The sequence below is a fragment of the Artemia franciscana genome, chromosome 12, assembly GCF_032884065.1.
Source record: "Artemia franciscana chromosome 12, ASM3288406v1, whole genome shotgun sequence".
Classification (NCBI taxonomy): domain Eukaryota; kingdom Metazoa; phylum Arthropoda; class Branchiopoda; order Anostraca; family Artemiidae; genus Artemia; species Artemia franciscana.
The window spans coordinates 23,934,368-24,078,546 of NC_088874.1; the positions used below are offsets into that span (position 1 = coordinate 23,934,368).

A 144,179-nucleotide genomic window follows, 5' to 3' on the forward strand; every position below is an offset into this window, starting at 1 on the left:
TTTTTTTTTTTTTTTTTTTTTTTTTTTTTTTTTTTTTTTTTTTTTTTTTTTTTTTTTGGCGAGAGAACAGACATTTTGAATTCTGCTCTGAAAAAACGCGATTCGAACACTTCCCTGTAGGATATTAAAAAAAAACTAAGCAACTAGACATTATAGAAATTGTTCTATTTTCCACTGGACTAATTGAAATCTGGCTAGTAAGCTAAAATTCGAATTTTGTCCCAGGTTTAGACGCCAAAGGCAACTGTGTCTCCGATAAAAGAAAAGGCTGTGAAGTCTCAATCAAATATTAACCCCCACCTCCCACCCAAAAATACTAGTGCTTAAAGATGAAACTGTTTCTTATTTTGAATACGACTATGTCGACCAAAGCCCAAACAAACACATTTTATTCATCAAGCGAGGTGCAATCTGGCTGTCAAAGCGAGAGTTGACTCTTATCAGACTCAAACAAAAATAAGCCACCCTTGTTCTCGATTAATGCTGGCATAATAATGGGAATAATAATCTTCACAAAAAATTCTAGACAAACATCAATAGGAATATGGGATCTTTGTTTCTACTGTCCTTAACTCAAGAGAGTGGGAAACTAACTGCAACATCTGTTTTCTAAGACAGTGTGTTTTTTTAATTGTTCTTTTTTTTCATTGGATAGCTCAAGGATGTCCGTGAGATGTTCTTATTCCGAAAAGAAACACAAGTAATACCATTTTCACAGTTAAAAACATATTCCATATGATCAAATAGACAAAATTTAGCCCTTCAAACATCCAAAAGAATGAATCGTCTAGGAAAGACAAATGTCCCTTAACAATGATCATAGCAGGAATAGGATTAACAAAGTAGTTTGTATTTGCGAGTGAATTTATTATCACATCTGAAAAGAGCATACAAAAAGGAATCGAGTAATACATATTTATATGAGAGCCATGAGAAATTATCGGACAAAACGATCAGAGCCTTATATTAACGGGGTGTTAGCCCGTTACTTCATGCTTTACCCTTCCATAATTTTTACAGGTATTTGGTCTGAGCCTATAACCTAGCTGAAATCTTTGAATTTAGTAAGTATATAATAATGCAGACCACACTGCCTTTCTATCATACAAACTATAAGAAGACAATGAAGAATTTTCTGAGACAGTGAGTATAATACACAATCTAAGCATATATTTTGGCTATATGACTAATAGCCTTCTTCAGCGAAATATAATGTAAAACAAAGAAAATAAAAATATACATAAATTTTGATCGAGTCTTAGCGTCATTGCCTTACAAAGGTTCAGCCAAGACTGGCACAAGGATTTAGCCCTTCAAACATCCAAAAGAATGAATCGTCTAGGAAAGACAAATGTCCCTTAACAATGATCATAGCAGGAATAGGATTAACAAAGTAGTTTGTATTTGCGAGTGAATTTATTATCATATCTGAAAAGAGCATACAAAAAGGAATCGAGTAATACATATTTATATGAGAGCCATGAGAAATTATCGGACAAAACGATCAGAGCCTTATATTAACGGGGTGTTAGCCCCATGCTTTACCCTTCCATAATTTTTACAGGTATTTGGTCTGAGCCTATAACCTAGCTGAATTCTTTGAATGTAGTAAGTATATAATAATGCAGACCACACTGCCTTTCTATCATACAAACTATAAGAAGACAATGAAGAATTTTCTGAGACAGTGAGTATAATACACAATCTAAGCATATATTTTGGCTATATGACTAATAGCCTTCTTCAGCGAAATATAATGTAAAACAAAGAAAATAAAAATATACATAAATTTTGATCGAGTCTTAGCGTCATTGCCTTACAAAGGTTCAGCCAAGACTGACACAAGGATTACTGATCAAGGTTGTCAACTTTCTGGTCTATGAATATCTCCCCTGAGCATCAAAAATGTGTCTTAGCCATATTATGTCCATATTTTGTCTATAACATGTCCATCTTAAAATATCATAAACTTGTTGTTTTTTTTTTAAAGCTTGTGTTATTGACCCAAAGATGCTCTGTGAGCCTCTTTCAAAGCGGACAGGTAATATCAAATGTAATGAAAACGAAAAAAATTATTTAATTCATCCCTACAGAATAAATTAGCGTGGAAACGCTAAACTCATTAAAACATGCAAACAATAAAAAACTACTTGTGGGAGCTTAAGGCTCATCTTCCAAGGATAATCATCTTGACAGGTATGGTCAGCATGAGGGTCAATATTTTAACTTCCTTTGGTAGCTGCTTGCTAACCAGACTACTTCTTGTGTATGTCATAAGGTGCAATCCAGGAGTCGAGTGAACATCAGATATCAATTACATTTTACTCTTGAAAGAGCACTAGGACTTTCGATTTACAATGGAATGAGCTCCTTTTGAAGTTTCTAAGACAACCCCTTTTATACGAAGTGCTTTGGTCAGGAAAAATAAAGAAAAAACAACTAATAAATAATACATTTCGCCTACATCGGTATTTACTTCAGCAATGCTATTGCGCTGCCTATGATTACTGGTTGTTTTGGCTTTTAATTATTATAGGGATTTATATTGGCTGAACTTATTTCTGGATTGTTGCATATTCTTTGGGCTATTTTAAACAACATGGCTAATTCACAATTTCGATGAGATGCGTTTGGGTAAAAGACGGCTTCGGAAGGGGGGGGGGGGGTAGTTGCCCTCCAAGCACTTTGATTCTTAAAATAGAACTTGAACTTTCAATTTCAAATCAAATGAGCCTTTTCTAAAATTTACACGACAACATTTTCCATAAAAAGCCTTGTATGCCCTGGGGCACAACTTACAACCCTTACCCCCAGGCTTTGGGGGAGGGGGTTGTGTCAACCATGAAGGCTTTGTGAAGATCTTTGGACTTTGTTTTACAAAATGGCTATCTCAAAATTTATATCGGATATATACCAATGACACAAAAAGGGCAATAGAACTTCTGATTTCCAATCCTATGAGCTCCCTCTGAAGTTTATACGACCAACTCATTATATGCTAGCAATAGACAACTAGTATAACTCATAGGCATTGCCCTGAGAACATAGGGGATAATTCCTAGACCTTTCAACAATGTTGAATAAACTGGCAATATCGAAATTTTGAATGGATATATTTAAGGAAATGATGGGCGGGGGAGTAGGCTGGATGCCATCTAATCACTTTTGTGGCAGTCACTTCATTGTGGTAGTATCACTCTTTCCTTAAAGATTTTTCAAACTGACGGATTTCATACTGGGTGATAGGCTATTGATTCTATTCCAGACAATCAAGAATCCAAATTTTTGATTTTTTTTAAATTTTAATTTTTAGCTGGTAATACTTGATAAATAGATAGATGTTTTCACTTGACTATCGGAAGCGAGTGTTAACAAAAAACATGCCTGCTTGACTGTAACGTAAAAACAAGGAGAAATAAAATCGTTTATGGAAGAAAGAATTCAAACTTACAACGAATTTCAAGAATATTTACAGATAGTTATCTTCGGGAAAGAGCAAATAATTCTGAAAAATACAGCATAAAATGTAAAAAATCAGTGGCTAAGTAGATTTGGTGCTAGATAAATAGTTTGCCACTACTTGGTGCTAGTGACAATTTTTTTTTTTTTTTACAAAATAGATAACCCAATATGGAAATATTTTATTTTGTGTCATAAATCTGCAAAATTTGTTTCTTTTCTGTCCCAAATTTCTAAAATATGTCCCTTATTTTCCCTATTATGTCATTGTGTCCCAACACAGAAATATGTCCTATGGACATAAAATATGTCCAGTTGGCAACCTTGTTATTGATTCGGGCTATTCGAATTGATTAAAGTTTAAACAATTACTTTTTGATATATTTGATCTTTTTGTAGCTAGCATTGTATGTCTTGGATTATTTTGATTGGCTAGTGGATTTTTTTTTTTTTATTCGTCCCAATTAGTACTATAGTTCGTTACTAAATTTGTAGTGATATTAGATACCATACATATATAATTAGTAACATATATATATATATATATATATATATATATATATATATATATATATATATATATATATATATATATATATATATATATATATATATCAGGCACATACGCAGGAATTTTAATCTGTAGTATTGTAGCGGATGCGGGGGAAGTCTTCTGAGGCTTCAGAAGACTGAAGCCTCAAAAGTACGTTTTAGGCTCAGGTTATGTTCATAGCGATTTAGAACCAGTGATTAAGCTATTATATCCCACTGAAAGGGAAATTTTAGGGTTAATAGTACAATATGGGTGTTGTGGGGGGGGGGGGTAGTTCTTCTATTGCGAAAACGTCGATTTTAATGAAAAATGATACTTTCCAAAATTGATCCATTAAAAGCTGTACTTTATTCTGAAAAGGGGGGATAAACGCCCTAATATCAAGGATAATTCTATTTTGCTGTGGAAAGGAAACTCTTTACAAAAAAGAATAACAGTAAAATCGCTAATTACTTCAAAGAGGGTAAAAAGTTAGACAGAAAATGGATGCTGTAAATCCCCCAAAAAAGGCTTCACACATGTATCTAGATTCTTAATAAATTTCCTACTTTTGCCAGAAATCCCAAGAAACCGTGGGGAAATCAAACATTTCACAAATTTCGGGGGGGGGGCTAAGGCCCCCCCCTTGCGTACGTGCCAGTAAATATATATATATTACGGCTATTAATTACCCAACGAAAAAGTCTGACTATTACAAGACGCCATAGTAATACTATAGAGTTTTCTGACTTACAGATTATGCCCTGGCAAGTATTTTTTTTTCTAGTCACTGAAATCTTTCTTAGAAACAATATAAAACGTTTACTTTCTAGGCATCAAATAATGCAAAATAAAGCTTTTCCCACAAAACACAAATAACACGTGGATTATCAAATTATCAAAATATTAGAAAATAAGGTAGCAATAATGAAACAAATATAGGAGATTTAAGACATGGCTAACGCCCCCCCCTCCCCCAGATCTACTTGTCTATATTAAATACTAGTTCGATTCTCAATAGCATGATTTATTCTCTTTGCGGTGGGGGGGGGGCTCTTAAATTTATTTTCCCTAGAAAACCCCACTAACCTGTTGGAAGACATGCTTTGTAAGAAAACTGTAAGGTTGCTACTCTTAGCTGGGAAAATGCCCTCCCCCACCGCTACACTTGGATCAATCTCTAGTTACAGCCAAGGCGTTTCTGTGGAAGCGCAAATAATAAAAAAAAACGAAAAAGGTAAGCTAAACCGGGAACACACGGACTACAACAACTTACGGGAAGGGATCAGAGCTCGAACTTTACCTAAAATAAGTGGTTGACAAGGGATTTTACAGCTCATAAATATGTGAGAATACAGAACCAAAATCAGACAAAACTGATATTCGTCTTCTGCCAAATATAGAAATGTCCCATCTATTCCCTTGTAAATGACACCAGCAATGTCAGTTTAAATACCTCCACCGGTTACTTTGCTACTTAGTGTTTAAGATAAATTATCCTCTTGGGAGCACACCTGACTAAGTCCACTTTGTTCCGTTTTGAAAATTCAAAAACAATGAAGATAAGATAATTTTTTTCTGAAGGGAATTTAACTGATTTCGTGGTGATTGAAGTTGCTCTTTACTTTTCTTTGAAAGTGCTTTTTAGCATTTGAAAGTAAGTATTTATCGGTTTTACTAGACGCATAGCACTGAGAAATCAAGGGACTGCTTGTGAAAAATCTTGAAACTAAATAGTTCTCATTCCTTTTCACAGGAGAATGAACCAGGTTTTAAACAGCCTAGGTTCTTTGTCTCTCCAGAAATTGCACTACGATGAAGAATAATGTGACTCGCCCAGGAAAAATGTGACGGATGTAAACAAATGAAATTAAGCATACTTTTCTATATGGGATTATAGCAAAATAGTCTGTCTTGTTCTCTTTGCAATAAAGTCTTAAAGCCTCGGAATGTACATCCCTTAAAATCTCGGTGTTTCAAAAATATCCTGGGTTCTCTATATTACTTGCCTAATTTTTTCTCCTCAATTTACCCCCTCCCCCTCCAAAAAAATCATGTGTCCACACAAATCTGGCTTGTAATACAGAATTATACAATAATCTTAGAATAAAACTAACCAGTTAAAACCAGCAATGGACAAATGCCTTTTATGGTTAGCACAAGGGAATACAATCATTGGTGTCACCTTTCGATTCTAACTAAAAATATAGCCATAAGCGCACATTATAAGTCCAAGACCACATTACCCACCTTTTCATAAGTTCGTACTACACATTTTAACAAAAATTTCGTTAGTTAAAAGCAAAGGACAAGGAGCAAGACAGAAGGCAAATTCTACAAGTTCACATTAGACTTTATTTTGCCTTTTCTAATACCACACGATGTCGGTGATCGACTTCCACTCCGATTTTTAGATACGAATTTGCCTGATGTAGCAAAAATCCTTCGGTAAAAAGGGGACGGAATCAGATCTCAAAGGCCGCTAATGACATCAACTATTAAACCCGTATATCAACTTAATTTACCAGCTAAAAGAGCTAGCCGAGTAGATGGCATCCTCGATCGAGTGGGTGGCAACATTTGTGATGAAAGGTCGAGTTTCGATATCGCCAATCCTTATGCTTGGGCTGTGGGTAAGTGGCGTAGCTCTGTCAGCCGCCTTGAGACTGGGGAGCATATGGTTAAACAAATTCCCAGGAAAAATCTGAATTTCAGATGTCAGCTGAGGTAAAAAAACGCATAGTCCTATTGCAAATATATAAAGTTGATTATTCTATGAATGGGAGGCCTTTCGCACCAATCGACATAAGCGTAACCAATCTTATTCATTATTTTTCATATAAGCCTACAAAAATATGGTTTGACTCCATGAAAGTCAAATTTTTTAACACCTTGTTTAGTTCAGACACATTAATGGCCTAAATCAGTGGTACTCAAACTGTGGTACGCGTACTCCTTGGGGATAGACAAACATTTTTAGGGGGTACGCGGCTGGCCAAAAAAAAAATAAAACAACCCTTCAACTCTAAGAGGCAATTTTCTTTATATGTTAGCTATAGTTTACTTAGTACCGGTAACTGAGAAGGGACACCTAAAATGTTTTATGTGTAAAAAGAGGTACAGTGTTAACCGCTGGCCTACATCATTACATATATCATGTATATACAGTATTGATGTAGCGATATGTAAAGTCTATATGATACCCCATCATTTCGATTGATGGAGTTTTTCCATTGTTCATAATTCCAAAAATATCAATTTTACTCTTTCATAGTCTATGGCCATTCTAGGTAATGACACATTAATTACTTGACCAATAGCAACTCCTTGTTCCCCAAACCAAATGGCATGTCTGACATTTTCATAATGTTACAGAAAGTAGAAACTTGTTTTCGAAGGTTTGCGCGGGGATTTCTATTTTTTTCAAAAACTGAAATGAGAAAAATCTGCAAGAACTTTAGTACTTAACTGAGAGTTGCTTTATTTAATAATTTACATAAACCATATCGGATTGTCTGAGGTAGATATGCTGAAACGGCTTTTAGCGGATCAACAGCAAACTTTCATGGAGTGATTATGCCTTTCCAAGTACTTCAATTTGGTACAGACCCGTGAGACAACTCTTATAAGCGCACGAGCTCAATTCCAGAAAGTGTCAGATATGCCCTTTAAATTTTAGGCATGACCAGGTTAAAATATAAAAAAGTAAAAACAATCACCCAGGTTTATTTCACAAAACTTCTCGACTTGCAAAATATTCAAATGGAATCTGCCGTTTTCTTTGGCAACACTGCGTAGAAAATACGCAAAATAAATACTTTTGTTCTTGAGTCTAAAGTCATTCTTCACCACTATCAGCACTCTTTCCCTTCCTTAATCGAGGACTGCGTCTTGGACTGCCCTTCGGACTTTTATCTAAAAGAAAATATAATACAAGTGCATTCAACCTAATTCGGTCTACATATAACATATACATATAACATAGATAAACGCAGTATAAATTCAATAAATGCTAATAAACTCAGTTTGTGGTTTCATATTCAATCTAATTTCCTTATTTGGAAAATAAATAACAATTACAATCAAATAGAGTCGAATTCGTACAAAATTCGTTAGCATCCCGGGGAAACTAGGAGCACATTAGCATAGTTTGTCAATGTCAGAATCACTGAAAATTGATCTTCCCACCGCTGTTCGAAGACCAGGGAATGGACATTGCAGAATTTGGTAATATTCGGAAAAACATAGCTCTTTTCTACCAAAACGATTTCTTCACCCTTCCCAGGAAAACTTTTTGGGGCTTCGTCCTCCACAAAATCTCTGCTGTTTCCCTTGGGTCCAAAAGCGGTGATCAGGGTTCGGACAGGTCGGTTCGTTTCAAATTATAGGCTCTGTCCTATTTATATAGGATTTCCCGAGCCCAAATATAGGATTCGGAAATATTCGGGATCAGATCGGTGGTAGATGGCGTGGAATGCCTGTTCACGTGAATTCGTCATTTCTCGAGTTTCTGCATTTTTTTTTTTTTTTTTTTAATCAGATACACATACTGTGCCAACGATTGACTGATACAGGTAAACTACCTGGAATCACTCTTGCTGCTTCTTGGGCATCAATTTCGATATGAGGTCAGTTTTTCTCTTTGTAAGAGACTGCTCCATTCTCGCAGATTCTACCATCTGCTCTCTTTCACTTGTTCTGGACTTCACAGCACCTTCGAGCAAAGAAACAGCTAGGGCAATGTCTATGGAACTCTTGGACCCGGCAGCCTTCTTCATTCTATCGGTCACTTCTTGAAGTAGAGTATATGCTACTGTTCTCTTTTCTCTGATGCTCTAAGTTTTTCTTTTCGCTTTCCAAGTCTTCTATTTCTTTCTTTTTGTCGTGGACCTCCTGCAACTTCCACTTGTTGTCCTCTTCAAAAGCTCCTTTCTCCTTTTCGGATAGCTCTTCTTTTTTCTTTTCATGCAGATATTGTTGATACGGAGACCGTGCAGAACGTGCAAGATTCAACAGTTCTTTTGTAATAACAAACCGTTTTGGTTTTCCTCCATAAAGTCTCAACGTGTCATATACCATGAATCTCGCATCCAGAACGCGTTCAGACATTAATGCCTGGTCTTCACCGAGAATCCTACCAGAACGCGAGAACCCACACTCAGCATCTGCGTTGCCAGGCGATAAGGTCAGCATTGCTTCGAAAAGCTTGGTAAGTTCTGGGTACTTTGTGTCCCCACGCTCATTCACCAGTCCAAAGTAATGGCTCCAAAAATGATCGATCCGAGTAATGTCCTCACGGGGTTCATTTTCCTTTCGCAAAAGCAGCCACTCAGCCTGGGCGACGTCTGAGCTTGCTCCAATTGCAATCTTGCGTGCCATAGCCGCTATGTCTGCAATGCTTCTTGAATCCTTCATGTTGATCGGACTCAAAAACCGTAAAGCCTCTAGAAAACCATCCTTTTCCAGAGGACATTTGTTCAAAGTATGGCGAATCCCCGCAATAAAATGTTTTCGCACATTGACATAGAAAATGGCCTTGTATTTCAGTGTTGCTTTCTCACGGAAAGCTCGTTCCACATTTTCTGAAACTATGGGCTTTTCTGCAAATTTTCCAGCAAGGTTCAACATTTCCGGTGAGAAATTTTCAATCTCGGTCATGAAATCTGGAGTAAAGATCCGTCCGCAAAGCGTCACAACTAGTCTTTTGATCTCTGAGTTCAGATGAGAGGCTCTTCTTTCTGGAACAGTTGGGTGAAACTTATGAACAGTTCTGCTGAGGCTAGAACAAACTCGAGTTGGGCCTTCATCATCGGACTTCTGATATAGGCCACAATCTTCAGAAATTTGGAAGTGGACAGAGGTTTCTTCAGCTTTTTTTTTCTCTCGGCATGAAGTTCAGGAAGTACTCTGAGATTGCCGGCAACTGCTGCATGATTCTAGCAAGGGCACGTCCGATCGTCAGCCAGCGGCTTAGGACATGCTATATGAAAGCATTCTCTGGTACTCTTACTTTCTTTTGGCACTTTCAATAGTCTTCACAACGTGAAGGCCAGCCGTCAAAAAATGAATGCACAAGAATAACAAAGTCGGGACTTTCTTCTCCGAACACCTTTCAAGAAAGCGTTATGGATTTTTCAAGTACCAATATTCAACATTCCCTTTCTCATCCCTTTCTTTTTTTGGCATTGAAATTGTTCCAAACGCCTTTGTTGACGTTTGGTCCATCACTTCCAAGCGTAATCAGTTTTTCAAGTGGCAGCTGATTCTGCTCAATGGCTGACATAATCTTCCTACACAGATCATCACTTGTCGCGTGGCCCATAAAACTTGTGCATAAAAGTCTGCTCTGGATTTCGTTTCCATACGAGGACGAATATTGAACACGTATCTGTAACTCTTTCATACCAGCGTTGTTGGTTGTCTCGTCATATTCTAGCAAAAGATATGACTGAATGTCCTTCACAAGCACTTGCTTACAGTAAGGATGCAGCGCATTGGTGATCAGATACATGAGTTTCTTCATACACAGGGACATTCCGTCGGAGATCTTACCGGGGAACATCGCATGGAAGGTTGCGACAATATGGTCTGAAAAGTTAGCAGACATGGAACTCTGTACCGTCTGAAGTGCCCATATTAACTCAGCTTTATAAGCGGCATCACGCTCACAAAACATGTTTGTACCAACTAACAGTTTATCCTTGGTTTTTTCATCAACTCGAGATTGGCCATTCAGGTGAAGCTATAGTGGATGTAGTTAAGCAGTAACTGCGGCTTTGTGTTCTGCAGATCGCAGATGTTGGTTTACTCCTGAGCAACCCCAGCTGTGCAACCAAAATTTTTCAAGCAGAGTTTGCAAAAGAACGAATACTGGTCGTTGCAAGTGTTACACCATTCACCAATCTTTATACCGCAGCAATCCGTCTTAGCAAGCCATGAACTATTAAACTTGGTAGGCCCCATACGTAATTACCAAGCATCACCTACAAAATAGCATCCCGAGATTAAAAGACCAAAAAAAGAAAAAATATTGATATGTCCAAAACTGGGCCGTATTCACATCAGCCTTTAAAATAGCGTTCAGGCAGGAAACGCATAAGTCGCAAGAACCCCAGTCTCATTAAGCAGATACTGCTAGCCTGTATACTGATCTTTGCTCATTTCGGACAGGCCCAACATGACAAAAAAAAAACATAGGCTACTAAGTGAACACAACAGCTCAACAGTTGTAATTAATTATCGACCTACACCGAAAGACTGCACAGTCTGCAACAGAGTCAAAAGCAAAAAGAAAAGCACATCTTGGCTTACTTAAAGAGAAGTAAAAATTGTAAATCATGAGCAATGTTCTTATTGCTCTTCAGCCGAAAATATAGGAATAATAGGATTTTAGCCAAAATATAGGCATTTTATAGGAGTGCATTAGAATATAGGAATTTATTGGAATTTATAGGCGAGTCCGAACGCTGGGTGATGCATAAGATTATGGGGCTTTGCTTGAACTTACTTGACATTAATTTTATGAATGAACATGATGTTAAAACACGTTTGTATTTGGCAGATCCGACCAACCCGCCAGTGAGCTGGTTCTGCAACGCCTATAATATACAATCTACAAATACAAAATCGACAAACAAATCGATATACTAGAACAGAATTTTCAGATATTTATTGCAAAAATGTCAAACCCAAGGCCATATCCAGGATTTTGTTTTAGGCGTTGTTTTTATGGGAGAGGGGGGTTGTTTTTTTCGGGGAGATGGAGGTTGTTCTTTTTCTTCTGGGAAAGGGGGGCTTAACAAGCAAAAACTGCACAAAACATATCAAACGAAAATTGGGGAGGGTTCAAACCCATTAACAACTACCCCTCCCCTTGACATGGCCTTGGCCAAATCCACCAAATGGAGACATATCACAGTGACTTATGATTAGTAAAAGAATCCTGCCGCAACAATCAACATTGTAACTATCCTACAGACTACAGACCTATCATACAAACTGTAAATTCGTGAAGTTGTTTATGTTTAGAACCAACCTTCAAATCTGTTTCGGCAATATTGCCGAAGAATATTCCATAGACTGGAATATGGTTGACTTATTCATACTTTTTACTTTTAATCTCAGTTTGCACTCCAAACTACAAAAATCTACAGAATCAGTGACGTCAATTTACAAAAATTAGGGGGGGGATTGATTTTTTTTCTCATTTTTTTTTCAATGAAAATACCCAAAAAGGTACTTTTCAAAATCTAGGGGGAAGGGAACCTTGAGAGCACCCCTCCCCCTATTAACGCGCCACGGGCAGCCAAATTAGAGAATAAGGAATCCAATCATCAATGAATTTATAATTCCTAAAAAACTTCGAAAATTGGTATTATTTCAAACAAAATTATTTAACTTTTCCTGCTAGTTACGACTTTAATATCCAAAACCAAAACACACACCTTGAATAATTAAAACAAAAATTAAATGTAATATTAATATATTTGAAAATCCAAAGAACATAAGTGTAACATGAAAGGGTGCCAAGAAGAAAAAAAAAATGAAAACGTCCTTAAAACAAAAGCAATGAAAATACAAGGATTTTTGAAAAATGAAGAAAAGGAGAAAAGAAACGAAGAGAACATTTAAGAATCCAAATTATTAATAAATTTTTGTTTCCGACAAATAGTCTTGGTCTCAAAACTTAAATAGGTTGTGTTAGATGAATTAAAATACAAATTATTCAATTTTCTTGTCCTCTCCAATTTCGACATCCAAAGTCAAAACACATTCCTTGAAAAATTAAAGCAAGAAATAGATATTAAAATTATATTTTTGGAAACCCGTCGAATATAAGTGCACAATGACAGAGTAAAAAAGAAGAAAGAGAAAAAAAACAAAGAAAAGGGAATAAATAGAAAAGACAATTCAAGAACAACAGCATTAAAAATATAGTGACATTTGAAAAGAAAAGAAACGAGCAGAACTTAACCAAGTAGATTGGCCCATTTGTGTACCAGGTTATAATGGCACCAATTCACGAAAATGTTGGGGATGGGCGCATTTTTTCAAATCGTGGGGGGATAATTTTGTTAGGATTTTTCAAAGAAAAAACAAAAACAGGTACTTTTCAACGAAAAAGTCGAAAATATATTTTTTTAAACCTAGCAGGGGGTGTAGAACAAAAAGAGGACAAATACCTCTTTCCCCAATTGGCGCAATTGTTAGGTCAGTTAGGTTTACCAAATTGGAAAAGTACTCTATGCCCAATATCGTAACTTTAGAAGGTACTTGGCAATCCAGAAAGAACAGCGGATTCTCGATTTTTCACGCTTTGTCAGAAGTTTCTAGAATGGGCATACTTATAAGATATTTGGAAGAGAAAGAGCGGTGTAAATACTTGTCAGAAGTCGACAGCTAAAACACCATATAGTCCGCAGCTTGGCTATACTGATTGCCACTTTGATCCTTCTTCAGAATTGAACTTTTGTAATCATTTTTTTAATCAGGCTAGTAAGTTCAAACAGATTCTTTCTGTTTTTGGTAAGATTTTGGACGACAAAATCCATACAAATTTATCCAAATTCCAATTCAATCTAGGCGCCAACCTAGTGGACAATACAAGTACTAACCTTTGCACAAATTCCCATAATATTTTCTAAATGACTGCAACAAGAGCTGTTAGTAAAAGCTGTTGGTGCAACAAAATATGCTTCAAAGTTTTCGTGGCATTTATTATAAATCGATATAGGCGTTTAAGACAGGGTTGGTCCAAATAAATTGGAATATCACTCATTTCTCTCGAGCAAAATCATTGACACAAACCGTCAGAGTCAACAAAAATAAGGATATGTTCCAAACAATACTGCATAGTTGGAGAGCAATAAAATACTCCAATATATGCAGCCACAATAGACCTTCAAATGTGATTGACCAATAAATTCTGATTATTACAGCCCCCCCCTCCCAGCGACAAGCTGCGTAATATGGACATAAAGATGGATAAATTAGAGCAAATGGAGTAAGGACGTGATATTTTCTATGAATTTTCCCCTTGAAAAGTAAACGGGTACAGTTTTCTGATACATACATCCCAAAAAATAAGTTTAACAGATAGTGATTCCCTGCAATTTCGTTACATATCAATTTTGACAATTTTTTTAGAAAAGATGTAGTTCCTGTCATTTAGTCCTACAACATATATTTCCTTTATTGTAACTCATCTTTCTTGTACTCATTATGAACTGATCATCTGAGCACAAAGGAGCAGAAAATAATAGCGAAGATATATACAATGTAAAATATTAGTGTCACAATGTAAATAATTACTCCAGCTACTACACATTAATAGCTTAACTGGTTTAATAAGAGGCTTAAGAATGCAAAGGCTCAGGAAATTTACGTAAGAACTGAGGAAAACAGATTTTACTGGTCTCAATCTATTTAGAAACCGATTGGAAGAGACCACATCTTACTCTCCACTATTAGTCCATTTATTTGTAGATTAAGCCCACGCCTTCCTCTCAATATGAAAACACTGAAGAAATGAGCGAGATCTTAAATAAAGGAGCGAAAAAATAAAATCTCCTCTACCGTCAAAAACAGTCTTCGCTGTTGTATTAAAAGTTTTACCCGTTTTTTTTCGATACTAACTCTCCTTCCAACGCTGTGGTAGTAGGATAGATTGATGCTCTTGTTGGCAATGAGGGGCCCAGGGATCAGTCCCCGCTACAGCAAGTTTAGGCGACAGGCTTGCTACTGCCCCCGTAAAAAAGACCCAGCAACTGAAAAGTCAACTCAAACCCTTACGAGCCAGCAATTGCTCTGGTAGACCTTTAATCCTTTTTATCCTCTCTTTTCAAACAAAATCCATTCCGAGTCTGTAACCGGATATTCACAGCCACTACAGCAGTATTAAAAACCCTGCATAGATATGGCGATAATCAAATATAATCAAGTAACTAATCAGCATAAATTGATTATAAATAAGTCTTGCACCTAAATCCATGGAAATCAAAACGTATACAAAAAAAGGTAAAGGATGCGGCACTAGACCCTTAAGGTCCGACCGTCGGTGCTGATCTCCGTCTCAAGGCTCTTCAGCCAGGAAGTGCAATGGGGGGATGAGGGCCAGTCATCCTGTGCTGTTTTCAGACATCCTTCCTGTTTATCTTCCCCAGATTTCTCCAGATACCCATTTAGAGCTGGGTCGACTCAAACGTATACAAAAATACAGTTCAATCAGATTACGGGAAATGGCTCCGTGAATCAAAGAATACTAATATGAATAAGCAAAACAGAGTGTTATTAGTGCTATTCACCTTACTTGCGATACTAACCAAAAAAGTGAAGGACCCCTATTACTGTTATTCATCAATTCAGACATGACACTTTAACTTATATGAATACCTACTTATTTGCTGAAGAGTTGCCTTTGGAATCCAGTCATAATCAATCCCAGAAGTTTGTTTGTTCTTCTGTGCATCTGAAGAACGGTTGCCACTCATTCTTTTCTTTGTATACGAGCCAAGGAATTGCTGTCCAGCAACCAAGGCAAGGATAACAACTGATGCCATAATCAGATATAGAAATATCATTTCTGTATCAATACCTTCGCTGAATTCAACAATGTTCATGGTCTCGTTGAAAACGGTATCACGGAACATGCGTCCTTCCTAAAAAAAAGAATTAGTTCATTGCTTAACTAATATGAGAAACAGAACTAAAATTCTTTAAGATTTTAAAGATAAGCGGTTGAGGAAGGACAATATAATTTCCAGGAGATTTTTACGATTCGATACTAGGGCTGGTTCATTATCTTTCCATTAGGTCCCCAACCATCACCTTTTGGTCATCCAGAATCACTGAAACAAAAGAAATATCAGCTAATTGATAATTCCGAGTGAGTAGGGCAATTCCGAAGTTGATTTTTGCCGGCTGACGAATTTTCGAGGGATGTCCGTACCCCTTTTCAAAATCTTCTTTTTCTGATTTCAAAATATTTTATATTCGGATCAAAGAAATGTTACGATTTCTGAACAAACATTAATTGGGAATTTGTCTCACTAGGCAGCACCTGCAAAAACTATTTTTTTTTGTTTGTTTGTTTTTTTACTATGGGCTTTGGTTTGTTCATAGCTAAAGATTACTGCAATCTCCCCCCCCCCCCCAAAAAAAACGATTTTACAGCCTACGAAGTTGATTTTTCATGAAAATATCGTCCCCACATTCTGAATTTGGTTCCTTCAAAATGAGTATTTTGTAATTGTTTCAGTTTTATTTTTGTCTTGACGAAATTGCGAAAACTCCACAGTGAAAGTCAAAACAACATTGTGACATAGCCCCTCCCCAGTATAACTATGAGATACACCAATGAACAGACTAAAAATGGAGTGGGAGATTTGTAACAAGTTATGACAGATTTTAGAAAACTGATTATCAAGTAAGAAAAAACTATGAATTTTGCAACTTTTGGTTTCAATGCCAGGATAGGCTCAGACAGGATGATAACGAGAATTCGATTTTTGCTACAGTAATTCAAAATAACAGTAATGCTATACAGTAATTCTGAAGGGTATGCGCTTCCAATACTCAAATCACACTCAGTGCATACAGGTTTTAGACCTGTTGAAACAGGTTTCAACAACCTGTTTCACAGCAAATTTCAACCTTTAGTTCAATATAAAGGAAAAAAATTATTTATTTATTTGAAAACCCGTCATACAGAATCAAGAAGACGGAGCAGTAAAAGAAAACAAAATAATAAAACACTAAAGACAACAATTAAACGTTTCAAAAAATACAAGACAAGCAAATATACGAAAGAAATCAGAATAAAAAAAGACTATAAGTGAACGAGTATAGTTTAAATAATATATGTGCAGAAAAAAAAATCTTCATAAACGGTGATATTACTATATATGCTGCAGAACAATAACGTTTAGACAATCTTACAAAAATTAAATTATTATTATTGAAAAATATTGAAAAACTCGTCAATTAAACAAACAACAAAACGGAGCATAGGAAAAAAGAAAAACACAACACATCGCTGCTAAAGAATGTTGGACCAATCATTTAAATTTCCATCTATTTTTCTATTATGTTTCCCTATCCATCTGGCGACGGTAACCTCTGGGTCAGCAACCTTGAATTTCGCAATAGCGAGTGAATTTCTATACCACGGAGGCAGATGAAGCTGACACTTGACAGAGCGAAAGAACATGGATCGGGTTTTACTCTTATCAGTTTTAGTTCAGAGTTTGCAGAAGGATACGGTGTAGAGGATGTGGGGAAGGGCAACACCATTATATAAACTTGCTAGAAGAGGTCGACTGAATCGAAGTTTATAAGATACAATGGAAGCGTATGCTCCTGAGATTATACGTCCGATTTGTTCAAGAAGTTTTCGGGTGTGTAGGATAGAAGAAGCAATGGACAGACCTAGATACATAAGGTGATCTATAGGTTGAACAGAGCTAAATCCAAGCGTGATAGAAGGGGCAGAGGAATCTGTTTTCTAGTTTAACAGGACAATATCAGATTCAGTGGAGTTGAATTCAAGCCCAATTTTTTGATATTCCGCTTCAAGAATTCCAAACATTTCGGTGATACGTTGAAGAGTTCGATTAAGGTATAGGATGTCATCAGCATAGTACATCAAGCAAAGGTTTACAGAGGACAAAATCAGTGAAGGTGGGCAGAGATCTTGTGCTTCCTGCACATAGTTATTAAAAAGGTTGGGAGAGGTGACAGCTCCTTGACGGGTCCCTTTCTTGACTGGGATAAGTTCTCTACGTGGAATTGGGAGCATGCCTTTATCTGGGGTAGTTTCAGGCGGATACGTAATCTTGAATATATATCCCGGAAGAGAAAGAATAATGGCCAGATTCAATCCATGTTTACCACCTTCTAGAAGCATTGCTGCATGGATAAGAAAGTCAAACGCATGTCTGACATCATAGACCCCAAAAATAAGGCTTTTTCCAGACGATTCTGCATCAATCAGGGCATTTTCAGCAACGGTTAAAGCGTCAGCACACCCAGTACCTCGCTTAAATCCGAACTGGTGTAAAGGGGTATAGCAAACTTTTTCAAGCTCCCAATAAATAGTAGCTCAAAGACCTTGCAAAGGGATGAAGCTACAGTAATAGGGCAGAATGATGTACAGTGGACTTGGCAGAAAGCTCAGATTCGTAATATGGATACCATTCAGCTTCTAGAATGTCAGCTGAGGACGGTGACGAAGAAGGGGGTGATAAGGAGGAGACAAATTTAAATACCATATTTCGACCTTGTTTGAATTAATCTTAGAAGAGGCATCATACCTTTTTAAGATAATTTTTTTTAGGTTTTACGTAATCTTTTTTTTCTTTTGAAAACCTTAAGATTCTTTTTCTGCAGTAAATCTGAAGATGAAACAAAAACTGCTCTTTTGCAAAGTCAACAAATCCTTCATTTTGTAATTAAAATTTTAAATTTTTTAAATATGCTACATTAATTAACTTCTATTTCATTCTTTTGCGTTAGGCCTCCTTGATCACAATGGATTTCAAATAGGCTACTATTACCCACGCTCCCAATATTAAAGTTAAATGCTTCCGACCTCGGTTTCTTGCAATCCCCAACATTGTCTTTTAGTGAGAAAGCAGACACAGATTTAGTGATTAAATAGCAGAAACAATTACATTCAAAACTAGAGCTCAATAGTCTTGTCACAGGACATATTCTGGAAAATTAATAGATGGCATTAAAGTCTCATAGCAAAAAAAGTGAAAAAACGTTTTTTTTCTTTAGTGAAAAAAAGAAAGAAATAGAAGGCTCCATCTGAGTAGTCCCTATTGATTCAACAACGTTCACTCCGTTCTTTCGGCCCCACAACACCGTAGTCACACGTGTTGATAAAGACCAATGTTTACGAATGACCTGTGGTCTCCATACTAATTCTATCAACACTAATTTTGTCTGAGTTTTGTTAAATATTGTTTACTAATACTCTGTATGTGCATATTTCTTTTTTTTCTGCTTCTGTTTCAAGCTCCTATTTTCTCTAATTTCAAAAAATATGGCTTAATTCTGATTTACTCGGACAATACTCAGGCTCAGACATTAGACAACAAAACTTTACTGTCAGCATTCCAATTTACATACTGTCCATGTGGAATCAATTTCCATCCAACTTGAAAAAAAAATATTCATTTTTGGCAATTTGACTAATAAGCCATAATGATCAGAATAAGATTGAGAATCAATTGTCTAAGATATATCCTCTCCCTTCCCCTCCGAGGTTGGTCCGAAACACCCACCTGCAAAAATAATGTCTTAAAAATGCCTTTTTTAAATTTGACCCTCCCTCCCTTTTTTTCGGCATTGGCCCCGGCAAGTACACGAGGTAATACAAAAAGTAAAAAAATAAATATAAGTATCAATGTAAGAATAATCCTGAAACCAAATTAAGCATTATTTTAATGTTGATATATTTTTTTATAATGTCAAAAATTTTCTTCTAAGACAAAATGGACAAGTGACAGCAAGGGTAATATTTATCTGATAATCCCCCATTTTTGCAACAAATGATAATTCAAGAAATGATGAAAGGGTCTTTGAATTATTGTCTCTTTCTACTAAATCCCAAGGTAAGGATTCAATTGTAGGTGTTGCATATGAACCACTAAGTGGTTCTGTCCCCTTGCTTCTTCTGATTCTTATCAAACTACTGGATATAATGCTAGAACCTTAATTTTGAGCAATCAAAATGGGTAATTTCAATACAAATTTAATGGTTATGAGGTCACCACCATTTGTTGATTTTCTTCGAAATATGACCATTTTAAGATGGAAATAGAACTGTCTTGACATGGTCTTAATATATGGAAATATGGTCTGAGAAAGAATTTCTGGTGCACAACTACTTTCTGGCATTTATACAAAACTTTAAAATGATTCTCCAATGACATTTTTATAATGCTAATATAAAGAATAACAACTTGGAAACAGATTTAACTTGTAAAAAAAAAAAGAAAAAAAGATCTTGATCTTTTTATTGACCAAAAATTTCAAACAGGGACAGATCCAGTTTCGAGAACGCTGGACTATTTTCTTCCCTTTCGGGCTTATGCTTACAGAATAGTGAAACAGGCTTAAGAAAATACATTGCGGATGTAAACCAACAAAGTTGCAAGACAGTTTTTTTTTACCTAAAAATTATAGAAAATGAGTCTCCCTATTCTCTTTGGCATTATGTTAGACAAGCCTCCCTTGGTGAATAGGATCCCAAGAGAACTTAAAGACATGACTATATTTGCAAATTTTGATATAATTTCCTTTGTATTCAGTTTTGGTACTGGTTTGAAATTAAACCTCCTCTCCTTTTGCAGTGAATTAAAAGATAGAATTGAATTATTTGAGAAAAAGATAAGAAGGGTTAAAAAGCAGAAGTTTAAACAGCCATATAAGAAATAAACTGATATTCAAGTCTAGAGAATATAGATAACATCAAATGTAATACTTCCATTAGAACTGCGATATTTCACTTGATATACTTTCAAGAACATCTTATGACCCAAGAATGTTCTGTTTTAGTATATTTGATCCCTCGTTTGTCCCTTGATTTAATTAGAGTGCTTCTTCCTTCAACCAAAAATAACAATCAGAATTTCATTTTTTTTAAGAAGACTACTGAGATCCATTTCCCGCAGAATAAATAGTAAAAACACATTATTTGGGATCCCTAAATCAAAATTAAAAATGCATCAAATGTTGATATACTGGACATTTGGTAAACATATTAACCGTATAATCTATGTTTTAGACTTACCAAATCTCGGTAATTTAAGTTAATAGCCAAACTAAGAGGTCTTCCAGTAAAAGCATCAGCTGGAATGAATGAGTAGGCAACTGTGATTTCATTTGTAGGTTTGACGTCTCTATTATAACGAAGAGCAGAGAAATTCTGAACCACAAAAGAATGGTCTAATGGATAGTGAAAAGCGGCATCTACACTTTCAACAACAAAGTCATACTCGGCTTTGTTTGTAAATCCAACAAGAAATTCAACAATCTGGCCAGCTGGAAGCTCTATAACAAAGAAAAACATAACCTTACTTTATAATTTTTAAGTATCCATAGCATCTACCCAATCACGTGAGGTTATAGATCGGGTAGCTGAAACCAATATTTCTCAAGATTACTTTTACAATGAGGAGCCCATTTGGTTTCTGATTCTCAGAAGAGCATATACCCTGTTGTATTTCAAGTTTGGCAGACCAAATTGAAATTTCCAGGATGGTTTTTGTGTATGTGCGGAGGGTTTGGGATATTAAGAACTTCGTGCTTGAAGGAGGGGGATATCCTTTCTCTGGCCCTTACAATAGAGTCCACGTTTTTCATTCCTTTTTATGCCAGTCATCTGACAGACTCTATGGTTGGCAGTCAACAATGTATTTAACTGTAGTTATTTGAGCTTTTTTACATTTTAGACTAATAAATGACTTATTTATTGTTCCTTCAAATTACCTTGCACTTCAGGTGGAAGAATAGAGCTCATAACGTGCTATACCTTACATTAATTGGTAGCTTTGACCAAATACAAGGATTTTGTCCTTGTGATACACTACGATCACCCCTAGGACCCCCTTATAGCTAGGACCCCTTAGCTATAAGTTCAGCTAGTAAGGTTCAGCTAATTCCCGGCTGCACAAAAACTCTCGATACAGCCAGTCTTTGTCAACTTGACACTTGAAGGCTTTTGTTGATTCACCCAGTGCCTTTTTCTCGGCGGATTGATTCCATTGTTTGTTTATTTGCTGGCTTTCATTTTCTTGATAATGTTGTCACTTAACTAGCTTTTTCAAATATCTCCTAGTCTGGTGGTACTTGATAAAAAGACCAGGAAGTATTTCTTGTTAATAATCGGATGAATTAAAATTTATGTCTCCACGTTTTCTTTGGTAAGTAAGCATAGGGAGTTTGGATGGTGGAGATGTCCCAAGGCATTTTCATCAGTACACTATCTGTCATGGTTGCTCTACATTGTTATATTTTGAAACTTTACAAAGGGATATTAAATCCCAAACGACTAATTGCTAAAGATTCTTCCAGCTTATTGCAGGGGTAGGAGAGGGATAAGTCCCTCTCCTCCATCCCATGTTTGTAGCTACAAGAAAACCAAAGTAACATGAATAAAGTTGATCTTGGATACTATGAGAGATTAGAGCACCATGTTTGCATACTTGTCAATTAGTCTACGAAACTGTTCTAGAAACAACAAAACGCATTGGCTAAGTTATTGGTTATAATCACAATATTGGCAACTCTGTCAATGAAGGTTTACTGGTAAGATTTGTCTATCGTCAGTTTTTAAAATGAAACAGATGAGCTACTTTTCTACTGAATTACATATCTCTTTGGTATGCTGAAGTATTTGATCATCTCTTTTTCAAACGAAGACAGTCATAAATAGCTAACCTGTTAGAAGAAGAAAAAAAGTAAGTAGACATTCTTTGTGAGGACAGGAGCAAAAAAATCTTGCCCCCTTTCCCTCAGACAAGAATCGCAAAGAAGTATTGCTGAAAGTTTAAGCTCGATTCTTCAGGCACGAGATAAAACAGAGCAGACTTATCAGAACTAATTATAAAATTCGTAATGTTTTTAATTAACCTTACTGACTGTACTCATAATGAGAAATACTTATTTGTCTTCAGGTTCGCATTCTATAACTATAATTAATTGTTTTCAGAGTTGAAGATTATTGATTTGCAGAGAGTTGAAGACACTTACCATTTACATAGGTAGATATTGATTCCCACTAGTTTTTCTGATTTAATGTTATTTATTTACAGTACCTGATTTTGTTCCGTTTTAATACGGCATGCACAAGTTTTTAACGAAATGAAGGCTTTCAGTTATCATACTGCAGTTGTTTGAAAAGTAATAGCCACCCTAATGGCATTGTTGGGAAAATATTAAAAAAAAACAAACATGATCATACCCAACATGTAAAAGTTATCATCAACGTGTCTTGTCAACATTGAAACTAATGACTACTCCACCCTCCTCAGAAACAAATAAATGAAATTTATTGAACTGATCAGAATTTGAAACTCCACGAAGGAAAGTTTTGCACCTGAATTAGTGACCCTAAAATGCAAACATAATTTTTGAAGCATGAAAAAAAAACCTTGGAAAATCATTTGACCCACACGAAGTTTTACCTATGTACACAAACTTTACAAGATTTTTGACCCCTTCCATAAAAATTCGGAATTTTTACAGCTATCTAAAATCTTCAAATTCTTGGAGAATATGCAGTTGAATTTACAGATTTTTGAAGCATAAAAAAAACTTCAAAAATCATTTGATGCAAGCAAAGTTTTTAAACATGTCTGGATATGTTTATAGCTTTCTGACAACATCCCCCTCCCCATAAGAATTCAAATTTTTGAAACTAATTAAAATCTGGAAATTCGAAGCGAAGTTGTCCAGCTAAATTTGGGGCACATAAAGTGTAAAAACACACATCCTAGAAGCACAAAAAAGACCTTCAAAACCATTTGGCGCAACATGTGTGCATATCTTTTTCCTCTTTTGACTACCTGCCTCTGGGAACTCAAGTTTTGGCAGCTATTTTTCTTTTCCTGCGATTGTTTGATGTCTAATAGCACACCCTTGCAAGCTATGCTTTTGCTGGGCTATTAATATGATATATCCTTGTTTTGATAACAAAATTTGTTCTACTACTAACCTATCCAGATCTTGGAAATATGGGACAGAAACTGTAACCCAGAATTTGAGATCTTAAAAAAGTAAAATGCAGTTTTTGAAGCATGAAAAAGCCCTGAAAGTCAGTGATCCATGAAAAATTTTTACTCTTGTGAACATGTTTCAACTAAACCACAAATAACTGCATAAATCTAGCCATAAATGAAAAAAAAAATTAATAAGATTTGCATACAATTTTAGATTTTTGCCTAAGACTCAATGCAATTTATCCATTGGCAAGGAAATTAATTCTGCTTCAATACTGCACTCAAAGAGTTTAAGTTACATTTGAGTCTTTCACAAATTCCAATTTGTAATTAAAATTGGTGACCTTTAAGAAGAAGCAGAAAATGATGAGTTATTTTCACATGAAAATACGTAAAATAATTATGCAGAATAAGTTTATATTTGACAATAGTTCCACAAAGAAAGTAGCCTTGCAACAAAGATCAAAATATGCTGGGTTTTTGAAAATAGTTGCTAAAATAAATTATTTCATTGTCCAACATTACTGACTTCTTCTAAAGACAACCAAGTAAAAATTTCTGGAAAAGTTCAAGTAAATCATTTATAAATTTCCAGTTTCAAAAATATCCAAACTAAAATTTATGACGTGGAATTATTTCGATAGTGTTTTCATCCACTAAGACATGTTTCATTAGCATAGATTTATCAAGAATACACACATGATTAGAAATTATTCAATAAGCAAGAATATAAATTGGGGTAAAAAAGACTTTCTGAAAACTAGAATGCTTAGACTATTTTTTTCCTCTTTCTAGAGACCCAGTTTAATTTCTTAATTGAGCTAAGAGTAATTCATCTTGCCTCGTTTTGTCACCAGTTCTCAAATTTTTAACGTATTATTTTTTCCAACTGCTGAATTCTTAAATACCACAATCTGTGCTAAATAATTATATTAATTAACTACCTAACCATACTTCAAATTACTTTTTATTTAAACAAAGAGATTTTATTAATTAATTAATTAATAACTTATTCTGTATAATAACTTGTTATCTTAAATTTTAATTTTTCCTTAATTTAATTTATCCTTATGTTTCTCTTTATTTAACACTTTTTATCATATCAGCTTAAATAGAAACAGACAAAGAACAAGGGCTGGATACAAGAATACTTCAATATAAGCTTCATATAGAAAAAAGATGATCTTCAACATAAACTATAAAGAGACGACTAGGAATTATATACAAAGGTAGGGGGGAGTCTAGACCTTAAGGTATTATCAGCCAAAACAGTTTTCCAGTACAGCACTTTTTCAGTTGTCAAGTGTATAACTTAATAAAATTTCAAGTTTTCACATTGTTGCTTAATTTCTTTAGAAAACTTAAATCAAGTAATTTTTTGCAGGTTTTATCCCCTCCCAAAGAGACACCTTTTTGAAACGCCATCTCTTCTGCTACTGATAAAGGGTACTAAGAATCAAAAAGTTTGTCAGCATGACACCACTCTTAATGCTCTATGACTGCTGTTCTGACGAGATTGCCCAAGAAACAAAAAATCAACAAATGAAGATACATCTATTTAAATAATTGACTGAACAAAACAACATATTGAGACAAGATGCTGCTAAAGTTTATATGAATTTTTCTAAAACCAACTAATTGACTATAAGCTGTTTCTAGTAATTATCTAATAAATGCATTGAGCATAAAAACATTAGATATATTTAGAAAAAAAGCAGCAGCTTTATAAAAAGGGAGTGGCCCTAAAATACAGGATAAGTTTGGCATATTTAATGTTATCATTTTGCTGTACAGGTAGTTCCTAACCATTTGAAATTTTAATGTTGGTCTTAGCTAATATCAAACATATAAGTACTATCAGTCTTAAATCTTAATAACCAAACTTTTTACCTTAACTAAAGGATTTGCTCCCCTTCTCCATTATTTCTTTTATTCCTCTCCCCCAAATTGATCCAAAGGATCTTCCACATAAACTTTGGTAACTTTTGACTAAAAACTATCTTTTTAAGTTTCATTCCCCTTGAAAGAAACAGGCAAGGGAAAGGGGGAAGCATTTGACAAATTTTTTACTCTTTGTTTGGCATTTTCTTAGTAAGAGTAGAGTTAAGTAATGAGATCAACAAAGATTACCATTAACCATTAGCAAAAACAGATCAAGCATAACAGCCCAGAACATTAAAATCAGTTGAAGGAACAAACTAAAATTATTACAATAATTTCTGATCTATGGTGACATGTCTGCACACAAGACTTCCCATAGAAAAAAAAATTGTTCAGACTAATTCCAAATACAAAATCTATTGATGTGCTTGAGATTAGTTCCAAAACAACAGATTTTATAACTAAAATAAAAAAAAGATCATTGTAATGTATCTGTCCTGAAATATTTGGCAGCATAGTACATTAAGCTTTGGGGGAATTAAGCAGTGAAGTACTAGTTATTGTTGACGCCATAAGAAAAATCCTAGAATCTCAGATCTTGGACATACATAGCTTATGCTCAAACATCAGTTTTAAATGTAGCTTATAATAGAAAAGTTTGAGATAAAAACAATTACACAGAAACCAAATCAAAATGCTGCAATATCTTTGACTGAAATTTTTGTGAACATGAAAATTTATTTGCTCTAGTTAAAGATCCATAAATAAATTAGAAAAAAGTGGCATATATTTTTACCCATATCATTTGTCAATTTTGGCTTTGTGAATAAAATTGTAGTGTCAACATCCTGAGATGTAGAAGGCCCTTCGTCCCCTTCTTCCCCTGTTGATTCCAAGTCAGTCCCATCATCATCAACATCAGCCTCTTCAGTTTCTGCTATAACATCATCATCATTCTCAATTTCGTCTTCATCTGCTCGAACAAAAAAACTGCTCTGACCTAAAAAAGATGACATTCTAAAATTTTATCTTAATTTCAATTTTTCATTTATGTATTAAAAAAAAGAGAACTACCTGCCTAAATTTTCCTAAGTACACAAAAGCAGGGATACATACAAAGTGGATAATAAAATTTGTGTGGTTGAAGCTCATCCCAAATTTAATATGGTGTTTAAGTTGTTCCTGGTGTACTGAGAATATCCACTTTAGGGCACTTAAAGTATGGTTCTGACTTTATAAAGACAGTTTAACTAAGAGCCAATTAAAGTTCAAAAATTACATTGCTAACAAATACAATGGGATTTTGAAAATTCTGAATTCTACATTTAGTACACAGAAGTAAATGACCCCTTAGCTCTGAGTATTAATGAATGTTTAGTGATTGATGTAAAATTTCCTAGGTCTACAAATATTATTAGAATTGTTGCAGTGTATAGAAGTCCTAATGTTAATGAGTTATCTCAAAACAATAATGCAAATCTATTACTGTACAGTATCTTCCCAATGTTTCAACAGTTAATGCAGGGGTATTATTGGTGAGTGATTTTAACCTACCTTCCATTAATTGGAAAAATCAAATAACCTCCCTTTCTGATCAATCATTTGAGCATCATTTCCTTCAAAATTGCAGGACAACTACCTATGCCAACACATTCAGGAGCCTACACAACTGGGATGATTTGACTCCTTCTGTCCTTGATTTGGTAATAACAAAATCTCCTGATGATGTTTGGAATATTGAAATCCTACCTTCATTAGGAAGAAGTGATCACACCATTCTTAAGGCCTAGCCAAAGTCCAAGCATTTTACTCCCTAATCAATTCTTTTCCTTAGGCGGCAACTTGGTCAAATTCAAAGATATCAGTTTTCTTTGTCACTTCAATTAAAACACAAGAAGGTTGAACTTAAGGGATTTCTCACTCAAAATTATGATTAGGTACAGGCTATCCTTAGCAATTCTTCTTGTAATTATTTGTACAACATAATTTTTTATATGTATTTATTAACCAACAGTTTGATGTCTACATGCTACTTATTCTCTAGACTCTGTTCAAACAGGTTACAACTAACTAATACTTGACTGAATTGCTCCTGAACAATCCAAGTGGTTAGTCCCTTGGTGTAATTTATGCATTCTCACATGCTCTGATTACAGCTGGATTTAATCTATTGAGGGGAATTTTTGACTTCAGAACACAAATATGTAAAGTATTTGAAGCCAGGAAGTATACATTATAGAAATAAGTTTCTGATTGTTGAATAGAAATTTTTTGCTCTATTTTTTTATACCCCACAACAAAAGTGTCAAGTATAGCAATCTAGAATGCAAACCCAAAACAAGGTTTTATAATTATTTTGTAATTATAAAAAAATAATTGTCAGCTTTAAGATTTGATTAGATCAAAATATTCATTAGATTTGTTTATTTCTATTGACATAAAAACTGCCAAAATAACTAATTCAGGAATGTCAGGCAAACTCCAAATGTTTAACATGGGAGGTATAGGAAAATTCCTTGATAGTCTGTCCTGCCTTAAACTGTTGTTAAAATGTTCAGGTGATGATTCTATTCCTCAAAAACAGATCCTTCAGTATAATTACACTAATGGTGAATATGAGTCTTTCTGAAATTTCATTTTATCACTACATATCATGGAACAGTTGAAGGAAAACAAATACACTGTTAATGAGGTATTTGAGCTGATTCATGAAGCTTTGATAGTGGGTCAAGACAAGTTTATTTGTAAAAATAGGCAAAGTCTTCCTCAAGACATTCTACAAGCTATTAGAGAAAAAATGATCAGTAGCATAAGCATATTAAAATAAGAAGCACTGAGTAATGGATAAGTTATAAAAGAGCAAGAAATAGAGCAACTTGGCTTCTTTTGTCAAATCATGAGTCACTTGAATCTTCTATCATTGCATCAACTTAAAGTTACCCAAAAAGGTTTTGGAAATATATAGGAAAAAACAAACTTCATCCATTGACCTGGAAACACAGACACAAATAGACAATAACAATGAAAAAGCTGAGCATTTTAATAAACTTTTTTCAGCTGTTTTTACACAACCTCACAGTGGAGCTCCTACTAATCCTGTTTTTTCTACTAATTTCTCAATAGATTTTGATGATTCTAACTTTAATGATCAACAAGTTTTTGAAGTCCTGAAGCATCTTGACACAAATAAATCACCAGACATTCATGGATTTTTGAACCATATGATCTAAGAACTTGCAAAAGTACTCACTGAACCACTGACATATTTGTATAATCTGTGTCTGGCATCTGGTACATGCCCTATGGCATGGAAAAAAGCAATAATTAAACCCCTGTATAAAAGTGGCGCAAAAACAATTTAAAACTATAGACCGATATCAAACACATAATTTTTTCCAGAAATATGGAAGAACTAATTGTCAAGAGAATACAAAACTATTTTGAATCAAATCTTCTTTGGCATGGACCTCAACATGGTTTCTGTAAAAAACATTCATGTAATACACAGCTTTTGGAAGTAGTTACTGACTTCCATAGAATGGCAGATAAAAGTTTTATGTTTGGTTGCATTTATATAGATTTTTCTAAGGTGTTTGATAAAATCTCCATTCTGCTTTTACTTCAAAAGTGTGAGGTACATTACCTTGGTGCCAGAATGTTGAATTGGATGTTGTTGATTACCTAACAGGCAGGACACAGCAAGTGATTGTAGGTCATGCTTTGTCCTCTGCTGAGATGGTTTTAAGTGGTGTTCCACAAGGTAGTTGCAATGGTCTAGTACTTTTTTGCATTTTCATCAATGAGTTGCTTCTTGTTGTCCACCATTCCATAGTTAAAATGTTTGCAGATGATGTGAAGCTTTACTGCTCCTTGACAAATTCAGATGAAGCTTCATTGCTTCAAAAAGACTTGGATACAGTGCACAATTGTACTGTCAACTCTTTGTTTGTCAATAAAAATAAGTGTAGGGTCATCCATTACTTTTGTAAAGTAGAACAAAGTTACCATTACCATCTTGCTGGAAATTCAATTTTACCTTTTGAAAATGTGTGTGACCTTGGTGTTCATTTTGATTCTAGTCCTAGGTTTGCCAGGCATGCCTCTGAAGTAACTTGTAAGGCAAACTATCAGCTATTATGTCTTAGATACAATTTCCCATAAGCTGAATCTCTATTCATTGATTGCCATTTATAAATCAACAGTTTAATCTATGCTTGAATACAATTCATCAATATGGTATCCATTGAATAAAAAAGACAGAGCAAGGGTTGAAAAAATACAGCCAAGAGTAACTAAGCTTGTACCATATTTGAAACATTTGCTGTAGGAATATAGACACCATAGGCTAGGATTGCCAAGTCATCAATTCCAAAGGGTTAGGGCAGACATTATTAACATATTCTATATAATCAAGGGCATTGATAATATAAGTACATCACAGTTCTTCATATTTAATGACAATAACAGGACCTGTTATCACCCACATAAATTGTGCCCTTCACTCCCAAGAAGGAAAATAGGCCAACATCCATTTTATAGCAGGGTGTGGAAGCCATGGAATGACCTTCCACCTGAAACATTTCTAACAGATGATATAAACAAATTCAAAAACAAAACTAGCAGAAACATATTTTCGTAGTATATCATATTTAAATCACTTATAGCATTATTTGTCTGTGTTTTTTGTAATTGTTATTTTACATAGATTTGTATGTGTGCATTATGTTGTCAGCATTGTCATAACTTCTTTTTATTATGTTTAGTGCAACAAGCTTGAAAGCTTACCACATTTAGAATTAATAAATAAAACTATAAAATATAAACAATGCTGCCCTGTAATTTTTAGCTACATCAAACTAGAGTAGATCAGAGTACCAAACAGTGGTCACCTAAAAAAAAAACCTGAATTACCAGTAAAACTATTGCAAACAGTATTACTGGGTTTTGTATAAAGTGAATATACCACTCAATGCCTTTTTTTATGTTCTTTACAAATATAATAGTCACTTCTACTGGAAATTCAGATTTAAGCACTTTTTGACCTCTTAAAAGTGACCTAAATATGGGGTCATTACAAATCTGTAATAGTTTAGAAACAAATTTGGGCTATATATTTGCACATCAGGGGGGGGGGGGGGGGTAAAGCATGGCATATATTAAATATGTAAACTAACCATCGCTGTATTTAATATAGTTGAATTTATAGCAAACAGCATAACTGGCATTCTTAATAGCCAACTTTCATATTTTTGACCAAAAACGCATGCTTTTATTTAAAATTCAATGTCAAGGAAGAAGAAAACATCATAATATTGGAAAAATTAATTTATCCAAATTAATATTGGAAAAACAGTGCTTATGGATTATATAACATTTGAAAAAATTAGATTTATAATGAAACAGTAAGTTTGAGATCAATGTTATAAGGTATTTAAGGTTTGAGACCAATTTTCTTAGCCCTTTTTATACCCTATATTTAGGTCATTTTTAAGAGGTCAAAAAGTGCTTCAATCTGAATTTCTAGTAGAAGCAATTATTATATTTGTAGAGCATAAAAAAGGCATCAAGTGGCATTTTCACTTTATACAAAAGCCAGTAATACTGTTTGCTATAAATTTACCAAATTACCTTATGTCAAATTCCCCCATAAACCCTGCTACTCAGTATAACTTTTTTTTCAAGGACTTTTTTCCCTTTAGATATAAATAAATATAATAAATAAATCAGACATAAATAAATTTTCTTTAGATTGAATTTTCTTTAGATGTCCCTTACCAGGATTGCCTAAGGTCTCCAAGAATTCTAATCCTAATGTATCAGAGATATAGAGGAGATGTGATCATGGCATGCAAAATTTTCAACTCCAGTCACCTGAACCAGATCTTCACCCCCTCCCTGGCTAACAATTCAAGAGGTCATAGTCTAAAGCTTTACCTTTAGGTCTCCAAGAATTCTAATCCTAATGTATCAGAGATATAGAGGAGATGTGATCATGGCATGCAAAATTTTCAACTCCAGTCACCTGAACCAGATCTTCACCCCCTCCCTGGCTAACAATTCAAGAGGTCATAGTCTAAAGCTTTACCTGCCTGGATGTTGGAGAAGGGAACATGGCTTCTTTTCCATTCGGGTGGTCCCCCTCTAGAATAGCCTATCTGAGTATACCATCCAAGCTGAGACTCCCCACTCCTTCAAGGCTGGAGTCAACAGGGACTGGTAAAGGGCTGAGTGGAGGCTCAACTGGGAAGCTAAGCCACCATAATTACATCACTCACCACCAGCAAGAACTACAGGAGGATCTACCACCTTGTCTCACTGGCAAATGTGATTTAAGTTAATAATAAGTCTTTCTAGTAAACTTGAAAGGAAGATAAAGGTTCTCACCATGCAGAATGTTTAACTTTAATTATTCTGTATAGCCCTATTAGAAAGTATAAATTGCTTTGTTAACAAATTTTATTAGTTTCAGCTAGGGTACTAGACTTATACTAAGGTTTTTGGGTACCTTTGAATGCACCCCTCTGCTTAAAAATTAGCTTATCCTTTGATGGGTATTGAGAAAATTTGAGCTTGCCAGTAAGGGCCAGCTTAACAATCAGCATAATTCCGAAATTCTGGTGGAATCTCAGTTCAATACTTTCGATTTGACATCAAAAGCATACTTTTAGGAATTGTTATATTACCTCAGAAAATCACGGAGGGTCCTACAGTACAGAACAGCTCAAGAATAACAATTCAAAGTCAGTTCACCAACAAGAAAACTAGTCATACAATTTCTTACCAAAGCATGAGAGTATTGCAGGGCTAACAAAAAGAAATAAAAGTAAAGTATTCCTTTTGAAAATCATTTTAGCAGCAAGACCTTAGAAGACCCGGTTACACGTATAAGATTTTTAAATGCAACGCTAAAAACTGACCAATCATATGGAACACGATGCAAAATGATGAAAACGATAAAGATTAATATTCCTGGCATGAAAGTAAAAAGAGCATGCTAATTTTAATTTATATTGTAATTTGTGTTGCAGTTTCGAATTTGAATGATTCCAAAATCTTTTTTTTTAATTTTAAAAAAACAAAAATTGAATTAAAAAATTACAATCAAAGTGCGTCTTTACTGACCCATTGAGACGGAAGTGAGAAATCATGAAGAGTAGGCTACATGTTTCTGAACAGTGTTACAGAAATGCTTAGGTGCATGCGCTTAAGTATATTCCTAAGCACTTAAGCGCATCTTTTGAAGGGTATTTTGAGTAACTAATTATGTCCCGTATTTTTTGGCACTTTAATAGGAAATATATTTTTATCCCAAACTTCTTAAAACTACAACCACTTGCTGCTCATCACAGCATCGAGCCGCTTGGGGCGAGCACAGCTACGGATGTTACCCCTCCACCCCAATCCATTCAAAGCTCACCTCTTTAATACACTTCCAAGGAGTTCCAATTTCTTTTAAATCCTTTTTACAAACTCTTCCCACCCAATTTAGGGACTTACTTTTAGGTTGGCAATAAATAAGCGGCCAAAATGGAATATCTCAACCTTTACCACATTATAGCCGTTATTATTGGAATAAAATCTTGTATTTCGTTCAGCATACTGTTTGAAATAAGTCAAGCAGGTTGATTTTAAAGTCATCTGTGGTCTTTGCTGAGTTCCTTAGCAGAAAGTCCTTTGAAATGATCTATATAAAGGGAAATAGAACTCAACCCTGCTTAAATCTTGATTCAACTTGAAATCAGCTACAAACTTTTAATAATATAGTACTAATCACTTTACTGGGTTGATCTGGTACACCATAAAATACGAGATAGGACATTAACAAAAGCTGTTTTATACCCTGAATAAAATGCTTGTTCTTAATTAACAGGGTCTGATGATTCAGGCACTACTCAACCATTAACCTGATAGTCAAAATTGGGTGGCCACATCCTCTTCCCTTTCAGAAGCACACCATTCTTCTCTTAAAACTTTATCTACAGCATCTCAAAGCCAAAAATAGTGTCATCATAATAAGTAATTTGCTTCCTACAGAAACTAAGCTGATGTCTCAGTAACTACCACGCTCACTCTTTACCGCCTTTTTTATAAAGGGGTTGAATTAATTTTCCTAAAGTCGGTAGGTAATTCCCTCTTTTCAAAAATTCCATTGTTAAAAATCATCGAAAATTCAATTCATCTGTCTTTAGATCTTTCCCTGTCACTAATTGAGGCCCTATTTAATTCGTAACTTTCAGATTAAGAAACAGTTGACCAACTGATTTTCTTTATAGCTGAATGAAATGCATTTAAATAAAATTTACAGATAAAATTTACTGTGTATCAGACTAATGACCTTGGATAAATTATTTGAATTATCATAGTATAAGAATAAGAATTCCTGTAAATTTCAATTTTTTTTTATTTAATTTTGTAGGGATAAATGAAGATGTTCTTAAAGTATACTTTGCTTGAATTAAAGCACAGAAAACACTCAAGTCTGGCTTCAAATTAGTACTATAGTCCGTCCACAAATTTTCATGAACGTGACGAAAAAAAAATCCAATCTTTATGAATACCAATATACATTAGTAAATTAACAGATTACAGCATGGTGCTTGAAAATACAATATGATGTGGTAATGAAGGCCAAATGACTGAAGACAGACAGGTGCTTACCAAATGAGGTAATTCCCACCATCCAAGCAGCTTGTTAGCACAGGTGGCATAAACCAAAATGGGCGTGGGAGGGGAAATTGGTTTTATTGATTGGCTGATCGTTTTTTTACTGATTTGGGCGATATTGTCAATAAAACTGTTTTTTTTTACCATCTGAGATTGATCTTTTTTCTTTGGTTTTAAATTACACATTTCGATCAGCTTTTTTATTCTAATAAAAATGTAAAACTGAGCTTGTTTTTAAGCCAACTTACATTTTTTGTACTGGTAGGCTTAGTTCATCGGGGGGGGGGGGGGCTGTCCCCAAAACGCGATACCCCTGCTCACTAGGTGGCTTAAGAATTAAGGAAAATGAAAGAATTTGGATGTGAAATGAGAAGGTACATAGAAAGGGAATACAACTTGAGGCTAGCTTAGGCGCAAATTGTTTCAAGAGTCGGATAGCTAAATGAGAACAGTGAGATGACGGCCAAGTTTAGCCCTTTTGTCGGTTCAACTAACTAATATTCCGCTGTGTATATTTCATATCTAGCACTAAGTGTTATTCACATCTTGGACTGAAGCAAAAGCAATCCTGGATTACCATTCTAAAGAGACTTTTGTATATAAGCGTATCTTAATATACCATTTTATTAAAAGAATCGTTCCATGCTTTATAATTTTTGCATGAAAATCGTTACTCAACTGGTACAAAATTATAACATTCGCTGCTCATCTTGAGTTGAAGAAATACAAGAAAACTCTTTAAATAAATTTTCTAAAATGAGCAGAAAATGCCTTAGAACCTTAGGTAGGCTTTACATGGGAAATTAATGCTCTAGTTAATGTAACAAGCAAATATAGCATAATTATTGCCTAGACTGTAAATAGTGCTCTTTGAGGTTTATAGATGCTGAACTATTGGGTTAATATTGAACAGCTCATATAATTTGACCTACAAATAAAGTGAACATGCTATCGGTGATATTTCTTTATGCTTTTTTTGTTGCCTATATAATAATTGCTTTTCTTGCTAATTCAATTTTAAGTCCTTTGAGGTGTAAATATTTTGCAGTTCATATTATTGACCTACAAATAAATTGAACATACCACTAGTAGCCATTTTTTATCCTCTTTCTGAATATAATAATTAATTTTTCTTGTAATTTCAGTTTTAAGCTCTTTTAGCACCCTTCTGTATTTTTTGGATATAAAGATAGGTTATAACATTTGGGTAAATATTTAGTTTTGTTCCAAGTGCTCTAAAGTGCATATTACTTCATATAGCAAGATTCTGACAATCACATATTGTTTCTTTGTCATTATTAGAGGAGCATATCCATTTCTGCGTGACCCTCCTCCTCCATGGGGCAAACTAAAAATGTATAAAGTGGACTTTCTTACAGGTGATATTACCTATAGAACAAAGCATAGAGCCCTGCAGGCAATAGGGCAAGGTCTGTATTCCATATCTATTCAACAAAGAGTGATAAAAAAGGGTAAAATTCTAGTTTAGTGACTTCTTGCTATCTCAGAAAGGGGTTAGGTTAGGAAAATGAAACTTTTTGGGATGGGTCTTCAGGCTAAAGTATATCCTGGGAAGGTATTTTAAAGGGTAAAATTCTAATTAATTGACTTCTTGCTATCTCAGAAAGGGTTTAGGTTAGGAAAATGAAACTTTCAGGGATGGGTCTAAAGGCTAAAGTAGTCCCGGGAAGGTATTTTGAAGCAACTATCTCCACTCCTTCTCCCTCTAGAGGGCCCTGACCTTTGATAACCTTTAAAAACATGTATGCTATAAAAGTGAAACCTTACAAAATAGATCTTCTGCTTAATTGAAGTACAACAAAATTGTTTTCAGCTTCATAAATTTGCTCAGTTCCATTTTATAAGGTTTTAAAGATATGCTAGTACATTTCCTAAATTTTGAAAAAAAACATTGATATGGCTCCAAATTCTACTCAAGTAACAGGAATTGCATTTTCAGAACTAAAGGCAGAGAAAAGGCAACTAGTGACTGAAAATTAAGGTAAAATTTTGTTTTGTCAAAATTTCAATATGTATAGACCTGTCATGTAGGCAAACTTTGGGGGCCCTCTAGAGGGAGAAGGAGTGGAGGTGGGTACTTTAAAATACTTTCCCAGGACATACTTTAGCCTGTAGACCCATCCCTGAAAGTTTCATTTTCCTAAAAATGAAGGCATTAGGCAAGGTGCCGTGTTATCCCCGAGCATTTTTAAATGTGTTTTAGCTTTGTGTCTCCAACATCTTCAACTGTCAATTTTTTACAATGATAATTTAGGCATTAGTCATGTTGCATATGCTGATGATGTTCTGCTTCTTAGCCGGACAAAAAATAGTCTAATTACCAACTTCTACTGGCTTTCAGCCGCACTATCCACAGTAGGCCTTTCAGTTAATGCCTCCAAATGTGAGTTTTTGTGTTTTGGGAGTCCTCCACCAGTGCTGTCACTTACTTGAAGTACTTTTACTTGAAGTACTACTTAAGTAAAATTTTCCATTACTTGTACTTGTACTTAAGTAAAAACTCTAGGGTGTACTTATTACTTGATACTTAAGTAAGATTACGAAATACTTATTACTTCAGATACTTTTAATGTACTTGTTTTTCAAATACTTTACCTTTGACACGAACATTTTGTGCGTGTGTGCTTTGGCAATGTACAAGAAAACATCACCTTTAGATTTAGAGCCAACTCAGATATAGCTTTTATGTGTCTGTGCTTTGGCAATGTACAAGAAAACATCACCCTTTAGATTTAGAGTAAACTCAGATATACCTCCATGCCCTATTTTTGGATATGAAATAAGGTTATTTGTTTTTGACAAAAAAAATTATAGTATTATTAACACTTGGTTTAATTTTTGTTTAAAAGTTATATAACAAAGAAAATTGAAATTATTTCGCAGTTCACTGGTCGACAGTGAGCTAAAATCCCTTGTTTTGTGCTAAATGTTGCATGCTATAGTCCATTTGGGCTTATATTTCTACCATTAATGTTTAAGTTTTGTCATCTCGTCAACTGAACCAGATTTCTACCATTTCATCATCTTCAGGACCATATTATTGGTAAAACTACTGAAGCTATGAATCTTTGCCCATCTAAATGTTGTCTGCAATAAAAAGAAAAAAGGTAAAGGATACGGCATTAGACTTTACAGTCCGTGACGGCAGTGCTGATCTCCGTTTCTTGGCCCTTCAGCCAGGAAGTGTAATGGGGGGTTGGGGGCCAGCCATCCTGTGCTTTCACACACCCTTCCTGTTTACCTTCCCCAGATTTCTCCTGTTACCCATTTAGAGCTGGGTTGACTATGGCTAAGCTTACAGAGTCACGCCACTGACCCCCATCCCAAACTGAAGAATTGGGTACACTGGGATTCGAACCCGCGTCCTCTCAGATAAAGGATCCCGAATCCAGCGCACCAACCCAATCGGCCAGGTCGGCCTGCTAGGTAATTCTAGCTGGATCCAATGTAGTGGTATTTTTCAAATTCGTTTCAGCAAATTCAGGTATTCAGACGAATCTGACTTCAGATTTGTCACTCCATTCATAAGTTATAGGCCCTACTAAATTAAAGGAAAACTCAACTTTCTTAAGACTTGAGACCCTCTCCCTCTTGCCCTATTTGAGATTGGGTTTGTGATACCGGAACTTGATATGAGCCCTGATCTTAGGCATCTTTGGTCTAGTTTAGATTCGGATCCGTTACTCCATTTGCAAGTTATACTAAATTAAACAGAAAACTTAAATTTTTGAGGAATTAAAACCCGCTCCCTCTTGTTATATTTAAGCTAGGGTCTTTATCTCAAAACTTGATATGTGTCATGGTCTTAGGCCTCTTTGGTTCAATTTTCATTCAGATCCATCACTATTTGCAAGTTCCTCTGATAATTCAGAAACGAAAAACTGTTTTTAGCAGGTAAAGCCCCCTCCCTTCTGTTTTATTTGAGCTAGGGTCTTCATCTTTCAACTTGATGTATCTCATGATTCTTGGCACTAAATCTGGCCATCAAAATTTTTATCCAAATCCAACCAACGTTTCTCCCCCTATACGTGATTACACAGACGGATGGACAGACAGACAGACGGATTTTACAGCGTCTTAGGTAGCCATGTTGGCTAATAGGATCCAAAACAAGAAAAACAATGGCATATCATCATGCAGGTATCATCACCTATTTGGACAGTGGAAAATATCCATCAAGATAGCTTTTTGAGATCTGTCTGTCTGTCCGTCCGTCTGTGCAATCGAGTATAGCGGATTTGTATTGAAATTGAACTATTTGGATTAAAATTGAGCTTAATTAGGGCGATGGGGCTTTAAGTGTTAAAAAAAAATTCGAGTTTTTCATTTAATTCACTGTAACTTGTATATGGAGATGAATTTCGATGAAAATTGAATAAAGATGCCTAAGAGTATGATATGCATTTAGTTCTGGGATGGAGACCCAAGCTTTATTAAAAGTTAAGTTTTTCACTTAATTCAGTGTAGCTTGCGAGAGATTGATGGATCTCAGTGAATATTGAACCAATTAGCCTAAGACCATGACAGGCATCAAGTTTTGAGATGAAAGCCCTAGCTCAAATAGAACGAGGGAGAGAGGGTTTAAGTGCTGAAAAAAGTCAAGCTTTTGGTTTAATTCAGTATAACTTGCGAATGGAGCAACAGATTCAAATGAAAGCTAGACCAAAGATGACTAGGATCAGGGCTCATATCGAGTTCTGGTATCACAAGCCATATCTAAAATAGGGCGAGGGGGAGGGGGTTTCAAGTTTTAAGAAACTGGAGTTTTCCTTCAGTTTTGTAGGGCCTATAACTACTTCTACCCATGGCTTGCCCAAAGCCTGGAAATAACCTTTTTACAAAATAAGTCATACTGAAGCCAACCTTCAACCAAATATTCCGTCCCCAGAGAAAAATTATTTTGTATGGTACTTGGTATTTACCAAGTGACATACAGTGATCGCAAATTCTGTAGGTCTGTCGGTCTGTCAGTTTCGGTCTTGCTAGTTTAGGCTTTTCCAGATAAGCTAGGACGACGAAATTTGGCAGGCGTATCAGGGACCAGACCAGATTAAATTTGAACTAGTTGTTTCCCCGATTCGACTATCTGGGGGGGGGAGTGGGAGGGCGGTTAATTTGGAAAAATTAGATCGGATCTTAATTAAATTTGATATTTAGATGGATATCATGTCTCAGAGCTCTTAGTTTAAATTCCGACCGGATCAGGTGACATTCGAGGGGAAACCTAAAATCTTGGAAAATTCTTAGAGTGGAGGGATCGAGATGAAACTTAGAGGGAAAAATAAGCACAAGTCCTAGATACGTGATTGACATAAACAGAACGAATTCACTCTCTTTTGGGGAGTTGGGGGAGGGTTAATTCTGAAAAATTATAAGGAGTGATCGGATCTTGAATTTCATCGGATGAAATTTCATATTAGAAGGACCTCGTAACTTTGATCTCATGTTTTAAATCCCGACCGGATCCAGTGTCTTTGAGGGGGGACGGAAATCTTGGAAACGCTTAGAGTGGAGTGATAAGGATGAAACTTGGTGGGAAGAATAAGCACAAGTCCTAGATACTTGATTGACATAACCGAAATGGATTCGCTCTCTTTGGGGGAGTTGGAGGGGGTGTTAATTCGGCAACATTAAAAAAATTGAGGTATTTTTAACTTAAGAGCGGGTGACCGTTCGTGAGGTATTTTTGAATTTGATATTAAGAAGGAACTCATGTCTCAGATCTCTTATTTTAAACCCTGACAAGTTCTGGTGACAATGGGGGAGAGTTGGAGGGGGAATCCGGAAATCTTGAAAAACGCTTAGAGTGGAGAGATCGGGATGAAACTTGGTGGTTAGAATAAGCAAATGTCGTAGATACGTGATTGGCGAAACCGGACTGGATCCACTCTCTTTGGGGTAGTTAGGGGGTCCAGTGCTTCGGTGAGTTTGGTACTTCTGCACGTGCTAGGACAATAAAATTAGTAGGCGTGTGAGGGACCAGCACAAATTGACTTGGTAAAGTTTATTTCCCCGATTCAACCATATGGGGGGGGGGGCGGTGGTTCTGAAGGGAGAGGAAAATTTGAGAAAAATGAGGTATTTTTAACTTGCGAGTGGGTGATTGGATCTTAATGAATTTTGATATTTAAAAGGACCTTGTGTCTCAGAGCTCTTATTTTAAATGCCGACCAGCATTAAGCCTCTGATTTTTCTTTTAAATTAATCTATTGATTCTTATAATTTTGCTAGAGCTCATGCCATATGAGCTCTTGGCTCTTCCGACCTAGTCACAAGTGCCATATGAGCTCTTAGCTCTTATTTTATTCCTTTTTTCTCAAAAGATTTTCGACTTAGTCTCATGGTTTTTGCCACTTCATGGTGTGAAAACTGCTGCTAGAAATAGATAGGTTGCAACTTCTGCCGTATTGTCTTCTAGTATATTTAAATGTGTGCTTACATCGTTCCTGCGTCCCCTTAAAAGTTCTGTTTCTTACGGTAATATTGGTTTGTCTTCTGTTGCATATGCAGACGACGTTCTTCTTGTTACCCGGACTCGCCGTGGATTGCTTTATGATTTTACTATATTAACCAATGAACTATCTAAGATTGGACCGTCAGTTAATGCGTCTAAATGCGAGTTTATTTGTTTTAATAGCCCTTATGTGGTTGCTCCATTCGTTGCTGGGACTGCAATTCTGCCATGTTCTTCTTTAGTTAGTTGGCTTAGTCTGTGTTTCAGTCCAGCACTTTCCACTACCTTTTCATCCCTAGTGAATCAAGCCGTGAAAAACCTACGCGTCGCTTACGGAAAAATATCCCCAAACAAAAGCCGTTACTACCGTAACGGTTTGTCCATGATTTATAAAACTTATTGCGCCCCTGTGCTTTCGTTTTTATCAGGCATGGCTCATCTGTTTCGTAAGAAAAATTCCCATACTCTATGTGCGGCTTATTTCAGATATTGCAAATTCCTCCTCCAGCTTCCTAGGTGGCACCAAAACAGAAAAATAATTGCTCGATTTGGTTTAATAGACGTGCCTTATCGGATTCGGTCTTCCAGTGATAATTTATGTAAAAAAGACTATCTACTTTATTATCTACTTTTATATATTTATATATATATATATATATATATATATATATATACATATATATATATATATATATATATATATATATATATATATATATATATATATATATATATATATATATATATATATATATATATATATATATATATCAAACAGTTCGTGGTAACGAACTGTAGTAAGGAGCGACCCGGCTCAATAGTAAACCAAACTCTAAAAAACGGAATTTCGATACTAAAAGATATATCAAAAGAATCGGATTTTTATGCTGATTTTAAATATATAAGTTTCATCAAATTTAGTCTTTGTCATCAAAAGTTACGAGCCTGAGAAAATTTGCCTTATTTTGGAAAATAGGGGGTAACACCCCCTAAAAGTCATAGGATCTTAACGAAAATTACACCATCGCATTCAGCGTAACAGAGAACCCTATACACAAAATTCCAAGGTCCAATCTACAAAAATGTGGAATTTCGTATTTTTTGCCAGAAGACAAATCACGGGTGCGTGTTTATTTGTTGTTTTTTTTTGTTTTTTTTTTCCAGGGGTCATCGTATCGACCAAGTGGTCCTAGAATGTTGCAAGAGGGCTCATTCTAACGGAAATGAAAAGTTCTAGTGCCCTTTTTAAGTGACCAAAAAAATTGGAGGGCACCTAGGCCCCCTCCCACGCTCATTTTTTCCCCAAAGTCAACGGATCAAAATTTTGAGATAGCCATTTTGTTCCGCATAGTCGAAAACCATAATAACTATGTCTTTGGGGATGACTTACCCCCCACAGTCCCTGGGGGAGGGGCTGCAAGTTACAAACTTTGACCAATGTTTACATACAGTAATGGTTACTGGGAAGTGTACCGATGTTATCAGGGGGATTTTTTTGGTTTGGGTGTGGGGTTCAGGGGAGGGGGCTATATGGGAGGATCTTTCCTTGGAGGAGTATTTCATGGGGGAAGAGAAATTCAATGAAAAGGGTGCAGGACTTTCTAGCATTACTATAAAAAAAACAATGAAAATATAAACATGAAAAAGTTTTTTCAATTGAAAGTAAGGAGAAGTATTAAAACTTAAAACGAACAGAGATTATTACGCACATGAAGGGTTCTAAAAATACTTTAGCATAAAGAGCGAGGTATTTAGGAGGAGATAAATACTTCGCTCTTTATGTTAAAAATTTTTAAAATAATTTCAACTATTTATTCTACGGCCTTTCTGATTCAGGGGTCATTCTTAAAGAATTGGGATAAAACGTAACGTAAGTTATGTAAGTTATGTACGTTTGGTACGTAAGTTAATTCTTAAGTTACATTTTTTTTACTAATAAAAACGTTCGTTAAAAATTAAAAGATCTAGTTGCCTTTTTGAGTAACCGAAAAATTGGGAGGCAACTAGACCTCCTTCCCCACCCCTTATTTCTCAAAATCGTCTGATCAAAACTAACAGAAAGCCATTTAGCCAAAAAAAGAATTAATATGCAAATTTCATTTTAGTAATTTATGTACGGAGAGCCAAAATCAGACATGCATTAATTCAAAAACTTTCAGAAATTAAATAAAAAAAACAAGTTTTTTTAAATGAAAGTAAGGAGCGACATTAAAACTTAAAACGAACAGAAATTACTCCGTATATGAAAGGGGCTTTTCCTCCTCGACACCCCGCTCCTTGCGCTAAAGTTTGATTCTTTCTCGCAACTCTACTTTTTAAAACAATAAAAAACTTTAGCGTAAGGAGCGGGGTGTCGAGGAGGAAAAGCCCCTTTCATATACGGAGTAATTTCTGTTCGTTTTAAGTTTTAATGTCGCTCCTTACTTTCATTTAAAAAAACTTGTTTTTTTTATTTAATATATGTATAGAATAAATACTTGAAGCAGTACTTGAAGTAATACTTAAGTACAATTTTGGCAAGTACTTGATATTTGATACTTAAGTAAGAATTTGGAAAGTACTTATTACTTGATATTTAAGTAAAAAAACAATGAGTACTTAATACTTGATACTTAAGTAAAAATTTGGAGTACTTGTTGCAGCACTGTCCTCCACCAGCATCACCTCTTTGCTTGGGTTCTTCAACTATACCATGTTCAGCAAGTATTAAATGGTTGGGTCTCTCTTTTTCCACATCACTTTTGTCTACTTGCTCTGCTATTACGTCCAGTGTGCTGAAAAGTATGCGGTTTGGATAAGCAAAAATTTCACCAAATTGTGGTCAGTATAACTGAAATGGACTATGCCGTCTTTATTCTAGTTTTTGTGCCCCTGCTGTTTTTTATCATCCTGGTTTTGCTTTCCTCCTTCACAAGAAGGATACAAAGAAAATATGCTCAGGATATTTTAAGTATTGCAAGTATTTGCTGCATCTGCCTTGGTGGTATCAGAATCATACAGTTGTCTCTAAATTTGACATCGTTGATGCACCCTCGCGACTGAAACATTTATCTAAAGATATATGTTTTAAAACTCGGCAAATGGTTGGTGTTTTTGACCCTCTTTGGCCATTTTTTGATTGGAGGTAATTTATTTATGTTGTATGTCATTATGCTGCTATGTTATTTATGTTGTTATGTTTTTTGTCTTGTTTTTTCTTTTTTTGTGTGTTTACTCCACAATTTAATGTACTTTGTGGGTTATAAATAAATTATTATTATTATTGTTAACTAGAATTTTACCTAAAATTCTAGTTAATTGACTTCTTGCTATCTCAGAAAGGGTTTTGGTTAGGAAAATGGAACTTTTGGGGATGAATCTACAGACTAAAGTATGTCCCAGGAAGGTATTTTGAAGCAACTACCTCCACTCCTTCTCCCTCTAGAGGGCTCTGACCTTTGATGACCTTTAAAGATGTGTGTTTTATAAAAGTGAAACCTTACAAAATAGATCTTCTGCTTAATTAAGTACTGCAAAATTGTTTTCAGCTTCATAACTTTGCTCAATTCCATTTTATAAGGTTTTAAAGATATGCAAATACATTTCCTAAATTTAAAAAAAAAACATTGATAAGGCTCAAATTTACTCAAATAACAGGAATTGTATTTTCAGAACTAAAGGCAGAGAAAAAGCAACTAGTAACTGAAAATTGAGGTAAAATGTTGTTTTGTCAAAATTTCAATGGGTATAGACCTGTCATGTAGGCAAATTTCAGGGCGCTCTAGAGGGAGAAGGAGAGTTGGGTACTTCAAATACCTTCCCAGGACATACTTTAGCCTGTAGACCCATCCCAGAAAGTTTCATTTTCCTAACCTAAACCCTTTCCAAGATAGCAAGAAGTCAATTAACTAGAATTTACCTTTTAAAGTACCTACCTCCACTCCTTCTCCCTCTAGAGGATCCTGACCTTTGATGACCTTTAAAAATATGTGTTTTATAAAAGTGAAACCTTGCAAAATAGATCTTCTGCTTAAATGAAGTACAACAAATTGTTTTCAACTTCACAACTTTGCTCAATCCCAATAGGCTATATAAGGTTTTCAAGATATGAAAATACATTTCCTAAATTTTGAAAAAAAAAAACATTGGTATGGCTCAGAATTCTACTCAAATATCAGGATTTGCATTTTCAGAACTAAAGGCAGAGAAAAAGCAACTGGTAACTGAAAATTAAGGTAAAATGTTGTTTTGTCAAAATTTCAATAGGTATAGAGACATGTCATGTAGACAAATTTCAGGGCCGTCTAGAGGGAGAATGAGTGGAGATGAGAACTTTAAAATACTTTCCCATGATATACTTTAGCCTGTAGGGCTCCCAAAAGTTTCATTTTCCTAACCTAACCCCTTTCTGAGATAGCAAGAAGTCACTAAACTAGAATTTTACAAAAAAAAAACTCAAACAAGGTTTATTAAATAAATATAGAATAGAGACCTTGCCCTGCTGCCCACAGGGCTCATGGACTAATATGCTTTGCTCTATAGGTAATATTACCTGTAAGTAAGCCCACTTTATGCATTTAGTTTGCCCCATGGAGGAAGAGGGTCAACCAGAAATGGATGAGCTTCTAGAATCAGCATTTCTAAGTGCTCTAAACTGGAAACTATGCTGCTTTGCAGCATAGTTTCCAGTTTAGAGCAGTTGAAATGAAACTAAACATTTACAAATATTTGTTTCAAATTCATTTCATTACAAATCCATTTTGTAAAAGTTGTATAATTCAAAAACATTAATTTGTCAGGATTAAGTTGATTAAAAAAAAAATCAAAACTAATCTGCCATGTTTTCCTTTTATTCTGTTATTTCATGCACAAATTGATATATTTCAAAAAATAGCAAAGCAGACAGAAGAAACAATGTGGACAGAAAAACACAGAAATTGTTTTGAATATTTTATCCAACTTAATCATGATAAATCAATCTTGTGGATTATGTAACTAAGCCTACTTTAAAAAATGGATTTACAATCAAATAGTAAGTCTGAAATCTATGGTTTTAGCCTTTTTATACCCAAAAACTAGAAATTTCAGGTTTTCGAGGGTTCAAAAACGATTTGAATTTGTGAGAGAAGTAATTATTGTATTTGTAAAGAGAATAAAAAAAAATAAGATCAAGTGGTATATTTGCTTTATTCATAAGTTAATAATATAAACGGCAAATTAATTACCATTTTAGGACCTTTGAAAATAATAATTTCTTTCTTTATATTTTGGATGTAAAAATGGGCCAAAATATTAGTTTCAAACATGGCCATGCAAACATTCAGTTGTTCTTACAAAGTTTTGAGCAAATAATATATATTATGCATTTATTAGCACATTTATGAAGTGGAATCACCTTTTTTGTCTTTTCATTGGCATTGCAATTAACCAAAGTAACAATAAGTCTTAATGTGCTCCCCTGATATCTTTGTTCAATGCTCATTAAAAATAATACTTCTGTCTGCTTTGGGCACTATTGTTTACTGATTTGATTAGGATCTGTTTGATAGCAGGCACAGGAAGGCCCAAGGGTTTAAGCAGTTATTGTCACTTCAGCTGTTTTCTATGCTTCTTCTTGTCAGCTGATTAGTTTTCTTCCAATGCACTCTTTCTCTTGACAATGGAAGTAACACTGCTTTAAAGGCTTTGCACCTGGCGTTGACCTTCCCTTCTTTCTACTTTGTTGGGATCATTTATTTCCATTCAACAATCTTTTGGTTTCAATTTTTTCCAATTCTCTTGTAATCTCAGGAAATTTCCCAGCACTTCTATCAAATAAGCAGGACTTTCACCATGGCTACTTAGCCATGATAAGCCTAGCTTTAAATAGGCTAAGATAAGCCTACTTAGCCATTGGTCTCAAAGCCTAGCTTTGAATTTTCAAGAATATTATTTCCTGTTCTTGTCACAATAAAGTGCAACATCATGGGATCTACCTTTGCTTTTACCTACTCATTAGAGCTTTTAGATTTACAATTATAGTAAAACTGCTATGAAGATTGAACATCATAAAACTGCAAATCATTAGACATGTCAAACTATACCAGCATTAAACTAGTAAGGGACTGTTGCTGCTTCAAATTCTGCAATGTTTTGAGCTGTATGAGATGAGCACAGTTCAGGAGAGATGTTTCAAACACACTGAACTGAGTCAACTCAAGTAATTTGCACAAGTCCAGCAATTTTGACTGAGTTTACTTCATTACTGGCTGAGGGGTCTTGAATTGTAAGAGAGGAATTGAGGATCCAATCAGCCACCATATTTATTCAATTCCTTTTTTTGTTTATAAAAATAACTTTTATTTTTTTTATATTTTTCAAGCCTTTGTTCATCCAAACGGCTGCAAAATTACTCTGTATCAATTTTAAAGTTCACAGTTAATTAATTTGGCTTATTTTTCAGGGCAAAGGAAATACTACACAGAAAAACACACACATGTTTGAGTTTATGTAGATTAGATGTATTTGCATGGCATTATTTTTTTTATTTTTTTTAAGTTTTTTGTTTAATTATGTGACTAAATCCAAAGCTTTGGGAGACTATTCCATTTCATACAATATTCAATATTCAAAATATCTGTATTTTACTCTTTTTAGTCTTTAGTGATTCTTGTAATCATTTATTCCCTGTAATTGTCTAATCATGAGGCTTTGCAACATTGATGTGCTATATCTTGTAATCAATTGTTATCCTTCTTACTGTATACTAAAGCTAAATTGTCTGTGAATTATGGCTAAATCAAATTATGTCATAATTTTGTAGGGATGTTGGAGGTAAAAAAAATTATGCTGTTTTAATGGATATTACATGCTATGTATGTATGTAAGTATGTATTTCAAAGAAGGAAAACCATATACAAAACTGATACAAATAAGCATAATAATTAAGCAAATACAGATAAAAGGAAGTTCCTATTTTTGAGACTTTAAACCCTTTATAGTAAAATTGCCTATTGTCACTATATATCTTAGAGATGTTGATTTTAGGATCCCCAGTAGTAGCTCATCATTTCTACCATTAAAAAATCTCCTCTTAGATTTGTCATTTCACTTAAAAAGAAACGTCCTAACATATTCCCAAGAAGCTACCATATTTAAATAATGTAAACAGCTGCTCTTTCTTATGCAAAACTGCCTGTAGTATATTTTTTTTCAGGAGCCATTAGCAAAAACAAAAAAAGAAAAAATTAAAACCCAAATTACTTGCTTGTTTTACTATTTGCATCTCTTTGTCATTAAAATAAAATTTATGAACCAGTCCATTATTACTTCTTTGTTTACTGAAATGATAATTTCTGTTTTGTCAACATTTTATAGCAATCTTTTGAGGTCCAGGTAATCCTGAGTTCTGAGTTCTGAGTTCTTTATTTAACATTAAATTCCATAAACAAAAAATTACTTCAAGACAATCTCCCCCATAAGGCTCCATGGCCGGGAAAGAACAGGGGAGAAAAAAATACCAACAACAAAAAATATAAACAAAAACCAAAAATTGAGTCGCCCACCTTAATAATCTCCAAAAATGACAAGCTAGGCAGGGAGTAGCACATGATTTCACCAACTCAATTAAATATCCAACTTAAATATCCAAATATCCAACCAATATCCAACTACATCAACTCCAAGGGAAACCGGAATAAAAAATAAAGACAAAAAAGAAACAAAAAAAGCAAACAAAATTATTTACTAGCTAGAAAATCTCTAACATAATTTTTGAACATACCAAACGAGTGGCAGCTTCGTACGAACTCTGGGAGCGTGTTCCAGATCCTGTTGCAAGCTGTCAGAGGGTTGAAGTCAGACCTCACTGACGGTGTGTGAAGAACCAGTAAATTGTTGGAACTGCGGAGATGATAAGTCGATTGATCAGAAACAAAAGATATATTATTACATAGGACAGCAGGAAGATGGCCGTGCAACTGTAAAAAAACGAAAGAAGAACAAGAAAGAAAATAGAGAGATTTCAAATCAAGCAAGGGTTTAAGTGAAAAACGGTTAGTTTCCTGAATAAGAGTCCTTGCTTTATCATAAAGTTTTGAAAGTGGCTTCAGAGACGAGGGAAAAGTTGACATACAAATAACAGAACAATATGAAACATAAGACTGAACTAGGCTGCAGAACAAGAGTCTAAAAATCGACCCTGGAAATATATATTTGAGCTTTCTAAGGATTCCAAGACTCCTGGAGACTTTCATTTTAATCAGGTCAATATGATAATTGAACGAAAGATTTTCGTCAAGCAAGATGCCTAGGAATCGAACGTAACGATCCTTAGGTCTACTTATAGAACCTCTTGATACATTTATTTCATTTAAATCAGGGTAAGCCTTTGAGACTCTGGAGAAAATGAGAAAACACGACTTTTCGACATTTAAGGCAAGATAATTTACATCAAAACCACTGGATAACTCTTTCAAAAAGGGCTATCATCCTTGAACGAAGATCAGACTCAGTTCTACCAGTTGTGCCAAGAGTACTGTCATCAGCAAAAGCAATAAGTGTATCCGGTAAGGACAAACTCTTGTCACAGCTAGTAACGGATACTGGTTGACAAAGACGACAGCAAATGGTAGGTTTAAAATTTTTAACCGCATTAATCAGGTCATTGACGTAGATTAAAAAGAGTATCGGCCCAATGACAGATCCTTGTGGAACACCAAACTCTATTCCAGAAGGATTAGAAAAGTCCGGATGAACCGAGATGACTCGACCAGATAAATATGATAGAAACCATGAATAAGCATTCCCTCTTATTCCAATATGGGACATTTTCAGAAGAAGAATCTTGTGTGTTAATGAGTCAAACGCTTTTCGAACATCAAGAAAAAGAGCAGCAGGTATCAAACCAGAGTCAAGAGCTGAATTTAAATAATTCAAGAGAGTTGCACATGCATGCTCAGTTGAATGTTTGGCCCTAAAACCAAACTGAAAATCATGAAAAAAGAGTTTAGAATTAAGAAAATCAAGAAGTCGAGAAAGCATAGCTTTTTCAAAAATTTTACTAAACACTGATAAAAGAGATATGGGACGATAATTTGCAGGATCATTCCTTGATCCACCTTTAAAAAGGATGATAACACGAGCACGCTTTAGAGCACTTGGGAAGACACCATTTTCAAAAGAAAGATTGACAAGTCTCGTGAGGGCACACACAATGACAGGAAGAATGAACTTGACAACCTTAGTCGGAATACGGTCTGGGCCAGAGGATGAAGAACCCCTCAAACAATTGACAATTCTGGCTATTTCAATGCCATTCAATTTCAGACAGGTTCCAATGCCATTGATTTAGGACAAGGTGGTCCTAGATAAGACCTAAAATCAGGTAGAGAAGAAGAAGGACTTACAGAAGAGGCTGTAGTTTTGCCGATATTAGCAAAATAGGAAGTAAACGCATCTTGAACTTTTAGCTCACCCTCTACATTTTTCCCGTCAATCACGACACTTAAAGGGACAGAAGGAGGCAGAAAAGATGGCCTGATAACAGAATTGATTACTTGCCATGTCTTCCTAATGTCTTTACCGCACGCAGAGAATTTTCTATGATAAAATAACGATTTAGCCCTTCGGCAAAGCGAATTGTAAACTCTTCTATAAGCTTTGAAAAGTTGAAGCCGAGAATCACGCGAAAATGGCTTAGAGCACCTGTAAGCCTTCCAAAGATAATTTTTCTTCCTCCAACTTTTAAGAAGTCCAGGGGTCATCCAAGGATTCAAAGGGGTTGTTCTTTTCGATGCTGGATTCGACTGGGGTGCATTACATGTATCAAAGATAACTTCTTTCAAAGAATCATAAAACGAATTAAACAAAGAATCTATGTCAGATCCATTTTTAGAAATACTCCACGAACGACCTGCCAACCGTGACCTAAGAATATGCAAGCCCTGATCATTAAATTTTAAAGAGGAAAAACCAGCTTCTTGGCTCCTCCTTGGCAACGAATCGGAAAAATCATACATGGAAAAAACAGGAAAATAGTCTGAGATATCACTCATCAATATAGAATTTCGCACCAACGTCAAAGATGAAAAAATATTATCAAGCAAAGAAGCGGTAGTGTTAGTTATGCGAGTTGGAATGCATGCAGAAGGTAGTGTTCCACAAGCGAGCATTGTCGAAAGAAAATCCAAGGACGAGGATGACCTCCGGTCACACAAATTAAGGTTGAAGTCGCCCATAATTACAAGTTCACATGAATGAAGTTGGATTATTTCCAAGACCTCATCAAGAATCTGAAGGAAAGAGGGAACAGACCCACTAGGAGACCGGTATATATTACCAACAATCAAAGCTTTAGCTTGGGTTTTAATCTCAATAAATATGGATTCAAAAATTCCTTCTTCATTTCTTGACAGGTCATGTCTAACAGAGTACGGAAGACATTCCGAAACATAAACAGCAAGGCCACCTTTAGCCATCCTACTTCGATTCAAATATTCCATCTTGTACCCAGGGAGATGCAATAGAGATTCGTTTTTTGAATCAAGGAAAGTCTCACAAAGACCAATGAAGTCAGGGTGGCCACTACGCACTATTTTTTTCAACTCATCAAACGAAGAGCAAAGACCCTGAACATTAAGCTGAAGTACAGAGAATCTACCATCTCGTTTGGATACTCGATCTAAATCAGATACGTATTTACTACTAACTGAAAAATGGGGATTTGATGGTGATTTGTTAGACTGACCTACTGAATTATTTATCAAACTAAGAACATCAATTGGGTTATTTTGAAGATGAGATAGTCGCTCACCCAAGGAGGAGATGTCACCCAAACTAGAGTCAGACAAATTAAAAAAAAAAAATACAAACTATGATCCATCATGCGCCACCCACCACCCAGCTTGGCATCTTCATAACAATGACATGTGGACAGCAACTAGGCAAACAGAACGATGAACTCATTTTTTGTGAAAAAAGAAACTGAAACAGAAAAAATAAAGGCCAAAAACAGAAAACTTGAATAAGAAAAAAACTTGTATACAAAATGAAAAACAACAAAAACATAACTAAATCTCCCAATCCAGGAGAAAAATTTATATGTCATAACTTACGAAAAAAAAAAACCAAAACAACAACAACTAACAAACATCAAACAAATCACTAAAAAAAAAAATGAGCAAATCACACATATTACTCATCACCTCCGACTATCACAGCGGGGGAGGGAACCACAGAGGTCACATTACTAGATAGTTTAAAGGGATCAAAACATGAGTCCTCTATTCGCAACCAAGTCTTACTCTTTGAAGACTTTTTCGCTTCAATCCATACACTAATCCCTTTCGTTATTACTCGGGTTTCAGCAACTCTAGTTGAAGTGTCAGATGACGTACGCAGATTATAGCCGAAAGATAGCAGTTCTTTTCTACGACGTGCCAATTCACGCGGGAGATCGGAAGTGATACTTTTTCCAGATCCCTTCAGCCTACCACAATTTTTCATAGTAGCGTCTTTATCTGCTAAATTAGCCAAAGTCACGAAAACTGGCCTGGCTTTTAGTGTAGTCCTAGACGTTGCCCTAGTATTAGAGCCTGGTGGTTTATTTCCATTCAAACGATAGCACTTGATGAAGGGCATTGAATTTGCGTTACTGACTCCTAATTCAGAGAGAAACTCACGAGTAGCATTTTCTGAGTTACCACCTTGAACAGCTGGTATACCGTGAAGTAGAATATTCTGTCTTTTTGAAACAAGTTCAACTTGAAGACAAGACTTTTTTAGATTTACTACTTCGGTTTTGAGAACCGTATTTTCTTCTTTGAGTTCCAAATTCTCATTTCGCAAAGCCTCAATCCCCTTTTCCAGGATAAGAATCTTCGTCATAAGCTCAGTGTGTTTCTGATCAAAGTACGACTTCGTGAGAGACATCATAAAATTATTCAATAATCTCCCCTAGATTGGCTAATAACCAAATCAAAAATCCATTAAACAGAGACTTACTGGCAAGTGTTCAAACAATTCAAACAGAACAAATATCCTAAATAAGCAATAGCATCCACAAACGCGCACTAGCTCTGAACGGAATGAATGCTGGCAAGCAACTGAGCATCCATGGATAGATTTAAAAGTTTATGTGTGTCATCTTGAGATCTGTAAACAAAAGCATTGAAAAAGCCATATTCCACAGATTTACTGTTGGGACCAACATACTCTGGAAAAAAACTACCATATCATTAATAAACAGAAAACAACCTAGGTAATAGTAAACTATCATGCCTCAGACCTATATTACTACTGAAAATTCCTGGAAATACCAAATCCCAAACCTTTTACCTTGTTTTTTGTTCTCTCATACATGGATTTGGAAAACCAAACTATTTTAGTAGGTAATTCCAACTTAACCATAACTTCAAGCACTAGGGGTCTATCAACTCTATCAAACACTTTGCACAGATCTAGAAATCCTACACACAGATTATTTTTGCACTTACTGTACTTTTAGATAAACAAGTACATCCTCCATATAGATTATTTTTGCCTTACCAGTATCATATTAGACACTATGTCACTGATGTATCTGTTAATTTTTTTCCTTTAGTACCATGTGTGAGTAATTTATTTTCCCATTTCTGTTCCAAAACTCATTACAAACTAGATAATTATAAAATTGAAAAGTAATTTTAGAGTTTCAAGTATGTTTTTTTTTTTTCAATCTTCCATTACCATTCCTTTTCTATAGCTTGATATAAACTACATAATTAGAACTCAATACAACTGTATAATTGTTAAATATAAGAATGTATACTCATATTTAAAGCTCAGTTTTTCAACCTTTTTTTTACAGCCTATATTTGTGCAGTCTGTGAGTAATTCATGCTTGCAAACAATGCACATACTTACACCTCATAGCTATATTGTTTACACAGTTAGTATAAAATATCCAGATATTAACTGTTCAATATAATTTGCCTATTGTAAATGCTATGATCAGTTATTTATTACTGAAGGCTAATGTGCAAACTGTTATTCAAAGCTGATTGATTGACCAGTGCACTACTCAGCCAAAGGGGTTTGTAGCCTAGGCAATAATAGTGAAGCGACTCACACAATCCTCATCTTTTTCCTTTTTTTTGTAACCTGGACAAATGAACTTAAAAGATTTTAAGAAAATTAGATACCCTTTTTTAATATTTGCCAATATCTTTGCTTACCTTCTTTTGTGAAGAAAATGAGCTTGTTTTAAGCTTCAATGGATGGTAACTAAAATGCTCCTTTTTTAATAGGTGGTTTACTGCAACAACTACCTTCTCATGTGAGTACTGCACCACGAGTTCCTTCACTAGCATTTATAAAACGCTATCAGTCTACATCTACTGAGAATAAACGTAAGTATTGCATTTTTTATAACTTTTATAGTTAGATCCAAGGGTGACAATTAAGGGCAGGGAAATAATTACCCCCCCCCCCTTCTGCTAGATTTTGGAAAAAATTGTGTCTTCACTTAAAAAAAAATCCTTGTCTGTACTGCACACATTTTTTTGTGAATTGGTCCTGCTGATTAGATCAGTGTTTTCTTTTATACCCCCTTTGCCCTTTTTTGTTGAAAGATTAATGATAAATCATCAATTATAAAGTGCTAAATTGATAAATTTAGGAGTACTTACAGTTACATGAGTGACCTTGACAATAGCTCTTGAACTTGCATGTCTTTTTCAAGACTAAGATATGTGCAAGTATTAAAATAAACATTTCATTGCTTTGAGGCTGCATAAATGCTAATGTATAATATCATTGAGAAAACAGGAATCTATTAGTATATACATGCAAAAAATCCATAGAATGTTTAAATGCACTCAAATTGAACTTCAAAAGTAGTTGTTATTTTTCTGGAATTGTCAAAAATAAGCAAGGAAAAGTTAAATATGGTAAAAAGTACTTTATTTGAGGATTAAGGTGGTAAAAACCAATGAATAAAATGACTCTGAAATCTATCAACAGTTTAGTCATTGGCTGAGTTTTCTTGGGCTTTTTGGCAGTCATTTTAATTTGGAACAAAAATAAAAAACAAAGTAAGTTTTTTTTCAGTTGAAAGTAAGGAGCAACATAAAATCTTTTTACAAACTGAAACTATTCCATATATGAGGGGGGGGGGGGCTGCCCTGTCCTCGTCACTTGCTCTTCATGCTGTTGCAATAAGCAGTCAAATTTTAGCATCAAGAGCAAGAGAGGAGGGAGGAGCAGCCTCACTCATATATGGAAAAAATTCTGTTCATTTTAAGTTCCAATATTGCTCTTTACTTTCATTTGAAAAATCATGTTTGTTTTTATTTAATTTCTGACTCCTTTTTTTAATACTGCAAGGAAATCCCCCTTCACCTTCTCCCATTTAAAATTTTTTCCTGAAAAATAATCCCTTGTAAACTTCTCTCCTCTAGAAAGTTCTCCCCTGGGAACTTTCCTCGTCATGGTTTATTTCCCTGGAAACTTCATTGTCACAGAAAATTCTTCCCATGGAAATTCCCCCTCCCTTGCAGAAAATTCCTCTGAAAAATGTGTTTATACTTCCAATAACAACTACTATTTATAAACAGTGGGTAAATTGCATAACTGACAATCCTTTTTCAAGGGACTGCAGGGTGTCCTTGTCATCCCTAGAGGCATATTTATTGGGCCTTTCAAATATACTGAACCTAATGACTAACTCAAAATTTTGATCAAATGTCTTTTGAGAAAAGGAGGTGTGGGAGGTGCTTGTTGGCCTTCAATCTTTTTGATTGCTTAAGGAGAGCACTATAATTAAATTTTTTGTTCAACCTTCTGGGTCCATTGGTTCAATACAATCATGCCTGGGAAAAATAAAACAAACACAAATAAGCACACAACCATGATCTTTCTTCTTGCCAAAGATACAAAATTCCACATTTTGTCAATAAGAATTTGAAATTAGGCTTGTAGCTTTAGATAATTATTAAATAAAAAAAAAAAAAACAAGTTTATGTAACGGTAAGTAAGGAGCGACATTAAAACTTAAAACGAACAGAAATTACTCCGTATATGAAAGGGGCTTTTCCTCCTCAATGCCTCGCTCTTTATGCTAAAGTTTGACCCTTTCTCTTAACTCTACTTTTTAAAACAGTAAGAAACCTTGGCGTAAAGAGCGGGGCGTTGAGGAGGAAAAGCCCCTTTCATATACGGAGTAATTTCTGTTCGTTTTAAGTTTTGATGTCGCTCCTTACTTACCGTTACAAAAACTTGTTTTTTTTTATTTAATTTCTGGACGTTTTTGAATTAATGCATGTTTTGATCTTGGCTCTCAGCACATAAATAATTAAAACGAAATTTGCATATTAATTAATTGCAATTAATCGGAAGATTTTGAGAAAAAAGAAGCGAAGGAGGAGGCCTAGTCGTCCTCCAAGTTTTTGATTACTTAAAAAAGCAACTAGAACTTTTAATTTTTTACAAACGTTTTCATTGGTAAAAAATATACGTAACTTACGAATTAACTTACGTAACGAACTTCTATATTCGTGTGTTTTTATTGTGTATATGAGGGGGTTCAACCCTCGTCGATAACTCCCTCTTTACACTAAAGCTTAGATTGTGTCCCAATTCCTTAAGAATGACCTATGAATCACAAAGGCCGTAGAATAAATAGTTGAAATTACAAAAAATACTTTAGCAGAAAGAGTGAGATATAACGATGAGGTAAACCCCTCATATGCGTAATAATTTTTGTTCGTTTTAAGTTTTAATGCTGCTCCTTACTTTCAGTAGAAAAAACTTTTCATATTTATTTTTTCATTGTTTTTTTTTTCAAATAAAGCTAGAAAATCCTGCGCCCCCTTCATTGAAATTCTCTTCCCCCATGAGAAGCCTCTCCATGGAAATATCCTCCCACGTAACCCCCCCCCCCCTCAACTCTCCCCCCTAAACCAAAAAATCCCCCTGAAAACGTTTGTACACTTCCCAGTAACCATTACTATATGTAAACACAGGTCAAAGTTTTCAACTTGCAGCCCCTCCCACGGGGACTACGGGGGAGTAAGTCGTCCCTAAAGACATAGTTATTAGGTTTTTCGACTATGATGAATAAAATGGCTATCTCAGAATTTTGATCTGATGACTTTGGGGAAAAATGAGCGTGGGAGGGGGCCTAGGTGACCTCCAATTTTTTGGTCACTTAAAAAGGGCACTAGAACTTTTAATTTCCGTTAGAATGAGCCCTCTCGCAAGATTCTAGGACCACTCAGTCGATACGATCACCCCTGGGAAAAAAAAAACAACAAAAAAACAAGAAAACAAATAAACACGCATCCATGATCTGTCTTCTGGCAAAAAATGCTAAATTCCACATTTTTGTAGATAGGAGCTTGAAACTTCTACAAGTAGATTCTCTGATACGCTGAATCTGATGGTGTGATTTTCGTTAAGATTGTATGACTTTTAGGGGTGTTTCCCCCTATTTTCTAAAATGAGGCAAATTTTCTCAGGCTTGTAACTTCTGATGGGTATAACTGATATTAATGAAACTTAATTGTATATTTAAAATCAGCATTAAAATGCGATTCTTTTGATGTAACTATTGGTATCAAAATTCCATTTTTCAGAGTTTCGGACACTATTGAGCCGGGTTGCTTCTTACTACAGTTCGTTACCACGAACTGTTTGAAAATTAAACTTAATGAATGTTATATTTGGAATCAGTGTAACAAAAAACAACTCTTTTGATGTGTTAATCATTATCAAAATTCCTTTTTTAGAGTTTTGGTTCTTGTTGTGTTAATCATTATAAAAATTCCTTTTTTAGAGTTTTGGAGTTGTGCCCTCCTTAGAGTTTGTAGAACATAAATGTTGGTCAATTACGTGTACTTTGGATCCCCCCTCACCCCCTTTATTTTGTCAGGGAACACTGATGTACTAATGGAAAATATGTTTTGTTAAAGTTTCAGAAAATTGATTAGTTTGTAGCAGGGTATCAAAGGTGGACTTATAAGGCATGAGAGGTCTCGAAGTTTTTGAAAGTTTTTGTTTGAAAAACGAAGAAAAACGAAGTTTTTGTTTGAATGCAGAAATATCCCTGTTGAAAATTATAGCTAGACTCTTGACCGAATTTCCATGGAGGATTGACATCAAGGCTCTTTAATTTTGGTTATTTGTCTTAAGTTGATTTTGATTGGTAGTCGTCTTTATTCTATTTATTCTTTTTGATTTATTTATTTATAACCCACATATACAAAAAGTACAAAGGTGGAGTAACAATAAGAAAGGTAACAAAGTAACAAAAAACGCATATTTGAGTTAATGCGGGTTAATGACAGATATGCCTCTCACTCAACTAGACTATCTGTCTTGGCTTTTTCTACAATTAGCCATGGCTTGATGCCCAAAACTACTTGATTTTTATTCAACATTTATATATTTGTAACCTACATACGGTGAAAAGTAGTGGAGTAAAAAATAAGGAAAAGAAGTGAAATTCATTAGGCTACACACACAAAAAAACTAAAAAATAACCATACTATATCTAACATCCAAGAACAGCCAGATGAGATGGTGTTGAGGGCCCAACCTTAAGGCTCATAAAATAAGTTTCTGTTGACGATGGCTCACTGTGCACGTAATATCAGTAGCAAGAAACCAAGCGATTAATTTATCTCTCAGTTAAAATTCGAAATTTACAAAATTGAAGGTAAATTATCCAAATTTTGTTTCAAATCACCTGTCTTGATGATAGGGAGAAGACCTGAGGTATAAAGGACAGAGTAAAGGTCAAAGTCGCGAAAGTGGATCACAGTTTGGCAAGAACACATTTATTATACTTCCATTGTTTTGGAACAGTTTTTTGGTATCTCACCTGGATCTTTGTATCAATAGCAGCAGCAATACAGAGGCAAGCACGTAGGGTTTTTATTTTATTTTTTTTTCTGTCGTGCTTTTGACAGCTGGATATAAAGCTGAAATATTCTCATACATATATACATGTTTGCTTGAGATTGCCTGGATTGAAAAATGAGTCCTCATTTAGTGGAACTTTTTTGTTATTCATAGAGAGCAGTATCAGACCAATCTTGGGTTTAAGAAATTATCCTCATTGCTGGGAAAAAGTTCCCATGAATGCGAAATGAATGTAACTCCCAGGTCGTGGAGATTCATACTTTTCAAATAGTAATGGGAGGTCATACCCTAACATAAGTACCAAGGACAGTGAAAACAAAACCTGACTGTTTTAATTGGTTTTGTGGAAACTTACACAACCATTTGATGAATACCTCCATGTGCAGGTATGGAGTTTTTGGCAATAGCGGGTACCAATTAAATAAACAGAAACAAGGGAGAAGTATTGGAAGTTTTAGCTTTCCTTTGATGATATTGTCGTCTATGGGAAGCAACAGATTGTTAATTTTTGAATTTTTACGAACTTGTGGACTAAATTGGCTTGGTGGTACGTTTTGGAAGAAAAATGGCAGTTTAAAAGGTTTGTATTTGACTAATATATATCCAAAAATTTGGTCAATAAAGTAGACTCTTTCTGTTGAAAACTAATGAGTTTTTCATTCTTATTAACTTGTTTTTACTAAATAAAGGCTATATTCTAGATCAGTCCATTATGAGTAAAACAATTTTTCACTGTTATTCAATCTTTGTTGTGTACTTACAGTTTTGCGTCATGGTTTTGTACAGGTTTATTGATGCATAATCCCTGGCGTTTAAACCAGTAGAAGGTCCAAAAACTATAAGATAAAAGGTACAGGCACCCAGAAAGATATGATTATAATTCTTCAATTTAGCACAGAAAACTGGTTAGACACATTTTTCAACAATTTAAAAGAAATTGATGTCAGAAACGCCTAAATAAAAAAAAAAAAAGACTCTTAAGCTCTGCTTAATTAGGTAAAAACTACAACATCAAAATTTTGGATTTGCTGTTTGGAATTAGGAGGTGAAATGCATTAGAAATATTTTTGACAGTCAACAAAATCATTTTTGATCAATTTAATATTGGACAGCAGAAGTAAAAATAATGTTTTCCCTTTTTCCAGCCACTGTAAAAAAACATGATGCTGTGGCCAGAAATAATCTTGCCGAGTTTGGAGGCTACGTTGCCGAGTGTTTACCCAAGTTTGTTGAAAAAGTCCAAGTAACATCAACTGATGAGCTAGAGCTGTTAATTGCTCCTGAGGGCGTTGTTCCCGTTTTGCAATTTTTAAAAGACCATCATAATGCCCAGTTTGTGAGTTTGGCTGATATTGGAGGCATGGATGTCCCATCTAGGCAATATCGGTTTGAGGTGCAGCTTTCTTTCTAATTTTGACTTGCGAATGGATATTAACTATTATATAAGTGTATACGGTCCTATTCGTTAGGTGGAGGGGGATTAAGCAATTGGAAGTGTATCCTTCAGACCAATGTCAGTGGGGACTTTCAACATTATTTTCTCTCTGTGTGTTAGCATGAGTCTGTTGCTTCTTTTTTCAACTCCTCTTTCGTTTGTATGGAATCACAAAAAGAAATCTTGTGAATGAGTGAAAAAATCTATTTGAATAGATACAAGTTTAAGAGCCACTAGGAATACAGTTGAAGATTCAATAATCAATCCCATTTTACAGTTGGTAAATTTAATTTTAAAGTAGGTTAAATTTATTTTAGAAATTTATGGAAATGTTGTTATAGTTGAAACTCAATGTTATTCAGCCCTTTCATGAACTAAGATATAGTTTATGCATTGAGCAATATATTTCATCAGTTTCTGAAGACATCTAAACGTATTTAATTTCTTTTCATATTAACAATGGACCATATCCCCCCTAGCCTTATAGGAAAGTCATTATACAATTGTTTGGCACTTCCAGTGGTAATAAGGGGGGACAATGTCCTAGATCGGGGAAAAAGAAGACATTAAAAAGATCCACTTCGAGAACAATGTCCCTTTGTTTTTACCCTCCTTTGTTCATACATTTACAACCAAGTCATTTTCATTGTAATGAAAATATTACTGCCTAATAACACATTTCATTTTTTTAATCTATTGCCATTATACCATTGCATTGGAAAATCCCCTGCCTCTTGTAAAATCTTTTGGTGGTATCCTTTATACAGTTGATTGCTTGTTTTACACCAAAGCAAAAGTGAGGGGTTAATTTTGGCTAATTAATAAATCAAGTAACGATTGCTTGAAGATCAGCTTACTTGTGTGGAGTGATTTGATTAAATCAGCAATACACATATAAAAAATGAAACAGACAAGAGTAAAAATACAGAAGAACAAGAAGAAGAAAAAAGGAACAAATTAAATCATGATACTCACCAGCAAGCTGCTGTCAGCCTGTATCACAATCAAAAAGTAATTTTTATGTTTTAATTTACTTTAGGATACCATCCCAAAACTCCTACTGGTGCACGAAAGGCTATTCTGGAGGGTTAGGACATCCAATATCAACAATTTGCTACTTCTCAATTGCCTATGAAAGACATTGGGTTTGTCTTATTCCTTCAACAAATCGGACATTGGAACGGGTATAGATGGTTTTGATAACGTTCTCACCAAACTCCTTGCTTCTCTGGCCTTAACATTAAACTGAAATTGATTTGACAAGGAAGAAACGTTTTAGAAATCTCTTATCTGTTAACAGTCCAGCTATTTTATCTCACTGTGGAAGAGAGAGAGAGAGAGAGAGAGAGATGGGTTTATTAATTTAAATAAACGGAAAAAGCAAAGGGCCCGAAATAAAGCTTGTTTGGGCTGACAATCCCAGTACACATACAAATGAAAACAATACAAAAAGGAAAAAAGAAAAGAAAAGAAAAAGAAGAAAAAATTGAATTACCCTGCGTTTTGATCGATATGGGATAACACTTCAAAAGAGACAGCCAAGACTAGACAAAAAGAAACTAAAATTACTTTTACCAGTATCGCATTAAACAAAACCAACATCTTGGCTCCACTTGAGGTCCACTTAACTATCAAAACCATAAATATTAAGGCAAAATAGCTTTAATTCCCGCCGGAATTCACGAAAAGTATCCATTTTTCTTCAAGTCGTAGGTAAACAATTTCATGTATGGTGTCCTAGATGCCGAATAGAAAATCGAGATCTACGAGTAATAGCAAGTGGACGACGAATTATATTGGACTGTCTCGTAAAATTTGTATGAATATCACTTCCTAATTCAAACATACTTTTAAAACATATTGGTCAACAATTTTGAAAATATTTCTAGATAAACAGGCTTTGATAAAAAGTAATAAGTCCTGCTAAAGGCAAGATTTTGCAATGTATATACCTCTTTTGTACCTAGTCTTTAAAACCAACACTGCATAACACCCGAAGCGCTTTATTCTGCAAAATTCGAATATGATGGAGATGAGAAGGAAATGTACTACCCCAAACAGTTCAACAATATAGCAGATAACAATGAATTAAGGAATGATACAGTGTTCTTAAAATATCTCTTGGGAAAATGTACGTCAACTTTCTTAAAATGCCAACATTCCTAGCGAGTTGCAGACTAATATAATCTATATCTTCTCTAAAACTAAGACATTCATCAATTAAAACTCCTATATGTGTTGTACAATTTATTCTTAAAATAATCTATCAGCAAAATTATGTCTATCTATCTAAGGGTAATGATTTGAGCTCCTGCCATACAATAAAAATTAAGATTTAATATAATTCAAATTTAAGTCATAAAGCTTCATCCACTTTTGTACAGATTCCAGACAAGAATTAATACGAATCAACAGCTGAACTTCTGTTTGTGCAGCCACAGTTAAATGAGTGTCATCCGCAAAGCTGAGGACAATTACTTTTTCCCCGTTACATCCACAGTCAAGAGCATACGGAATCATATTAAAAGCTCTGCATAAATTATTTATAAAAACTAGAAATAACAGGGGACCAAGAACAGATCTTTGAGGTACTCCAAATTTAACATTACTGACTGAAGAAACATTGTCCCCTAGTTGTACATATTGAGTTCTTTCTTTTAAAAACGAGGACAGTAATTCAAGAAATGGTCCTCTAAAACCGTAATTTTCTAATTTGGCAATGAGTATAAATGATCAACGAACTCGAAATCTTTTACAATATCAAGAAAAACAGAAGTGACTTTCATACCATTATCCAATGCATCACTCACAAAAGTTGTAAAAAATAAAACATCATTCTCAGATAAACCCCTTCGAAAACCAAATTGATTTGGATTAAGAAATTACTTATTCTCCAAAGATTCAACCATTCTTTTAACTATTAATTTCTCAAACAATCTGGATACTACTGGTAATAAGAAATGGGCCTATAATTTCCTAGCACATTTTTATCCCCGCCTTTATGTATAGGAATAAATTTCGTAATTTTAACAACTTGGAAACACTCCAGTCCTAAAACATTCATTACATAAATACACTAAATGACCGGAAATAACAGGGTAAATATACTTTAAAGTTTTAACTGTTGTAAAATCAGAGCCTGAAGCTCTGAAGAATCTGCTATTAATTTCTCAAACAATCTGGATACTACTGGTAATAAAGAAATGGGCCTATAATTTCCTAGCACATTTTTATCCCCGCCTTTATGTATAGGAATAAATTTCGTAATTTTAACAACTTGGAAACACTCCAGTCCTAAAACATTCATTACATAAATACACTAATTGACCGGAAATAGCAGGGTAAATATACTTTAAAGTATACTTTAACTGTTGTAAAATCAGAGCCTGAAGCTCCAGTTTTCATATTTTCAATGTTTCAGAAAGCTCAGAAGGATTGATTGGCTTCAAGTATGCTGAAACATCACTTGCATTCAATAAATATTTTTTACACTACCTTCAGGCTCAGAAATAACTACTTTAAGCCAAATCCTTCCCCACATTAGCAAAATGACGGCACATTCTATCAGCAATTGTATTATCATTATGTATACCGTCCAGAAATATTCCATAATTAGGACTTACGACGGAATTTATAATTGCCAAGTTTTTCTAGGGTTACCTTCAGAAGATTTAGATTGATTACGATAGTAATCAGCTTTGGCTTTACAAAGTAGTTCATTTAACTGGTTACTATAAATCTTATATTCTGTTTTATCACTTACATTATTACTAGCCACACACATTTTGAACCAACACCTTCTTCTAATAATAATCTTTAAAAGAGCTCGAGTAATCCATGGTTTCTTTGGAGTTTCTCTACGACGAGTTACACTTTTACGAGTACTACAATCAACCAATAAACAATTTATGATTGAATACTAATTTTGAAACTTAGCATTGATATCTAGTTCGTAACTATTTAGAAATTCAAAACTACAGGACGCGTCAATAGTTTGATTAAATAAAAAAAAAAACAAGTTTTTGTAACGGAAAGTAAGGAGCGACATTAAAACTTAAAACGAACAGAAATTACTCCGTATATGAAAGGGGCTTTTCCTCCTCAACTCCCCGCTCTTTACGCTAAAATTTGACCCTTTCTTTTAACTCTACTTTTTAAAACAGTAAGAAACTTTAGCGTAAAGAGCGGGACGTTGAGGAGGAAAAGCCCATTTCATATACGGAGTAATTTCCGTTCGTTTTAAGTTTTAATGTCGCTCCTTATTTTCTGTTACAAAAACTTGTTATTTTTATTTAATTTCTGGACGTTTTTGAATTAATGCATGTTTTGATCTTGGCTCTCCGCACATAAATAATTAAAACGAAATTTGCATATTAATTAATTGCAATTAATCGGAAGATTTTGAGAAAAAAGAAACGAAGGAGGAGGCCTAGTCCCTCAAGTTTTTGATTACTTTAAAAAAAAAAAACAACTAGAACTTTTAATTTTTACAAACGTTTTCATTGGTAAAAAATATACGTAACTTACGTAACGAACTTCTATATTCGTATGTTTTTATTGCGTATATGAGGGGGTTCAACCCTCATCGATACCTCGCTCTTTACACTGAAGCTTAGATTGTGTCCCAATTCCTTAAGAATGACCTCTGAATCACAAAGGCCGTAGAATAAATAGTTGAAATTACTAAAAATACTTTAGCATAAAGAGTGAGTTATAACGAGGAGGTAAACCCCTCATATGCGTAATAATTTTTGTTTGTTCTAAGTTTTAATGCTGCTCCTTACTTTCAGTAGAAAAAACTTTTCATTGTTTTTTTTTTTAAATAAAGCTAGAAAATCCTGCGCCCCCTTCATTGAAATTCTCTTCCCCCATGAGAAGCCTTTCCATGGAAATATCCTCCCAGGTAACCCCCTTCCTCAACTCTCCCCCCTGAACCAAAAAAATCCCCCTGAAAAGGTCTGTACACTTCCCAGTAACCATTACTGTATGTAAACACAGGTCAAAGTTTTCAACTTGCAGCCCCTCCCACGGGGACAGCGGGGGAGTAAGTCGTCCCTAAAGACATAGTTATTAGGTTTTTCGACTATGGTGAATAAAATGGCTATCTCAGAATTTTGATCCGTTGACTTTGGGAAAAAAATGAGCGTGGGAGGGTGCCTAGGTGCCCTCCAATTTTTTTGGTCACTTAAAAAGGGCACTAGAACTTTCAATATCCGTTAGAATGAGCCCTCTCGTAAGATTCTAGGACCACTCGGTCGATACGATCACCCCTGGAAAAAAAAAAATAATAAACACGCATCCATGATCTGTCTTCTGGGAAAAAATGTGAAATTCCACATTTTTGTAGATAGGAGCTTGAAACTTCTTCAACAAGGTTCTCTGATATGCTGAATCTGATGGCGTGAAGTTCGCTAAGATTGTATGACTTAAGGGGTGTTTCCCCCTATTTTCTAAAATGAGGCAAATTTTCTCAGGCTCGTAACTTTTGATGGGTATAATTGATCTTGATGAAACCTGTATATTTAAAATCAGCATTAAAATGTGATTCTTTTGATGTAACTATTGGTATCAAAATTTCATTTTTTAGAGTTTCGGTTACTATTGAGCCGGGTCGCTCCTTACTACAGTTCGTTACCACGAACTGTTTGATGAGTAAAAGAGGCTTGCCTTAAATGGGATTCTACAGAATCCCATTTCCCAGAATCCCATTGATTAATTTGAATTTTCTTGAATGTTTGTTAATGAGAACTACAATGTACAAGTTATGAAATTTACATTGCTTTTTCTACGCATAACATAAATTTTAGTAAATAAGTAAGTGTTTACCTTCAAACCAGTAAATGGAGGTTTGCAATCATATTGAACCGATACCTAAAATCGACGGAAAATCTGCTGGCATAAAACACAAAATAATAATTTAGATGCCAATTCGACTAATTTCATTCTAAAACATACTGGAAAAATTATACACATAAGGAAATAGCGCAAAAAAATTGAATATTTTTCCACTTGGTGACTGTCATATTAAAATTATCACTAGTAATCAATCTTCATTTTTAGTTTTTTCAATATTGGTTTTAAGAAATCACAAAATTTTTCTTTGAACAGTTCAAACGCAGAAAATACCACAAATCATACGTAAGGTGCCAGGGAATCAGGCATATGCAATCAACAGTGTTATATTTCCCGGTTTTGTGTGTATTTTGGATCAGGAAACCTCGGGTGCTTGCCTCTTCCGAAATCTCGATATTATTATCTTCCCTATAATTTTGGTATTCTATGTAATATAATATGTAATTTTTTTGTTTTCTGTATCTTCTCCTACTCCAAAATACCCCTCCCTTCCATAAATCAGAGTTATGGGCCAGGTTTTAGGCCTCATAACCTGGGAGGGGGGAGCAAGGTATACCAGAAAATTGTCAAATATAAAGTATAGTGAATTTAATGTCTGTTGTCAGGAGAACTAGGGTAGGGGGTATGTTTCCCCCCTTCCCAAGTCAAAACCGCCACTGTAATAGGTATATGTCTGATTCCCTGTCCCTTATGAATGAACTGCGTTTGAACTGTTCAAAGGAAAATTTTGTGATTTCTTAAAACAAATATGGAGAATTCAAAAAGAAGATTGATTCCTAGTTTCAATTTTAATATCACAGTTACCTAGTGAAAAAATATTCAGCTTTTTTCGTTCTTTGCTTATGTATAGAACTTTACCAGAATCTTTTAGAGTGAAATTAGTCGGATTGACTAGATCTAAAAATTATTTTGTGTTTTATAGCAACAGATTTTCTGTCAATTTTTTATCCATCATTTTTTATTTTTAGGGATGATCTTTGTGAAATTAAGAGTCAATTAAATGCTTGATGTTGAAACTTCAAAAATATAAAATGGTTTACTCGGTCATATTGGCTTTTGAAATGCTCAAAGGTTAAATGTCTTTTCCAGATAATCTACAATCTCCTGTCTCTCCGTTTCAACTCAAGAATCCGAGTAAAGACGTATACTGATGAATTAACTCCTATTGACTCGATTAATGACATATTCAAAGCTGCAAATTGGTATGAAAGGGAAATTTGGGATATGTATGGTGTCTTCTTTGCAAATCACCCGGACCTAAGAAGAATTCTGACTGATTATGGGTTTGAAGGTCATCCACAAAGGAAAGACTTTCCACTAACTGGATTTGTTGAGGTAAGCCGCCCGAAAGGAAGTTTCAGCTCAGAGCAATAGTTTACAAATTATAGGTATACGTATTGCGAGGAGCTAGTTTAATTTTCAAAGAGAGGGGGGGTTGTAGTGTGTATAATTGTGTAATTGTAGTGTGGGGATCTATTTGATAATATTTAGATTTGGTTTACGGTATTTCTGTTTCTTTCATGAGAATTGAGTGTATGCCTTAATAATAAAAACTATATTGTGTCATGGGAGGGGCTCTACTAGAAATGTACAGAAAGAGTAGAAATATATGCAGTGTAAAAAAGCTAAGTATTGTTGCTTGAGAACAGTTTTTTCTTCTTTGTTCCATAAAGGAAAAATAAGATATTTTGATAGGAAGTTTCTATAGAGTTTTCATAAAAATTTAGGATCCTGCACCAAAATTGCCGATAATTTATATACAACCTTGAAAACTTGCGAATTTAAAGTTTAGTGCTTCTCGTAAGGAAGTACTTACAGTACTTCGTACTCGAGAAGAAGAGAGCCGGTCTTTTCCAGTACGATCATAATGATTTATTTCTAAGCGACGTTTCAGCTTAGGGAGTTTCATAGATTTAGCACTAAGAATAGCATTGTGTAAAACCTACTCTGGCATCCCTGTGCTGTTATTAACTGTGGCCGAAAATCCAAATCTTAATTAGTTTTTCGAATGATGTCTTTTTTCTTTGTGAATTTAATGTTTAGAAAATAAAACTCGCCAAATATGCAATTACATTATTCTAAATTTTTCACTTGCCAAAACCATAGCTAAAACAAGAATCTGTATTTGCAGGTCATCAGTATCAGTACTATCTTCAGTTAATAAATTTCCTTGGAAGAACACCACCTCCTATTTTTTTGAGCATTTTATCACTTATAGAATCCTTGTGTTGTGTCCTGTTTATCTTGTAAGAAACGTAGATGTACCTTTTGCATTTTTTCTTTTCGTTTCAAGGACTACTTTTTATTGCAGAGGAGGTAAAGACTGTATGATGCCATGAGTGCCACTTCAGTTGGTACTTCTTGGAGTTACAGTACATGGCTGCAAATTAGCATATATATGGTTCCCAGAGCAGTAATCACTCTCGGGTTGAGGTCTCAGGGCAATCAGCCTTAACATAGTACGGAAAACGACTGTTAAAAAAATGTGTAGGGAAATTTTTGAATTCAGAAAAACGAAAAATGTCATACCCAATTTTCAATCCACCTTGAGTATTTTAGCTTTGATAATCGAGCCAGAAAATTCCAACTTAGTCCTGCTGGAGGCAAAGTGATTTGTAAGACAAGTGCCAGGATCGGTTTCCATCTTAGACAGATCAACATCATTGAAAGTACCATGAACCAGGCCAAAAAGTCTCCTTGGCGGGTCTTTTGCTGAAGTACCCCTTTCAACAGACTGAAAAAAGAGTCACAGAAATTATTGGCTGCAGATTAATCGATATCTATTAGCCACTTGTCCTATAAAGGTTGCAGCAAGGTGATATACTTATGTCTGGTTACCTTATAATTCAAATCAAACAGATATTCTAGATGGCAATAACGACGGAAAAGTTACCTAGTAAGAGTCAAAATTATAAGAAAATTTTGCCTATTTGGAAAGTTCTTAAATAGTTCATTGTATATTCTTTTTTTTTTCGACGGAGGAAGTAATTTTTTTTTTCAAGTTCAAGTTCGAGCTCTTAATTTTCAAACTAATTTCACCCTATAATATTTAATTTCACTTTTAAAATATTTAAAGAGTGTGTCTACAAAGTTAGTTATCTGGTACGAAAACCGGCACCCTTAGAAGAAAAAATAAATACTATTATAAATGCAATGAAATATAAGTAATAATAAACAATAAAAATACTAATCATAAAAAAAGAAAATACGACACCACTTTGAACTCATAGCCCACATTATAAATCTAATAATAATCTTAGTATGAATAAAACCAGCACCGATAACCATGACTTTGCATTAATTGATAATTATCTATTAGATATAGTTTTAATTTATTTTTAGAAAGGGAATAATAATTACTTAATTTGTTGAAGTCTAAAAAGGACACAATAGACTAGAAGGACGACATCAACTGCCAATATGTTCAAAAATGTATCGAAACTCTTAGTAAGGGATTTATCAGGGAGTGTCGATGGGGAAGGAATGAGTGCTTTTGATGTACGAAGGGCTTTATTTTGAAGAGGCCGAAGGAGTTTAATTCGAGGTTGAAAAGTATTTAAATAGGCAATGGGACAATAACTAAAATAAGAATGAATAAAAGAATAATAAACTGACTTAAGGGCAGGGAAAGGGAGGTCAAACTTTAGATACTGCAGTAACCCTACATTCCTTCCTAGCTGAATCCTTAGTCTATCAAGATGAGGCTTCCGAGATAAATTTTCATCAACTATAAGACCTAGGTACTTGCAAGATTCCTTTCTAGTAATGTTGACTAGTTATCTGTTAAAATGGACAGATATTTGAGAAAGCGACGACAGGGCATGAGAAAGTTGAAGAAAGATTATAAAATGGGTCTTCGATGAATTTAAAACAAAGCGGTTATCAGCAAACCACTACAAATGCTTCATTAGACTACGACAGGTGTTTTCTCTTATTGATGATTCATCTGTACCTGTGACGGAAAACACTGTTCCGTCACATTGCCTTCCTTTCCTGAACATTGGATTTTTCCAATCTTACTGTACCTTCATCCACAAATTGATTCCTACCAGTAAAATAAGACTGGATGAGTAAGAGAGCATTGCCTCTTATTCCGCAGTTGTCAAGCTTACCCAAAAGAATCAGATGGCAAATCGCATCAATGGCTTTCTTCACAGCCACAAATATTGTAGCTGGTATTTCGTCACAGTCCATTGTATCATTTAGAAATTGTAGTAAAACCAGTATAGCAAGCTCGGTAGAGTGCCCAGCCTGAATCCTAACTGATGCGTGATGAAAAAGCTAGATTTGGTCAGATAATTCATCACTCTGTTGTAGATGCAACACTCCATAATTTTTGAATAACCAGAGAATAGAGATTGGGCGGTAGTATATAGCCCTCACAACACAGGACACAAGACAAAGTCGTAAATATGTTATCTATGACTGAAACAGACAGCTCACCAATACGTTTTGGAATTCTTACTGCTGGAACTAAACCCGCAGAAAAACAAGTAGTCAGTAGATGCACAGGCTCAGATCTTGAGGCTTGGGACTCCGAATTCACCAGTCCTAAATCTATGTTAAAATCTCCCATAAAAACTATTTTCTGGCTCCTAAAATTCAGCCATTGTGACTTACCAATTCAGTTTACATTCATTCAACTTACCAATTAAACTTGAGGCGCTTGATTTTGGAGGCTGATAAAACAGGCATAGCAGTAGCTTATCTTTACCAGACATAATTTCAACAATCAAGAATTCAAACTCCATCTTTTTGGGATAAATCATTGAAATCAGCTATTTCACGAACATGCAGATCCTGATTAATAAACAGAGCAAGTCCACCTTTCGAACGGGTAGCCCTATTTCTAGTAACTACTCTATACCCATTTATACCAACTAAAGAACTATTACTATCACTAAGAAATGTCTCATATAGTCCTAGAACTCCAATGCGATTACTAGAAAGGAAGAGATCAAATCATAACTACTAAGCACTCCGCGACAATTCCAACCGCAATTTGGGGTGATTGTGACTGATAAAAGGGAGGGATTTGGTCATTATTACATATTTTCTGGGAGGAAAAGACTGGATAAAAAGATAAGAATATTCATCACCAGCTGATCCCACCGATTTCAGTAATTCATTTAGGTCAAGTTGTTTTTTTCTCAAAATCATGGAGTGGGTTAGATGTTATCTTGTTTAACACTTATCATCAAATCTTCGTAAAAATAAAACTTACCAAAATCAATTTGGAATGATAGGCTAATAAGCAGAAACCGGTACCTCAGATTATTCCAAGTATGAGAGGAGCAAGGAGACTGCCGGCACACATTCCAATAAAATAACAGCAATGACGTCATTTGGCTCACCAGATTGGGAGGGTCAACATCCGACTTATTAGCTGCTGAAAGAAACAACGTGCAGAACAAGAACTTTTTTTTTGTAAAACTAAACAGAAAAGAAGGAAAATATGAAAACGATCTCACAGAATAGCAAGATAAAAAAAGTATACTAAGCAAGGTCCATTTAAATTTCCTCTTCCTTGTTTTCTTTTTTTTTTCTCACTCGCGGAAAATTAATATAAATTTAAATCACTGTCGCAACTTATTCATTAATGCAAACCAAGCGTAGCTAGACGCGAGACCACGAAGATGAAGAAGATCCTTTGAATTCCAGCCATATATCAGTACCTTTTTGACAGACCCGAGATTGTTATTTCACCTTTCGTTTTCATCTCACATGACTTAGTCAACAGCTCAGGTGACAAATTCAATTCAGGTGGCAAGTCCGTACAAATAACTACACCACTGCAGCTTTTTACAACTTTTACGTTGGAGGAAGTCAGTAATATTTGTTGAACGAGGAGCGTAACGATAGCACTTAGATGTCATTACTGGCTCAGTATTACCTAGCGTATTCCTGAAGAGGTTTTTTACATTAGTTTCTCGCGTTTCGTCAGATTTTTCCTAGGTAAGCCATGAATCAGCTGGTTAAGCTCTTGGTCTTTTACTTCAAAAGCGAGTGGCCGTTTTTCTAGCGCTTCAGATTTAAGGTTCTGATCTTGTAGTGTAGATTCAACTTGACTTATTCGTGAATCACGCTTCGCTGCATCACTTTTTAATGACACGACTTTCGCTGAAATTGAGTCTTGTTTACTGGAAAACTCAGTCTGAAACTCAGTGATCTTGTCCCGTTTGTCGCCAAATAATTTAACAAAATTGTCAAAAGACAACTGACTTATGTACGACATCTTTAAATACCGTAAAAATGGCGATGAAAAATTTTCAATTCGTTCCAAAAAACATCCTTGAGAAATGGTACTTATATTCAAATGGGGCAGGCCCACACTATATTTGACAATCACTTGCGAAAGTGGCCCGGTGGAGCGGGAGACCTGCTAAGATTTATTCGCACCGTACTCTTTTTATTCGCCGCCGTACTCTTGCATCCAACAATGAATATTATCCAGGTTATCCAAAGCCAATCTAGTCTTTTATTTATTAATTAATTCGCAAACGTAAAATGTAAAATGTATTTGATGCTCGATTGCTGTCAAGCTCCTCACAGAAAGATTTCTCGTTCAATACTGAAAAAAAAAACTTAACATAGAACAGGAATCCTGTAACCTGAGTTTATGTTGCTACTCTTAAATAAGACACTTATTTATATCAGTGTATTCAGGTATCCATAGTGTCAAAACCTCAAAGAATAAGTAAATGAGTACTCGACAGAATAAAAATATCTAAATTCGTTGCAGGCAACGGTGTCTCAACTGCTTTCACACTTTTGTTATTATTTAATTTTCTTTTAATTTTAGGTCCGTTATGATGATGAAGTGAAGAGAGTCGTGGTTGAGCCTGTTGAATTGGCTCAAGAATATAGAAAATTTGATTTGCAGAGTACATGGGAACAGTTCCCTAATTTTCGAAGCATCGAAGCTCCAGCCCAAGAAATCCCCGTGAAGCCAGAAGAAAAGAAGTAAATTATCCGCAATTAGTCGTGTGTACATACGTATTTTTATTTCACCATATGGAATACAGTCAATATTGATGAATTAAAAAGCACGTGTAGTCTGGATGAAGACATGTAATGAATTACGTAGCGTAACAGGAGGTCTATCAATCTTGTTTCTTGGGAATAGTATTATAATGATATATTGAAAAAGTCATCGGCACATCAAGTTCTAACCTTGCGAATGGCAAAACGAATAACAATCAATAGAGTTTAATGAGTTAAACACAATGATTTTTAATTTATTTTTAGAATTAAGATAGTGAGCTAAAACACGTACTGAATTAAACACAACAACCAAAAACATTACATTTCATGGGGAGAACGATATAACAAATTTTTTTCTGTTTTATTCTGGTTTTATTGTTAGTTTTATTTTAGGTTTTAAATAGCGAGTAAAATTAAAGTAATCCAACAAAACATTAAAAGAAAACTTAATTATGTTAAACTAGTACCTTTTAATGTATTCCAAAGGCATACTAATTGAATCCTTTGTAGTTTCCAAGATCTGATTGATTGTGTACCAAATCAGTCTACGATTTTTAGGCGTTTTGGGGTCTGTATCATTAGAACACTTCCAAAATTTAGATTTCAACTTTTTCACCATGCTTGTACCTGTAAACTGACCTCAGTCTAAGGCTTTATTTATACCCAGCCTCCTCGAAGTTGAAAACTTTTAAATCTTCCCCAAAAAAGCCTTTTCATATTATGCTCTAGTTTTCCCTGATTTGAAGCACCCTTTCTTCCTGTTTAGGTTCGTGTTGTCTCCAATGTACAATCGTGCGAATTTTAAACAAAGGTAGACTCTTAGCATTTCCACTAGGGTTGTGTGCAGGCTGGCTTTAAGATAAGTTCCACCCCCAGCCCCCTCTTATCCAAAAAACGCGATTTTGACAGTTTTTCTAAAATTTGTATGTTATATTTTACAGCAGGAACCTAGAAAACAACGAGCCACGTTGTCAATAACGGCTATGCTACCAAAAAAAGAACTTTTTATCAAAAAAGTTGTATCTTATTTTAGTGCTATCACTTTTTAGTAAAACTACTCTTTAAGGTAAAAGTCGTTCATGGTTGTAATCTACTAAATATGTCGTTATCAAACCCTTGACGAAAGATGCGTTACATCATACTGTATCAATCATCATACTGTATCATACTACACATCATACTGTATCGACATGTATTTCTGTCAAAAGTTAGGGTAAGGAATAAAGATCATCCCGGACCATGGCTGGCGCATAGGGCGTCGAGTCGACGTTTCAGTTGCTAAGTCTTTTTACAAGGACAAGTAACAAGCTTGTCGCTTAATCTTGCTGCGGCAGGGATCGGACCCTGGGCCCAGTATTGCCAAGCAGGGCATCAATCCACTCTGCTACAACAAGGTTTGTCAAAGGTTGCTATTCCTTTTATTATTATTTTTTGTTTATAACAAAAAAAGTACTAGATATAGCAATTTCCTTTCCAATGAGAACATAGGACATCATTGTGTCCCATTTAAAAAAAGCGATTTTCCTTGTTACTCAACAGGAGGGATGGTAATTCTAATTTGGGTTTTTGCTATGGTGAAATTGAATGGTGTCATTCCTATTTCGATCTGATACCATTTTGTGGGGTTTCAGGCTATCTTCCAGAATTCCCAAAAATGTTTTCGGAACGAAATTTATCATTGAGATTATTCGAAATAATAGTTACCATTCCCGAATCAGGCTCAAATGGTGGTTCTTATGTATTTAACAGTTTTTTATAAACATGTTTTAAATTTTCGGTTACCATGGACTAGAGCTCGCTCTTTACTTTGTTTCCCTTAAAGGAGGAGCGTTGATTATTCTAATTATTGCCAGAAAACAAAATCTCAATCAGAACTTGCAAATATGATCTGTTTATTTCTTAACCCAAACTGTTTTATAATTAGATATCATGCGCATCTTTTTCTGTTGTGATTATCTTATATTGGTGAGTATGGTCAGTTTTAAAATGTTGCTGTCCACGGGGAGGAAATTTGGCCCAAAACCTCAATAACTATTATTATATATATATATTTTATATAAATATATATTTTAGAAATAAAATATATATCTTATAAGTACTCCGTAAAAACGGCTAAAAATAAAATAAGAGCAGAAATTGCGAGAAATATTAGTTTTAAAGTCAAATTATTAGAATAACCGTGTACCTTCCAGTACACTTATCGTGTACTGGAAGAGCTGTCAACCTTGACATATCGATTGGTGACGTCTGAAAAACTACTGGATTTCGGACTGTGTCCAGTGCTTTGATTTTCCGTACTATCAACCTAGGAACTGCTATTGTTGATGACTTTTTTGTATTTGATGTGGTTAGGTTTTTGAACAAAAAATTAATTTATTTTGAAAAGTCTAATGTCAAAAAGTAGTATTGGAGCACAGCTGTTATTGAAAAATGTCATACAAATGTAAATTTTGCATATATAATGACCATAAGTATAATCCAAAGAGCATGGGCAACTTATAAAACTGGAAACTAGTGCTAGTGCAAAAAAGTGCTTCTATGTGCTTCAGCTTTGTAATTGTTTTGTTTTTTTTTTTTTTTCAGAAACTGGGATCAGACACATACAGTAATTTTGCCTCATTATTACACTGAAACAATGCCAGGGGATACCAAACGCCAGATGACTTGGCGGTTATTTTTCTGACCTCTAGCGCCAGTTTCCACTCTTGTAAGTTGCCCATAGCCCATTGACATATGCCTTAAAAAGTTGCTGTGCTGGTGCATAAGTACTCTTTTACAGTTTAAAGTAACAATTATCTAATTATCTGGCAATCATATTAGCCTAGGAATAGAGACATCAGAGGAATTTTCGGAACTTGCGAGAGGGATGAAGAGCAATAGGTTATCGAAAATTGTGCTTTTTGACGATCCAGCTAGGATCAAGCGTCCTCAAATTGGATGGGAGAGGCCATAAGAAAAAATTGAAAGGAAATCGGAACTTAGTGGGAGGGAGGGAAAAAAGATTGAAGCTCTGTACAGTAGGGTTGGAGGAAGAGCAGGCCAGTGGGACCGCTTGCTCTGGTTTGGGACGAAAGTTTTTTTTTGTAATTGGTTTTTAACAGTTGAGTTTTAATAATTTTTAAATTAAGACTGTTTCTTTTTGCAAACAAGGTTTCAGTTACTTTTTGTGGTCTCTACTAGTTTTTATGGCACTTGGTATCTACCAAGTGACATATAGTGATCGCAAATTCTGTCGGTCGGTCTGTCGATCTGTCTCTCCCGGTTTTGCTAGTTTAGGCACTTCCAGGTAAGCTAGGACGATGAAATTTGGAAGGCGTATCAGGAACCAGACCAGATTAAATTAGAAATTATCATTTCCCCGATTCGACTATCTGGTGGGGAGTGGAGGGACAGTTCAATCGGAAAAATTAGAAAAAATTAGGTATTTTTAACTTACGAATGGGTGATCTCATATTAACGAAATTTGAAATTTAGAAAGATATCGTGTCTCAGAGCTCTTTTTTCAATTCTCGACTGGATCGGTGACATTGGGGGAAGTTGGGAACCTTGGGAACCTAAAATCTTGGAAAACACTTAGAGTGGAGGGATCGGGATGAAAATTGGTGGGAAAAATAAGCAGAAGTCCTAGATACGTGATTAACATAAGCGGAACGGATCCGCTCTATTTGGGGGAGTTGGGGGGGATTAATTCTGAAAAACTAGAAAAAATGAGGCATTTTTAACTTACGAAGGAGTGATCAGATCTTAATGAAATTTCATATTTTGAACGACCTTGTAACTCAGATCTCTTATTTTAATTCCCGACCGGATCCAGCGTCAAGGGGGGGGGGAGATGCGGGAAACCGGAAATCTTAGAAAGCGCTTAGAGTGGAGAAATCGGAATGAAACGTGGTGGGTAGAATAAGCAAATGTTGGAGATACGTGATTGACGTAACCGTACTGGATTCACTCTCTTCGGGTGAGTTAGGGGGTGGGGTTCAGTGCTTTGGCGAGTTTGGTGCTTCTGGACGTGCTAGGACGATGAAAATTGGTAGATGTGTCAGGGAGCTGCACAAATTGACTTGATAAAGTCGTTTTCCCCGATTCGACCATCTGGGGAGCTGAAGGGAGAGGAGAAATTAGAAAAAAATTAGGTATTTATAATTTACGAGTGGGTCATCAGATCTTATTGAATTTGATATTTAGAAGGACCTCGTGACTCAGAGCTTTTATTTTAAATCCCGACAGGCATTAAGCCTCTGATTTTCCTTTTCAATCAATCTATTGATTCTTAGAATTTTGCTAGAGCTCATACAATATGACCTCTTGCCTCTTGGCTCTTCCGGCATCGTCGCAAGTACCATATGAGCTCTTAGCTCTTGTTACTAATGACCCATACTGCCAAAAAATATTTAATTAAATTTAGGTTTATCAAGGGAACAAAAGCCACCTGGGACGCAAAAATCTGCATTTCGTAATATCAATGAGGGAAATTTAAAGTCCTAACTTTTTTTGACTGTCAAAATGATATTTCAGGATTATGCTGTGACAACAGGGCTGAAAAACAAAATATTTACTTCTTTTTACTGTCAAAAATTTGTTTTTAATTTTTTTTCACTCAGGCGAAGAAATTAATATCATCACATTTTTTGGCTGTCTGTTTTGGTTTTTTGGGTTTGCTCTTTTTTTACAACATTGTTGTTTTTTAGGAGATTTGTATAATAGAAAGTAAATGTACGAGAAGTGTAAAAATTATTAATATAAGTTCTGGATTTTGGTGAGGAAATGGTGGCCACTCTACTGCTTATTTTCATCTAATTAAAGCTCTGCATTGAATGACATATCCTCTTCTGTTCATAAAACATTAGAATAAAGGCCAAACTCTTTAGAACTTTAATAAAGGTTTGTACAAGTATACACTTAAAACTAAGTATATGAGTCGAAACACTCCTTCAAAGGTCGGAGTAATCAATTAATAAGAATAGATTTTGGAAAAATTATTTATAAAAGAAAGCAAAAAATTATGTGATTGTTTTTGTTTATCTAGCTGGTATAGATGACTCTCTGAATCCTCAATTTGAATCAGTGGAATGGCGTCGATTTTGTTCAAACATTTACTAATAAAATGTTGATAAAAAGTGGAAATTCACACAACTTGAGTTAACCACAGAAAAGGAATGCAACTAGAATTTTACTTCAAAATTTCTCACCCTCTCAATACCAACCGATCACAAAATATAGTTATGTTTTTGCATTGGGGTTGCATATATTTGTCCATAAAATTGTCTAAGCTGCTATATATATATACTAGCTGTTGTGGTGGCGCTTCGAGCCACCCCAACACCTAGTTGGTGGGGCGCTTCGCGCCCCCCCAAGCCCCCCCGCGCGCGTAAGTCGTTACGCGTCATATTAGTTATGCGCCATTGTAGTTGTGTCCCTGTGTCCCACCTGTGAATATAGATAGATTTATATATGTGTTTCAAACTACGTAAAAATTGCGAATAAACAACATTCTTGGCTTTCCCATTGTCTGTGCATATACAAAGCCGTATGTACTAATAATGACGTCATATGCAAACGCTCTTTTTACAAACAAACAAACATGCATCCACACAACTCGTTTTTATATAGATAGATAGATAGATAGATACAATACAAATTAACTGCGTAAAACTTGCGAATATACAACATTCTTCGCTGTCCAATTGTCGCTGCATATAAATACATTGTCAGGTTTACCGACCCTCGAACATGCAACGTACAATTGTCCATGGGAAAAACAATCAGTATTAAGATCTATACCACATTTTTCTAATGATTGACCTTGAGCTTTGTTAATGGTGATTGCAAATACTAATCGAATTGAGAATTGCAATCTTTTAAATTGAAAAAGCAGATCCGTTGGAATCATGGGAATGCGAGGAATAAGAACAGCCTCACCCTCATAAGGCCCTGTCAAGATTGTGGCCTCTATTAGGTTTTCCATTGTTTTTTTTACGGCAAGTCGCGTGCCATTGCAAAGCTTTAGTGGGTTGATATTTCTTAAAAGTATTATTGGTACGCCTATTTTTAGTTGTAGCACCTGTGGTAGAAACCCTGAAGGATCTATGGAATTTAAAAATTCAGATGGATAATTAACCGCTTCATTTGGTTCCAAAACTGTGTCGACTGACTTGTAAAGGACTGCCTGGTCTCGAATCTTGGTCAAAACAATATTGTTGATTTCGTGGACGTCTATATTTTTGGGTGCGAGAATCGCTCTTTCACTTAGCCATTTATTATTTTTATAATTTTTTAGAATATTCGGAAATACTTTTTCAATCAATTCATTTTTGACATCAAAACAATATTGTTGATTTCGTGGACGTCTATATTTTTGGGTGCGAGAATCGCTCTTTCACTTAGCCATTTATTATTTTTATAATTTTTTAGAATATTCGGAAATACTTTTTCAATCAATTCATTTTTGACATCAAAACAATATTGTTGATTTCGTGGACGTCTATATTTTTGGGTGCGAGAATCGCTCTTTCACTTAGCCATTTATTATTTTTATAATTTTTTAGAATATTCGGAAATACTTTTTCAATCAATTCATTTTTGACATCAAAACAATATTGTTGATTTCGTGGACGTCTATATTTTTGGGTGCGAGAATCGCTCTTTCACTTAGCCATTTATTATTTTTATAATTTTTTTAGAATATTCGGAAATACTTTTTCAATCAATTCATTTTTGGACGTCACTAAATTACAGAAATCAGCAGGTAGTTGTATACGTCCTGAAATTGAGTCTACTGTTTGACCAGAGTCATCGTTTTGCAATCGGACACGCATATTTGTAGTTAATTTTAATATTTTTACGTGTGCCCATAAATTAGAATTTTTTAGGCAAGCATTCATTTCGTCTGCAGGAGTTAAACTACGTAAAAATTGCGAATATACAACATTCTTGGCTTTCCCATTGTCTCTGCATATACAAAGCCGTATGTACTAATAATGACATCATATGCAAACGCTCTTTTTACAAACAAACAAACATGCATACACACAACTCGTTTTTATATAGATAGATAGATAGATAGATACAATACAAATTAACTGCGTAAAACTTCCGAATATACAACATTCTTCGCTGTCCAATTGTCGCTGCATATAAATAAATTGTCAGGTTTACCGACCCTCGAACATGCAACGTACAATTGTCCATGGGAAAAACAATCAGTATTAAGATCTATACCACATTTTTCTAATGATTGACCTTGAGCTTTGTTAATGGTGATTGCAAATGCTAATCGAATTGGGAATTGCAATCTTTTAAATTGAAAAGGCAGATCCGTTGGAATCATGGGAATGCGAGGAATAAGAACAGCCTCACCCTCAAAAGGCCCTGTCAAGATTGTGGCCTCTATTAGGTTTTCCATTGTTTTTTTTTACGGCAAGTCGAGTGCCATTGCAAAGCTTTGGTGGGTTTATATTTCTTAAAAGTATTATTGGTACGCCTATTTTTAGTTGTAGCACGTGTGGTGGAAACCCTGAAAGATCTATGGAATTTAAAAATTCAGATGGATAATTAACCGCTTCATTTGGTTCCAAAACTGTGTCGACTGACTTGTAAAGGACTGCCTGGTCTCGAATCTTGGTCAAAACAATATTGTTGATTTCGTGGACGTCTATATTTTTGGGTGTGAGAATCGCTCTTTCACTTAGCCATTTATTATTTTTATAATTTTTTAGAATATTCGGAAATACTTTTTCAATCAATTCATTTTTGGACGTCACTAAATTACAGAAATCAGCAGGTAGTTGTATACGTCCTGAAATTGAGTCTACTGGGAGCTTTCCGTTTCCAATTGTCAGCAATTAATCTGAAAATGTTTGACCAGAGTCATCGTTTTGCAATCGGACACGCATATTTGTAGTTAATTTTAATATTTTTACGTGTGCCCATAAATTAGAATTTTTCAGGCAAGCATTCATTCGTCTTCAATGGCTCTGGTGGTGCAGCCGATAGAGGAAGTTTAACTTTTCCTGAGGCGCAACACATTCCCATTGTTTCACCATTGAATTTCAAGGCCTTGCAATAGGGACAAATTTTAGACATTGTCCCGATTTGAACACATCTACTCAAGCTATAATCATCGACTGGGTTGTACCTGAATGCCAGGCGATAACTTTCAGGTTGCTCTGATTCCTCGGCACGCTTTCTTTTCTTACTTTCTCTATCAGCAGCAAGCCTGATTTCTTGCTGTTCTTGTGATTCCTCGGCACGCTTTCTTTTCTTACTTTCTCTATCAGCAGCAAGCCTGATTTCTTGCTGTTCTTGTAATTCCTCGGCACGCCTTCTTTTTTCACTTTCTCTTTTAGCAGCAAGTCTGCTTCCGCGTTGCTCTGGTAGTTCCTCGGCACGCTTTCTGTTCTTTTTTTTCTCTATCAGCCTCAAGCCTGTTTCCTTGCTGTTCTTTTGATTCCTCGGCACGCTTTCTGTTCTTTCTTTCTCTATCAGCCTCAAGCCTGTTTCCTTGCTGTTCTTTTGATTCCTCGGCACGCTTTCTGTTCTTTCTTTCTCTATCAGCCTCAAGCCTGTTTCCTTGCTGTTCTTTTGATTCCTCGGCACGCTTTCTTTTCTGACTTTCTCTATCAGCAGCAAGTTTTTTGGCATAGACTCTTTGAGCATCTTCATCGCTTTTGCCATGGTAAGTTCATCAGTCATTGTAAACTTAAACATTAATAGATTTCTACGTGAACATATGTCTTAAATATCTTGAATGACGTCACCGTCAAAGCAAAAATGACGACAACTAACTTCATGACGTCAGCTGACACAGAAACATGACGTCACCTGATCCACAGACAGACACACAGACAGACAACTTATTTATATATATATATATATATATATATATATATATATATATATATATATATATATATATATATATTTATATATATATATATATTTATATATATATATATATATATTGTTGAGTATCTTTATACTTAGTTTGATACGTGCATTCCAATCATATTTCCATGATTAGCTGTTTATAAATCAAAATTTTTACAGGACAATTCTCTTGCTTAATGCCAAATGTGGGTCGAATTTCAAATTTTTTTTTGTGCTCAACAGACATATCGAGATTTAAACTTTGAATTAAATATCTCAATTTTAAAAAGCATTATCTAGAAATCTACCGCATCTCGAAACCCTGAGAATTTAAATCACCAATCTATCAAATATAAAAATAACAAACACATATTTATTTGTTTTTTAAGGAGTATTTTTACTCATATACTTAGTTTGAAGCACATACCTACATGCATCTTTATTAGAGTTCATATTTATCTGACGATTTTGGTCTTTGTTCCAATATTTTAGGATTAATAGAAGAGGAAATACTAATGAAGAGCTCTAAACTGACATGACTCTAGACTGGTAAGATTAGCCATTATAAACGTTCACCGAAATATAGACGTAGACATCGACCGTGTATAAATAGATATGGTGGGAGTGGAAATACAGAAATAGACTTTTTCTTATAAAATTGTGAATTCTGTAATTTAAGCAAAATATATCGAACTTTAAAAAGTGGAAAGATACGCTACATTGTTATGAAAAGTAGAATTTTGATTAGTAGATTTTTGAGATTTCGTCCAAGTTGACACTGCTTATTAAAAGACTAATTTAAAAGGAGACAGTGATTAGCTAATGCTTTATTACCTATACTTGAACCCCTTGTTTTAAATATATTCTATGCCTTTCTATCTCTTCGTTCTGTTTTTCTCGTTACACCCGTAATAGAACCAGTATTTAACGTTTAATATATTTTTTACGAATATACAAGTTGTATCTTTATCCTCATTTCCTACTCTTCATTGCTATCATTGTTACTAAAAGATGCCACATAGTTAGGCGACATGCTAAATGCTTTGACCTCTACAAATTGTCACAAAGAGTGTATGACCCCAAAAGATGGCTCAAGACCATTTTTTTTACAATAAAAACTGAACTTACTTGCTATGGTGGTCAGAAGTGCAAACGCAAAAAATTCTGCAGAAAATACTAAATATCATATTTTTTTATAGATGGTGAACAGCTTTTTATTTTTTTATTTTATGGTGGGGATTTATTAGAACAGATTTAGTTTAAAGTTACAACCATTTCCACTACCTACCTACGATACATAATTGTCGAGGATCCCTTTAAAATGCGGATATTTTTTGTTTGCAAGTTTATAGCAGCAACCTATTATGTGCTCCCCCATTAATAAAATCCTGGATCCGCCCCTGGAGCTGGCGCAGCTGATTCGACCATGGGCAGAATTTTGATGCAATGAGTTATCATTAGCTGTATTAGTTATAGTTTAAAGAGAAGAGAAAAGCTAAATGTTTGCTTAAATGAAAAATGTATTTTTACTTTTTTAAACTGCTCTTTTACAATAATCAGAAGCTATTTTCAAGTTTATCCTGTTTAGCAGAGATGAATTATAGAGGAAGGCACGGATCTATACTTGTCAGCGCACAGGGTAAGAATGGTATTTGACACCCCCGGTTAACAAACCCATTATAGATAAAAAATTATTATAATTTTACTTCTATAAAGAACATTTAATTATGTATTATTATTAATATAATTTTTATGTAAATCCTAATATGTACAAAATGGTTCAATAAAAACTAAAATTACACATAATAACATTTTATGGTGACACAGAACACATAAAATTTAAAACACGCACAATCGATCTTATCATGTAGACTACGCTAAGACTTTGCTTTACCGGCTTTCCTTGAAACAAATGTCTAAAATGTCTTCATATGGAAGTTTTGAAGCCACTTCAAGTTCTATGTGGATATGGTCAAATTTGTCAAGTGCTGCTTGGCAGTTCAGTTTCTTAATCTGATACAGGCAAAGTTAAGTACATCTTTAAGGTGATTGTCACGTTCGAATAGGCATTTTGTAAACTGTGTTCGTATATAGCGGACAATACATTATGTGGTTTTCGTGAATTTGGGGATGATCCCAAATCGAGAGCATGGTACTTGAGACTGTGAACTTTTGATATCGGTCCATTTTTTCTAAATCTTGTTCTGTATTTCAGCTGCTTCTGTTGCTTGCAGTTTTATGTCTTCATTTGTCATTGTTTGAATTTCAGAATCATATAAAAAACCAAACATAAAATATGTCCTGTAAAGCATGAAACCTACTTCTGATTCTACTTAGTGTGTTACCCATTGTCTCTAAAATTATCACATGGAACTTTGTTTCAGTTTCCCGTTCCAGCCATCATCATCACATTCTTCATCATATATTTTTTCTTCTTCTGCGCATCTCTTTGAACTATTGGTCTAAATTAAGCCCTTCGGCTATGATTTGCGTCTGCGATGGCACTAGGAGCAATGTTTTGTCTAACCGGCCTTAGTACTTCGATAAGTTGGTTTATATGCTTTACGGACCTATCGATAGCGGTACTTCTTTCACGTTCTTTAAAATACTTCTAGCTTCTGCTTTGTTTTCAGTCCTTTGGCTAGAAATATTTATGAGAAAGTTGAGTGCTTTCATTGCCCCTCCTAGATGTTTGATAATTACTGCAACAGCTTCTCGTTTTGCCGACCATCTAGTGTCACTCTGTCTTTTGAGAGATACAGGTATGTGTTTTATAGTAAAAAGCAACACTTCCCATCTCATAAAAGATATTGCAAAGAACGAAAAAAGACAGTTTAAATTCCGAAATACGTAACTGATTTTTTTTTCACACTGGAAGCATTAACTCTTACAAAATTCAGAAAATGTGTGGCATATTGCACAAAATAAGCTATTTCATTCTCTTGTGGCAAGCGGGACTGGACTCCTTTATACTGCCCAGCAGTATTGCTACCATTGCCGTATGACTGGTCTCTAGAGCTCTAGAAATCCGAACCATCTTTTACGATTTTTCCTTAATTACTTCAAAAAGTGCTAGTCCTGTCTTATCACTCACTTTTAAGAAATCAGGGTCATTCATAATCTACGATTCTATCGTACAATTGTTATTGATTACCTTCCAAGTTCTTAAGGCTCTGAAATTTTAAAAGTACCAAAACAAGAAGAAGATTTATCTAAAGGTTTATCAAGTGTTGTAGACCTAACGACTCAATCTTATCGTGAGTAAAGTAAAATACTCTTGACATATCTCGCTGAAAATGAATATGTACAAATTGATGACAAATAGAATGAGGTTATAATCCATTTGAAGAGTTACAGTTTAACTGATTTGGTATCAGATTTAATTCCAAATCGTAAAAGACTTGAATCATTTGATGGTCATTTTAATAAATTTTTAAAATCATCAGATTTTCCAAAAAGTCTTATTGTGAATAAACATATTTTAAAATGATTAGGGGAATATGGAGAAATGTCAAAAGGCATATTGTTTTCGAATAGCATGCCAAATGGGGGTGATGATTTAAAAGGTATGAAGCGAAGGCGTTTTTCTGCCACATTTAGTACGAAAAAGGTTTAGCGGTCGCTTCACACCGCGTTTGTGTTCAAAGTAGCTCAAGTTTTGAAATGTGCTTATGAAAATATTGGCGGAGCAGGAAGTTTAAGTTATCACGCCACACTTCCTTGAGTCGTTGGAGTTTAAAAGATGTTGGCGACAGAGACTTATTGAATGAACCCAGTTTCAATCCTTGTTAAAATCGTAGTTTGCGGTAATTATTTCTGAAAAACTAAAGCCTCTTTCCCATTGCATATATTACAAGCAGATCTTTTAACTATATGAGATTCAAAGACGTCACAATAACCCGTACAAGTATATTTTACTCGCGATCAGTGTTTTAATCGTAATGCTTATGCCATTCCATTGCGTTCAAATGGTGGCGATGAAGTTGATAAAGCCCTTGAATCCATCTTTGAACAAGATTCATACAGAAAAATTCAAACGGATCGAGGAAGTGAATTCGTTAATCCACATGTAAAATAGGTTTAATTGAAATATAATACAATACTCTATTATAGTCATAGTCCGATAATGGTGGAATGGCTAAATACTTGATAAGACCAATTCGACTTTTAATCTCGAGATAATATGCGTTGAAAAATATGGATGCTTTTATTCAAAATTTAGATAAAGTCATGTTTATTTATGATCAACCTCCTCATCGATCCTTATCCAATCATAGCCATCTCGAAGTTCATCATAGTAACAATACGCTCGACATTTTCTTCAACAATATTCTAATGGAAAGGTTGTGTAGAAGAAATTTAATGTAGGTGATACAGTTCGAATGAATCGAACAAGTAATATTTTTGAAAAAACGGAATTACTTGTGGTCCACTGAACTTTTTAAGGTGTAAAAAGTCTGAGACACTAAACCTGTAGCGTATCGTCTACGTGATATGAAAGATGACAAGATTCTTGGTGATTTTTATGATTATGAATTACAAAAGTTATAAGCAACGGAATGTATCAAACTCGCAAGGGTAAGAGACAGTTGTGTGTTCTCTGGCTAGAATATAACTCTGGTATTGATTCTTAGATTGCCGCTGAAGACGTTCACAATGCCTACTGATTTTTATGTCACATTCACGACCATTGTTTCTGACCCCCTCTATGATGATTTGAATAAAACAAGCGATTTTTGGACAAAACTCTCCTCCGTTATCAGATTAGAGGGTATGAAGTTGCTCTTGTTGATTGTATTCTTAAAAATACGTATGATATCCTGAGGATGGACTGTACATATGATATAAAAGTAAGACCCATGATTGGCCTCTCATTACCGAAGAATGAATAGAATCAATGAACTCGGGTAAATATCCATTAATCACATTACCTAATATACTAGAATTATGCTAGTTTGACTAATGTATGTCGTGCTATCAATAATCTCCGCTCGTAAGAATGGTGTATTCCACTTTAACTATTCAATGGAACAGGACAAGATCTACATTAGTTCTCCCATTGACAATGAGAAGGTGATTCTCAACAACCATGTGAGAGATGTTCTTCGTTTTAAACTAAATATAACCAACGGGCGAAGTCCTGGAAGCAATAATGGAATGGAATGTGGCATTTTTGTAGACTGCTTACCCGGCTTCTCATTAGAAAGTTGTATATTTCTTTACGCATCTTTTGTCGAGACATCAAGAGTCGGTGACAGTTAATATTAAGAAAACAATTGGGCGATCCTCTAGCAATAACAAAAGGTTTGGCTATTATTACATGTCATTTTCGACCCATTCCGTGAGATGGCTAATAGAAAAAATACTTTTGTTTGTCCTGATATTGATTGCTATGTTGCTACTCTTAGACCACGACAATTGGGTCATGGAATAGACTATTACAGAGTTCGTTCGTCAATGTCCGGTTACGTTCTGGACAATTGGTTTGATAAGCTGTTTCGCTCTGCTCTACCCCTTGCTAAAAATATATTGCACCTGTTGCCGGAGATTATGCGTCCTCTACACTACACGATTGGTGCTCTGGGACGGATTTTAAAGAAAGTGTTTCACAAAATCTCAAGTCCGGTATGCGATCACCCGGCGAGCGATCGAAATCACGACAAAGCGGAAAAGGTTTAAAAAGGACAAGAAACATCTCATCTCTCATTAGTCTCAAATCAGGCCGGACGTGTAAAACATCTTTCTTGTCAAAGCAGAAAATGAAACCAAAAGTAAAATTTTTTAGATCGAAAAAGGATTTCTTTTCCTAGAAATGGCATATTAACCACATAAAGAATTTTGCCCTTTAGTCAACTCATCTTTAAATCTTTTCAATGCAGAAAATGTTGATTTGAGCCTAAAGCATGGCCACTATGAAAATTTTTATCCGCAACAACTATTCTTTTTCTGAAAAAGTATATTTTCAAGTTTATTCCAGTGAAGATTATTTCATAGGTTTGATTTCGTCGTTTATAGTTCTGTATGTGATTGTCAAAAATTTAACAATGAAAAACCAAGTGCAGCCGAGGGGTTATCCTACGAAAATTGTGTACTACCCATTTTGATTAGACAAATAAGTGTCTACATGAATAGAACATTGGTGAGCACAAGCAATTATCTTTTAAATTAAAAAAGTTATTTACGATTCATGTTGATGACTCCGAAGTCCTATAAGAGATTGAGAGGTAAGGCTATTGCATATGAATATAAAACGGGCACTAACTCTAACAATATACTTAGAGACGTGAAAACTAAAGATTTACAGTTGGTTGGGAAAATAAATCATGATATATTTAAGATACCTCAATGGATGCCTCCCAATGTTCAGATTTATGTAAAGCTACAACTAGCTCCTTCCAGTTTTGTTTTGCGAAAAGTACTTGGCAATGCACCTAATGTAACAGTCTCTCTCACCTCGGCAGTACTTCAAACAACAGGTTAAGAGTTCTGTTGCTTTGGCAATTGAGAAATTAAGAGCTAGTGGAAATAATATGAAGCTGCTCGTTCCGCACACAATCACCAATCAGTGACATATTGCTACGTGTACACGTACCTACACCAATTCGTCATTTCTCAATGGCGAAATTCCTTCAAACTTGCTTTGGCTTTTGTAAAAAAAAGCCAAATAAATTTATCCTTGGATAAATCCTATAGGACCCTGTATGAATTTACAATGCAACCCCTAGATCGAGATTCATAACTATTTGAAAATGGTATAACCGAAGAACTGTTTGCAAATACTCATGGTATCATCGTATCGGACTTGTGGTACTCAAGATATGACTATTGTCCGAACGGGAAGTGTAATTTTAGAATGCACCTTTGCCGAACTATTGTAGGAGAGTGTAGCATAGATCTAGCTAAAGTAATTTGAAACTTACAGGGAAATTACCCCTGATGGCAGCATTTTATTAGACTTGGCACCATGAACATAAATCAAATAATCAATGTATTCACTTTAGATCCCTAAATGCCCGAATACAAGTCCTATTGTATACCCTCGGATTTTCATGACCATATTCAAAGCGTTAACAATACGCATCAGTAAAGTGGAAAATCTCTTATTCAAAATCGGAAGCGAGCAAAATATTTATCAACCAAAAGTGTTGGTTTTCATGCACTATTATATTTATTTTTTGATGTCGCGGATATACTTACAGTGAATTTCGTAGCATTTATGGTGACAATCCTCGATTGTACGATTTTTTAGTTGAAAACACTCTTTCCTACCTGTATAATATAAATTTCAGTGCCCTAAGAGTGAAATGTTTTAAAAATGTTTGTGAATTTTTCTGTTAATAAAGCTTGTATATACAAAATTCTATGTCCTTTAGGTTTCTTCTTCAACGTACAGGTAACCATCTTTAATGACAAATGGCGTTAGCTCGTCAGGATTCAACTTGTATTCATCTTGGCAAGCTAAATCAGGGTTACATTTTCGACATGTAATTTAACTTCATTTTTATTTTACCTCTTCGTAAAGTCAATAATACTATTTTGATTCATATTATAAAATTCACGTGTTTCAATTTGCTTATTTGAACTAATGTCACATACGAAACTCCTATATGGATATCACTTTCCAAAACAACCAAAATAAAACAGCCAAACGGAAAACAAGCCAACTAAAAAAACTTAACAGCCGAATAAAAATTAGTTGCTTTATAATCATAGTAGCTGGTATCTTCACAGTGATGTCGTAAAAACCAGTCTCTCTTGTTTTTCCATGAAATGAAACGTACACCAGGTTCTTCCTCCCAAAACAATTTAAAAACACGACGATACCAGTCTCTCCAAAAACAAGAGCCAAGTGCTCATATGACACTTGTGACGAGGTCAGAAGAGCCAAGAGCTTCTTCCAATCAAGTTTCAATACGTTCTCTCCATTCTAAGCGTTTTCCAAGATTTACAGTTTCCCCTCCAACTCCATCCAATGTCACCAGATCCGGTCAGGATTTAAATAAGAGCATCGAGACACGAGGTCCTTCTAAATATCAAATTTTATTAAGATCCGATAGCCCATTCGTAAGTTAAAAATACCTCATGTTTTCTAATTTTTCCGAATTAACCATCCTTCCACCCCCCCCCAGATGGTTAAATCAGGGAAGTGACTATTTCGAATTAAATCTGGTCGGGTCCCTGATACGTCTGCTAAATTTCAGCGATGGCTACATTGATTACGTATCTAGTTTCAGATCTTCTTCATGTAAAAGTTAGGCTGGTCCGGGATTCAAACTTGAGACCTCTCGCACTCTAAACGAGAATCATACCCCTATAATACAAGCCTTACTTAAGAAGAACACTCATTTGCTTTATCGACAAATAAAATTCTTCTCAACTATCTTGTTTTCTCGCTCCCCCACCCAAATGATCGAATCATGGAAGGGACTATTTCTATTTTAATCTGGTCTGGCCCCTGATACGCCTGCCATAATCCATCGTCCTAGCTTATATGGAAGTGCCCAAACTAGAAAAACCGGGACAGACAACCGACAGACCGATAGAAATTGCGGTCGCCATATGTCACTTGGTAAATACCAAGTGCCATAATAAACCGAAATCACATTTAGGATTATTTTGCAATCCTGCCAGGGTGAGTATTTTTCCATTGATCACATTTATCATAGTGACAATTGGAGCATAGGAAACCCTTCATTTGCTCTGCGTATCCTGTATGTTATTTACATGGATTGCATAATCTACGCTTTTCATTATAGTCGTCAACAATTATAAATTTTCACAGGCTGAGCAGCTGCTTAATGTATACAAACACAACGGACATGCGTAAAACATTTTTAATGTTGACTGTCCCACTTGCTAAAAAGAAACTGACTTGGGAAAATGAATATTAAGGAGGAGTAATCCACTGACGTCACAAAACTTGGTCAACTTATTTGTTATTGCCTTGGAAAATGGCCCCTTAGGTAGTGGTTAAAAGCATGATCACAATATCATTTGTTTTAGTTCAATATCATTTGTTTTTGTTCAATATATGAATAAATTGAGTAAATGCATCTGGGCCACCACGTAAATGTTCCCATTGTATTGTTAAGAATTCTTTGAGAAAATATTTTCCGCTCAAGAGATAACTCTAGAAAATCATCATCTAGAATCAAATGTTTTTCCAAAGTCACTAGACAATCTCATTGCCGATTATAGACTAGTAAAGATTCTTTGTCACTAGTAACAAATTTAATCCTTTTTTATAGATTGATTCAGATCGTTGCCTTCAATATATTTCATTAATTCATTTAATCCGTCTTGTAATCTTTGTATATGCATTGTACTCACTTTTGCTGCAAAGCATAACTGTTCTTCTGACTTGAATTTGCTTAATGATATTACATATCATGCAGACATCTCGTCCCATTCTAGGGTTAGCCGGAAACTCCTTGTAATTTTTAGTGTAACATTAGGCGTTCTAGGCTCCATTTCGCCATTACTAGCGCCTTTAATATCCAATAGAGTAAAAGCATCCATTGCTAGAGAATGATATACTTGATTTGACAGTGAATTCAATACTGAAGCAAATCAAACAACTCATGTGTCGTTGACCTTCAAAACCTGTTTTTTGGCAGATTATAACTAGAACCAAACAAGTCACGCACGATTACGTCACCCTCACCTGTAAATATGGGACCGTGAATAACTTTTTACAATCAGGACTTCCCCGCTTGAATAACGGACTCTAATAAGTCATATTACGTAACACCCAAAGAAATTCTGATTCGACGGGGCCCCTGAAGGTTTTTAAACAATCAAAAAAACTATAGTGTAATATTTGCATAACTAAACAAACACTATAGCGTAAGATCCAAAAATCCTCATTTGGCGGGCCCCTGAACGTTTTCTCCTGGCCATCACAGGTTTTTAAGTAATTGACACATGCATCTCTTAGAAAGCCCTCCCTATTACGTAAGAAGCACCTGCGTCTTGAAAAATTTTTAAAAAGTGTCGGGACTGGAATTCTCAGGGATAGGGCTGCGTTGAAATCTAAAAAGGACCTCACTATTTACATGCCCTTTTGGCGTAACTTACAACCGGTGCGCTGAAGACTGTGTGAGGGTGTCATTCTTAAAGACATAATTTCCAAACCTTTCAACTATGCTGAGCAAAATAGCTATCTCAGAATTTTGATTAGATGTGTTCTGGGAATTGATTAGCGGGGGAGGGGGGTTGTTGCCCTCTAATCTCTTTTGACTATTAAAAAGAACACTAGCCCTTTCAATTTCCAGTCCGATGAGTACTTTTCGAGGTTTCTACGACAACAAACAGCCATCTCAAAATTTCTATCTAATGCAATTCGTGAAAATACGGGGTGTGTGGGAGGGAGGTTGGGGGTTATCCACATTCCAATCCCATTGAATCTTAAAAATGGCACTAGAACTTCTGATTACTAATCCAATAGGCCCCCTACTACGTTCATACGACCACCCTTTCTATAAAACCTTAAATGCCCCCAGGGCATAGCTTATAACCCTTGCCCTAAGGGCTCTGGGGGTGGTCATCCTCAAATACATAATTTCCGGACCTTTTAACCACGCTGAACAAAATGGCCATCTCAAAATGTTGATTGGACATGTTTGAGGAAATTATGGACGTGTAAGAGGGGTTATTTCCCCTCCAATCACTTTCGAATATTAAAAAGGACACTAGCTCTTTCAATTTCCAATTGAATGAGCCCTTTCTGAAGTTTCTACGACAACTCCTTCGGTACGAAGTGCCCAGATGTAGGACCAAAGAAATAAATAAATAATACATTGTGCTCACATCGCTCTTTACTTAGGTAGTGCTATTGCGCTACCTATGATTAGAACATAGTTTACACTTCACTGAAAACAAGGTACATTTTAAACGTTTTCTCTTTTGTAACTTTAATCATTAAAATCTTTTTTCATGGTATGAGAAATGAAACGCATAGATCGAAACAAAAATTGTTTTCAAGAAAGTGCAACTTATCTTCTGGTCTTTAGAAGGCACAAGGGGTGGTTAGCCTTGCTCGTGTTTGCTGTAGTTCCTCTTCGTTTTAAGTTTGATTTAGTTGTTTATTGTAATTTCTTTTGTTTCAGGTTTCAATTATTTATTGATCGTGATTTATGTTAGTTTTACGCTTGAAATACTATTTGGCTTCATTTCTGCTTATCTTTGGTTTAATTTAGTTCTTTAATTTTCTTTAGAAAATTGTTTTTCTTGAAAAACTTACTTAAAAATAGTGAAAAAAAGAAATCCGAATAAAAGTGAAAAAAAAAATCTTCTTACGGACACATTTTGAACCTTGTGACACGCAGGATTGAACCGACAAAGCCACAATTAGAGGGCAGCTTTTTCCACTCCATCATCGCAAGGTATCTTAATTGATAATTCTCCTAGAAGGCTATTTACTTAGTTTTGACAGTCGAATTCCTGGCTGTTGTAAGCCCCTTTTTAATTCGGTCTACAGCAGATTTGAGTATCTATTCACATCAACGGACAGATCAAAACGTGAAAAAGTAGTATTTCTATATAACAGAAGAATCCCACGGCAAAAAAAAGTTCAATTCGGATCCCGAATAATGCTTTAAATATTCATTCTCCCCTTTTCCTTTTTTTCTAAGTTAGGATGGAAGCAAGGTGCTTTTCGAAATTTAAAAAAGAGCATTTTTTTCGCATTTTTTCAAATAAAAAACGAGAACACGACAGCTTTTCCGAATTTAAGAGTTTTTTTTCCAGTTTGTTCGATGAAAAAACGAGAATGCGATTAATATTTTCTTTTTTTTTGCAACTTTTCAATGAAGATGCACTTTTCAAAATTTAGAAAAGAGCAATTTTATATTTTTCTATTTTTTTAATGGAATCATGAAAATAAAGATATTTTCAAAACATTTCTAAGTGGAACGATTATCCCACATTCTCCAAGTAGCTGTTATCTGTACTTTTTAACTAAAAAAATTTATTTTTTACGCCTCGAGAAACAGCTCGTAATGAGTTTTAAAAAGCAGTATAAGGGTATATTATACTGTATTTTAATTCAGCATGGCACCCACCATTTAAAAAAAACCGAACGTTTGAATTCATGCCAGAAATCGTTCATTTTTACGCCTTAATGAGAATTTTTTTTACAAAATACTAGTATACAACAATCTCAAGTCTACCGTAAAAATTTTGTCCTAGTACCGCTACACTCCCCCATTTCTTGACATATCCCTAGGTAACGTAATTATTTTCCTTTCAAGAGCACCGGTTGACAAGAAATAAGCAGCAGCAGCAGCAGAAAAGAATGAAAAAAGAACACGCATCAGTTTTATCCATACGAAAAAATTGCTTCCCTTGTTGTTCAAGCCAGGTGACTGTAGTTTCCTGTGTAAGGATTCGAACATGGCTATTCCCATGGTGTTTTTTTTTTTGTTTCAAGTTTTCTTTTTTACGCTTAGAAATTTGGCTTCACATATATTGGCATGATGCTTTCCTGATTTTGAACTATTTAAGAGAGGATCCAGATGTTTGAATAGTTGCATGGACACAAAAAAATAGTAGGCATTGCCTCTAAGCTACAAATAGAAGGCCCAAATTCGGATGAAGTTAGATCCTCTTTGAGCTTTTTTCTGTATGCATCTTTTCTGAGCGTCAAACATAGACTGTGATGCGAAAAAAAGGAAACAAAAACTGAAACAACGCAAAAAAAATTAAATAGAAATTATCATTTAATTCAAGAATGAATAATTATCACATGGTTCTATAACATAAACTAAAAAAAAATTCAGGTTTTAAATAGAAGAAAAATCGAAATTAGATTTCACAGACTGAATAAGTCAACTTTGAACATACAGCTTCCAAGTCTCGTGTCGGCAGAAGTTTAAGTGACAAATGGCCTCAGAAAGTTGAGCCCCATCGCTCTCATAGATTTACACAGGTCAACCCTTGCATGAGACTTTTAACCAGGAGGCCCTTTTGACAAATATTAGGGAGGGATGCTTCCCGAGATTCGCCTTCTAGTCACGCGCAAGTGTAGCTGCTTTAAACAGCACTCTAAGCGAAAAAACAATAAAGTGATCCAGATTTTTCGACGGAAATTTTAATTTCCGCAGAGTAGGACATTCTGGTCTTATTTTCAAAATAGTCAAATGATAGGCATAAAGTATAAATAAAGGTAAACCAATAATCTTTTGTCTTAAGAACAAAACGGTGAAATCAGCTAGATTATAATCGCTATATTTCAAGTCGATCGCATCTTCACATTTGATTTGACAAACCGGTAAAACACATGAGTTTAAGTTGGTGCTATTAGAAAGAGGGCTCAAATTGAGTACTTAAAAAGCATCTACTCAAATTTTAGTTTTTAATATAATTTAAAATTGTATTTTTCTTAGACTCTTATTTTTGGCTGTCATGTTTCACTCAGTTTTAAAGCAATTTACAATTAATAATTGGTAGATAGGAAGGGGATGGGCTAAGCTACAGCCTATAGGACAAGCTGTCCCTTATTACAACACATGTTAACCAATCATCCAGAAACAAAACAGAAACCTACTCTTTTGCAATTAATTTCAAAATCTTTTCTTCCAAAGCAGTGATATTCCTGTTTTGCTCTTTACTGCTTAAAAATTCTAAATAAGCATCAATTTCACCAGACGACTTATTTAACAATGCTAGGAAATTTTTCACTGAGTGTAAACCCAACACAGTCCATGTCTTTACTCCCTCATTTAAGGGTCCATTTAATAAGATTTTCCGAAACACAGGAACAATGGATTCAATTCTCTTTGCCCAAACAAGTGTCAAGTTTTCTACTTTACTTGGATCATCACAATGTAAACTTAAGTTCACTGAACTTAGCACATTAGGTGAAACAAAATGTATACTTTGCGCCAAGGATGATCTATAGTTCGAATAATTATCTTCAATACTAAAATAAAGCTGTTGAATGGCTTCCTCATAACATCTACATTCTCCATAATTTTCATCGATAATAAACTGTATAGCTTGTATATATTCATCAAGAAGCATTTTATACACAGAATTTTTCTTTTTGACAGTTAAAACTTGAAAAAACTGACAGTCTGCCCCATGATCTGTACAAACTGAACTCAAAAGTAAGATGAATGGTAAGCGAAGATCAAATTTAAAGCTGAAACTAGCACAGTCATTTGAAATAAGATTAACTAACCCTGGATATTTCTTTAAATTGTTCATATTCTTAATGAAATAACCTTCTAAAATCACATATAAACTGTAGAACATTTCGCTACTTTCAACATTTTGCAACACTAGTTCGTAAACACTACACAAGTCTTCCACTGTTTCTCGGGAAGCTTTCAAAAATTTGAAATTATATAATTGGTCTTCGAATGTCTTGAAATCTTCTGATTTGATCGTTTTGGTCTTCAGTCGAATTTTTACCATTTTTAGCTGCTGGCACAAGTTAATATTCCGGCTCGCTGTATCAGCTTCCATAGGCGACAAACCAGTTAGAGCTAGAAAGAAATACATACAATTAATTTGCTGCTATTAAAAAATACAAAAGAAGTCCATATGCCTCAAGAAAGTTAAGTCTTAGACTCTTTTCTCCTCTCTGTTAAGTTTTTACCCTTTGTATCCTCTAAACAAACTCTTTAAAGTAAATTTTCGCGCCCCTCCCCCTTCAGCCTTTTATTTCAAGCGCAAGAGTTCTCAATAATATCACGTTACATAATACAGCCAGTTCCTTATCCTGTTATCTTTTCTTCTCTCTCTTTCGGTCCTGTTTTCCCACATCTAATTTGCTAGGGCTTTTTTTAGAAATATGAAGACTTTGAAACATAACTTCTGACCACGACTAAATGGTACTTAGGATAGATATCACACAAGAGAAAACCTTTGTTTCTTTTTTATTTTTACCTAGTTCGTAAAGAACAAGCCACAGGGATTCGGGCAGCAGAGTTACTCAGATATTGCATCATATCACACAGAAGCAACTCTTCACAAGATGTCTGTCTTATATTATCTTTTCAAAAGATGAAATTGACGCAGTTTGGTTCAAAATTGTATTTTATTTAATGTTTTTTCTTTCATTCTTTACTAGGTTGCAGATGACGACGTCATAACTTTATCATGAGGACAGAGAAAAATATGGTATCACACAGAATATGACGTCATGTAATTAAAACAGCTATATATCCGAGCAATGCATGAAAAACTACCAATTAGAAACAGAGCTCGTGACAAAGTACAATGACAAAAGTAAATTCTAGCTGTTTCCCAAATTATGCCGAGCAGAGCAAAAATAAGATACAAGGAAGAGAACTTGCTGATTTCAAAAGTTGGAGTCCGACAGAGACAGTCACAATTGATCAATCTGATGAAGTTATAGCACCAATTACGGCTGAGCACCATAAAAGATTCGTCAAAAAGCGAGACAGGGCTTCTTTAGATATCAAAGAAAAATTGCCAAGTGGCGAGGATAGTTTTTACGAAGCAACAGTGCCGAAGAAACGTGGTAAAAAACCTACCGCTACTAAAAGCACAAGTGCATCAGAAAGAGTCACAATCGATCAATCCACTGCAGTCTCATCACCAATTTATACTAAGCGCCAGGAAAGAGTCGCCAAAAAGCGAGCGAGAGAATTGATTGATATCGATTCAGGTGATGAACTGGAATCGCTGAGTGATAAGGATGACTTCAGTGAATTAAAGCAGCCAGGGAAGCAAAGACCCCAAAAAAGACTCAGGAAGGAAAAGTCTCAAAGAGGAAGGAAGAAAGGAAGAAAAGACTCAGACAGCAATAAAAAAGACAAAGATGTTGTCAACGTATTGACTCAAATTAAATGGTTATCTGTCCCACGCTTACCCTCTAGTCTTATGACTAGATCTACAGATATAACGATTGCATTTCGTAGGGAAAATTATTCAAAAAGTCCCCTTTTTCCTGATCTGATTTTAAATCAACAAGATTGGACTAATTCAGAGCCAATAGACTTCTATAAACAAGAGCCAATTCCAGTACGTATTGCTCGAAATGATGAGAAGATTATGATCCAGTCTTTTACCAGTAGTGGTTATATACTGAACTGTGTTGAGCCTATCCGAAAACTTGCTTGGATTCCAGATGATAAGTACTTAATTGTTCTTACTAAAAGCTTTTTACAGCTCTGGGACATGACAAATAAAACTTTCAAGTACGCCTTGCACGTAGCTTCCGATTTAGTCAACGACATAGTGTTGTGCCCCTCCGGCAGCAATATCGAGTCAAATATCCCCTGCATAGGGATTTTAGCTTGTGCATCAGGTTCCAATGTAAACTTATTAGCGCTTCCTTCTCCAAAGTCAGTGAAAGAAAACCAAATATTCAAAGTTTCCCCTAACATGACCCTAACTGTACCAGATGTAAAGTCAGAATGCTCATCTTTGTGCTGGTTCAAGGGGAAAGGACACAACAAAATTGTTGCAGGGTTTTTTAATGGCTTAGTTGCTCTCTGGAAATTATCCTCAAACAGTAAGCTAATCCCACGCAACAAGACAAATATCTTGCCGATATTGTCGTTTTATGCACACACAAGTTTAGTAACTTCAGTGGAATTCTGCAGTGAATTTGACGGGAGGTATTTGGTAACGTGCGGCCTCGACAAGGCTACGAATATTTTTGATTTGGAAGAAGTACGTTTAAACAATACACCTTTGGCACAATTTGGTTCAACAGAAAACAGATATCTGGAATGGCCAATTCAATGGCCAAATATAATTGCAAGTGGTGATTGTTCTGAAAAAAGACGAGGTACAAACATCCTTGATATTGGAGTTGGATTTGGCCAGAACAATCTATGTCCAGGAATTTCTGGCGTTTTCGCCACTGCTTATAATCCTTGGCATGATGTAATAGCACATGGGACGGAGGCGGGTGAAGTCATATGCACAGTCAATACGAACCCAGCTAAAGACACCAGATATTGCAAAGCGTCAACTGTACGTTTAACCCTGATCACTGTTGAGGGGGAAAATGGTTGCCTTACAATTGATGACAATCCCGTCGGACCAGGCTTCAAAGAAGAGGACTGCATACACTTTCCTTTTAATGTAACGGGGCAAGGATCACAATCAATTAGCGGGATGGCTTGGTCGGATAGTAACGAACTAAAGAACATTTTGGCAACTGGAACTCAAAGAGGAATTGTTCACATCAAAGATGTGCAGAATGTTTTTGAAAAAATAAGGAAGGTAAAATGGCGGGATGTCGAGGCGCAGCGAAAAGTTAAGCAGTCGGCAATCACCGATAAGGCACAGAGAAATACATGAATACCTTTGTCTTAATGTGAAAAAAAGAGAAAAAAATAGCTGTCCAGTGGCAGTTTACAAAACTATTTTATCGCTTTTGATGTTTTTGCTTTTGTTTACCACTTCTGTTTGACTAAAAATAGGGTATGGCAATGTTGACATCAAGAACGTGTTTTTTTATGGCAAAATGAAGTTGCAAATATTTGTAAAAGGAATTATAATAAAACACATTGTTTGCCTCTGTTTTTCTTATTTTTTCATCTTCCTTTTCATATTATACCTTGTTAGTTTTACAACCCATTTAGTGCCGAAAGCAATGTTAGATAGCAGATCATTTTATTTTTAACTTCACATTTGGCATTTGGCATACCGAAAATAGATTCGGCGAAGACATACGCCAAAAAGGTGCAAGGTATAGGAAATTCGGGAGTGCAGAAGCATTGTAAAGTTTAGCTAGCAGTTTGCGGTTGAAGAAATCGAAGGTACTATGCGTATACTGCTACTATTGCTATTACAACTATTGCTACTATTAACGTGCAACTTTTAAGGAATATTTAGGCGGATGTTTATCTAAATCAAAACAAACTATGAGCATGTGGATTTTCAAAAAGGTGACAAAGCAATATCTCAAGAACAGCTCACATTAGTAAGTTAGACCTTTAAGGGTAAGTTTTGGCGATTTTTGAACTAGCTAGATGGCAGTATGAGTATACTTTTAATCTATCACTACAGTTACTGTAACTCGTGACGCTAAGGATATTGAGGTGAAACTTCCAAGGAACGTTTATGAGGAGTTTCCATTAAACGAAAAAACTATATGCATGCAGGTTTTCAAAAGGGCATAGAAGCAATATCATAGGCAGCACCGCTCTATAATAGAAATGTCATTGGATGTTTTAAAGGAGCTAATCCGATTCAAAATCAAAAGTTCCAGTCCCCCTTTCAAGAGTAAAAAAAGATTAGAGGGCAAGCAGCCCTTCTCCCAACCCCATTCATTTTCCAAAATCATCCAGTCAAAATTTTGAGACAGCCAAATTGTTCAGCATAGTAGAACGCTCCAACAACTATGTCTCTAGAGATATTGGGTATGTCAATTTGCCGAAATTATGCAATTGACCCAGTATACTTTAAAACTAACTATTGCTTTAAAACCAAATCAAAAGACACTCTGTATAGCTGCCAATAAGACACCTCGGCAATATCTCTAGAACGACTGAGGCATTAAGTTGAAACTTTTGGGGCTGCTACTATTAATACTTCTGCAGTTACAATTAAAATAAATCAAAAGAGAGTGAGTGTATCCAGGTTTTCAAAGACCATACATAGAATAATTTGGGAATGATGTTATATTTTATTTTTCAGGTCAACTTGAGGAGGTATGAAATTGAAATAAACAGTACTATTTGTGTCCAGATTATAAAAAGCTGAAAAGTCTCTCAAACCTATAAACAGCAAGCCAAACTATGGATTCTTATAGAAAAGCCTGAAAAGATATGATTTTTTTAAATGAAAAAGACTATGTCAAAAAAAGAACAGAAATACATTTTTATAGAAAAGTAAAGAGTAAAACTATCTTCCACGAACAAAGCTACCATAAATCACCATCAATAATTAAATGGAATCCAAAACGAACAGAAATTACAATAAATAACCGAGTCAAACTCAAAACAAGCAAAAATAAGCGTGAGTAGGACTGACAACACCCATGCCTTCTCAACCTCAGAACATAATTTGCACTTTACTGAAAACAAAATACATTTTACATGTTTTCGCTTTAATAAAATATTAAACTAACAGCCAACATTCTTTTTCTTTTTCAGTAAAATGCAAGTAACGTTCTGTATGTTCTGCAAATCTATATATATATATATATATATATATATATATATATATATATATATATATATATATATATATATATATATATATATATATATATATATATATATATATATATATATATATATATATATATATATATATATATATATATATATATATATATATATATATATATATATATATATATATATATATATATATATATATATATATATATATATATATATATATATATATATATATATATATATATATATATATATATATATATATATATATATATATATATATATATATATATATATATCTATATATATATATATAAGATAGATTTATATATGTGTTTCAAACTACGTAAAAATTGCGAATATACAACATTCTTGGCTTTCCCACTACTGGGAGCTTTCCGTTTCCAATTGCCAGCAATTGATCTGAAAATGTTTGACCAGAGTCATCGTTTTGCAATCGGACACGCATATTTGTAGTTAATTTTAATATTTTTACGTGTGCCCATAAATTAGAATTTTTCAGGCAAGCATTCATTTCGTCTGCAGGAGTTAAACTACGTAAAAATTGCGAATATACAACATTCTTGACTTTCCCATTGTCTGTGCATATACAAAACCGTATGTACTAATAATGACGTCATATGCAAACGCTCTTTTTACAAACCAACAAACATGCATACACACAACTCGTTTTTATATAGATAGATAGATACAATACAAATTAACTGCGTAAAACTTGCGAATATACAACATTCTTCGCTGTCCAATTGTCGCTGCATATAAATAGATTGTCAGGTTTACCGACCCTCGAACATGCAACGTAAAATTGTCCATGGGAAAAACAATCAGTATTAAGATCTATATACCACATTTTTCTAATGATTGACCTTGAGCTTTGTTAATGGTGATTGCAAATGCTAATCGAATTGGGAATTGCAATCTTTTAAATTGAAAAGGCAGATCCGTTGGAATCATGGGAATGCGAGGAATAAGAACAGCCTCACCCTCAAAAGGCCCTGTCAAGATTGTGGCCTCTATTACGTTTCCCATTGTTTTTTTTTTACGGCAAGTCGCGTGCCATTGCAAAGCTTTGGTGGGTTTATATTTCTTAAAAGTATTATTGGTACGCCTATTTTTAGTTGTAGCACGTGTGGTGGAAACCCTGAAAGATCTATGGAATTTAAAAATTCAGATGGATAATTAACCGCTTCATTTGGTTCCAAAACTGTGTCGACTGACTTGTAAAGGACTGCCTGGTCTAGAATCTTGGTCAAAACAATATTGTTGATTTCGTGGATGTCTATATTTTTGGGTGTGAGAATCGCTCTTTCACTTAGCCATTTATTATTTTTATAATTTTTTAGAATATTCGGAAATACTTTTTCAATCAATTCATTTTTGGACGTCACTAAATTACAGAAATCAGCAGGTAGTTGTATACGTCCTGAAATTGAGTCTACTGGGAGCTTTCCGTTTCCAATTGCCAGCAATTGATCTGAAAATGTTTGACCAGAGTCATCGTTTTGCAATCGGACACGCATATTTGTAGTTAATTTTAATATTTTTACGTGTGCCCATAAATTAGAATTTTTCAGGCAAGCATTCATTTCGTCTGCAGGAGTTGATCTAGATATTATAGGTAATGTTTGCCTGAAATCTCCCGCAAGCAATATTAATGTGCTGCCAAAGGGTTTCGACTTCCCTCTCAAATCTTTCAAGCATTGATCCAGAGCCTCGAGCGATTTTTTGTGTGCCATTGTGCACTCATCCCAAATAATAAGTTTGCATTGCTGCAATACTTTACCCATCCCAGATGATTTGGAAATATTGCACGTGGGAGTTTCTGTAGAATGCAAATTGAGAGGCAATTTCAAAGCGGAATGAGCAGTTCTTCCACCAGGCAGCAATGTTGCGGCTATTCCGGACGACGCAATTGCCAACGCTATATCATTTTTTGATCAAATTGATGCCAGAATCAGTTTTATCACAAACGTTTTACCAGTACCTCCTGGCGCATCCAAAAAAAAAATTTCTCCAACGTTGTTATCGACACAATGCATTATCGTATCATAAATGTCTTTTTGTTCCGACGTTAACTTGGAAATGTTATTTTGTACATACGACAATAGATCACTCGTACTGTAACTTTGTTCACGATCCAATTCTATACATGTCGAAACAGCAGCGATACGGTTAGGTGAAGGCATTCCCAAATCCTGAAGAGGTTTGTTTGCCATACGTACGCACAAATCTTCTATAATAACTAAACTGTAGTTATAAATTTCTGATGTAAAATCAAAAGTCATATCTGACGTCTCTAACTGTTTTCGATGGAGTATACCTTCGGACATTTTTTACTTATATTTTTCCCATAACTCTGTAGGAGCTGATGGAGATTAAATTGTTAAAATAATGCGAAACAATGCACGAATTTGACTTGGGGTTGACGTTTCGCACGCGTCATTGATGCAGTTATCCCAGTGTTGGTCATTCTTCAATAAATTCAGAGCTTGGCATGCACTACGGTAAGTGTCATGTATAGTACCGTTTACAGCTCTCAAATACTCAAAGGATGTCGGACCGGGTACATTCACCAAAAGCAGGCGTAGAAAGAAGCATTCATGTTGATTGGGGTGAACGGTGTAGAGTCTTCCTATCGTGGTATCTTTGAAGATGGTAGGTTGGCCGTCGACTGACTGGCTTCACTATGAAATACATATCGCCGAACTTTTGTTTTTTTAACTAAAATCTGGTAGGCATTGATGACCTTATCCAAGTCAAAATCCCAAACCCAATCATCATCGCTATCATTTTCAGTTTTGATATGTTTTGACTCTCGCTGTCCAGGTGGATCTTCATCTAACTGCGCGGTTTTGCGTTCTTTAGCCTCAAGCCTGTTTCCTTGCTGTTCTTTTGATTCCTCGGCACGCTTTCTTTTCTGACTTTCTCTATCAGCAGCAAGTTTTTTGGCATAGACTCTTTGAGCATCTTCATCGGCTTTTGCCATTGTAAGTTCATCAGTCATTGTAAACTTAAACATTAATAGATTTCTACTTGAACATATGTCTTAAATATCTTGAATGACGTCACCGTCAAAGCAAAAATGACGACAACTAATTTCATGACGTCAGCCGACACAGAAACATGACGTCACCTGATCCACAGATCCACAGACAGACAACTTATTTTTATATATATAGAATATATATATATATATATATATATCTATCTATCTTCTATATATATAAAAATAAGTTGTCTGTCTGTGGATCTGTGGATCAGGTGACGTCATGTTTCTGTGTCGGCTGACGTCATGAAATTAGTTGTCGTCATTTTTGCTTTGACGATGCTTATTATATTGTAAAACACATTAATTTGGTTAATAATATACCATTTAAAACACCAAAATGAACATGCTGGAGTAGTCACTCGGTGAGAGAGGGTGTCAGAACGGAGAAAGAAGGTCCCAGGTTCAAATCCTGGTTAGGCTAAAAAAGGTAAAAAACTAAAAACTAAAAAAAAACTGAAAAAACTAAAAAAAGGCAAAAACTACAAAAAAAACTAAAAACTAATAAAAAAAATAAAAAAGCTAAAAAACTAAAAAAACTAAAAAAACTAAAAAACTAAAAAAACTAAAAACTAAAAAAAAAACTTAAAAAAAAGGAAAAAACTGAAAAATAGAAGAGAAAAAGAAAACTAATAAAATTAAGAATAAAATAAAAAAAAATAAAAAAGATAAAAACTAAGAAAAAAAGTAAAAAGAAAAAACGAAAAAAAACTAAAAAAGCTAAAAAAAAGGTAAAAACCAATAAAAAAAAGCTAAAAAAAAGGGTAAAAACCAATAAAAAAATTAAAAGAAAAAAAGGAAAAAAACTAAAAAAAATTTTCATCTAAAAAACTAAAAAAAACTAAAAAAGGTAAAAACTAAAAGAACTAAAAAAGAAAAAAAAACTAAAAAAAGGAAAAAAACTGAAAAATAAAGGAGAAAAAGAAAACTAAAAAAATATAAATAAAAATAAAAAAACTAAAAAGATAAAAACTTCAAAAAAAACTAAAAAGAAAAAAGAAAAAAACTAAAAAACCTAAAAAAAAGGTCAAAACCAATAAAAAAAACTAAAAGGGGAACACTGGGACACAAATGACGACCGGGATACTGGGAATATAAATGACGACCGGGACACAGGGAATGTTCAATTAGCAATCACCATCAACAAAGCTCAAGGGCAATCATTAGAATCATGAGGTATAGATCTGAATATGGATTGTTTTTCCCATGGACAATTATATGTTGCATGTTCAAGAGTCGGTAAACCTGACAATCTAAATAAATGACGACACTCAAAGAGAAAGCGACCGGGACAAAAGGAATGTTCGATTAGCAATCAACAAAGCACCGGGACGCAGGGAGTATAAATGACGACGACCGGGACACAGGGACATAACTACAAAGGGGACGCCGGGGTGCACAGGGGGATATATAAATGACGATGGCGACTCAGGGAATGGTCGATTAGCAATCACCATCAACAAAGCTCAAGGGCAATCATTAGAATCATGAGGTATAGATCTGAATACGGATTGTTTTCCCATGGACCATTATATGTTGCATGTTCAAGAGTCGGTAAACCTGACAATCTATTTATATGCACAGACAATGGGACAGCAAAGAATGTTGTATATTCGCAAGTTTTACGTAGTTAAAAACATATATATATATATATATATATATACATATATATATCTATATTCACAGGTGGGACATAGGGACACAACTACAATGGCGCGTAACTAATATGGCGCGTAACGACTTACGCGCGCGGGGGGGCTTGGGGGGGGGGGACAAACCCCCCCCCCCCAAGGGGGGGGGGGGTTTGTCAGACAAACACGTCCGTGTTTGTCTGAATTATTTCATCATGTACCAATTCAAAGACGAATGTATTCAAGCCGATGTAGCTGAGTTGGTAAGGCGTTTATGTTCCAGGTTCTAGGTTCAAGAGGTTCCAGGTTCGAACCTTGTCTTTAGCATTAATACAAAAGAAGACAAAATACTAAAAAAGGTAAAAACTACAAAAAAAAAAAATAAAAAGAAAAAAACTAAAAAAGCTAAAAAACTAAAAAAAATAAATAAAAAAAGGTAAAAAACTAAAAAAGAAAAAAAAACTAAAAAAACGTAAAAACTACAAAAAAAACTAAAAACTAAAACTAAAAAAGCTAAAAAACCAAGAAAGAACTAAAAAGAAAAAAAGGAAAAAAACAAAAAATTTATTTCATCATATACCAATTCAAAAACGAATGTATATACAGACAGGGACACAAATGACGACCGGGACACCGGGACACAGGGAATATAAATGACGATCGGGACACTCAAAGAGAAATTACAGACTGGGACACCGGGGCACAAATGACGACCGGGACATAGGGAATATAAATGACGACCGGGACAGAGGGACACAACTACAACGGTGACTCCGGGGGCACAGGGGGATATTTTTTACAGATGGGACACAGGGACACAACTACAATGGCGAGTAACTAATATGGCGCGTAACGACTTACGCACCCCCAACAGCTAGTTATAAATATATATATTTTTTTCATTTTTGACACGCCACCACTTTCCTTCTAACCGCGCGCGTCTTTGCTCTTCATTTTCGTTTTTGAATCGCTCACTTGCTCGGTGTCACATGTCTTTTAGCCATGTGTGCCTTTGCTCTTCATTTTCATTTTTGAAACGCGACCACTTTTCATCTAACCACGCACGTGTTTGCTCTTCATTTTAATTTTTGACACGCCGCCACTTTTCTTCTAGCCGCGCACCTCTTTGCTCTTCATTTTCATTTTTGGCTTGCTCACTAGCTCGGAGTCACATTTCTTGTGTTTTTGCTCTTTATTTTCATTTTTTACACGCCACCACTTTTCTTCTAACCGCACCCGTCTTTGCTCTTCATTTTCATTTTTGACTCGCTCACTTGCACAGTGTCGCATGTCTTCTAACTGCGAGTTTCTTCGCTCTTCATCTCATTTTTGACACGCTCTAATTGTCGTTTTCGCATATCTTATAACCGCCCGTATCTTTGTTCTTCATTTTCATTTTTGACACGTTTTTGGATTTTGATTACTTCAACAATTCAGCAATGGTCTTTGCTTGAGCTGCCCGTATTAGTGCTGTGCTGTATTAGTGCTGTTTAGTGACTCATTGTCCATTCCAGGTTGTCAAGTTTTTTCACATCTTATCGCGTTTGATCGTTCAGATGTTGGTTCCAAAGAATCAGCATTTATAGTAACTGCAACTGCAAATTTTCGTTTTTAGGGCCTTGCAAAAGACATTATGTTAAATAAACAATTGATGCGTTGGAAACTCGACTATCGTATTTATACTATGCATGACATGATATAAGGAAATGCTTATATGATTTTTTTACGCCATTTAAAAACCCAGAATTTAGGCTCTTAACGAATTTTTTCAGACTTCTGACCTATCTACATCGTTTTTTTATGCGAGAATATCCCAAGATACCAATTTTCCCAAAAAAAACATAGAGCCGCTTTCGTGAACATACATACATAAACAATTATTGCTCACTTATAAAGGTAATATACCTCGCTAAAACATAATTTTGACGACTATTTTGGGGAAGAGATGAAAAATTTTGATTCGTTGAGTTGGATTCATAGCTCACATCAAGACTACTAGCCAAGTAGTATGTCAACAAAAGCAAGTGAAGAACTCATTGATTTACGTTGATTAGAAGATACGTCACTGAAAAACAGTTTTAATCGAAACCAGTTATCGAAATTCTGGCCATCAGTTGCTCATAACTATCTTGTCTGTTTGATGAAGCTATAACGCGAAACCAGGCTTGCAGCTGACAGAGATAGTAAAAAAGGGCGTGTCGAGGAATCACCAGAGCAATGCAAAACCACGCTTGCGGCTTTACGTCAACGAAGGCGTGTCGAGGAACCACCAGAGCAACGCAAAACCAGGCTTGCATCTGACAGAGATAGTAAAAAATGAAGGCGTGTCGAGGAACCACCAGAGGAACAGGAAACCAGGCTTGCGGCTGACAGAGTTAGTTAAAAAAGAAGGTATGTCGATGTATTACAAAAGCAACGCGTGTATAATCGCCTGGCATTCAAGTACTGCCCTTCCGATGATTATAGCTTGAGTCAAGATTTTCAAATCGGGACTATGTCTGAAATTTGTCCCTATCGCAAGGCATAGAAATTTAATGGCGAAACAATGGGAATGTGTAAAGGAAGTGACATGGCAGTTTTTGGCTTGCAGTCCAAAATCAGTGATATCGATGAAGTCGTACAATATCAGGCTGGGAGATACATAAGCAGTAATGAAGCTGTGTGGCGAATTCTTTCAATTCCGATACATGAACGAAGTCCAGCTGTTGTTCACTTAGCGGTACATTTATAGACTTCTCAAGCATCTGGGAATGCCTTCACCGAATCGTACTGCTGCTATTTCTATATGTGTAGATTTGGATCGTGAACAAAGTTAAAACACGATTGATCTATTGCCATATGTAGAAACAAATATTCCTAAGTTAATGTTTGAACAAAAAGGCATTTATGATCAGATAATGCATAGTATCGATAACCAAGCAGGAGAAATCTTCTTCTTGGATGCGCCAGGAAGCACTGGTAAAACGTTTCTAATTATATTACTTCTGGCATCAATTCAATCCAAAAATGACATAGCGTTGGCCCTTGTGTCGTCTGAAATAGCCACAACGTTGCTGCCTGGTGGGAGAACTGCTCATTCCGCTTTGAAATTGCCTCTGAGTATGTAATCTACAGAAAATCCCACGTGCATCATTTCCAAATCATTTGGGAAGGGTAAAGTATTGTAGCAGTGCAAACTTATTGATTGGGACGAGTGCACAATGGCGCACAAAAAATCGCTTGAGGCTCGAGCGATCATTGCAAGATTTGCGAGGAAATTCTAAACCCTCTGGCAGCACGTTAATATTGCTTGCGGGAGATTTCAGGCAAACATTACCTATTATTCCTAGATCAACACCTGCGGATGAAATTAATGCTTGCCTGAAACATTCTTATTTATAGAGATAAGTAAAAACATTAAAAATTACTGTAAATATGCGTGTCCGATTGCAATACGATCACTCTGGTCAAACATTGTCAGATCAATTGCTGGCAATTGGAAACGGAAAGCTCCCAGTTGACTCAATTTCAGGACGTATACAACTGCCTTCTGAATTCTGTAATTTTGTGAAGTCACAAAATGATTTGGTTGAAAACGTATTTTCCGAATATTCTAACGAATCAAAAAAATCATACATCGCTAAGTGAACGAGTGATTCTGGCAGTCAAGAACAAAGACGTCCAAAAAATCAACAATATTATTCTGACCAAGATTCGAGACCAGGCAGTCATTTACCAGTCATTTACACAGCTCAGGAATCAAATGAAGCGGTTAACTATCCATCGGAATTTTTAAATTCCCTGGATCTCCCAGGGTTTCCACCACACGTGCTACAACTAACAAGAGCTAAGAGCTCACATGGCACTTGTGACGAGGCAAGAAGAGCTAAGAGCCAAGAGCTCATATGGTATGAGCTCTAACAAAATTCTAAGGATAATAGATTGTTTTAAAAGGAAAATCAGAGGCTTAATGCCGGTCAGGATTTAAAATAAGAGCTCTGAGTCACGATGTCCTTCTAAATATCAAAATTCATTAAGATCCGATCACCCACTCGTAAGTTATGAATACCTAATGTTTCCTCTGCCTTTAGCCCCCCAGATGGTTGAATCTGGGAAAACGACTTTATCAAGTCAATTTGTGCAGCTCCCTGATACGCCTACCAATTTTCATCGTCCTAGCACGTCCAGAAGCACCAAACTCGCCAAATCACTGAACCCCTCCTCCAACTCCTCCAAAAAGAGCGAATCCAGTACGATTACGTCAATCACGTATTAAGGACATTTGCTTATTCTATCCACCAAGCTTCATCCCGATTCCTCCACTCCAAGTGTTTCCAAGATTTCCCTACAACTCCCCCAATGTCAAAAGATCTGGTCGGGATTTGAAATAAGAGCTCTGAGACATGAATTCCTTCTAAATATCAACATTAAGATCCGATCACCTATTCGTAAGATAAAATTACCCCAATTTTCACGTTTTCCAAGAATTCCGGTTTCCCCCTCCAAATCCCCCCCATGTCACAGTATCTGGTCAGAATTTAAAATTAGAGGTTTAAAGCACAAGATCCTTCTAAATATCAAATTTCATTAAGATCTGGTCACCCTTTCGTAAGTTACAAATACCTAAATTTTCAAAATTACCCCCCCCCCCCTTCCAACTCCACCAAAGAGAGCAGATCCGGTCCAGTTATGTCAGTCATGTATATTAGACAGGTTTTTATTCTTCCCATCCAGTTTCACCCTGATCTCTCTGCTTTAAGTATTTCTAAGATTTCCGGTCCCCACCAACTGCCCCCCCCCCCAATGACGCTGGATCCAGTTGAGATTTAAAATAAGATATCTGAGTTACGAGGTCCTTCTAAATATTAAGTTCCATGAAGATCCGATAACTCCTTCGTGAGTTAAAAATACGTAATTTTTTCTAATTTTTCAGAATTACCCCCCCCCCCCCAAAGAGAGCGGATCCGTTCCAATTATGTAAATCAAGTATATAAGACTTCTGCTTATTTTTCCCACCAAGTTTCATCCCGATCCCTACAATCTAAGCGTTTTCCATGATTTTAGGTTCCCCCACCCCAAACTCCCCCAAATGTCACCAGATCCGGTCGGGATTAAAAATAAGAGCTTTGAGACACGATATCCTTCTAAATGTTAAATTTCATTGAGATCCGATCACCCGTTCGTAAGTTAAAAATACCTCATTTTTTCTAATTTTTCATAATTACCCCCCCCCAACTACCCCAAAGAGAGTGGATCCGTTCCAGTTATGTCCCAATCATGTATCTAGGACTTGTGCTTATTTTTCCCACCAAGTTTCATCCCAATCCATCCACTCTAAGTGTTTTCCAAGATTTTAGGTTTCCCCCTCCCAACTGCACCCCCCCCCCCCCATCCAATGTCACCAGATCCGGTCGGGATTTAAAATAACAGCTCTGAGACACGATATCCTTCTAAACATCAAATTTCATTAAGATCTGATCAATAATACTTCAATTTTTCTATTTTCTCCGAATTATCGGAAAAATTACCAAAGAAATTACCAAAAGAAAGCGCGTCGATGTATTACAACAGCAACGCGAAACCTAATTGCGGCTGAAAGAGAAAGTAAAAAACGAATGCGTGTCGAGGAATTACCTGAGTATATCAGAGGAATTACCAGTTGTATATCCGCAAGTTTTACGCAGTTAAAAATTAGGACCTTGCACACGTGTTGCTGGGGCACGTTCCGGATAAAAAAAAATAAAAAAATAAAGAAGAAAAATAAAATAAAAAAGAAGAAAAAACTTAAAAAAAACTAAAAATGTAAAAAACTAAAAAAAAATAAAAAAATAAAAAAGAAGAAAAAACTAAAAAAGAAAAAAAAATTAGAAAAAAATTAAAATTAAAAAAACTGCAGTAAAACACAAGAGACAATGAGAATCCATATATAGAAGCCTGTCGCGTGCCGTGCTGGGGCCTGGCGGCGAAGCCAGATAAGACCAAAAGTTTGACGTGGGAGAGGCAGCTGCCGCCCTCATGTACATGATGATTAAAGTTTGTTTGGATTTTCATGTCACTCATTATTTTGATTTGAAGAACCACACATTTAATTTACGATCATTTTTAACTTAGTACTCCTCCCAATCTAAGATCTTGAGTTTAAATCCAGTTACTAGGGTTTCTGAATATGCTTCAGTAAAAAAAATTTGTTTAGGATCTAGTTAAGAAGAGACCATGAAATAGACTCGAGATGAATTTCATATCAAAAGCTCTGTTTATCAACTATTTCCGGGAGTGAGAAACAGGAACACGGCAGAGCTGGTATAACATAAACTTCTAAATGTGTTTAGAACTAAATGAAGTTAGAGAAAATGCTGCAGGACAGTCGAAAGAGCCAACTTGGTTTAAAGACGTGCGCCATAGACCTTAGTAAAATGTTAATTAGTAATTAATAAAATGTTAATTAGCAACTTCTGGATTAAATCTTTCAGAAAAGTCAGGATAAAATATTAGGAATGATGAGTAACTAATGTACCTAGTTACTGTTTATTCCTACTCATGCACCTTTGAAGAAAGCATCTTAGTATTCCACTCCTAGAGTAAAAGGTGCTAAAAAAAATTCTTCATCGGCGTGGAGATGGACAAGTCAGCATATGAATTTCCCAGTCTTGAAAATAAAATACGATAAAACGTATTAGTTCCCCAAAAGAAAGTTAATTTAATTTTTTTTTGCACTATGAGGTTTCTACGGGGAATTGCTGAAAACCCCGTAGCCTTCTTCTGTGGGAACCCTTGCCCCCGATGCTATAGCACGGTTACGTAGAATAAAGGAAAGGGCAGTCCTTTTTCTATATGATTGATTAGTTTTCTCTTTTATGTAGAAACTTCAAGAAAAAAGGAGTATATTAGAAGTAGAAGATTACCAGTTGTTTTTCTTCTCGGTTTTGGTAAAGGGCCGTCAGTTTGGACACTAGCAGACACAAAACTTGGCTTTGGTCGTTTCGACGTATCAAAAGCCTGCCTACAATAAACAAAACAAATACATTAAGAGTTGCAAAATACCAATATTAGAAGCTGTCTATAGCAAACATTTAACGTATAAATAAAACTGTTATCATGACGAAGCAGAACTCAACTTTGGCGTTCTGCCAAATTGAATATGGCTTGTTACTTTTCTTTAAAAAATTTTTGCGGAAAGTTTTCTTGGTCTTTTTTTATAGAATTAAACACTTGGCAACAAAGCCAAGCTGATTTTAGAGAATTTTAGGCCAGCAGGGGATTCTGAAATAGTTAGTCATTGTTCATTTTCTTCATAGTCTTGTGTTAATCCAATACAAAACAAAGTCGACTGTGCCACTTTCTGTTTCGTGACAGCCAATTTATTGCTATGTTCTATTTTAATATCGTTTTAAAAAGGAAAAGGTCTTCAGAGATACCAGTATACATAATAAAACTCTAAGGCTATGTATAATTAATAAAATTCTCAGCTCCCTATTTCAACCGGTGCATTATATTCCTCTCTCCTGAGGACCATAAATTTTATTTATCTCTTCTCTGCTACAACACAGTGGCACCAATTCTCAAAAATTGGGAAGGGGGGAGGGGCTCTAATTCAACAGGCACATAAATTTCCCCTCATCTGATGACCAGACATTTTGTTTATCTCTTTGCTGCTACAACACAGTGGTACCAATTCACAAAAATTTAGGGGAGAGATATATTTTTCAAAATCTAAGTGGAGGGTGGCAACCTCATTGCTTTTTTGTCAATTTTTCAATAAAAACACCCCCTCAAAAAAGGTATTTGCCAAAATCTATGGGAGACGCATCCTCCATCACCCCAATGGACACCACTGCTACAACAATTATTGATTTACATTACTTGGAAAGCCCTTCTTCTTCTCCTCTATATTTACTCAACGGCTGAAAAACCTTATCTTAAAGAAAAATTCCATCTTTTTCAAGTTATACTAAAAAAACATGGATGTGCCATGAGTAGTTTCTAGAAACTGGGAAAAAACAAATGACACAATGCCTTTTATATTACTGAGGCAAAGACAGTAATTTTATTGGACAGTCATTTGGAGGACATTTGGAGGAATTCCTCTTTTCATAACTGTGATAGATAAGTCGTGCCCCTATAAAATTATTTATTCCTCACGTGTTTGCTTACAGAAGAAGGAAAAGAAAGGGCTCCTGGGGGAAACGATCATTCCTGGTGAGATGGTATTAAGTAGCAATTGATTTCCATCATAACTTACACATAAAATAAACAAAATCCATGCAGAAAATAACATAGATTATCACAATATCTATTGTAAAAATGACAGTTTTAACTGTGCTTCGGATCTTGCGTGTCAAGTGAATCCTAATTAATCAAAATTATCAGAGACGCAATTCTCTGATACTCTGAATCTGATGGTGTGATTTTCGTTAAGACTGTATTACTTTTAGGGAAGGTTTCCCCCTATTTTCTCAAATAAGGCAAATTTTTTCAGGCTCGTAACTTTTGATGGGTAAGACTAAACTTGATGAAACTTATATATTTAAAATCAGCTTTAAAATTCGATTCTTTTGATGTAGCTATTGGTATCAAAATTCCGTTTTTTAGAGTTTCGGTTACTATTGAGCCGGGTCTCTCCTTACTACAGTTCGTTACCACGAACTGTTTGATAGCGTAGCAAGGTTCCGAAATTTGAATTATCTTTCACAGGTTCCACAAGGGTCAAGTTCCCAAATCTTCGTCCCCACGCAGAGCCAGTCCTTTGCCATCCACATAACGGTATCTTAACAGTAGACTAAACTAAGTGTAATATTTTCAGAAACACTCTTCTTTCACTGCAGGAAATATGAGCCAAGCGTACTTATCCGTCCAGCTAACTATAAACTTTCTTGTTTCTTAGCCTGTGAAATGAACTGGGAAAGAATAGTCTTTGTTGACCTTGTTTGGTTTAAAATGCCTTTCCAGGAAACCAAACCTCTTCTTTCAGAAAAGGTTCCAATGTCAAAATCAACAACACTGTTTATTTTGTCAGGTTTGTCTGCCACTAATTCGGCACTTAGTATTGGTTCTTGAGCTAAAGTCGAAGGTTCAGTCACAACAGTAACATTCACATGATCACTATTGCACTTTTCTCCTAATCAACCTCACTAATCCATCATTTTTTACCCCAAAGATGGAACACGTTCTGTTATTATGTCAACATTTTCACACTTACCGTATCTTTAGTAACACATGGTTTTAGGTAGCCAACAGATTTGGTTTGGTTGCACGAATGACCATGACCACTTTATCTCCTAGCAGCAACAGAAGGATCACAACAAGATGATCTTTCAAAATAACAGCTAACTCAAAGATTGTTTGCCAGAGGGTGAAAAGCTGAACCAGAAATATTTTAATAATATTCTGGTAGCCTAATCGGGTAGCTACAGGCTGACAAATCATCACAAAAAATTAACAAATTATGTCTAGATCAGTGACTAACTAATATCCCTTACTCTATGAGAAGTATCAGAAAGTATTGGGGAAACAATTGCGATATTTCGGGAGGAGGGTCTGGAGGCCCCTTCGGTAAAAGCCAGCTTCAGGGGTCTATATTTCAGTCAATAGAAGATTTATGAAAATTATTAAGGAGGCGGAGAGGGGGAAATGTGTTTCCCCAAAGTCATGACCTGTCTAGATTGGTTCTTCACACTAGAAATGGTGGTATGCAAGAAAACCCTATAGTACCGTCTCTAAAAAAAAAAAATTATGTGTACTTGTATACAATTATTGCTCGTTTGACGAGACTGATAAAAATAACATCTTCCTACCTTCAAACCTTTGGATGGGGCCGGAGAAAAGGGGCTCGGAGTCAGTAGAACTCTTGGAATTATATAAATACAGTGGGATACTGGACTATTGTATAGAAGTAAATAACTACAAATAATAATTGCTCAGATGGACATAAAGCAGCCTTGTCCTTTTAAAATGATCCTTACTTGACAAAGAAAAAAAACAGACTAAAAAGAAATACTTTTCCAAATAATCAAATCCAGACTGTCTCCTTTGCACTTTCTGGGGTATTTGAGTGCTTCCTGTGCCTGTAGTAGATTCCAACTTTTGACATCTTTGTTCAAGCGTTCGAACATCAGCTTCCTGGAATTCGTATATATAAATATAATTACAAAAGCACAATATCATATACAAACCTTTCCATGGGGTAGGAGGGGTTTTAAGGGAGGGCCCAATAAAGTGATCAAGGATTTTTTAATATGCGTCGTGCTGGCGTTAACATACTGTTAGCAATAAACAAATCGAACGACTTTTGACATTAATTAACAAATTCAGAAAAAAAATTTCAAACCCCATTAAAAGAATGAAGAATATAACTAAATAGATAGCAGAGATGGTCAGAGTTGTTCTTGGCATAAGTTATCAACTGAGAAGGTATTGCTAGCAATAAAGTATACATTCCTTCTTATTTCTTCTTCTTGTGAGATACGTTATGCCAGTCTCACGGAAATATTTATTAGCACTCAAAATGCATCCATTTCAAAGAAACAAGTATAGCAGTTAAAAAAATTATATTACAGTGAAGCAATGCATCAGCATAATTATAGGCAATTTCTACAGATATTTCGGCCAAAGTGTGAATTGAAAATTCTTTTCAAAATATTTTGATCATTGCATCTTTCTTCTAGAATGAACAAAGTAAATGCTTGGAGTATTTTGTGCTAGACCAAGTTCCAGTGGAAAACCGTTAAACAACAAAAACATGGTATAAATGAAATTTACAAAGAACAATCTTAGTTCCCCAGAAGCTTAAAGGATAATCATAAACGGTTTAACTTCGTGTTACATTGACTCCCAAGCCCGGTTGATAAAGGAGGAGGGGCCGACGGGGGAGGGGACCCTTCGGTGAGATGAATTCCCATGAAACATCTGTGAAGAAATGAATACTCCCAGAAATATTGTGCCTGCTACGGCGTCCCCGGTTTCAAGCGACGCGATCTCGCTCTCTGGAATAGCGGCAAGATCAGAAAATATGCGAGCTATTTCCTGCGAAATAAATCTACAGAATTATGAATTCCGACTCTATAGCTGGAGTGTGAGATCGGTGAAGCGTGAATCAACAAGGCTAGTGATGGCTATGGAAAGGAATCGTTACCAAGCAGATGTTCTTTGTCTATCAGAGACAAGGTTGAACGGAGTGTCTGAAGAAACCATACCAGTCCGTGACTCCGACAACTCTTACTTATTCCTTAAATCTGGTGCGCATGATGGATCTGATGACCATGGAGTCGGCTTTACGATAGAGCGCCGTGCGCAAAAAGCTCTTCTTGCATGGGATCCAGTGAACTCGAGAATAGCCAGACTACAACTTAAAGGAAAATTATCCAACATTTCTATCATTACTGTCTACACACCAACGAGAGTGGCAACGGATGCTGACAAGGACTCCTTCTACACTGATCTGGAAATTACAATGCAGAAATGCCCTAAACGAGACCTTCTAATTTTAGCGGGCGATTGGAATTCCCGTGTTGGCCCAACAGACTCCAATGTTCGCGATATTGTTGGTCCATTCACATTCGGCCAGCGGTGCTCCAATGGTGATAGACTATTCCAGTTCGCGAGATCTCATAACCTTTTTATCATCAACATAATGTTCCAACATAAACCTTCTCAAAGGATAACTTGGCACTCAAATGATGGCTCCACCGCTGCCAAATTGACCATATATTGTTACGTCAGCGTTGGCGCTCCTCAGTCATCGATTCTTGAATTTACAGAGGGACGTGCACGGGGTAAAAATTTGGAAGCGATCATACGCTTTTAGGTGTAAAAATACTCTTGAGATTGAGCGCGAGGAAGAGACAACCCCTAAAAAGGAAGTTAAATGTGGAGAAACTGAAAATCCAAACGGTGAAAGAAGACTTTTGCCTGGAGTTACAGAACCAGTTTGCAAGCTTGACAGACTGCGACGAAGGCCCTACCAACCGATGGAAACAATTCCAGAGCACCACGGAAAAGGTGGCTTCTGAATTTATCGGCTAAGCTGCTGCAAAGACGAGAAAAAATTATGTCTCTGAGAAAACTGTAAAGCTAATCGAGGCTAGGCATCAAAGACACAAATTGCAGTAAAAAAGGCGATACGTAAACAGGTTAAATCCAGCTTGCGCCAAGACCGCCAACAATTTCGGGATGAGGTTGCTATAGAGATGGAATAAGCAGCCAGAAATAATCATACGAGAAGGCTGTATAGAACCCTCAAAGAAGTAACTGGAAAAAAGTCACCCATTGCTGGTCCTTTAAAAGACGCTCAAGGAAGCGTGATCCCTGACGTACAAGGTAAACTTGATCATTGGAAGAATCACTTTAAAGACCTCCTCAATCCAAATACAGATCGGCAAGATGCAATACCATTGCTGCCACCAACAGATGAAAGACCACCATATGAAATCGACATAGCACCACCTTCAGCTTCAGAGATACTAAACGCGATCAAACGGCTAAAAAACAATAAGTCACCTGAAGAAGATGGTCTTCCTCCTGAGGTTTACAAGGCCTCACCACACATTGTAGCGCAGCATCTAGAAATCCTCTTCAGTCTGATATGGGAGAAGAAGACCTTCCCGTCTGATTGGAAGGTGTCAGTGATAATCCCAGTATTTAAAAAGGGGGACAAATACGACAGCCGAAACTACCGAAAGATATCACTCATGAATATGACTACCAAAGTATTTGCGATGATTATGCTTAAAAGGTTCTAAGAAGCAGGGGATGAGCGGACGCGTGAAAATCAGTGCAGATTTAGAAGAGGGAGAGGGTGCACTGACCAGATCTTCAGTCTTTGCCTTATTCTCCAACAGTGCGAACGTTACAGCCTCTCATAATTAACATGTTCCTTACTCAGTAACCCGCGAGAACCTTTGGTGAATCATGGTGAAAGAAGGTATGCCGGTTGAATTCGTGGAGCTGTTGAAAGCCTACTACGAGCATTGCAGATCGATCGTAAGAGTGCTAGAGCGAAGAAACTGAGCCCGTCAGTGTAGAAAGCGGTGTGAAACAGGGGTTTATATTGTCGATAGCTTCACCTATCTTGGCTCAGTAATAGACCCTCGTGGAGGCTGTGACCTTGACGTACAAAACAGAATCAACAAAGCCCAGGCCATCTTCTCACAACTCCACCGCCATTTGTGGAACCGGCGGGAAATCAGCATAAAGACAAAAATTTCTGTAAATAAAGCGACTGTTAGATCTGTCCTCTTTTATGCAGTCGAAACTTAGCCACTGAAGGTGCTTCATCTCCATGATTTGGAAGTCTTTGACCACCGCTGTCTACGAAAAATCCTGAAGACTCGACACTCCGATAGAATCTCAAATGTTGATATGCGCCACCACTGCTGTAAAATCGAAACCGCTACCACGATTTTCAAACAGAGAAGATTGCGTTGGCTGGGTCATGTGCTTAGAAGACCTAATGACCGCATCACAAAGCAAGTGCTTCTAGCTGCCCAATTGAAGAATGGGCCAAAAAAGCGGTCAATTGAAGAATTATTGGGCAACTGCCAAAAACGACCTCAGCCCCGTCGGCGGTTTTCGAAGATTTGGCAGAAAGTGGGAGAGCTGCTGGCTCCGGTTTGCTGAAGAGTTGGCACAAGATTGCGACAAATGGGAGTCAACCATACGTAGTCTTCTACATGCCGGGTGAGGCGTCCTTGTCTGGTCCCAATACAAGTACAAGTACAAGTAAGTACACTAATATTTTCAAGCCAACCTAAAGCCTTATTTAAGGCATTTTGGGTCTTTATATAACGAAAAACTATAAGTGACTAAAGTCCTTTTCCAACACAAAGTTGAAGTTTTTGCTCAGTGATGAGTCACATATGGTTGTATTTGTTCCAAACATCAATTTTTTCTGAGGTTATCGCTCATCTTAACCGTCTTTTAAGATAAATGTATTAAGCTGGATATCTCCAGAATAAAAAAAAAAATTAATATTGGATTTGTGCAAATACTTGCACTACAGAAGTGAAGTCCATTCAGTTTCATTCTACATGCTTTAAGACTCTTGGCATAGCAAGTTTTCTTTTGAGCATCCATAATTTATCAATGGAAATTATTTGTCAACACACGCTACACATTCGCACGCCTACACTCTTAATACACAAGAAAAAAAGTGACGTTAGCCCAGCCTTTCAATCTGGATATACGATTTTGATACCAAACCTTTTGAGTGGCCAATTCGTTTGTGGTTTCATGTATATTGTGTTATTCTAGGATGAACGAAATTCTGTGTTGATTTATATGCAGTCCATGGAATGAAATTTTTGTTCAAAAACAAAGGTTAAGAGATATACACATAAATAGCATCATTAACTAGCTTCTTACTATGACAAGATAAGACCCAACATATGTTCAGTGAACTGATAATCTTGCAAAAATTTCTTTAAATCTAATATCTAAAGTTAAGTTAGAACCCAACACAGTTGCAGAACTTACCTTAAAATGGAGTTGGGTTTTCAGCATTCTCAGTTCATTCTCTTTATCCATAACCAAATGGTCATAATGCCGCTTTTGTCCAACATTTTGCTTTGTTAGCTCTTCTTTTACTTCAGCAAGTCTGGTATTTTTCTGAGCAAGTTCTTCCTTCAATAGAATCAGTTCCGCCTCTCTATCCTTTAAGAGTTTCTGTAGTTTCTCTGCTTTGTCTTCCTTACTGCTGTCTAGCTTTATTGGTGAAATATGTGACCATTCTTTTATTGCGCTTTTATTACTTGGAGTAGATTGTGTACTTGTGCAAGTTATCTGTTCTGTCAACCTATTTTCAGCTGCCTTTTCAATTTGAGTTGCAGCCATCACAAAAGTTTCCATAATATCATCATCAAGATCACCCCACTCTTCATCCTTAACTGGATTGGGACTTTGTTGAGTTGGCATCCCATTTGACATAAAAACTGGACGTTTAAATGAAAAACTCATCTTGTCATACCTATAACACATAGATAAATAAGTTCATGGTATAACCAGAAATTCGGTCCAGAAAGGGGAGGGGACTAAATACTGAGGAATTTTTCCCAGAGAGAAGGGATAGATAACATCACCTGTGCAATGTGGAGTGTGAACAGCAAAAAAGTGATTGGCTATGCTAAAAAAAACTGTTTCAGATCGTAAGCAACTCTAAAAACAAAAGAAGCAACACTTCGGCTTTGTTGCTTAAATTGATTTTACAGTTGAGAACCTTGCAACACTTTTGAAAAAGCTTGTCCTAAGAAGAGAAATGATGAATAGAATTATTAAAGAGAAACAATATAATGATGGCTTGTTGCTTAAAGATGGTCTCGAAATACTTCGTTTAAGTTTAAAATAAGCTTTATTTTCTAGTTCCTGACAACTATTTAAAATTGCCACTCTTAAAAATATTCCAAATTTAAAAGCTTAAGCTCACTTCACCGTAAACCATAAAATATATAATTTGGTTTTGATTTATTTGATGGTAAGAACAATTTGGCTACTGAACAAATTTTTCTTAGCCTCATATGCACTTTAGAAAGTGATAATATATACTTAATGCAGTTATAGAATCTCTCTCCCCAGTTTCAGAATGTCCTCTGCCGTTTATGCTTAAAGACCAATCTCCGCAATAGAGATGAAAACCATCAGGCACCAAAAATGAGTACATGGGCTGTCAAATGTTGTAAACTCACCATTGTCAAAGATGACTATGCTTGAACACCTAATTGTTAACTCCGAAATAAAAACTAATCATTTATTTGATTTTGCATGATTAGGCACAAAAACTAGCTGAAGTTGCAAACCTTCCATTTGCCAAAAATGGCCGTAGTCTAAAGACTAATTACAACTTTCAAACCTTTACTTCCCTCACAATTTTGGCCAGATCAAACAGTTTGTGTTAACGAACTGTAGTAAGGAGCGACCCGGTTCAACAGTAACCAAAACTCAAAAAAAAGGAATTTTTATACTAATAGCTACATCAAAAGAATTGCATTTTAATACTCGTTTTAAATATATAACTCTCGTCAAGTTTAGCCTTATCCATCAAAAGTTACGAGCCTGAGACAATTTGCCTTATTTTAGAAAATAGGGGGAAACAACCCCTAAAAGTCATAGAATCTTAACGAAAATCACACCATCAGATTCAGCGTATCAGAGAACCCTACTGTAGAAGTTTCAAGCTCCTATCTACAAAATGTGGAATTTTGTATTTTTTGCCAGAAGGCAGATTACGGATGTGTGTTTATTTGTTTGTTTTTTTTTTCCCAGGGGTGATCGTATCAACCCAGTGGTCCTAGAATCTTGCAAGAGGGCTCATTCTAACGGAAATGAAAAGTTCTAGTGCCCTTTTTAAGTGACCAAAAAATTGGAGGACACCTAGGCCCTTTCCCACGCTAATTATTTTCCTAAAGTCACCGGATCAAAATTCTGAGATAGCCATTTTATTCAGCGTAGTCGAAAAACCTCATAACTAACTATGTCTTTGGGGACGACTTACTCCCCCACAGTCCCCGTGGGAGGGAATAAAAGTTACAAACTTTGACCAGTGCTTACATATAGTAATGGTTATTTGGAAGTGTATAGATATTTTCAGGGGGATTTTTAGGTTGGGGGGGGGGGGTTGAGAAGAAGGGGATATATTGGGAGAGCTTTCCTTGGAAGAATTTGTCATGGGAGAAAAAAATTTCATGAAGGGAGCGCAGGATTTTCTAGCATTATTTAAAAAAAAAAACAATGAAAAAATAAATATGAAAAAGTTTTTTCAACTGAAAGTAAGGAGAAGCATTAAAACTTAAAACGAACAAAAATTATTACGCATATGACGGGCTTACCTCTTCCTAATACCCCGCTCTTTGCGCTAAAGTATTTTTAGTAATTTCAACTATTTATTCTACGGGTTTTGTGATTCAGGGGTCATTTTCAAGAAATTGAATTTAAGCTTTAATGTAAAGAGCGAGGTACTGACGAGGGGGTGAACCCCCTCATATCTATATCTATATATATATATATACTAGCTGTTGGGGTGGCGCGAAGCACCACCCCAACACCTAGTTGGTGGGGGCGCTTCGCGCCCCCCCCCGCGCGTAAGTCGTTACGCGCCATTGTAGTTGTGTCCCTGTGTCTCACCTGTGAATAAAGAAAGATATACATATATATATATATATATATATATATATATATATATATATATATATATATATATATATATATATATATATATATATATATGTTTTTAACTACGTAAAACTTGCGAATATACAACATTCTTCGATGTCCCATTGTCTGTGCGTATAAATAGATTGTCAGTTTTACCGACTCTTGAACATGCAACATAAAATTGTCCATGGGAAAAACAATCCGTATTCAGATTTATACCTGATTATTCTAATGATTGCCCTTGAGCTTTGTTGATGGTGATTGCTAATCGAACATTCCCTGTGTCCCCATCGTCATTTATATATCCCCCCTGCCCCCGGCATCCCCCTTCTAGTTGTGTCCCTGTGTCCCGGTCGTCATTTGTGTCCCAGTGTCCCAGTCTGTAATTTCTCTTTGAGCGTCCCGGTCGTCATTTGTGTCCCGGTGTCCCGGTCTGTAATTTATCTTCGAGTGTCCCGGTCGTCATTTATATCTCCCGGTCGTTATTTGTGTCCCAATGTCCCAGTCTGTAATTTCTCGTTGAGTGTCCCGGTCGTCATTTATATTCCCTGTGTCCCGGTTTTTAGTTTTCTTTTTCTCCTTTATTTTTCAGTTTTTTTCCTTTTTTTAGTTTTTTTTCTTTTTCAGCTTTTAGTCTTTTTAGTTTTTTTATTAGTTTTTATTTTTTTTTTCTTTTTAGTTTTTTGTAGTTTTTACCTTTTTTTATTTTTTTTTATTTATTTTTGTTTTTTTTCATTTTTAGTTTTTAGTTTTTTTACCTTTTTTATTTTTTTTTAGTTTTTTTGCTTTTTTAGTTTTTTTAGTATTTTCTTTTTAGTTTTTTTGTAGTTTTTACCTTTTTTAGTTTTTTTTTCTTCTTTTGTATTAATGCTAAAGCCAAGGTCCGAACCTGGAACCTCTCGGACCTGGAACCTGGAACATAACGCTTTACCAACTCAGCTACTTCGGCTTGAATTATATGATGAAATAATTCAGACGTCATATAATGACGTCACTCGACAGACAGACAGACTAGCTTTTGGGGTGGCGCTTCGCTCCAACCCAACACCTAGTTGGTGGGGCGCTTCCCCCCCCCCAAGCCCCCCCGCGCGTAAGTCGTTACATGCCATATTAGTCACGCGCCATTGTAGTTGTGTCCCTGTGTCCCACCTGTGAATAGATATATATATATATATATCTATATATATAAAAATAAGTTGTCTGTCTGTCTGTGGATCAGGTGACGTCATGTTTCTGTGTTGACTGACGTCATGAAATTAGTTGTCGTCATTTTTGCTTTGACGGTGACGTCATTAACGGTATTTAAGACATTTGTTCACGGAAAAATGTTTAATTGTAAAATGACTGAAGAACCTACAATGGCAACAGCCGAGGAAGCTGCTCAAAGAGTTTATGCCAAAAAACTTGCTGCTGATAGAGAAAGTAAGAAAAGAAAGCGTTCCGAGGAATCACAAGAACAGCAAGAAAACAGGCTTGCGGCTAAAGAACGCAAAACCGCGCAGTTAGATGAAAATCCACCTGGACAGCGAGAGTCAAAACATATCAAAACTGAAAATGATAGCGATGATGATTGGGTTTGGGATTTTGACTTGGATAAGGTCATCAATGCCTACCAGATTTAAGTTAAAAAAACAAAGGTTCGTCGATATGTACTTCATAGTGACGCTGAAAAATAAAGAAGAAAAAGAAAACTGAAAAAAGAAAAAAGGTAAAAAACTAAAAAAAAACTAAAAAGAAAAAACACTCAAAGAGAAATTACAGACCGGGACACAAATGACGACCGAGACCGAGGGAATATAAGTGACGACCGGGAACCTCAAAGAGAAATTACAGACTGGGACACCCGGACACAAATCACGACCGGGACACAGGGAATATAAATGACGACCGGGACACAGGGACACAACTACAACGGGGACGCCGGGGGCACAGGCGGACGACCGGGACACAGGGATTGTTCGAATAGAAATTACAGACCGGGACACCGGGACACAAATGACGACAGGGACACCGGGACACAGGGAATATAAATGACGACCGGGACACTCAAAGAGAAATTACAAACTGGGACACCGGGACACAAATGACGACCGGGACACAGGGAATATAAATGACGACCGGGACACAGGGACACATCATTAGAATAATGAGGTATAGATCTGAATACGGATTGTTTTTCCCATGGACAATTATATGTTGCATGTTCAAGAGTCAGTAAACCTGACAATCTATTTATATGCACAGACAATGGGACAGCGAAGAATGTTGTATATTCGCATGTTTTACGTAGTTAAAAACATATATTTATATCTATCTCTATTCACAGGTGGGACACAGGGACACAACTACAATGGCGCGTAACTAATATGGCGCGTAACGACTTATGCGCACCCACCAACTAGGTGTTGGGGTGGCGCGAAGTCACCCCAACATATATATATATGTTGCATATAAATAGATTGTCAGGTTTACTGACTCTTGAACATACAATATATAATTGTCCATGGGAAAAACAATCCGTATTCAGATCTATACCACATTATTCTAATGATGTGTCCCTGTGTCCCGGTCGTCATTTATATTCCCTGTGTCCCGGTCGTCATTTGTGTCCCGGTGTCCCAGTTTGTAATTTCTCTTTGAGTGTCCCGGTCGTCATTTATATTCCCTGTGTCCCGGTGTCCTGGTCGTCATTTGTGTCCCGGTGTCCCGGTCTGTAATTTCTATTCGAACAATCCCTGTGTCCCGGTCGTCATTTATATATCCCGCCTGTGCCCCCGGCGTCCCCGTTGTAGTTGTGTCCCTGTGTCCCGGTCGTCATTTATATTCCCTGTGTCCCGGTCGTGATTTGTGTCCAGGTGTCCCAGTCTGTAATTTCTCTTTGAGGCTCCCGGTCGTCATTTATATTCCCTCTGTATCGGTCGTCATTTGTGTCCCGGTCTGTAATTTCTCTTTGAGTGTTTTTTCTTTTTAGTTTTTTTTTTAGTTTTTTACCGTTTTTCTTTTTTCAGTTTTCTTTTTCTTCTTTATTTTTCAGCGTCACTATGAAGTACATATCGACGAACCTTTGTTTTTTTAACTTAAATCTGGTAGGCATTGATGACCTTATCCAAGTCAAAATCCCAAACCCAATCATCATCGCTATCATTTCAGTTTTGATATGTTTTGACTCTCGCTGTCCAGGTGGATTTTCATCTAACTGCGCGGTTTTGCGTTCTTTAGCCGCAAGCCTGTTTTCTTGTTGTTCTTGTGATTCCTCGGAACGCTTTCTTTTCTTACTTTCTCTATCAGCAGCAAGTTTTTTGGCATAAACTCTTTGAGCAGCTTCCTCGGCTGTTGCCATTGTAGGTTCTTCAGTCATTTTACAATTAAACATTTTTCCGTGAACAAATGTCTTAAATACCGTTAATGACGTCACCGTCAAAGCAAAAATGACGACAACTAATTTCATGACGTCAGTCAACACAGAAACATGACGTCACCTGATCCACAGACAGACAGACAACTTATTTTTATATATATAGATAGATAGATATAAAAATAAGTTGTTTGTGTGTTGACTGACGTCATGCATGTTTGTCGACTGACGTTGAGCATTATGCCGTCACGAAGTTGTTTGTCGACTCACGTCATGTTTGTTATGACGTCAAAGGCTTTGTGTATGACGTCATTATAAGTATATAAGAAGGCCTTTCAAAGAGAAATTTTTAATATAGATTTTAACATGACAGAAGAACCTACAATGGCAACAGCCGAGGAAGCTGCTCAAAGAGTCTATACCAAAAGGCTTGCGGCTAATAGAGAAAGTATGAAAAGAAAGCGTGCCGAGGAATCACAACAACAGCGTGAAAACAGGCTTGCGGCTAATAGAGAAAGCATGAAAAGAAAGCGTGCCGAGGAATCACAGGCTAATAGAGAAAGTATGAAAAGAAAGCGTACCGAGGAATCACAACAACAGCGTGAGAACAGGCTTGCGGCTAATAGAGAAAGTATGAAAAGAAAGCGTGCCGAGGAATCACAACAACAGCGTGAAAACAGGCTTGCGTATCAAAGAGAAATCACCAAAAGAAAGCGTGCCGAGGAATCACAAGAGCAACCTGAAAATTTTCGCCTGGCATTCAAGTACAGCCCAGTTGATGATTATAGCTTGAATAGATGCGTTCAAATCGGGACTATGTCTAAAATTTGTCCCTATTGCAAGGCCTTGAAATTTAATGGTGAAACAATGGGAATGTGTTGCACCTCAGGAAAAGTGAAACTTCCTCAACTGGCTGCACCACCAGAGCCATTGAAGACTTTGCTTACTGGAACTACGTCAGAATCTAAGCGTTTTCTGTTAAGCATTAGAAAATATAACTCATGTTTCCAAATGACGTCGTTTGGTGCCCAAATTTGGTGCGCCAAATCTCAGGCGAGAATCATAAATTTTTACAACAGTACTTCATCAGTGATAGAAATTCTGAATTGAATGCACGTTGCGAAATTTCTCCCGACGTTGAAAGGTATCGTTTCCCAATTGCAACATCTTTCCCACGAAAATAATAATTTAGTGCGTCTGTTCAAAACAGCCATCGATTTGATGCCTACTGATACGCATAAAATTGTTATTTCCGCTGACAAAACGTCTACTGGCCAACATGTGATTAGATACAATGATCCAACTATCGACGAAGTGGCAATCGTTATGGTCGGTGATCAGTTTTTACCTCGAGATATTATTCTTCATAAGTGAAACACTCAGTTGGTAAGAATTGCTGAAACTCATCGATGTTACGATGCCCTACAATATCCTATCATTTTTTGGGATGGAGCCGACGGCTATCACTTTAATAATAAATTGCAAGATCCATCCACTAACAAACAAACGGATAAGAAATGCAGCGCAATGCATTATTATTCCTATAGACTAATGATTCGGCAGGATGAAGACAATTATATTTTAAAATGCCGTCAATTGTTTCACCAATACATCGTTGATATGTATGCAAAAATTAAATCAGAACGTTTGCTATTTATCCGTCTAAATCAGACCAAGCTCCGCTCTGAACAATACATTCATTTGCGAGATGCAGTTGTAAATGACGGTAATACCACAAACGTTGGAAGATTAACGATTTTATCTTCGTCACATGCTGGCAGTCCCCGTCATATGCATGAATATGCTCAAGATACTATTGCGTTAATGCACACATAAACGTTGAATACTGTAACTCCGTAAAGGCAATCAAATACATATGTAAATACGTCACCAAAGGCAGCGACATGGCAGTTTTTGGCTTGCAGTCCGAAATCAGTGATATCGCTCAAATCGTACAATATCAGGCTGGAAGATACATAAGCAGTAATGAAGCTGTTTGGCGAATTCTTTCATTTCCGATACATGAACGTAGTCCAGCTGTTGTTCACTTAGCGGTACATTTACAGAATGGTCAACGTGTTTATTTTTCGGAATCCAACGTGCAACAAAGAGCCCTGAATCCACCGGATACAACGTTAACTGCTTTCTTTTCGTTATGTCAAAATGATTCTTTTGCAAAAAAACTGTTGTATACTTAAGTGCCTTCGTATGTGGAATGATTAAACGTGGAAGATTTTTTAGATCATGTTTTGTGAGAAAAAAGCATTCCTGCATTATTTCAGTTCAAGGAACAATCTTACCAAAATAGTCAAAATCAAATAAGTAAATTATAACTGCCGAAAACAAACAATTTAAGAGGAATTTTTTGCGGCTATTCGTTTTATTTTCTATTTATTTATTACTCACGATAAAGACACAAAGACAACACTGCAGGGTAAAAAAGTAAAAAAAAAGGTGTCACAATGCAATCTTACCATTTTTAGGACTTCAAGTGGAAAAAAAAAATTACATAACAAAAATATGCAACTCTCAATTTTTCATCATATTTTTCCTACAGAGAAGACTAACAAACCAATAAAAGCTGGAGAGCATAAGAAAAAATCAACAAGGCCTTTTTTAGTTTAGCCAGCCATGTTTGAACAATCATTTCCATAAGAAATCTAATTTTTGTAATTATTAAACTAAGAACATGTTATAGACAGAGTAGAGCAGAAAGAATTTTCAAGATAATTAATTTCCTTCAAAATAGCCAGCAAAGAACCATCCAAGCGGTTCGGGGGAGGGGGGGAATTCAACGAAGGGCCAATAAAACATAGGAACTCATGCTTAGCAGGGTTTGCCAACAAACCTATTTAGTTAGTTACAAGGGATAAAGATTACTTTTAATACAATGATGGTTCCCACTAACCAAGTGAGTGTCATTTATATAAGCAACACGACTAGGACCAAATAGCCGTTATTTACACTAATCAAAAAGAATACAGACAATTACCTAGAGCATTTCCAAATATACACGAGGAGAATACCCCACCTTGTTTGATATCTTTTTTAACAGAAATTTGATCAGATGTGAAATTTTGCATAAATCAATGTTGCGATTTGGCACTTTATGGACAAGATATCGAATAAACTGCCTAATTCAGTTCCCTGTTTTCCATTGCTGTCTTGAGAAATAGTTTTCTTTCGTTTTTATTGATTTATTAACTTTCCAATATGTGCATAGAATGCCAAATCCATAAAAATGCCAACAAATAAAAATTTTCTTGCTGCACTTATCTTTAGATGTTACAATTGGTTCAAACCATAGCACTTTTTTATGGCACTTGGTATTAACCAAGTGACATATAGCAATTGCAAATTCTGTCGGTCTGTCTGTTCTGGTTTTGCTACTTTAGGCACTTCCAGGTAAGCTAGGACGATGAAATTTGGCAGGCGTATCAGGTACCGGACCACATTAAATTGGAAATAGTCGTTTTCACGATTTGACCATCCGGGTGGAGTGGGGGGTTTGGTTAATTCGAAAAAAAATTAGAAAAAATGAAGTATTTTTAACTTACGAACGGGTGATGGAATCTTAATGAAATTTGATGTTTGGAAGGATATCGTGTCTCAGAGCTCTTATTTTAAAGCCCGACCAGATCCGGTGAAATTGGGGGGACCTAAAATCTTGGAAAACGCTTAGAATGGAGGGATCGGGATGAAACTTGGTGGAAAAATAAGCAGAAGTCCTAGATACATGATTGACATAACCGGAACGGATCTGCTCTGTTTAGGGGAGTTGGGGGGGGGGGGGTTAATTCTGAAAATTAGAAAAAATAAGGTATTTTTAACTTACGAAGGAGTGATTGGATCTTAATGAAATTTGAAGTTCGGAAGAATATCGTATCTCAGAGCTCTTATTTTAAATCCCGACTGGATCCGGTGAAATTGAGGGGTATTGAGGGGGGAACCTAAAATCTCGGAAAACGCTAGTTTAGGCACTTCCAGATAAGCTAGGACGACGAAATCTGGCAGGCGTTTCAGGGACCAGACCAGATTAAATTAGAAATAGTCATTTTCCCTATTCGACCATCTGGGGGGGGAGTGGGGGGACGGTTAGTTAATTATTTTTTTTTAGAAAAATGAGGTATTTTTACCTCAACGAACAGGTGATCGGATCTTAATTAAATTTTATATTTAGAAGGATATCGTGTTTCAGAGTTCTTATTTTAAATCCCGACCGGATCCGGTGAAATTGGGAGGAGTTGGGGGGACATAAAATCTTGGAAAAAGGTTAGAGTGGAGGGATCGGGATGAAACTTGGTGGGAAAAATAAGCACAAGTCCTAGATACGTGATTGACATAGCCGGAACGGATCCGCTCTCTTTGGGGGAGTTGGGGGGGAGGGTTAATTCTGAAAAGTTAGAAAAAATGAAGTATTTTTAACTTACGAAGGAGTGATCGGATCTTAATGAAATTTGATTTTTGGAAGGATATCGTGTCTCAGAGTTCTTATTTTAAATCCCGACCGGATCCGGTGACATTGGGAGGAGTTGGGGGGACATAAAATCTTGGAAAACGCTTAGAGTGGAGGGATCGGGATGAAACTTGGTGGTAAAAATAACCATGAGTCCTAGATGCGTGATTTAAATAACCGGAACGGATCCACTCTCTTTTGGGGAGTTGGGGGGAGGAGGGTTAATTCTGAAAAATTAAAAAAGTGAGGTATTTTTAACTTACGAAGGAGTGATCAGATCTTAATGAAATTTGAATAAGAAGGATATTGTGTCTCAGAGCACTTATGTTAAATCCCGACCGGATCCGGTGAAGGGGAAGTTGGGGGGCGGAACCTAAAATCTTGGAAAACGCTTAGATTGGAGGGATCGGGATGAAACTTGGTAGGAAAAATAAGCACAAGTCCTACATACGGGAACCGGAACGGACCTGCCCTCTTTGGGGGAGTTGGGGGGGGGGTTAATTCTAAAAAATTAGAAAAAATGAGGTATTTTTGACTTACGAGAGAGTGATCGTATCTTAATGAAATTTCATATTTAGAAGACCCTCGAAACTCAGATCTCTTATTTTAAATCCCGACCTGATCCAGTGTCATTAGGGGGGGGGGGCCGGAAACCTTGGAAAACGCTTAAAGCGGAGAGATCAGGATGAAACTTTGTGGAAGAATAAGCACAAGTCCAAGATAGGTGACTGACATAACCGGACCGGATCCGCTCTCTTTGGTGGAATTGGGGGGAGTAATTCGGAAAAATTAGAAAAAATGAGGTATTTGTAACTTACGAACGGGTGATCATATCGTAATGAAATTTGATATCTAGAAGGATTTTGTGCTTTAGAACTCTCATTTTAAATCTCGACCAGATCCAGTGACATTGAAGAGAGTTGGAGGGGGAAACTGGAATTCTTGGAAAACGTGAAAATCGAGGTATCTTACGAATGGGTGATCGGATCTTAATGAAACTTGATATATAGAAGAATTTTATGTCTCAGATGCTCCATTTTCAATTCAAATCAGATCCAGGGACATAGAGGGTTGGAGGGGGGGAAACAGAAATTTTGGAAAACCCTTAGAGTGGAGAGATCGGATGAAACGTGATGGGAAGTATAAGCACAAGTTATAAATACGAGATTGACGCAATTGGTACGGATCTGCTCTCTTTGAGGGAGCTGGAGGTTGTTGATTTGAAAAAATCACAAAAATTAAGGTATTTCTAACTTGAGAATGGGTGACCAGATCTTAATGAAATTTGATATTTAGAAGGAACTCATGTCTCAGAGCTCTTATTTCAAATTCCGACCAGATCTTTTGACACTGGGGGGATTTGGAGGGGGAAACCGGAAATCTTGGAAAACGCTTATAAATGTCGTAGACACGTGATTGACGTAACCGGTCTGGATCCGCTCTCTTTTGTGGAGTTAGGTGGTGGGGTTCAGTGCTTTGGCGATTTTGGTGCTTCTGGACGTGCTAGGACGATGAAAATTGGTAGGCGTGTCAGGGAGCTGCAAAACTTGACTTGATAAAGTAGTTTTCTCTGATTCGACCATCTGGGGCTGAAGGGAGAGGAAATTAGAAAAATTGAGGTATTTTTAACTTACGAGTGAGAGATCAGATCTTAATGAATTTTGATATTTAGAAGGACCTCGTGACTCAGAGCTCTTATTTTAAATCCTGACCGGCATTAAGCCTCTGATTTTCCTTTTAAAGCAATCTATTGATTCTTAGAATTTTGCTAGAGCTCATGCCATATGAGCTCTTGGCTCTTTCGACCTCGTCACAAGTTCCATATGAGCTCTTGGCTCTTCCGACCTCGTCACACGTGCCATATGAGCTCTTGGCTCTTCCGACCTCGTCACAAGTGCCATATGAGCTCTTGGCTCTTCCGACCTCGTCACAAGTGCCATATGAGCTCTTAGCTCTTGTTTTCTGATGCAAAACTGTATGTACGGCAGTTTTACCAAAAAAAAAGAGAGTCTGGCTACATTTTTTTTTTTTTACAATCGCAGCTGTTGCTACATTTGGATTTGTAACACCAAGGAACTTCAAAACAAAAGTGACTAAGCTATTAAGAAATAAATGTTGCTAAAAAAGTAAGAATCGCCTATGTTTATCTTTTTATTGAATAAAAAAAAACAAGTTTTTCAACTGAAGTAAGGAGCAACATTAAAACTTAAAACGAACAGAAATTATTCCGTATATTAGGAGAATTACCGCCTCTTCAATGCCTCACTCTTCACGCTAAATTTGTTTATAACTTCGAAAAAAAATTTCTTATTCTTATTAAACGATCCTTGTGTTTCAGAAATTGCTCTTAAAGAATTGAGAGAAAAATTCAATTTTTATCTAAAGGGGAACGTATTGAGGAGGGGAGAACTCCCTTCATATACGGAATAATTTCTGTTCGTGTTAAGGTTTAATGTTGCTCCTTACTTGCAGCTGAAAAAAAAACTTGTTTTTCAATTTTATTCCTGATTGTTTTTCAAATATTACTGGGGAATTTGGTTCCCCTCCATGGAAAATTCCCTCACTTCACGGAAAAACTCATACGAATGAAGTTCCTCCCACGTAAATACCCCTCCCTGTGAAAATTCCCCCGACAATTCCATCCTTGCAGAAAATTCCCCTAAAAATTTCTTGCCCATGATTCCACCTGAGCATAAAAGCATACTTTCATTTAAAAAGGCTTTAATTTCTTGAAGTTTTCAAATTATGCCAAAAATCCCCCTTCTTTGGAAAATTTTTCCCAAAAATCACCCTACCCCCAGTGGAAGGTTGGTCCCACAGAAAGTTCTCCCGGATAATTCTCTCACGGGATTCCCCCATGGAAAGTTTTTATGGGGATATCCCACCCCGCTAAGGAAAAACCCTCCTGATAAATACAATCCCACTGAAAGTTTCCCCGGAACATCCCAACACGTAAAATTTAGTAAGCAAAGACAAATTAAGACATATATAAACAATTTTGAATAGGAATTCTGGCAAATTCCCCCAGTGTAAAATATCTGTATACTTCCCAGTAACAAATTCTACATATAAACACTCTTACACATTTCAAGACTAAGAAACAGATTGTGCAAAAGTCTTACGAAAGAAAAGGGTCAGGTACGATTCAGTTCCGGAATGATGTCTCCAAGACCAACTGTGAGAAAAGAACAAAGCTATACAATGAGTCACAGGTCAGGCGTGCACAGGCCAAAGCTGATTTGGTTATCCATGGGAACTCTTACAGTTCCAAAAAACGGTCCGATTCGTGCAGCCTAACCAGCTGCAATGGAACACTAAATGGTTCACCCTGCAATGTAACCAGTGTAAATAGTCAGTTAGATGGTAATGTTTTTCAAAGTATAATGTATACAAGTAATAATAGTAGTGAGGCAAACCAAAAGACTTCTGTGCCCTCTAGCAGACTTAGAGTTGATGCTGGCAACAGCTATTGCAAGAACATTGGTAGGCTTAGTGTTATTTTTAGTAATGTCGACTGCATAACTTCGAAATTTCAGAAGATCAGATGTGTCCTCTCTGCAAATGAGGGAGATATTTATGCGTTTTGTGAAATGAAATCAAAGCGAATCTCCCTGCCCCTGACTGAAACCCAGATACTGACCTGGGGATACAGATTGACGACCAACTTTTCAACAGATGAAGGTAGAGGAATTGCAATATATGTATGCAATGGGATCAAGGTAGTCATAATTAATATTAAGTTATATTATCAGCCATAGTTAGAACAAATTTGGATATCTATTAACTTACCTTGGGGCCCCATTGAACTTGTTTGTCTTTACAGGAGTCCTGCTTCAACAAGTTCGCAGAACTCAAATCTGGGTTATGCATTGGTCTATAAATAGTGTTGCCCAAAAATATAAGAGTTTATTCATACTTGGCAACTTTAACTTACCTGCAATTGAGAGGGCTGAGTGAAACGGCCACACAAACAATATGGTAACACAGTCTTTTCTTGACTGCTTAGAGGTACACTCGCTATTCCAGGCAATGATATTTCCAACAAGTTTTCAAGAAGGACAGAATCCTTCACTCCTTGATCTCGTTTTAATAAATGATCCTGAGCCACTCATTAACATAGAATAGGAACACCCATTTGGAAATAGTGACCACATTGCAATAAAATCTCAGTTTCGACTGTAACCACAGACATCAAACCTAACTAAATATGTGCATACAAGCTACAGTCAAATCAGGCATGAACTTGGTTAGTGTGATTGGTCCTTTGTTGAATTTATGGAACTAAAAGACATGTGGGAAACAATGAAAAACGTGTTGTCGGACACTGTCTGTAAAAACACAAGTATCACTTGGAGACGTAACCAAGAACTCTCCCCTTTATAACCAGAGAAATAAGAATTGCCAAGAACAAGAAAAAAACTATCAAAGCTCATAGACCAGAACCCACATAGGGTTGAGACTACCTAATTAAGTTCAAAGCTGCAAGGAACCAAGTTCAAGCACTGTCCAAAAAATTGATAGAGAATTACGAGGAGGCCATTCGACAACCTCTAAAACCAACCCCGAGAAGTTCTGGAAACATTCTTCTGCATATAGGCCTGGTAGGCACACGGTAACTGAGCTGTATTGTAATGGAATCCATTCAAATAACCCCCCAAAAATCACTGATGCCTTGAATCACTAGTTTACGTCAGTATTCACATCTGCCAACACTGCCCCCTCCTATCCCCACCACACTACATAATTAACACTTGAGTGTCTCCAATAATAGTGGATAAGGCTGAGGTTGAATCTCGGCTTAAAAAGCTTAATCCAAATAAGTCTGATGGGCCAGATGGCGTTCAACCACAACTCTTAAAAAAAGCTCATGCCCAATTAGTACTACCACTCTCAAGCCTCTTCCAAAGGCCTATTGACAACAAAGTCAAACCATTGGACCGGAAAGTTACCCATATCTCGCCAATACATAAAGGAGGTGACAGGACCAAAGCTCCTGATAATCAGCTAGTTAGCATTACCTCTGCTGTTGGGAAAATCCTATTAGGCTTTGTAAATGCTGCTGTTCTCAGATTTTGGCCACAAATAACCTTCTATCAAAAGACCAACACAGATTATGACAGGTAGATAAGTTGAAACAAATCTGATTGACTCATATAATTACATAACCAAGCTCCTTGACTTAAGTCTCCCAGCTGATACGTTATTGCTAGACTTTGCTAAAGCCTTCAATAAAGTCTGTCATCAAAGGCTTGAGTTGAAACCGAAGGCAATAGGTATTGAAGAGGGTGTGGGGACTGGATTATTTTTTTCTTGAAGGGAAGAAAGCACCAGGTCACAGCTTTTAGCAAAAGTGGTTCAGCTTTCTAGTCTTTCTATGCCTCAAGGAACAGTTTTGGGACATACACCTTTTAATATCTACATTAACAATGCTCCAAAAAATGTGACGAATAAACTAAGCCTACTTGCTGATGACTCCAAGCTTATTGGTCCCTTTGACAGATAGCAGTATGTAGCCTCAATAATGCCAGATCTAGATTGCTTTTGTGAATGGGCTAATATATGGAGGCTTGAGTTTAATGTTGAAAAGTGCAAGGTTCTCCATTCTTGAAGAAATAATCCACAATGGCAATATTCAATGTTATTAAATTCAAATGAGAGGCAACCAAATTCCAAGAGTATCTCAGAAAGAGATTTGGGGGTTGTTGTGGATGAAGACCTCCAATTCAACTGCCACACCCTTGCTGCCTGCCACACCCTTGCTGCCTGCCACACCCTTGCTGCCTGCCACACCCTTGCTGCAGTAGCTAACCTGACTCTTGGTAACATCAAGTGAACAATCGCTAGTAGATCCCCAGCAATAGTGACTAAACTCTATAAAACCCTGGTGAGACCTAGATTGGAGTATGGAATATGTGTTGTCATGCCAATCAATAAAACAGACCAGATGACTCTCGAATCTGTTCAAAGATGGGCAAAAAAATGCGTAAAGGGTCTCAAAGACAAAGAGTATGGATGTTGACTGCAGAGCCTGAAGTTACCAAATCTGACATACTATCAACACAGTGACAATATGACAATGAATTATAAGTTGCTCAAGTCTGACAACAAAGATATGTTTGAACCTGCCCAGTCATCAGGTATCAGAGATCATTCAGCAAAGCTGTTCTGGAATCATGCCAAGACAAGGAAAAGAAACAATTTCTTCTTCAATCAAAATGTAAGTCTGCAGAATGGCCTAACTGAGAGGACAGTGGGATCTACAACAATTGAAAGCTTCAAATCAATTCTTGACAAGGCCGGGCAACAAAACCATGGCTCACTCAAAGGGATGCAGCAGACATCCCACAGCTCCATCAGCACCAACTGGTGTGCACTGGATTTGTCCATATCACTAGCAAGTGCAGTTTAAAGTAATTTAAGGCAAAATTACTATATCAAAATTTTGATTAGATGAGTTTGAGAAAAAGGGATGACATTCTTTAGACAATTTTGGATATCAGTTTTGATAAATTTCAGGAGGCTGAACAAAAACTCAGCAGTAACATTGTAAAAGATAACAAGAAGATCAGCAACATGCACTCCTGCAGTTCTGGGTTCTTGATATTGTCACTATAAGTCTTCAGATCAAGTATCTTCTTCCAGAACTACTCTGCTGACAGATCTTCAACTTGGGTATCTCTTAAACAGTTCAATTGAAGCTCTGGACCAGTGTGAGATGTCTTGCATTTCTCTCTGGCCTCAATATCTTCTTAGTCACTTATGCTGATGACATTTTTAACATCAGCCAAACATCAGACAAAATTTCTGAAACTTTCCAAAAACAGCTAGCAGAATATTTAAAATCTGATCTTAAATTTGATGCTGAAAAGTCTGATGTCATACTTTTTATCTGAAAAGGCCCACTTCCTCATGAAATTGTATTTGGGAAATCAAAGATCTGCCCATCTGACCAAATCGTTTATCTTGGTATTCCCATTGGAAATATCATTTCTCATACTTGTCATCTCCTAACAAAAGTCATCAAACACCACGTATTGGTGCCCATGCTTCCATAGTCTCTGATAAGCCTTGTTTCAATTGCAGTTATCTTGAAATGATCTACAACACTGTTGCTTTCCTCCACATCCTCTACACTGCACCCTTCTGGAAGATTCTTACAAATGTTGATGAATTGAAAATCCACTCCACCTTTTCCCATTTTGAAAAATACCTACTGAGATATCTAATTTGGACAGGCAATTCAAAACTCATCAACAGTCTTCAAATAGCATATCCTACTAAAGCTGTTGCTAAACTTATGGAGAAAAACAACCACAAGATTTCAAGACATGCTTGGAGCCAACTTCTTGAACTATAGTTACCTTGTCATAGTTGTATAGTGAAATTTTGCTTTTGTTTTGTTGTTTTTTTCTCTTTGCAGTGCCCTGTCATTTCCTTTTCATACAAAGATGGGTTTTCAATAAATAATAATAATTACAGATGCACACTTTTGAGCATCTGGATATATATAATGTCTTTTGATTTAGTTCAACATTCCCTGAATATTTCATGCTTAAAGATAAGCCCCTTTGACAACCTGGATGCACTTAAACTTTTTTTTTATTTCACTAGTTGAAGTAGCAGCAGTCAGAGTAGTATTAGTAAATGCAAGTAGTCATAGTCACAGTTGCAATTCATTGCAGTTACAAGTAGTTGCAGGTGCATATAGTCACAAATAGTTGTAGTCACAGATACAAGTAGTTGCAATTACAAGAACTCACAGTTGCAATTACAAGTAGTCCCAGTCACATTCACAAGCAATTGCAGTTGACTTCTTACTGCACATAGTGTCTCTTGATTTAGTTCAACACCCCGTCAACCATTCTTGGAAATTCTGTCTTAATGCAGCCAACCCAGCAAGTTCTTCTACAGCTGCAGATGTGAGCTCTGACTGACCATTGTAATGAAATGAAAGATCTGTGTGTTGCATTTCAAAATGACATGCATATCTCTCTTGATGGTATTAATGCTAAAGGGCAGAGCCTGGAAAACCCTGTCTCATCTAAGTGTTTGCTGCCAATGCTGAGGGGATAGTAAATCAAGCCACTCTTGATAAGCTGCCAAGGGAATTTTGAAAGATGGTGCTCCAAGAGAATGGCAGACAGAAAAGACACTTTAAATATGGTTCAATGCAATGTTTCACCCCAAACCAATACCTTCCATTTTGTAAGAAATTTCTTGAAAAATAACTCCAAATTGATGTTGGCATAATGACCAATTTGCTACAGCTGCCAAGCACTAGCCCCAGACCCAATACAGCAAGTTCATCTAATTTGCAAGACCTATTACTATTTTCAGTAAGTTTATTCAAACTTATTCTTGCACTTTGCACCACTATCCTTGCACCTTGAAATTTCAAAACTTCTATAAGTTCATTCATTTTGCTAACATTTTCATTTAAAATGCATAAATCATTATGTATCTATATAAATTCCATGAACGCACAACCCAGACAGTTTCGAAAGCAAATGAAAATTTGGGACTCCTGAAAAGAACTGTCAGTGTTCAATTCTCTGCATTTTTTTTTAAACTATACAAAGTTCTGGTCAGGCCAATCCCGAATTTCATAACATGTCTTGCTAGTCCTTTCTACAAGAGTGACATCCAGATCATTGAAGGTGTTCAAAGGAGAGCCACCAAATGCATTGATGGTTTATGCTGTCAGCCCTACTGCAGTAGATTACAATCTGCTAACCTCCCAACACTTGTTTTTTGGCATAGGCATAACGAAATGTTGCTCACCTACAGATACCTCCAGCAAGCAGACCAGAAGCTGTTCACCTTCTCTCCCCACCAAAGACAAACACCAGGACTTTCCAAAAAGCTGTTCAAATCCACTGTTAACACTAAGCTCAGACTAGATTTTTTCAGCCAGCAAGTGGTGAATGGTTGGAACCAACTAAGTCAAGAGACAATTTCTGCAACCTCACCTAAGGAATTCAAAAACAGGCTTGACAAGGAATAGGAAGCCAAACCTTAGAGATTCTAGTGGGAAAACCCCTCCCAGCCCTCACTACTATAACACTCTTGGAAGACAATAGGGAGTCAGCTAAGAGGATTATGCCACTTGTTATACTCAGCCATCTTGCACACTCAATCCAAAGTTACTGCTGTACAGCAGTGCCAACTCTAAATTGCTGGAAAATGGTTCTTGAACAACACCTACCATGTGATAACTGTTACCAAGTGGGCTTAAATTGCATCTTTCCAGCACTCTCTGGTCCTGACGGTGTGTTGCTTAACCTTAAAAAAACAACCAGATCTATTGCCATTATCAACTGTGGAGCATCACAGTTCTTGCAACTAATATGCTGTGAAGTGTGAATTAAGGTAATTAGTATAATCTAAGTCCAGGAGAGTCTGTGTCCATTTGATTCTGTGCTCTCCCATTGTCTTTACTGTGCTCCTTAGGACAGAATTCATCAAAATGATCCATACAAATGGGGATAACAAGCAACCCTGCATAACTCCTGGTCTAATACAAAAGTAGCCGCTAACCTCATTTTCTACCTTAACTGCAGCAGCATTATTCTTGTAGATAGGACTAATCACTTTAATGTATTTACCTGGTACAACACAAGGATAGGATCTTTCATATAGCTCTACTATCAGCCAAGTTAAATGCTTGCTAAAAATTTTAAATGCTGTGTAAAACGGTGCAGTTGATGATTCAGGCACTTCTCAATTATTAATTTAAGAGTGAAAATCTGGTTGGCACATCCTCTAACCTTTCTAAAACCATACTATTCTTCTCTTAAAATTTATCTACAGCATATAGGCAAGAAATATAGGCAATTAGGTGTGTAACTGTAAAATGTTACAATTATGGAGGATAGGTGTCCTTATGACTCCTTCCTTCTCTTTCTTTGCATAATACTCTTAAGCAATATATACCTTGTTCTTGGGCTTTAAAAGAATACCACAGTTTACTGTATCTGGTTTTTATAGAACTTGTTTTAATTTTATGAATTCTATATCTTAAGGGGATCTAGGCCAAGAGACTCATGAGGACCAAGGGCATGGTATAGGCTACACATCTATCTATATAAAAAACTAAAAAAAGCTAAAAAACTAAAAAAAAAACTAGGAATTGCACAAATATTTCAATATATTTTGACAATAGATTAAAGTAATTCGAAAACCTTAAAACAGATACCCAAAATTTGAGGTTTATTATAAATTGTTGGAGCTTTAGCATGCTTGGCACATAAAGATTTTTCCAAGTGTGAATGTTAGAATGAACATTGATAAATTGAAGAAAACAAATAAATAAAAAGATGAAACTAAAAAAAGAAAAACTAAAAAAGAAAAAAAACTAAGAAAAGAAAAAACTAAAAAAGAATAAAAAACTAAGAAGGAAACTGTATCTATATATATATATAAATAAGTAATATATATGCATGTTTGTTTGTTTGTGGGTTTGCATTTGACATCATTATAAGTATATAAGGCTTTGTATATGATGTCATTATAAGATGACACTACAGACCAGGACACCAGGACACAAATGACGACCGGGACACAGGGAATATAAATGACAACTGGGACACTCAAAGAGAAATTACAAACCAGGACACAAATGATGACTGGGACAGAGGGAATATAAATGACAACCAGGACACTCAAAGAGAAATTACAGACTGGGATACCAGGACACAGGGAATATAAATGACAACCAGGACACAGGGACACAACTACAACGGGGACGCCGGGGGCACAGGGGGATATATAAATGACAACGGGGACACAGGGAATGTTTGATTAGCAATCACCATCAACAAAGCTCAAGGGCAATTGTTAGAAAAATGCAGTATAGATCTGAATATGGATTGTTTTCCCATGGATAATTATTATATTATGTTAATAGTATATAATATATATATATATATATATATATATATATATATATATATATATATATATATATATATATATATATATATATATATATATATATATATATATATATATATTCACAGGTGGGGCACAGGGACACAACTACAATGGCACTTAAAAATCCTTCTTCTATAAATGCTCTGGCTATCCTTATAATTTGGATCAATATAGAAGTAGCCTATGAGCTAAATTCTAAGTTATAAGGATTGACATTTATATCTTTAGAAGAGCTCTTTTTGAATTCCCCTAGGAATAGGTCCTATCCTACATTGTGCAAAATTATCCTCTATCTTCATCCTTTGGTACTTCAGTTTGATTTTTGAAGTACAAAAGCAACTTTGGTAAATTTATAGCAAACCATATAACTGGCTTTTGTATAAATGGAATATACCATTCAATGCCTTTTTTATGCTCTTTATGAATATAATGATTGCTTCTGCCTTAAATTGATATTTAAGCACTTTTTCTGCTCTTAAAAATGACAAATTTTCAAAAAATTATGACAGTTCATATAACTAACTTACCAATAAAGTGAACATATAACTTGGTGCTTTTTTCATGTCCTTTATAGATATAATAGTCACTTCTACCACAAATTCAAATTTAAGCACTTTTTAAGCTCTTAAAAATGACAAATTTTCAATTAAAGTACAAGTTATGCATTGTTTCCAACAAAATAATACTACATTTCTCTGCACTGTTTTCAATAAAATAATACTACATTTTCTCAGTGCAAAGAAGAAAACACCATAACACTGGTAAAATTAATTTATCCAAATTAATGTTGGAAAATCAGTGCTTGTGGATTATATAACATTAAAAAATAGATTTATAATGCAACAGTAAGTTTGAAATCAATGTTTTAGAGTTAGAGACAAATGTTTTTAGCCTTTTCTATACCCTATATTTAAGTCATTTTTAAGAGCTCAAAAAGTGCTTAAATCTGAATTTGAGGTAGCCTAGAAGCAATTATTATATTCATAAATAGCATAAAAAAGGCATCAAGTGTTAGATTCACTTTATACAAAAGCCAGTTATATGGTTTGCTATAATTTTACTGCAACTTCTAGATAGGCTAAGCTCATTAGAATAGGCCTATAGGCTAAAGTCCTTTTTGATTGTTATTGTTTGCTGTCTTTTGAGCTAGGCTACTGCCTGCTTTACAAATAAGAGTGAAATTTATATATTGCTATTTGACTTCATTGATTTGTTCCTATTGCTGCTTACCTTCATTATTTCTCTGAAAGATTTACATTTATATATTCATTCATTGATGTGCTTCCCTGAAGAAATGTAGGCCTAAATGGCAATTATTTGATTATGCTTGACCTTAAATTTTATACAATTCTGAAAACACTATACAAGGTTTGCCTCTCACAGTTACTATCTGTCTTGGAATTACTCTTATTAGGCTTTGAAGTCTTTCATCACTATGTCCTAATTTTTCATTTGGACTAGACTAGGTATGTTGCTTATGCTACATTATACTGCTTAAAGATTTATTGGGATTGCCCAAATATCCGTCTCTATTTTCTCCATAAGAAAAAGAAAAGTTGTCATTCACTATCACAGGTCTTTAAGGCCTAGCCTACTGTAGGATAAATTATCCTATGATAGAAAATGAGCAGTTTCATCCAATATGAAATTTGAAAATTACTTGATAGCAACGCACCAGAACAGATAATAAGCACTTTCTTGTTTTCTAAGACCTCGAGGTTTTAAACTGTCAGTAACTTTTTTGTAGGAAAATTTTTGTGTTGAACATAATTTAGACTTTTGGCAAAGTATTGCCAATTCGAACAACAACTCCCAATTCAAATATTAGGCTGAATTGAGCCGGCGAAACATTCCGCTCTAAAACAGATCCCAGTAGTACATCAATCTCAAAGTAAAGGTAAAGGTAAAGGATACGGCATTAGACTTTACAGTCCCTACCGGCGGTGCTGATCTCCGTTTCTTGGCCTTTCAGCCAGGAAGTGCAATGGGGGATTGGGGGCCAGCCATCCTGTGCTTGTGCACACCCTTCCTGTTTACCGTCCCCAGATTTCTCCAGGTACCCATTTAGAGCTGGGTCGACTCTGGCTAAGCTTACAGAGTCACGCCACTGACCCCCGTCCCAACTGAAGAATTGGGTACACCGGGATTCGAAACCGCGTCCTCTCAGACAAAGGATCCCGAATCCAGCGCATCAATAAAAGTTTTATGTCACCCACTTGTTCTGGTCTATTCCTTGCGGAATTATACGACACGTGCATTCAAAATAATCCAAAAAGAAATTTTCACATCAAATAATCGTCACAAGGAACCATATTGATTATATAGTCAATTTATATTGTTTAAGTGAGTATTCCGTTATAAAACTAAGTTAATATTTTCTTCTTAAAATGCTTTATGTTGGTAACTTTACTTAGTGTCGTAGTTAATACTGCTTAGGATAATGGGTTTCAATAAACTTAAGAACCCAGAGGGCTCTTTCTGGTCCCCAAACATGTGAATGGTCTTTGGCATATAATATGTAAGCCTACTCAAAAGTACATGTTTAAAAAATATTTAGGCTTTTTTAATATTTTCTGAACCCGTGGCAATAGTAAAAATTTTTTCTAGAGATTTGTTCCGGATCAAGACAATTGAATTAAAATCTTCTGGCTGAAAACTTTTTTTTCCAGACGCTATTTACCGAAGTGACCTTGAAATAAAAGCGTAAGCATGAGCCTTAATAGCTAAAATGGTGTGCGTGTAATTTAACCCCTGCTTGTACAAGATGGACTGTACCG

At 35.8% G+C, this 144,179-nt stretch overlaps 3 protein-coding genes across 3 annotated transcripts; 1 reads left to right on the plus strand and 2 right to left on the minus strand.

Moving 5' to 3' along the window:
- Positions 1-7,697: 7,697 nt before the first annotated feature.
- On the minus strand, positions 7,698-32,527 carry LOC136033888 (translocon-associated protein subunit alpha-like). The gene is made up of 5 exons (XM_065714875.1): positions 32,381-32,527; positions 26,396-26,599; positions 20,790-21,049; positions 15,387-15,648; positions 7,698-7,906 (listed from the first exon to the last, which is right to left on the minus strand). Exons 1-5 carry the CDS (start codon positions 32,445-32,447, stop codon positions 7,830-7,832), a joined length of 870 nt encoding a protein of 289 aa, XP_065570947.1. The 5' UTR covers positions 32,448-32,527; the 3' UTR covers positions 7,698-7,829.
- A 2,369-nt stretch (positions 32,528-34,896) lies between these two features.
- LOC136033889 (NADH dehydrogenase [ubiquinone] iron-sulfur protein 3, mitochondrial-like) lies at positions 34,897-72,945 on the plus strand. Its single transcript, XM_065714876.1, has 5 exons — positions 34,897-35,047; positions 53,983-54,084; positions 59,743-59,990; positions 66,975-67,220; positions 72,688-72,945. Exons 1-5 carry the CDS (start codon positions 35,020-35,022, stop codon positions 72,850-72,852), a joined length of 789 nt encoding a protein of 262 aa, XP_065570948.1. The 5' UTR covers positions 34,897-35,019; the 3' UTR covers positions 72,853-72,945.
- A 21,495-nt stretch (positions 72,946-94,440) lies between these two features.
- LOC136033890 (uncharacterized) lies at positions 94,441-143,189 on the minus strand. Its single transcript, XM_065714877.1, has 5 exons — positions 143,063-143,189; positions 119,990-120,479; positions 115,518-115,639; positions 112,426-112,523; positions 94,441-96,223 (listed from the first exon to the last, which is right to left on the minus strand). The coding sequence occupies exons 2-5, from the start codon at positions 120,467-120,469 to the stop codon at positions 95,277-95,279; spliced, it is 1,647 nt and encodes a 548-aa protein (XP_065570949.1). The 5' UTR covers positions 120,470-120,479; positions 143,063-143,189; the 3' UTR covers positions 94,441-95,276.
- Between the last annotated feature and the right edge of the window lie 990 nt (positions 143,190-144,179).

Coding starts and splice junctions, on each gene's coding strand:
- LOC136033888 (XM_065714875.1), bottom strand. CDS start 32,447: ATGATTTTCAAAAGGAATACTTTACTTTTATTTCTTTTTGTTAGCCCT. Junction 15,649..20,789: donor ACTTAAATTACCGAGATTTG/GTAAGTCTAAAA, acceptor TCTTTTTTTTAG/GAAGGACGCATGTTCCGTGA. Junction 7,907..15,386: donor GGCAACTCTTCAGCAAATAA/GTAGGTATTCAT, acceptor ATTTTCTTTTAG/ATAAAAGTCCGAAGGGCAGT.
- LOC136033889 (XM_065714876.1), top strand. CDS start 35,020: ATGAGCAGAAAATGCCTTAGAACCTTAG. Junction 59,991..66,974: donor CTAGGCAATATCGGTTTGAG/GTGCAGCTTTCT, acceptor TGTCTTTTCCAG/ATAATCTACAATCTCCTGTC. Junction 67,221..72,687: donor CACTAACTGGATTTGTTGAG/GTAAGCCGCCCG, acceptor TTTTAATTTTAG/GTCCGTTATGATGATGAAGT.
- LOC136033890 (XM_065714877.1), bottom strand. CDS start 120,469: ATGAGTTTTTCATTTAAACGTCCAGTTTTTATGTCAAATGGGATGCCA. Junction 112,524..115,517: donor GGATTTGATTATTTGGAAAA/GTATTTCTTTTT, acceptor TGTTTATTGTAG/GCAGGCTTTTGATACGTCGA. Junction 96,224..112,425: donor ACCGAGAAGAAAAACAACTG/GTAATCTTCTAC, acceptor ATTTCTTTCTAG/CTCTAACTGGTTTGTCGCCT.